The sequence below is a fragment of the Excalfactoria chinensis genome, chromosome 1 (assembly GCF_039878825.1).
Source record: "Excalfactoria chinensis isolate bCotChi1 chromosome 1, bCotChi1.hap2, whole genome shotgun sequence".
Classification (NCBI taxonomy): Eukaryota; Metazoa; Chordata; class Aves; order Galliformes; family Phasianidae; genus Excalfactoria; species Excalfactoria chinensis.
In genome coordinates, this window is record NC_092825.1 from 128,923,008 (window position 1) to 129,065,807 (window position 142,800).

Below are 142,800 nucleotides of genomic sequence, written 5' to 3' on the forward strand. Positions count from 1 at the left end.
CACAGACGTAGGCGCTGTGTAGGTGCACTGGGAATGCTGTTGTGCAGCAGTGTCCCATGCTTAATGTTCAAGAGGCAAATCAGTTGTGCATCTGTTTCTAGAAGGGATCCTGCGTAATCTGCTGCAGGGCCAGCTGGTATTTTTAAGCAGTGTGAGCTCAGAGTGTGTGAAGGCTCACAGCTGAATTACAGGCATCTAATCTGATTGTGGAGACACTGGGAAAAGGTCAAAAGCAAGATACCTAGGGCCCTGCTCTGGTAGGGGTAATGCAGCTGTAGGTATGGTCTTAGGCGGACATCTGAAAAGTAAGGTAACTAAAGGACTGAAAAATTCTTACAATGAGGCCTGCTGATTCCTAATGACCTGTTATTGTGCCAATAACCCACACTGACCTCTATTTGCTTCTATTTCTGTGTGCAGTTAGGAGAGTTTTCATGATCAGTCAACAGCGGAATGGTGTTCTACAGCCGGACCCAACCCTCGGTGCTCAAACACAATGTTAGCTTCCTTGTTTAACAATCATCTCTGAATAGGCTCAGTGGGCTTTGCAGATTAGTAACAGAACACTGACCTCTTTACCTCTTTTTCCTTGCTGCAATTTCAGAACAGAATTAAGGGTTAGATAAACAATTTCTTCTCCCTCTCCCTTTTTTAATTGCTAACAGAGCCCTTCACACAAATAGCAGTATGAATATAGGACAGTACTGGCCCTGAAACTCATTTATGCTTACATTCAGAACAGCTTCCCCTTTCATATTTTCTTCAGTTTTTCAATGTACCTGTATTCTGTAGGATTCTACAACAGTGGAACCTACTAACCCCAAACCTGAGTAAACATGGCTATGTTCAGCCAGAGATCTTACAGTTCATTTGCACAGGTTAGAGAGAACACTTGAAGCTTCCAAGCAGGAATGAGTAGTTAACATATTGGAAATTCATACCCTGCCTTTCTTTGTACTAATCTTGTATGTAGAGAAGCCATAAAAGTAGCTTAAATAAAGGATACTGGCTGGCATGAAGTGGTTCATGAAGGAAAGTTTGTGATCTACTGAACCAGCTGGAAAGGCAGATTCAGATTCCACAGAGCCAAATATTTAAAGCATTAGCTTTGCAAGTTAGAAACACATTCTTCAGGTGCAAAATTATAGTAATTTCTTCATTCTGTACTCTTCAGAACATTCCTGTAGGTCTAATAATTCCAGTGCTAGTGAACAAGTGCTTATACACTGCCTTTGTGCAACGGCTAAACACAGGCCTGTGGAACTTAACCATCCAATGAAAGCAGGATCTAGAGTTCATTATGCTCTGCCCCAACACGTCTTATAAGGCTTCTGGCAATCTTGTTTTACATAAGCAATGCTATTTAAAAAGAAGAACTAATTATCTTTACAAAGATAATAAAATTATAGAATACACACAGCATATAAATTATTCTTGTTTTTCTCACTTAGCTTGTCCCAAATCAGCTGCATGCGATAAGCATAATCCTAGTGACTCCTTTCAGATAGATAACATTCATAATCTGATTAAGAATTAAGACCAAAAGAAAGAAGGACCATCAAAGCCGTTTTGTTTGTTTAGAGAAATCTGTTTTGTAGAAGTCCTCTTGCAAAAATGAAGGGGAGCAGGGTGAGCTCTGGCCTGTCTGTCACACATCCCACACAGTGGGGAGCTCCATCAGAGCTCCAGTTCAGAGCCTCCCAGGGTGAGTGAAGAAAGACAGCCTCAACGCTGGTTGCTCTGTGAGACCTCTGAGCAGAGTAGGGAGACAGGTGGTGGGAAGGCAGCTCTTGAGGGCTTGCTATGAAGATCCACTCATGGCCAGCATGAGCCATGAGGGGAAGGAACTGTCTGCTGCTGCTGCAATTGCTTACCTGCATATGTTAACAATATGCAATAAACATATATGTAGTGAATGCACTGGGGTAGAGTGCACAAGACAAGGGAACGCTTTTTGAGCTATATGTGAACAGCCTTTCCCTCATGGCACTCCAGTTAATTCGGTGATACTGAGGAGGCGCGGCCATTCCCAGGGGCGGGGCTCCGGTGACGGTCGCTCTGGTGCCGTCAGCCGCAGGGGGGCGCTGCGTTAGCGGCGTGCGGGGATGACGAAGGCGGAAGCGGCGGCGCGGGGGTAGCGGTGCCGTCAGGGCTGCCGCCGTCCCTCCGCGTCAGCGGCGAGCCGGCTCCGCCATGGAGGTAACGGGCGGGCGGCCGTCGTCGGGGGGCCGTTACCTGGCCCTTGCGCGTGATTTCGGGCCGCGTCTGTGGGCGCGCAGCCCTCAGCTACCACGGGGAGGGGGTGGGGGTGGAGAGGGGCTGCTGGGATCTGCGGGCGCTGGGGGAGGCGTCTGGGGGTGACCGGCTCTTGTGGCTGGAAGTGGGGAGCCGTGCTGCGTGCGGGGCTGGCGGAGGCCGGTCGGGGCTGGCTGACGGGAAGCGCGCTCAGGTGACGAGCGGTGCTGTTGTGAGGGCGCAGACGTCGCTCTTTAACGCTCTTCACGAGCGTTACTGAGGTGACCCCGTGTGTTAATTGTGCGTCAGCTGCCCAGTGCCTGCCGGGCAAGTGAGCTGTATAGAATCAGAACATCCCGAGTTGGAAAGGACCCGTAAGGATCTTCGAGTCCGGCTTCTGTACTTGTACCTCGTGTGGCTTCTTTAACCGCCGAAATGAATGCAAGGCAGCGTCAACGAGTTCAAACGCTGCTCGTGAAATGAGCCCTGCCTGTGGTTACTGAGCTGAGTGTGTTCAGGCTGCACCTCTGCTGAGGTGGTCACCGTTCGGGACGTGTTTTGGAGTAATTCCCTCTGGCTGGTGTCGGTAGTGCCAGATCTCTGCTCAGGTTGGTCGTCAGTGCTGCAGGTTACAGCACAGCTTAACAGAAGGCCTGGCCAGCAGTAGAAGAGTGTGCTTACTTATCACAGACTCATAGAATAGCCCCGGTTGAAAAGGACCACAATGCTCATCTGGTTTCAACCTCCTGCTATGTGCAGGATTGCCAACCACCAGACCAGGCTGCCCAGAGCCACATCCAGCCTGGACTTGAATGCCTCCAGGGATGGGGCATCTACAGCCTCCTTGGGCAACCTATTCTAGTGCATCACCGCCATCTGTGTGAAAAACTTCCTCCTAATATCTAACCTAAACCTCCCCTGTCTCCATTTAAAACTGTAAGGGGGTAGGTAGCTATTAAAATGCGGAGAGCATGCTAAACTGTGGCTTGAAGACACCTTAGTATAGACAAGGAAGGCCTTAAATATACATGTACATGATCAGCCAAGTGTGGAAGCATAGCCTGGTTTCGTCATGACAGAACAGGAACTTGAGAATTCTTACAGGATTCAGTGTTGTCCTTGGAAGTGTGCTATGTGTTGGCACACAGCTTGGGCACACCCAGTCTGTCAAAAGTAGGGTTTTTCAGTAGTCGTCTTCCTCGTTTTTCCTACAGTTCAAACAAATGAAGCCCTGTACATGAGTTGCTTGTAGAATCTGTTCCCAGAACAGCAAAACTGGATTCTAACTACGTGATACATTGCTGCCTCTGTGCATGCTACCTTCAAGTGGCATAAAAGTAACATAGATCCTGTCCTTACTGCAGTATAGAGAGATGTGCTACAGTTTTTCTTAAAGCAGTACATCCAATGTGTTAGACCTAATCCTACTGTGTAAGTAAACTGCTTGTAGTGGTGGCATTGAACTAATAACAGTGCTGAAATGTTAAGAATGTAAATGTTTACAAAGGTCTGTGTGCCAAGAAAATTTGGACTACAAATTTATTTATAGCTTTCTTTCATAAATGCTGCGTTTGTGTTGGACAGGCATATTATTTTCTAGCAGGTTCCCTTTTATCTTCTCAAAAAAACCCTAGCTCACGTGTTCCAGAGAGTTAACTGTAACTGTTCTTGTCCTTGGTCTGTACTTGAACTGGTATTTCTAGGTTGAGTTTTTCCTGTTACCTCTCTGAGCTCGTTTCTCAAAATTGTTAGTCAGCGATTATCCATTAAATTAACATTTAAATCCTGTTAGTTTGCCTAAATTTGTATTATGAGTTGTTTGTTGTGTTGTTTTTTATCTCAGAATAAAGAGTGTAGCAAAATAGAAGTAAGGGAGTGTGTGTATATATAGACCTCTACTCACTCCCTAGCACAGGAGAAAACACAGGATAAAGCTTAAAGCCTGAAATGCAGATTTTCATTCATGTACTAAATTCATGTACTGGAAGTGTCAGTTCACTTTCCCTTTTCTCTATCCTATTTTTACATTCCCAAGTACTGATAAGCATATCTTGTAAACTTACTCTAAAATAGCATAGAGTGTCACAGAATAAATCTGTGGAAGTTTATAGTAAAGCGTTATACATAAAAATGTTAGAAATAGAGAGTCCAGGATGTAGACCCATTTAAAACATGTTTTCAGACCTAAACTTTTAGGGATCACCAATGTTTTAAAGAAACAGTAACATAACTGGGGGAGATATTTTGTTCAGAGGTTCCCAACACTTGTTTTAACTGCTGATACACTACGAGCTTTATTTGTTTGTGCATTTTTTTAATAGCTGTGATGTAGGGAGCCTGCTTTGGCAGGGGGGTTGGACTCGATGATCTCTAGAGGTCCCTCCCAACCCCTACAATTCTGTGATTCTGTATTATCTTTATTTTGTTGTAGGTACAAGATGGAGGACAAGAGATGGTGGCATCCCCTGCCACACCAGGATCAGGCAAATCAAAGGTAATTATGCCTTGCAAAGTGATTTATTTGAATAGCAGTGGTGGAGAGGGTTACAGCTTATCATTCTAACTACGATCAACAGAAAGAAATAAGGGTATTTTTAAGCAATTTCCAGGCTTCTAGGCTTCTTCAGAAGTTGATATATAAACAGTAGGCTAAGACATTTTGGAAAGCATGTAACAGTTCCATTACTGATATGTTTACTTTACATCATAATAACTGACATTATTTAGTAGCTCTGATAGTTGTGTATCTTTATTAACCTCTGATAGTAATATATTTCATAACGTACACAGACTTCTTTCCATGTTCTGGACAGAAATTGTTTAATGTTGACATTAGGTCAGTGTACCACGTTTAAAACATTGTTCAAGTTATATTACTTCCAACACCTTAGCCTGTGTTCTGAAGTGCAACCCTTCCCAAGTGAGTTCTTTTTTCTCACTGATGCTTCCCAGTTGTGTGCTCTAGAAAGATTTCAGAAGCACAGAACTAAGAGTAGTCCTCACTGTTGCACTTGGAATGATAGAACTGGATAACTGCAGTACCTTGGCCTGTTGCTGTCCTAGAGCATGCTAGAACAAATTCCCATTCTAAGATTTCACTTATTGGAAGTCAGATATTGGAATGACTTGTTTTCTGTTTACCTCTGCATTAGAGGAATTGGGTTTCTGTATTATGTACTTTTATTTTTTTTAACAGCTGGACACATTGCCCAAAGAAGATCTCATCAAGTTTGCAAAAAAGCAAATGATGCTTATACAGAAAGTGAAGTCAAGATGTACAGGTACCTTATTGGAGTGGAAATAATTTCCATCTTAATGCTCGGTACTATCTCAACTTTCCCTATTGTACTGCAGATGGGAGGACAGTGCATTTCTATTAGGTTTTGCACACTCCTGTGGAGGAGTGCTGTGGTTTCTTTGCAAATGCTAGCTTATCTTAATATTTGATCATTTGCTTCTTGGGACAGGAAATCCTTGAACGGATAAAATGAAATTTTGTGTTAATAACTAAAAGCATTGTATATTTATCTGTGCTCACATATGCTGTTCCCCACCTCTCTGCTTTTACTTTTCATTTAGTGCACTAGTGTTGCATCGCCTCGTTTGGAGTTACAGTCAGCTGACTGCTGGTAGCTGCCCAACAAAACAGTGATAGGGATGGGCTGTACTAGGCTTTTCTTCACTGAGGTTATTCATAAGATCTTGTTCTTCTATCTGTTGCCTATTTTTAGAGAACTAGGGAAGAGATAATGTGGGTATCTTTTCTTTGGCTTAAATTGGTCTTGAAATAGAAGGTCAGAAAATTGTCCAAAATCTTTCTGTTTGTTGCCTCTCCACCCAAACAAGGAAGCTTTGCTTCTTCGTAAAGTCATGCTGAATATCAGCACCAGAGAAGCAGTGCTGAATGCTTACTCTATTTTCTTTAGTCCTTGGTATTCCTCAACAACAGATGAGAATTGTTGAAATAAGTCAACTCTAATTTGAATAGGAATGGTGTTAGGTTTTGGCTTTACTAGTAGCTTGACACTGTGAAGCATCAATTCTTCAAATCAATGCTTGCTGTGAAATTTCTTTACAATTATTTTTTTTAAGAACTGGAGAGAGAAATTGAAGAACTCAGGTCTAAACCAGCTACTGGAGGAGCTGATGATATTATTCAGGTAAGAATCCACAAGGGGTTTCTAACGCATTGCTGAAATAAATGTACAGAAATAGTGGTGTATAGTGAACAGTTGTAAAACTTATTCAAATCCAACATGATCTGTCTGTGGGAATTCAGGATACTACTTAAAATCTCTTTTTTCCTACACTCTCATTTTTTTTCCTTCATACCCTACGCCCCTACTTCACTTTTTTCGGATAAGAGTTCTTTGACCATCTGTATGTAAGAATACATTTTCCTCTGCATGACTTTGTCCATCGGTAATAGGTTAGGCAGGTTTTTGTTCCCCTCAGAATGACAGTTGTGGAAAGATGTTACAATTTAGAAAACTTTAGAGACAGTAATTTGGTAAGATCAAAAAGACGGAATTAAAGGTCACACAAGTCACAAATACTTCTAGGAAAATAACTGAAAATGTGTTTAGCGGCAAGGGCAACTACCTCATAGTAAGGGTTATAGACAGCACATGAAAGTTGGCAATGAGGAAGACTTTATCTACTAGAAAACTGTTCTTTTAATAATTTGGATGGAGATTTCTTCAGAAGGCAGTAAAGGAGCTGATAAGAAAAAACATATTATTCAACATCCATGTACTAGTATACCTGTTCTCTATCTGTTGCATTTGGGCTGAAAGTAAGATCAGTTTAGTCTACATTGTTAAAAAATCAAACAGACTTGACCAGTGCACATGTTTCTATTGCTTTGCAAGAACCATCCAAGTTTCCGTTGTTAAGAGAACTCTTTTTTTCCAATAACATTTCTGTTCTTAAAATTAGGCTCTCACAGAAAGACTGGATGTTGTACTTCTGGAAAAAGCTGAAAGTCAGCAACAGTGTGTAGCTCTGAAAAAAGAAAATCTTCAAAGAAAGCAAGAAGCGGAGGTACTGAAACAAATAGAACATTACTAAAGTATTTCAGAATGTTTATGCTGTAGTTTTGTTTATGTTTCACTTTTATTTTTTCTTCACTCACATGTGTTCTGTTGCACCTTAAAAGACCAAGAGGCTTCATATGTGAAGCAGATTTTCTCTCTGGACTCTTAAGTTATTGTTTTAATTAGAGTGGCATTAAATGAAGTATTTCTGTATGTTTTGTTTAGATCAACAACTATTCAAAAAGAATTAGTAGCCTAGATATGTGATGCCTCCAGTTAATCCACTGCCTTTTTATGGAAAACATGAGGTTTTACATTCACATACACTTGAAAGCAGCCTGTGAGCTAAGTCATGGGAATCACATCAGTAAAAAAGTGAAGAGTTAGTCCCACAGAATTGATGAATAGTTCCATATACTGGCTACTTGAGTGTGATGTGATAAAAGTGGCTTTGTCTTTAATACGTGATCATAGTAGTTGCCAAAGCTGAAATTTATCATGACTATTTCATGAGTTTTTGTTGTGTTTTTATTTACGAGCAGGCTACCGTGTACTCTCTGCCAAGTCTTGTGAACTAAGTTGCTGTAAAATAGCTGACTATTTAAAAACTATAGCAATTTTTAAACATAAAGACTCCTAAATCTTCTAGTTTATTGTGATAAACAGTTTCTTAGGAAGCTATGTCTGCTAAGTTATCAGTATTTAATAACTTGTATGTTTCTTTAGGCTGCAGTGGCTAAGACGGAAGAATTGCAGAAGCAACTGGAGCAATCGAATACTGACTATGTGGAAGAAATAAAAGCCCTGAAGAATGAATTAATAAATGCACAATCCAAATACAATGAGGACTTAACAAAGCTGAAAGCAGAATTAGAAGAGAAAGAGAAGAAACAAATGGAGCTGGTGGAACAGATTGAATGTTGTAGTGATAATCAAGAAGAAGTTAAAAGATTACAAGATTATGTCCAAAAAATTAAATCTACTTACGAGGAGCAAATCTCGTGCTTGAACAAGCAGTTGGAAACTGTGAATGATGACAAAAACCAAGAAATTGCAACTCTGCAAGAAACTATTAAAAGCAACTCTCAGTGTTACCACAATGAAATCAGTAGTCTGAGTGAAGAGCTTAAGCAATTAAAAATTGCCCATCAGGAAGAGGTGTCAGAACTGATGCATCACATAGAAATATCTTATGAAGAAAACAAAGAAAAGCAAATTCAGATAAATCAGTTACAACATGATTTGGCAGAGGCAGACTTAATAAAAGAGAAAAATGTGAAAGATGAAGCATATGGTCATACTGAGCAGCATGAGCATGACTTTGAGCAGCTAAGACAAGGCTTAAACAAAAGTACAGAAGACAAGGTAGATGTCTTAGATATGCAGGAAGGGCCTTGTGTAGAAGCAAAAATGGAAGAAAAAATTAGACACCTGGAGTGTAGCTTACGTGATCTGCAGTCTCAACATAGTATTTTAAAGGATGAGCTAACTTATATGAGTAATGTTAAACTAAAACTGGAGGAGGAAATCCATCGCATAAAAGATGAGTATTTTCATGAGAGGGAAGACTTGGATTTTAAGATAAATGAATTGCAGCTTATTAAGGAAGACTACTGCTGTGTGATTGAAAAACTAAAATTGGAGCTTCAAGCAGCAAGACACCACTTGGAATCCACGGAAGAAGAGCATAAACTGGAAACTCAGAATTTGAGGGAGCAACATGAAAGAGAAATTTCTGAGCTAAATAAAACATTATTATCTAGTTCCGAAAAAGAAAAAATGGCATTAGTGTTTGAAATGCAGGAACTTAAAGATCAGCTTGAAAAGCTAACTCGGGAGAAGGAAGATGCGGAGCTCAGTTACAATAGCTTGAGAGAAACTCTGGAAACAATACAGGCTGAGTTAGGAGAATCTGCTGGAAAGATCAGCCAGCAGTTTGAATCAATGAAACAACAGCAAGCTTCTGATGTCAGTGAACTGCAACAGAAACTCCGGGCTGCTTTCAATGAGAAGGATGTTCTTCTTGAAACTGTGAATAGCCTCCAGGCGGAAACACAGAAGTTGTCTTCTTATCAGCTAGAGATAGAAGAACTTAAATGTAAAATTGTTGGTCTTCAGGAGGAAAATGACACAATAACAAGCTGTGTTCACCAAAAAGAGGCTTCTATTAAGGAACTGGAAGAAAAGATAACTGCTCTTACCGAGCAAAACAAGGATATTTTAAATGAAGTAAAAAGCTCAGATGAAGAGAGAGAAGCTGTTCAGGAAAAGTGCAAGCAAGAACAAGAAAAAGTTCAGAAACTTCAACAAGAGATAGATATTGTTAACCAGTGTAATAGTGATCTGAAGAAAAAGCTGGAGGAAGTAACAGAGAGATTGAATGATGCTTTAATTGGTAAGAATGAAAACACTGAAATGCTAGAGCAATTGGAAAATCAGATTGACGCTCTGGTGCGTGAACGAGAGAGCCTTACATCTGAAGTATCTGATCTTCGAGAGGAAAATAAGAAAATTGTTCAGGAAAAAGAGGAATTAAGTAAAGAGCTGGAAAAAATAAGGTTTGAAAAAGATGGCTGGCTAGTATTAAAAGAGCAGTCTGAGGACTTAGAGAAGAAACTAGAAATGATGACTGCAGAAAAAGACCGTATATCATCATTACTTGAAAGTGAACAAGCTCACAAATCCCTTGTAAGGACTCAGCTGTACCACATACTTGATCAAGTGGGGTACAGCATTTCTGACTCTAATGAGGAATGTGATTTTCTCAGTTTACTACAAATTGCAAATGAGCACTTGATAAAAATGAAAGAAAAGCAGTGCTTTGCTCTGCAGAATGAGGAGAAAGTTCTACATTTGCAGAGAGAAATTGAGAGACTAGAGGAAGAAAACACAACTCAATATACAGAACACAAATCCCTGATGCAGGATTTGGGAAGAGAAAAAGATCTTTTGAAAGGAGAGTTGGAAGAAGTATTGTCTGAAAAAGAGGCTCTACAACATGATATCCAGGAGCTGAAGAATGCTGGTGAAAAAGCAACAATTGAAAATGAAGATCTATTAGCTAAGATTGAAGAGATGTCTGAAAAACTTGCTTTTTATGAAAGCCAAATAAAGGAACAGCAAAAAGGATCCAAAGCTCAAGAAGACTTAAATTTCATTCTGGAACAAAAGGAAACTGAACTTAGAAATGTGAAAGACGAACTGAGTTCTCTAAAGGTTATATTTTGTTATTGAAGTATACAGACTAAACCTCTAAAGTCTTCAGAATTAAGGTTCAAAAAATACTTTCATTCTCTCTTTATTTTCTTTTCCTTGGCCTCAAAGTGAGTTTCCTTTTTCAGAAAGCACGGTTCTGAGATGTCAAACACCTCAGATTCCCCTCCCTCCATACAGTAAAGGGTTTTTTTGTTGTTGTTCTTTTTTTTAAAATGCAACAAAATATCTTATGATTTCTTTTAGTTATGACTGAAGTTGCTTCTACTTGAACCTTTTTCTTATTGGTATCACTCCACATGATGGTTTAACTTGGACTAACTGAGCTAGTAATCTTTCACCTCTAACTTCTTATGGTTCCATCTCAAAACTACTTGATCTACACTAGTTAGCTGCACCTAATTTCAGGTCCTCGAATATTCATGGATTTGTAAAGCTGACAGCTGGTCAGAGTTAATGGTCTTCCTTTTTTTAATTTGTCCTTTGTTAGGATGGAAATCAGCTGTTGAAAACTTAGAGTGTTTTCCATTTACCTATTTACCCATGACCAAGCTAATGCAAAATTGCACATAAAGTAGACATAGTCCAACTTGCAGCTGCAACTGATAATGACTTGTTGAAAACGTACCACAGATTTTTTGTAATACTACTTGTATCTTTCTTTATAATACAGACTGTAATGGAGACACTGACTGAGAAAAATGATGAACAGTCTTCACTTGCAGAGCTTCAGGAAAAAATTGGTATCAATCTTAGCTATTGTCTTCTATGTAAACGCAAGTTATTTGGATTGTTTAACTTGTTGGTTTTTTTTTTCCTCTGCATAGTGAGAGTGTTTTTCCTATAAGCCTAGGAAGGTGGGGAAGTAGGATAACAGTGACGTTTCATTCAGTATTTATCCTATCAGATGTTCAAAATGATAGCAGACCTAAATTTTCTAACATTAATATTTTTCTATATTTTCATCCTGAGTACATTTAGGTATAAGCAGTATATTAGATGTCTTTTTAAACCAGGGAAAAATAATTGCCAATAAAAATCCTTAAGGCAGCCAAGAGAGAGAAAGCATTTTGCTGAGTGTGCTGTTGCCTCACTGCAGTCACCACGACACACGAGGAAGAAAATTATTCTAGTTGCTATTGCTATGTCATAAAATCACAGAACAATTTGGGTTGGAAGGGAGCTCACAGCCCACCCAGCCCCAACCCCTGCTGTGGGCAGGGCTGCCCCTCACCAGCTCAGCTCCCCAGGGCCCCATCCAACCTGGCCTCGAGTGCCTCCAGGGATGGGGCACCACAGCTTCTCTGAGCAGCTGCGCCAGCACCTCACCAGTCTCTGAGTAAAGAATTTCCTCCTAACATCTAATACTAATTTTCCCTCTTTTAGACTAAAACCATTCCCCTTTGTTCTGTCACCACCTTTGTAAAAAGTCACTCTCCACCTTTTTTATAAGACCTATTTGAATACTGAATGGCTGCTATAAAGTCTTTCTTGAGCCTCCTCCAGGATGAACAAGCTCCTGTCCCTCAGCTTATCTTAGTACAAGGGGTGCTCCAGCCCTTTGACTGGCCTTCCTCTGGACCTCCTCCAGCAGCAATATGTCTTTCTTGTTCAGGGAAGCCCAGGCTTTGATGCCATGCTTCAGGTGCACTTTCACAATTGTAAAGAAGAGAGGGAGAATCACCCCCTTCACCTGCTGGTCACACCTCTTTTGATGCAGGCCAGGATTTTGGGCTGCCTCTGTCTGTAGAAGTACACAGGAATGTGGCTTTACTGTAAAGTGTAGCTGAAGTTTTAGGAAGAGGGAAAGAGTTTCCCTGAATGATCTGTGAGACTGGATGTTGTAGCTTCAAAGTGAATTGAAAGGCTTAACTTCTTGAGGCCTTTTAATATCTCTACTGCTTTGTATTTTGTCTTATTTCAAAGTGGCTTTTGTGTTGTAAGTGAATTTTGTTTCCTCAGGAGATGTATTTATTCACTTTCTTATTTATTTATTTTAGGAAGACTAGAAAAAGAATCTGCAGAAAAGGGAGAGAAGCTAAATAAAATGAAGGCTGTTGCTGTGAGAGCAAAGAAAGAATTAGATACCAGCCGGAAGGAGGTACCTTAATTGCTTCTTAACGTGAAGAACGTCCTGCATATGGGAGTCTGTTTTAATGACATGTGCTTTCCTTGTAATAAGGCGCAGACTCTGAGGGAAGAATTGGAGGTGGTTCGATCAGAAAAAGATCAGCTGTCTGCTTCAATGAAGGATGTCATTCAAGGAGCTGAAAGTTATAAGGTAGGAGTAGTGCTAGCTATAAAAGGCAGTTAACTGTCGGAGAAAAATATTTTGTTTTTGAATCCCAGCCCAGTTATTTTTTATTATTTACCTGCACAAGTGTGCTTGGTAAAAGAAATTGTGCCTGTGCAGTTAAGTCCCAAATCAGGAGTGTAAGGTTCTAGTAACAGAACTGTGTGGCTGCTGTCAGAAGAAAACAAGTCAATTCCTTTCTCCTGGGTGATATTTTTAAACCTCCTCGTAAATCTGGCATCATATCTGTTAGATGCAGTTGCTGAAACAAATCCGTTCTTACAAATTCTTAAACCTACATAATCTAAGAATTACAGAAGAACCTTTGAGTGATAAAGAGAAAAGCGAACAGTTCCCTGGGAGCAGGTCCTCTTGGGTGTACCTCTCTGGGCACATGACTGAGAAACAGGTAGGTGGGGACAGTCAGCAAGGCTTTACCAAGAGTAAATGCAAAATTATTTGTCTCAGAACTTGTAATGGAACTTTAGTTTCATTTTGAGATTTCTGATGCTGCATTAAAACATCTCATGTGCTTAATTATCAGGAGGATAGTAAGTATCTGGGGTTCTGAATGTGCTTGAGACAAGCAATGTATATAATAAAATTTAAAGTTTGTATGTGCTTGTGTTAAGAATCTTCTGATGGAATATGATAAACAAGGAGAAGAGCTGGATTCTGAAAAAGGCAGAGCAAATAGCCTTGAACGTCAGATAGATGACCTCACAAGACAACTACAGGCGTCATCCCAGCAGGTCAGTTGTATATGTGTGTGAGATATTGATCATTAAAGCAACAATTATTTTAATGTAAGATTTTTTCATGTGATTAGTAACATATTCGGTCTCATAACCCCAGTGTATTCTGTATAGTTACTTGAAATTCAGTTTTGCTTACCACCTGATGCCTATATGGGCTGTGAGGTAGTTACAGATCCCTAGAATGATTTGCCTTCTAGATAGAGTTTAATTTACCCCAGGCCAGCTCACAGAAGAAGGCAGGTGATCAACTCTGTTGCAAGTATCAGATAAAACAAAGAAAAATCATAAAGTATTAAACTTGTACTGTTTATCTGACTCGATGCTCATACTTGCCATGAAGTACAGTGAACTTAGTGTTTTTTTCCTTCACTTTCTTAAACAAAAAGTGCCTCTGTTATTTCACCAACAGAACGTTTAAAGAACCAGAATTAACTGTGGTGATTGATTTTGGTTCTTTGCATCTTTCACAAGAACTAGACTTGAAGATGTGTTGCTGAATACCGTAGTGGCATTCAGAAGTCTAAGATGGTAATTAAACAGCTGTGAGATGCATTCTGCAAAAACTAGCTGAAATGGGCTGGGGTTTCAGAGTTTAAACTCTCAGGTCCCATATATAATTACACTGAAGATCAACCTACGCCACCTTTTTCTTAAAAGAGAAAGTAATAGTGAATAGCACAGAAAGAAATGATAAATAATAAAATACACTCTGCTGATTGTGCAGGGATTGACTTTTTTCAAGTTGTTACGAAACATTTTATAAATTGTCAAGGTTATTCATTGCCAGCTTCTTTCACTTCATTCTTAACCTGCATGATAGAGGGAGCTGAAAATACCGAAGATGTTAGATCTGTTAAAGTATTCCTACAATAGCCTGCACACAGGAGGAGTTCTTACTGTATATACTGATGTGATATCCTTGAAGGCTCCATGGTGCTGCTGTTGAAGGATTTTTTTAGGGATTAATAGGTTGATGCTTTCTTTGTAAATATAACCGTACTTGAAATGGGGCAATCGAGTACTTAAACCTCATGTATTATTGTTTGAGACAAATTATTCTAGCAGAGAGCAGTAAAGGGTTGGGTTTTGTTCTTTTGGTTTTCTTTTTTTTCTCAGACTTCTAACGCTTCTAGCCATCTTACAGTAAGCTGTGTTTATGAACTCTGAACAAAATAAACACACCAGTACAGTTTGATTCTTTTAACCTGTTTCTCAATCTGATTCAGAACAAGGTGGACAGTGGTTTATACTGCTATCAGTAGGAGTACTGTTTACAAGAGAATCTGATGAAAATCAGTGTGTATTTTTTTAAATGTAGATGGTATTTTATTTATCAAAGTCAAATGCAAATTCAGCTTATGTTGTTATCTTCCCACTGTGATCATTTTAGTATGATCAGCTTCATTCTGCTAATGAAGATCTACTGGCTCGCGTCGAAACACTGCAGTGTAATTCTAAGCTGCTAGAAGCTCAGATACTGGAGCTACAGAAGGTCAAGGCGAAGGCTGAAAAAGAACTGGAAGCTGAAAAGCTTCTAAAAGAACAGAAAATAAAGGTAATAATACTATGTACAGCTGATAAATTGGTTGAAGCATTACTCAATGATGTGACTTCTGGAAGAGTTTTTATAAACCATAGTTGTTATAGTCAAGCTCCATGCTTTTTCTTCTTCTTACTTCACTTGGTGTTTTTTGAAGGCCTAGTCTGTTCATTAAAAGATTTTTTTCAAGGCTGCCATTGCTTACAGTAGATATGCAAACCAGCTCATAATCTTGTGAGGTTTTCTTTGACTCTCAGTGTCTTAGTGAAGAATCTTGTCTTTGTACAATCTAAGTGAGCAGGCACCTGTGTGTAAATATGTCTACTCTGCTGACTCTATTTTGAAATCACTCCACAGTTGAAAAGTATTTAAATTTCAGGAACATAGTGGTACGCTCCGAGAGCTGGAAGAGCTTCAGATGCAACTTCAGAAGGAAAAGAAGTATCTGCAAAAAATTATGCAAGAGCTAGAGTTGGCCAAAAAGGTAGAGTAATTGTGTGTGTTTAAGAGACCACCAAAGATTTTGTCCCTTGTGATTATATCTAAGGTTTCCCTTTCTGTTCTGAGGACCTTAAAACCTAAGGTATGCCAAAGCAGAAACACAGGTTTTGACTCATTTTACTTCAGAAGGATGATGTGTACTTCTTGAGGGGGGTATTTGATGAGGAGGAATATGTCAGTTGGTTGTTTTGGGGTGTTTTTTTGATGGTGGTGGTGGTTTTGTTTTTAGCTTGGGTTACACAGGCTGTCATGACTAGAAATAGAAATATCATAGTATCGTGCGAGTTGGAAGGGACCTTAGAGATCATCGAGTCCAACCCCTGGGATTCAAGCCCTCTAGTGTAGCAGAGCAGCGCTTCTACCACTTGCGCCACAGGGGGGATTTGAACCCGGGTCTCCGGTGTTGCAAGCGGCACTTCTTCCACTGTGCGCCACCGGAGGCACACATGCAGTTGTCTGGAGTATTGGTATGGTGCGCTATTCAGAAGTTGCCTTTGTGAGGAGCAGAGAAACAAATACCTGCAAGATACCCTCTGGTAATTGTTAAAAGTGTCAACAGAGTTCTTAAGCTTTTGGTCCTCATTTGAAAGTAATTTGCTGAGGATTATGGAAACCTGATGGGTGGATGTTGCTTGTTGATATACATGGTTATAAACTTTTTTTTTTTTTTTAGATTAGATAGATCTTCCTTTAATTCTTTATTTCAGGATTGAGGAGAAAGGGATTCTTAGCAACCAAGGCAGGTTTAAGCTGTAACTCCTTTGTGTATAATTTGCAGGATGCTCAGAAGAGTACACTGATGGATATGGAGATAGCTGATTACGAAAAGCTGGTAAAAGAACTTAATCAGAAGATTACTGATAAAGATAGTAGAATAGAGGATCTTGAGCAAGAGACGGGGATTCAGAAACAAAAACAAGAGACCCTACAGGAAGAAATAAGTGAGTAAACTATAAGCAACAGACATATCATAGTTAGTAGTAACTGTAAACATATATATATTAAAAAATAATAAAAATGAATTGAAAAACATTTTTTCAAGCTGATGAGTGAGAGGAAGGTTTTTAGAGAACACTAAGTAAAAGGTTCGCTTTATAGTCGACAGTCACTTGATGTAATATTCAACGAAGAGCCAAATAGCCTGCCTGATAAACTGCTTCTTACCTTGTTAACTTAGACATGTGTTCTGAAAGGAAGCGATTGCAAAGCGTTTTCAGTCTGACATACTGCATCTACAAAACGCTACCAGCCTGCTTGCAGTTAAAAGTTTCGTTTCTTCCTATCCTGCAGTATAAATCTGAAAACAATTTCTTTTATTAGAACATATTTATGATATGGAAGTCATACACTAAAGTTAGTGTAAGCTATCTAAGTTTGCAGCTTTTAAGAGATCTGTCAGAATTTGTTTGAATATTTTCTATTATGCTTAAGAAAAGATAGGAGGGAAGGTTTCCTTCACCTATAACTGCTGTTTTCTGCATTAGGGTCACTTCAGTCAACAATGCAACAGGATGAGGAAAGAAATGCCAAGATAAAACAACTCCTGGTGAAAACCAAAAAAGAATTGGCTGATTCAAAACAAGCTGTAAGTCCACAAATCAGTGACTGTATACTTCAGGTTTTCAACTAACTTTTAAAACTGAGCTGGTATCTGAATTACTAAGTTGCAATTAACCAGATACTTCTGTCATGCAGGAGAATGACCATCTGATGTTGCAGGCATCATTAAAAGGAGAACTGGAAGCCAGTCAGCAACAAGTGGAAGCCTTTAAGGCAAGAATCTTCACTTTGTTAGTATACTGAAGTTATGTTAGAATTTCTTACTTAAGCATTAAGGGTGTAGTTTGTTGCAACTCTTTCTTTTGTTTTTATTAGATTTAAATTCATATTCACTTATCTTGTGCAGGAATTACTGTAGTACAATCCAATGGGGTCTGTGGCATATTCCACTGGAAGGGAGGGAAAAAGTTTGTTATATTTAGCGACCACGTTTTCAACTGATATATCTTTTTTTCAGATTCAAGTAGCTGCACTAACGTCAGAAAAGCATAAAGTCCAGGAACATCTACGAACTTCTTCAGAGCAGCACCAGCGTACATTGAGTGCTTACCAGCAGAAAATTGCAACTTTGCAAGAAGAATGTAGAGCAGCACAGGTATTTTGATGCAAGCTGTGTCTTCAACTTTAGAAAGCAGATTTACTGCACTTCAGGTTCTGTCAGCATCTCTTAAAAATGCTTTGAAGATCTTTTGCTGTTATCATCTTGTCTGTTAGGAATTGGGAATACCTCAGTGCTTAGTGTGTTTGTGTGGTGGTGTAGAAGACAAGCTGATCTGTCCTGGTGGTCATGAAGCACTTGTGGTAGAATGTCTGGACTGCAGTCTTTATATTACCAATGGTAAAAAGCTTGTAGCAGTGGACAGCTGTTCACAGTTCACTTAAGACAATCGACATCAAAATGGAGAGAAAAGAAAAGTAATCACTTCTGTCTGAAGAAAAGGAGGGAAGAAAATCATTTGCTCCTCGTAAAAATAGTTACCATGTTTTTTTTTTAAAGCTGAGAAACATTTGTGATCATTTTTTAATATGCTGTTCTACGAGCAGCTTCTCAATTAACAGCTGAGCTACAGCTGGAGCTGACACTGTTGCTGAGGTTTTTATTATTCCTTCTTTTTGACAATGTCATGCTGTGTGAGATATGCCTGGAATCTAGGAACCTGGTATTTGCATTAGAGGCAGGTTCAGAATATAGGAGTGTTCTGTTCCAATTGCAGTAGTGCACCGTGTTACCTCCTGTGTTGTATGATAGGTGATAGAAAAGTAACATGATGTATCCTGCTAGGAAGCTTCTAAATTTTAATAAGGTGAAATGGACAAACTGGTTACTGTGACAGTGGGTTTGCCTGAGAGATACTGAAAAGTGTCAGTCACCATAGAGACTGGAGCATTTCAGTCGTCAAGAATGACTAGTGAACTCATGAGCTTCTTTAAGAGTCAAGAATGAGAACCTGCCCTGACTTTTCCTAGAAAAATACACAGCATGGGCATTTGGAGGTGTTATTTCTCAGGTGGAATAATTCTTGCCTATATGCTGTACAATAAAGGACTTTAAGTTGTGAGGTAATCTGTCCGGAGGAAACAAACTTATGTGTCAGCTGAGTTTGGAAGAGAAGACAGAGCAAGTACTCTTACAGGAAGCTATGATATATCTTGCTTTGTATCCTTACTGGGCTGACTTAAAATTATGCACAGTTCTCAGGTTTTCTGAGGAGGCTGGGTTTATTTTGTTTTGTTTTTCCCCCTTCATCACCCTTTGCTTATGAGTATCTGCTGAATATTATTCTTGTATTAGTAAGTGTTCTTTTTTTCCTGAAGGTTGGGATGTTGAATGTCAAGGACTTGGTTGTATTTGAGTTTCTAGATTGATAATTGATTTGATTATGATCTAAAAAAGTGTGGCCTGTCATGATGCCATTTAAATTGTTCATTCAAAAGAATGAAATTGAACTGACAGCTCTTCATTTGACTTTGTTTTCTTCAGTGCAAGATGCATTTTGTCTTAGAGCAAATAGGTGAGCAACTGTCAATAGTATAACTTTACTAAGAGTTTTTTTTTTCTCTGCCATAGGCTGAACAGGCATCTGTTACCTCTGAATTTGAGAGCTACAAAGTCCGCGTTCATAATGTTTTAAAACAACAAAAAAATAAATCTGCTTCTCAGACAGAAACTGAGGGAGCCAAACAAGAAAGGTAAAGCCAGAATTTTTATATCCATACAGAAAAAAGGGCTGTGTTGATAATGTTAGTGAGTTCTACTATTTAGCTCTTTCTTAAGCGTGGCAAATATTAGAAAGGAGGCAATTTGCCTCTGATAATTTGATCTGGGGGAAGGGGGGGGGGGAAGTGTGTGTATAAAAATAGAGCTGTCTGATCTTTAACATTACTTCCTAACCATAGCTCTACCCATCTGAATAGAAGATCATTTGTACCACATCTCAGCTGTCAGTAATACTGTACTAGTTTGTAATTCTTTGCTTTGTCTCTGACAGATACATATGTGCACAGGTTACCTGTTGTTTCAGACAGAGAGAAAAGTAAAGTATTAGGAAGTCTCTCTAGCATAACTATGTAAACCTGACATTTTCTCTGACTGTAAAGCACTGAAGCAAAACACTATTTTCAACTAAGAGAAGTAAAGAGCAGTTGGTTCTTTTCAGCTGAACTTACTTGGATCTTTTTCAGGAAGGAGTGGTGTAGTGAAGGTGAAGCTTTGGCTGCCATTCAGTCATCAATTCCAGCAGACTTTTAAGTTTTCTGATCTTTGGAAGGAAAGTCTTGTAAAAATCAGATTACTCTGCAAAAAAAAAAAACAACCCTGAAGATCGTTTAAGTGTAGTTGTAAGCCACATAAATTCAGGTTCACATCAGGAAGAGGCTAAATCTCTTTTGAGAGAGATCAGTTTCTGTAAGCAATTTTTATAAGTGGTTGGTAGCTGACCTTGGTGGCAGACTGGATGTTTATGCATAAGATATCAAAAGTCATTTCTTACACAGATCTTGGTACATAAAGATGCTGCTGAAAATCCACCAGAGGGAGACTCATGTATTGTTAGAGGGCTTGTTTGTTGTTGTTTTTTCTGTTGTTTGGTTTGTTTAATACATCTCACAGGCCGGATGTGGCTCTGGGCAGCCTGGTCTGGTGGTTGGTGGTCCTGAACATATCAGGGGGTTGAAACCAGGTGATTATTGTGGTCCTTTTCAACCCAGGCCTTTCTGTGATTCAGTTATGTTTCAAAGTGAACTGAAGCAGAAAGTAGGAGTGGTCACACCTTCTACCCCAATTGGTACTTTGCCATCAGTTCATGCAGGATGTGATTAAACTCATCTGCAACTATATTGAAATGCAATCAGATCTTTCCTAATTGTTTCTTCTATGGTCACATTCTGAGGTTATTTTGGTTATGGTGCTGTAGTTAATTTAAATATAGAAGTAAATTTTTAAAAAAATTCAGGTTGGCTACATAAAGAAATGTTGGTATAATAATAAGGTAACTCTAAACATATCTTTTATTTTCCCTTGTAGAGAACAGTTGGAAATGGTGATAGAGCAACTAAAAGTTAAGCTACAAGAGACTCAGCATAATTTACAGATGAATACAGCTGAATTCCAGGCGTTGCAGTCTGAACATGACACCCTGCTGGAAAGACACAATAAGATGCTGCAAGAGACTGTTGCAAAAGAGGCAGAACTCCGTGAAAAGTATATTCTGCTGCTGAAAGATGGCTTATTTTGTGTGAATCTCAAGTGCGAGTTGTGCAGCTGGCTTCAAATAGTGATTTCCAAAGAAAGGGTGTAATTTTAACTTTCTCTGTAGGGACTTTGAAAAGTGATCTGCACTGAAAACAAAGTAGTAGGTGATAAGAGAGAAGGAGATTTCTGATAGCTTTCTACTTGTTACATATAAAATTTGCAAAGCTAACTTCTTTAAAGCACGCTGGTTTACTGACTATTTTTGTCTTCAGCTCAGCACTACATCTGTGCTGGACTGCTCAACTACATTTTATGCACCTGCATCCTGTTAGTAAAATACCGTAGCTAAAGATAAGCTATTTTAATATCCAAATATCCACCAAGTACCTTCTTTACAGAAGGTATTTTTTTTCAAGTGTATGCTTGTCACAGTCATAATTTCCTACTTCTTTCAAAACAAAAGGAATCTATTGAATCTGTCTAATTTCCTGACAAATGACATGAATAGGTTATTGAGCTCTCAAAAAACCTTCCCATGCCTCCTTTTAGGGTACAAAAATTCATGAGGAGTTCACTAGAAATCAGTTTAGTCATAAACTGTTGATTTCCTTGTCATAATCTGTTGTACTGTTTCCCGATATCCACATGGTGATTCATTGGAATCATCTAAATCCTGTCCTTTTGCATTTCTCTGGAAACCACCTATAGACCACAGTAGGTTCCTTTCATAGCCAGAAATACGAGCTCTTTGCTGCACTGGCTAAATTTAAATTCATACACTTATAAGGGCAAGTCCTATGCCTGATGTTTCCATACATGCACTTGTTTAATTGCTTCTGACAATTTTGTCTTGTTTCTGGAGTGCCTCCAAATCCACAACAATTGATGTGGTGTACCGACATTTTTCTTGCCAAGAAAGATGTAGGATATCCCACCTTCTTTTGCCCTGAGTTCTGAAGTTTAAAGTTAATCAATTAACTGAACTTATTTTCTTAGAAATTCATATTTTCAGAAGTCCTGCCTGGGTCTTTGGTAAATAAATGTTAAAGGAAAAGAAATACATGCATGTTATGAGGATAAATGGTTGTGTTTTCAGTTCAAGAATGCTCAGATCGCAGCAGATGCTCACACCACAGCTTGTCTCTACTTCCTTCTTTTCTTTTTTTCCAAAGTCTGAATTTGATCTTCTGACATAGAAGCCAAAAGCTTTTATAACCCAAGTACATTCCTAGGGTTGATGCTAAACATTACTTTTTTACTCTTTAGATTTGCCCTGGGAAAAGATAAAGAGGAAAAAAAGTGAAACAGACATTCTAAGATATGAAAACAGAAAACTAATTTAAACTGTAGGGAAATTTGTAATGTGGATAAAGAGTTTGGTTGTATGTTTCCTGTATTTTGTGTTTACACTGTTTTCAGGTTCTGCACGATACAGTCTGAGAATATGGTCATGAAAACAGAGCATGCTCAGGCTTTGAGTCAGCTGACAGCCCAGAATGAAGCTCTCCGGAACAATTTCAGAGATCAAGTCAGGAACCTGCAAGAAGAACACAGGAAGACAGTAGAGACACTTCAGCAGCAGCTGTCCAGGGTAGAAGCTCAGCTTTTCCAACTCAAGAGTGAGCCAAGCACTAGAGGTAACTTTTGGTCATTAAACCAGGTTATCTTGGGTTATACATTCTTGGGGGTTATTAACTTGTGTACTTGACGCTGTACTTGAGATTGTACTGGAAACACAGTTATAGCATGTGGTTCAGTAATACAACAGAAAGTTACTGTGGAAACTTGATAGTAAATCATGCCAGTCCTCCAATTCCAGGTAAAGGTTTTATTATTACTGTACCTCCAGAATCAATATCACAGGTAAGTTTTCTTCAGTGTCTGCACTGTGAGACAGAGTGGAAATCACTTTGTAAATAGTTGGTGCTCTTCCCATCAGTTTGTCTCAGATTTTGGATAGCTTCGCGGATCTCCGCCCTCCAGTGTGAAGGGTAAAGCTACACAGGAGTTAACTGAAAGGTGTTTAACAGTTTATTGTTGGTATACTCGCTATCTGCCCCTGCTTCTAATGTAAAATGTGACACTGCTCGGCTGAAAGGCTACTTTTTAAAATCTGTGTAGTTACTCATTAGGATACAGTCAGATATTTGCCAAGAAACAGTAACAGTTTAAGTTGCTCTTTCCATGTGTTACTTAGCTGGATTACAGTAACTGATTGCATACTGAAGCAGCAGGATAGCACAGAAAGTATTAAAACAGATGAATTTACACCACCCACAGGACTGTTTGAAAGAAAAACTAATTCTGTTTTGCATTAAAAGCACTTGGCACTCTTATCAAACCGACAGCATTTGCAGGGTATGATGCATTAATGTTCCCTAGTCCCTGAAATAAGATTGCTAATTAAGATCAGATTATAAACTGGCTTTGATTGAAATAGTCATCTGGAGGTAAAAGGCTCTATTACTTGCTTGTATCTGGCTTTCAAGTCTGTAGATGACATACTGCTTTCCAATTGGAGATAGCTTGAGTAATTTCATAGGTGCACATCTATTTTATTTCAACGACAAACATCAGTAAGTATCTTTCAGGTCCACCTGTTTCAAATCCTGTACCAAAGAACTTAAGAGAACGGCGAAACACGGACCTTCCTGTTCTAGATGTGCATGCTATAGCAAGGGAGGAAGGAGAAGGCATGGAAACAACAGACACTGAGTCCGTCTCTTCAGCCAGCACCTACATACCATCCCTGGAACAGCTTCTGAACTCTCCAGAAACAAAACCTGGTAGGTGGAACGTGTGGCTTTTCTAAGCGTTGGAGTTTGTGCCCTCAAAATATACAAGGATGTTCTGTTCTTCATGCTTTTAGTTGCAGCACAGACATTTAATCAGTGCCCTGAGTACACGCTGTCTGGAATTTCTGTATGAGTCTTCTCCTTGAATACAGATTAACAGGATCTCATATATTTAACTTCCTAAAGGGAAGAGGATGGATGAGTATGTCAGTCAATGGGTACAGAAATTTTTGTGCAAAATTACTAGTCTGTACTTGGGACACTTGTTAATGAAAGGATAAAGGGCTGAACTTAATGTGGTTTATTAGAACAAGATCTTATTCATATTGTTTTCAGGAAAATGAAAGGCAGCATGAAGAGCAGCATCCCATTTAGGTTGGATGTTAGGGGGAAGTTCTTTACTAGGAGAGTGGTGAGGTCCTGGTACATGCTGCTCAGGGAGGTTGTGGATGCCCCATCCCTGGAGGTTGGATGGGGCCCTTGGCAACATGATATAGTATATGTGGAAGTTTGGTGGTCCTGCCAGGCAGGGGGGTTGGAGCTTCATGATCCTTGATCATGATCCTTCCAACCCAGCCATTCTGTGATCCCAAAAAGTAGAAAAATAAGTGGTACCATCAAACCATATTTTTGAAAGTCTACTGAATACTGTGTGGAGAATTGTTGAAAAATCTCCATCTATGAGTGGAAAGCGAGGGGTAAATTAAAAGCAAGTATACTTATGAGGAGACTGGCAAATCGGTTCTAAAAATGTGTATATACAAAAATAAATCATGAAACAAGCATGCAGTAGAAATTATTACTGTTGGCAGTCTCAGTTTGCATGGACTTCATTTCCTGTGTACATCTTAGAAGCTACGTTAATCAAGTCATAATGTTATCTTAGTATATAAGTAGATGCAAGTGTTTTTAGCTCCTCCTTCCCTTTTCTTTTGCAATTCATTGCAGAAACATCCCAGTGGCAAACAGAGCTCACCAAGGATGAACTGATTGAGAAACTAAGCACAACAACAAAGAGTGCTGATCACCTGAATGAATTACTTCGCGAATCAGAAGCAACCAATGCAATCCTAATGGAGCAAATAAAGGTCAGCAGGCATGAAATAAATGTGTGGACAGCTGTAATTTGTATGGTATATTTCCTAGATGAAACGTTTAACACTGAATATGTTCCAGAAAATGGCAATTTATAGAAATTTGGGAATGCAGAACTGTAACTTGAGGTTTTTAATTCACAAGAGCATTGCTTCTGAAACTGACTTGAGGATTTTTTTCCCCAGTCTCTCATGTCTGTGGGAAGAGGGGAAGTAAAAGCTACTACTGCAACAAAAAAAGGGCAGAGTTTAATATCTGCTAATGTGCCTTTACTGTGTTTGCATTTAGCTAAGAACAGTAAATTCCAGGGGAAACATTGGTCTCTTTCCTTGTAATCATAGGATCATAGGGGTTGGAAGGGACCTCCAGAGATCATGGAGTCCAACCCCCCTGCCAAAGCAGGTTCCCTACACCACATCACACAGGTAGGCGTCCAGGCGGGTCTTGAATATCTCCAGAGAAGGAGACTCCACCACCTCCCTGGGCAACCTGTTCCAGTGCTCCGTCACCCTCACCATGAAGAAATTCTTGTGCACATTCATGCGGAACTTCCTATGTTCTAGTTTCTGTCCATTTCCCCTGGTCCTGTCTCCACACACTGCTGAAAAGAGTCTGGCCTTGCCACCTTGCCCCCCACACCTCAGATATTTATAGACCTGGATCAGGTCCCCTCTCAGTCTTCTTTTCTCAAGGCTAAACAGACCCAGTTCACTTAGCTTTTCTTCATAGGAGAGATGCTCCAGGCCCTTCACCATCTTTGTTGCCCTCTGCTGGACTCTTTCCAAGAGATCCCTGTCTTTTTTGTACGGGGGAGCCTAGAATTGGACGCAATACTCCAGATGAGGCCTTACCAGGGCAGAGAAGAGGGGGAGGATTGCCTCCCTCGACCTGCTGGCCACAATATCGTAATCCCTTTCACCTCTCCTAATATAAAAGAAGATGCATGTTTAGAGGGTATATGTACTAACAAAATTTGGTTTTATTTGATCACATCTCCAGGATTTTTCTTGAGACATCATTAGAGTTAACATATTCTAAAAACAGACCAATATTTCTTTTATAAATGGTTTCTCAATGCCTGATAATGTTAAATCTCTGATCCAAGTTGCTTATTTAGTTTCTGAACTCCTTATCATTGAAGGTGAGTATTTAGCACTCACCTTTTATATATAGTGACCTATATGTCACTTTAATAACTGTACAGTTTTATCCAAATAAATTATTTTTTATCAATATATATATTTCTTTTATCAGCTGTTCAGGTTTCATTGGGTTTTTGTCCAGAATCATAGGAGGGGCCTTTAAGATCACCTAGTTCCAACCTCCCTGCTGTAGTCAGGGTCACCTACCACTACACCAGGTTGCTCAAAGCCCCATCCAGTCTGGCTTTGAATACTTCATTGCATGTGCGCTATACTTTTTGAAGCAAGCTGCATAATTTTTCTTTTAGCTCTTCAAAATACCTTTCTTCAAGTGTTCGTCTCACGATGCACAAAAATATCGCGTGATCTTTTTATTAATTTATTTTTTCCTTGTCATCTGCAGCTTCTTAAAAGTGAAATAAGAAGATTGGAACGAAATCAGGAGAGAGAAAAGTCCGTGGCTAATCTAGAATATTTGAAGAACGTTCTATTGCAGTTCATATTCCTAAAATCAGGAAGTGAAAGAGAGAGGCTGCTGCCAGTAATAGACACCATGTTGCAACTTAGCCCTGAAGAGAAAGGGAAGCTGGTTGCAATTGCCCAAGGTAGGTGGGGTTCTGGCGCATCTTATGAAATGGTAGTAAGTTGTAATGTAATGCGTTCATATGTTTTAGTAAAGATTTCTGTCAAAGTGACCTTAAAATAGAGGTTCCCATAAATGAATGATTTTCTTGGCAGATGTTCTGAAAAGTTAATTAAAATGGTCCTCTCAAGGCATTACTGCAGACCTAATATTAGTTTCAGTAGCTTTTAAAAAGTCTCTTCAGCAAAATATGCTTTCTGTTTAAGAACCTTAAGATCTAGGGAGGGAAGGAGGAGTAGTTGAGCCTTAAAAAAGAAATTAACCCAAGAGCTGTAATAATGTATAATCATGTTCTGGCTACTCTTGAAATACTCTGGTATCTTGTTTATTCCCTTAATCCTTGCAAATATATGGTCATTTTAAGGTATATAAATAATGAGCTAGTTTCTAGTACTTTACTAGCAGCTGACCTTTACTTGATTTAAAAATTACTTAAAGAATAAAGAGTAAGTACAGTGTGTGTGTGTATATGTAAGTATTGTAGACGGGCAAAGTAAAGCACATGAATAAGTGACAACGCAATCCATTCCATGATAAGCTTTGTGTTTGGAGAAATTATATGTAAACTAAGCCCATAGCATCTCAGTGTTTTTCTTGGCATTGTAATGAACACTGACTGGGTTTTTCTTAAGGAAGATGATCAAATGGTTTCTTTAAAGTGTGCTGAGTGATTAAAGTCCACGAACACATCTTTTGCAAAGTGTAAGTACTGAATATTACCTGTTCATCAAATTTACAAAGGCAGCGTTTGAAAACTTGACAGAGGAGGGAAAAATGAAGATCAGGTTTCCAAATTGCGTAACGTCTGGCCTCATAAACTTACTAAATGTATTTCTCCCCCTCCAGGTGAGGAAGAGGGTTCCTCACGGCCCTCTGGGTGGGCTTCGTATCTTCACAGCTGGTCTGGACTTCGATGAGACATGGGAAGCGCTGTGTCTTTAAACACATTCCACCATTACAGAAAGAGAAATCCTAAAGTAGAACAACCCCCCCGCTGGTGTTTCAACATTGAACCGTGGGGTTTTGTTTCTGTGTATTATTTTCAGCTTTTTAGTTTCTTCATAAGGAAGAACACCTCGTCAGCTCTGAAAGGCTATACTGTGCTGCATTCTGACCGAAGAGAACTTCTTGTCCAAGCTGATGAGCAGACGTATAATGAGAAGCAACAAACTTATTGTAAATTGCTTAAAACAGAATTTGACAAACTTGTGACAGGTCTTTTAATGTCGATGTCAAGGAAAATAGTTGATCTAATATAGCTACTGGAATACCTAGACTTCAAGTATTTTGAAGTGTTTACAGTTCCTCACAAATTTTAGTCAGCTCGCTAGCCTATATGGTTCGTGCACACTGAAGGGAATTAGAAGAGTTATTTCCTCTCTGGTGATGCTTACAAGATGTGAGGTAGTTGTGAGCAGAAGAGGGATTTCCTGTTTTGACTAAATTTTTAGTCTTAGTTACGTTTTTTTCTTTTGGAATTGCTGGATGGAAAATATGAAGGCAGCGGTTCACAAAACTGAAAGGGGCCTAAAACTATATAAAATACAACGTTTGGCACATCTAGGGCATGGTACTGTAGAGGTGATTAATGGCATCTTTGGAAGTCTTGGGTTAGTACCCCAAGAATCAATGGTCGTAAATGAGCTGAAGTTTCAGGAGAAAAGGCTTCAGATGCGGCTTTTTAACCTGAGGTTGGATGTGTGTGTTCAATGTTACCCGGCTGTAGTGATTGCTGTACTTAAATGAAAAGGCTCTATTTATACTTAGTCATATAGAAGATAGTAAAGGAGGAATCATGCGATTGTACATCAGACCCCTTGTGGTAGCATTTGAAAGGAAAGGACAGAGCTTCCATCGGTAGGTGTAACATTTAAAATGTCCTGAAGATCGAAGATGTTCTATTCTTCTATCAATTCTGTTTGCACACTACATTTGCACAAATCTTTTGTACAGATGATTTAATCTCTGTTCCAGGCTCTTCAACAGAATAGCTGGGATTTGTTGTTTTTTTTTCTTTACTGTTGTTTTTAAGAAAATAAATCTCTGCAACCGAGCTATTTCTTCTGTTAATCAACACAACACTTTTTTGTTCTTTTCCCCTTTCTAGGCCATGCTGCCTTTCACTATCTTAATTTATTTGTAAATTGCTGAAGTGCTTATACGTCATTTCTTTACCCTGCTCCAACTACAGAATGCTTGGGGGTTTGTTTCTCTTCTCTAGTACACCCTCTCTACGGTCGTACAGTGAATCATTTCCTGGCATACATATCAATTCTAAATAGTATTCTTTCTTTCCTGCCCATCTTAGTTGAGGCCCTGCATATTGATGCTCATTCCTTTAATATTACCTCGCTTGGGGCTGAAGTTTATCTGGATTCAAGAACAGCAAGTCAGCATGCACAGTTAGTAAAAGCAGTTACTGCACATCTTATTATGATTGTTCTTTGCTGTATGTATATATATTTCCATGTACAACTGACAAATTCAACAGACTTTAGCTATTTTATTTCTGTGCTCTTGAGCACAATTAATTTTTCTTCCATTATGTGCTTTAACTGGAATCCTCACGGTTTGTGCTACCAATGAAACGCCCCGTGTGGACTTTCAGATCACGGAACTGGTAACCGATAGCATAGGGCATCTGTAGTTTGGAGATGCAGTAAGCAAGCATGAGGCTACACTTGTGTTTGAAACGATAACTCAATCTTCGACGTCTGTGATTCGCTCCAGATCTCTGCTTAATACTAACTCTTGTTTGCAGCTGGATTTTGTTAATGTTGCTCCAAAGAATGCTAGAGCGGAGCTGGGGGAGAGAATTCAGATACACATAAAAAGCTGTGCAAGTCACTCTCCTGCTGCGATTTTAACAATAGAAGCACGTGAGTGACTTTTTTTTTAAGCTCGGTTCAAACTTAGTTTGCAGTTGCCCTGAATTAGTCCCTTCTGCACAGTGTCTGCTCAACTGCCTCTAGAGATCTGTGACAAGGTCCTTTTTTAAATGCACATCGTTCAGAACTGTAGGTTATTTAACATTGTGAACTGTGAATAAATGCATGCAAATAACATTGTCTTTGGCTGTACTAAGTACTGCTTGCTTCTTGACTTCCCAGATCCGAGTTGCACAATTACTGATCTTAGTAAAACTGAAGCAGCATCCTTTACAAACGTAGCGGACACCTCTTGCATCACCGTGTATATTTTACAAAGGAAGATCAAGGTCTTAATGTTAAAAATATTTTGATAACTGCTACTAAGTCCTGTTTTGATGCTAAGATTGCCAGAACTTAACCTTGGTGGCAATAAACGGATGTAAGTAAATATATCAAGGTTTAATATGCACTTGCAGTAAATGGCACTAGAAGAATATGGACTGGACACAGGGTTATTTTGCATAGTAAAGTTTTTATATGTCATGTGTTTGCATTTGTAACATTACAGCATTGTGGCTGTGGTTTGCTTTCAAAAAGCAGTTTAAAATGGTAACTAGTGCTGCTGCTTCTTGACATATTAGTGCCCTTTTTTTGGAGGAGCAATGTGCTGACTTTGCTTTCTGGTTCTATTTCTTTCTTTCTCTCTTTCTAGTGCCATATTCGTTGGAATATTTCCCAGTAAAAGTAACCCCCTTCCCAAAGACTTCATAAGCTTAGGACCAAATTTTATTCTTCTATCTGCCTGCCTTCAGCTCTAGCATCAGGATAGAAGGGAATAATATAAAAATGAGACTATATTGTCACTATGCAGAGTATATATAGGGAATTTAATAACAAAAAAAATAATAATAATTCTGAGTTTCCAGGACTTTATGTGCACTATAGCTGCATTTTTAACTACCTACGTGGGCTTATAAACGGGTTATGGATGTGCCTTCTGCATTCTTTTTTTCTACAGAACAGAGCCCTGTCTGTGCAAGCCAAATGTGCTCTGTCTGGAACACAGGAAGACCAGAATCTGTAAGGCTACACTGTAGGTGTGCCCAGTTGGATTAAGGGTTCAGGGATGGCCGGAGGGAGCCAGTGTTAAGAGTGGTACCTGGGAGTATTGGAGCTGTTTTTCTTTCCTGACCTGACCTCTCTTTCCCAAAGTATGACAGAAAAATGAATATATGGTTAGAATAGTTTCCTGAAGTTAGGTCTCCCTCTATCCTTGTGCTTTGATAATAGAAATCCTGGAGTTGTGGGGGAAGATACCTAACAGCTCTTAGTGGTTTCTAGTAACTGGCTTGGAAGGCAGCTTAACCACCTCTCCTTCAGCTTTTGCCTTGGCTTCTCCAGAGCACCATACTTCCTTAACTATGTGATAGCTCCACTATTACTAGTTCTGTGGAAAATATCTCCCAGCAGAGCCCTGCAAATAGCAGTTAACACCCACGAGCTGAAAAACCAAATGCACAAAGAGGTAAAAAAATGTTTGTTTGTTGTAGTAATGTCAGAATTACTAGTTTGAGTAGATAAGAGTTTTGGTTGGAAACTTGTCTGCGCTGCCTTTTTCATGTGGTCATCGCTTCAATAAATTTCATCCTTATGCAACAGCGTGCCTTTCTTTTTCTCTGAATGCCTCTTCTTACCTGAGAAAATGCTACTTGGGTGCAAGGTAGGAAAAAACACCTTGATTCTTAAACTAAGAACAAACGGATATAAAAGTCAAAAAAGAAAGCCTGAAATTCAAGATCAACTTGTAATCCAGACAACTTTCAGATGCTGCCTAAGGGAAGGGAAAGAATAATTTGGCTACTTTTCAAGCTGAACTGGATAGAATGTGTCTTGCAGGAATGAGAAAGCATGTCTTAGAGTCAAGGGATTCATAGAGTCGCTGAAGGCTTGGGTTGGAAGGGACCATTAAGATCATTTAGTTTCAACACTCATGCTTGTGGATCAGGTTGCCCAGTGCCCCATGGTGGCTCTTCCATGTACCAAACATCTCTATCTAACATTTGCTTTAGTTGTGAAAAGAACCTTTTTTATTTCTTTCAGGGCCAAAACACACAAGGTGTACCTTTCTATGCAGGATACTGAAGCAGTTAGTACTGTGGCCTTCACAATACACTTGGTGTTTCAATGTGCTTCTCCTCTAACTTTGAGCTATGTATCTAGCTTTCTTACTGCATCTGCCCTATTGCTGCCAGTGAAGTCAAATGACTCCTCTTCCATTGATTATGTTCAAGTTCCTACTCTGGAAGATGCAAAGGTGTTGTTCAATGGAACAAAATGTAGGGTGTAATAATTTTTTTTTGAAGAGAGGACAATTACTGAAATACCTGGTTGGAACTGCTAAGTGGAAAATGAGGACAGCCTGAACCACCATTCACTAAGTGCCTTCAGTCTTGCAACAGCGCAAACTAAAGGCTGAGAAACCACAAGAATAAACAACACACTCACCATTTCATGCTCCATATTCAAAAAGCTGGAAGCAATTACTGGCGCAGGAGAAGGGATGAAGGGCCAGGCAGCACCAAGCAAGGTAGAGGTCAGTGTTACACAGCTCTGAGATCACTTGTGGCTATGGGTTTGTACAGAGGCACTACCAAATTGGTAACAGCACCTTGCTGATGCCAAAGCAAAGTAGAGGAGATGAGCCTTACAGTGGCTGGTGCCTGTGGAGCAACTCAATGCTTTTTCCAGCAGTGAGGCTCACACTTCTCTGCTGTGAGAAGAAGATGAGGTTCCCAGCACCTTGGGACAGTATCATCTGTTTAGCATGCTTCCCAAAGAAGGTGTGGTCATGGGCTTATGAAGGAAAAAGGGAAACTGCCAGAAGATTTGTGCTGAACTGAAACTAGGTTACCTGGATCCCTACCTCATCATGCACTGTACTGGCCCTTTTGGTTTGAGGAATAGTAATAATAATGCGCTTGGCTTTCTCATGACCAATGAGAAAGATAATCATGTCTTTCCCAGGTACTAGCATTGCTCTGGTGCTGAGGCATACTCTGACTGTGTTGAGCCAGACTCTTCATCTCCATCCATGAAGGTGCTGCTTGCATACCTCTTTCTTCTTAGGACACAAACAGATGCAAAACTAGAGGCAGATCTCCCAGCTGCAGGCATGAACTATACTCTTCTCCCTCTTTTTTTTTCAACAAATCCAGAGAATACTTCACTGCAAACTGTTTTGTTGACAGCAGGCTACGCTTTGGCACCTAATCTTTCCTCTGCACGATACAGATGATTCAATGTTTTTGTTTTCAATTTCTGCCTTTAATCTCTGAGTCCTCACTGCAGTTTAGGTTGAGTTGACCTATGCTGCAGGAGCCTAGCTGTTGTTCCACAAGCCTTTCATTTCACAGGGTGAGACTTCTGGGTGGCCAAAGTCTACCAGATTAGCAAAGGAGAGGATGTCTCGGTTGGACTATTTCTAATCTCATGTTCTCCTTCTTGCTGCAGTGTAAATAGCGTCCATTCTACCTGTTGCTTTTGAATTGCTCAACTTCATGTTCTATTTTAGCTTTGTTAGCAAAGCCATGAAAATGAAATTGTCTCACAACAGCAAAAGCAAACTCAGTTACTAAACACAGTTCAGTTTTGATGTCTTTGCACTCAAAAGCTCTTCTAACTTTCCTGGCACGATAATAACATTCCTAAGTTTTTTCATGGAAGAATGGCCACGGTACATAATACCTCTTTTCAACAGATTTGGTTTAGTATGGGCCAAAGCTATATGTCCCTGTATCAAAAACAAGGTCCTCTGATGCCCTTTGGGAAAACACACAAACAAACAAACAAATCCATCCTTCCTAAATGAGTGAGAATGAACAAAACATGAAATGACATGGGCTGGACTGTGCAATGAAGATAGCCAGCAGTAAAGCAAAGCGGGACTATAGACAGCAGTTAGTTACTGCTTCAACAGTCAAATCCTCTTTGGATCATCAATTCTTTTGCTGCCAGTTGAATGCCTGTAGGCTTCTTAAGAACCTAAGGTAATCAGTGGGAAAACCAGCGTGCTATTTTGGGCACAAGCACAACTCCAGTCCTTCTGTAATGGCATCTGAAAGTGTTATAAACTGATATTTATTGGATAGCAGCTGCATCTGAGTAGAGAATTTAAGATTTTTTTTACTGTCTCATCTGAAAGCTTAATTGCTTGAAAATCGAAGACTGTTCTGAGAACACTCAGACCTTTTGGTAAGTGGATGTACATATTCGTTCTTGGATCTCTTGCAATTTGTAGCTTGCAAAACATCGCAAAAATAAAATCCATGGAAAATGTTACACAACTCCAGGAAAAGGCTTTTACCTTAAGTGCTGCTTTACTCTCCTTATTCCCTCTTGTGGAGTTAAGCTGCTGCTGCTCAGCATTACTTCTGGCAGAGGCGAAGGCCCATCTTATCACTCTGGTGTTTAGTAGCTAAATATTTATATAGACTAGTTAATGTTTAAGAGATCCACATGAATTACCTGCGGCCACAGCCATTGCACTCCTGCAGGGACACGAAGGGGCAGCCATGCAGCACCTCGGGCAGAGGGCTGTGGACTCCTGCAAACTGGGGCTGAAAGCAACTGGAGGCAACCAAGACTTCAGCAGCTCCTGTCATTGGGTCCTCGTGGACCTTCTCCTCCAGCCTTGCTCTTGGAAGCCGCTCAAACCAATTGTTTGCAGACAGCCGGGGAACAGCGCGTACATTGAACTTTTCTTGCAGGAGAGTTTTGAGAAAATGGAGGAAACCCACTGATAGATTTTGAGAGACTCTGTGGAGGATGGAAACCGCACGGACAGAAAGTCTGAAGAAGAAAAATGACAATCTTCACTTATGCTGGGTTGTAACTTGTTTCCCCCCTTGTTATTCTGAGCTCTTTGGCTGACTTCGGTGCTTCTTGACTCCTGAGTCCTTTCTTTAAAGGACCTCAGAATGCTGCCGTTAGCAAAAACATCCAAACATCCATAGAAAGCAATAGTTGTTCTAAATGCACCAACAGAAAGATGTGCGACCCATGACTCCCACAGCAGGACGTTTATCATGGAGCAGGTGTCCGTATTTCTAACTGGTTGCATCAAACAGATGTTATCAGCAGTTATCAGATGTTATCAGTCCTTGTTCCTGCACAACCTCTTTCCATCTTCCATATTTGGCTCCATATTTGCGAGATGAAGCCCTCAGGGTCAATAACAACATGAGGAAGGATAGAGCACCTGCAATTTCTCAGAGTACTGAGAGAAAGCAAAATCTCGGGCTAATATTCACTGTATGAAGTAGGGATGTTCAAATGTAAGTCTGGAAAGGACACTGGGCAGTAAGACCTCAACTAGAATCTCTTTGTCATCCTCTTGTCTCTCTTGTGAGGAGTATCTACAGAAAGGCCTTACAGCTGAAGATTACAGAACCATGGAATGAGTTGGAAATGTATGCAGGGATCACAGAGTCCAACTCCTGGCGCCACACAGCATCAAACTCTATGTCTGACCACACTGCTCCTTGAACTCTGGCAGCTGGGGGCCGTGCCCACTGCCCTGGGGAACCTGCAAAGAGGGTAAAGAAGACACAGCAAATAGATACTTTTTAAGTGCCTGGGCTCGTATTTACTCAAGTTTCTTCATATCGTGAGAAAATTGTAAAGTATTTTTGGAAATGTGTAAGAATGTGATGTAAAATTGCCGACATCTGCCATCACAGGCAGGCAGGCTGACCCCTTCAGTATGCAGCTTTTCCCTTGTCTGTGCCTCCACAACCTTTCCTTTCTTACTCCTTCCCCAGGCTCACAGCATTGGCCTCGTATCGTTGGTGGAGCCAACGCTGATAAACTGTACAATTCTAAATGGCTGAAAGTCCTGCACTGTCATTTGTCCCCCTGCCAGCCTTACCGCCACACATTAGAACTTCAGCGATGATAAAAGGCTGAAAGTGCTCTGGAAACAGAACACCAAAAACACGTGTTCAAATTACATTGATTTAGCATGGGGAGACTGTTTGAAGAAAGATCACCTCATGATTACGGTGCTTGGTCTGGAGATACGGAGCCCCACATCCCTGCTCTACCACATGCTTCCTCAGCGAGCTTCATCATTGCTGTCTCCATTTCCTCACTTGCCTCCTGGGGATGCTGGCACTCCCGACACCAGGCACGCCAACATCGACCTTAATGATGGCTCTGTGAGCAGCAAGAAGCAGGCAGCTCATCGTGTTTTTTAATAAGCACGTAGGAGGAAAGCAGTCGTAGTTTTTCATTACACAGCACTGGAGGGAATGATCTTTTTTTCTTCTGAGTGCGTGTTTGTGAATCCTATTGAATTATTTACTTACTTAAGTACTCTGGGCTGAATTTTACAAGTTAATTAGGATATCAGAATGCTCTAATGCCGTGTAATGAAGGTCATTACGAATTGTTGTTTCTGATGAACAGGAAGTCAGAAGCAAAATTTGAGTCAGCTTCCGAAGCCAGGGCGCAAAAGTGCTTTTGAAACACAACACCTGGACTTGGTGCAGCACTTCCAAGGACTGCCAGTACTTAGCATTTGGCACGGCGCTCGGTGAAGGCTCTTCTGCTCTTTATGAGCATCACTGTTTGCTGCTCCACATTCAGGTATGCTGGGAATCAGGTCCCTGTACCTGCTGCTCTCTGTAGCTGTGCTCTGCAGTAGAAATGGGGCCATATGACAACCCCCAGCCCCACACAGGCACACTGGGGTTAATTACAGCCATTCGTGAAGCTGCCTGCAGGTAACATGGCAGACCGCCCGAACTCGATTAGGAAGAAAAACAAAGGGGTAGTGTTACCTTAGCAGGCACGGAATGAGAACCTGCCTAGTTAAGATGATGTAAGCCAACCCTGCAGCCAGATGGGAGGTGAATGAGTTTAGCCGGTGGGGTTTTGTGGTGGCAGGACCTCAGGCCTACCCCGTTCTCCAGCAGGGCACCCAGAGCGGGGTGGTGCCCAGGGCACTGCCAGGCCCTGCGGCCTCTGGGCAGCTGGTGCCAGAGCCTCGCTGGTGAAAAATTCCCTCCCAACAGCTGATCTAAATCTCCCCTCTTGGAGATTAAAACCACTGTCCCTCGTCCCGTCCTTATCTGTGCGAGAAGTCTCCATCATCTGGGGGCTGACAAGAGTTCACACACCCTGCAGCGGACCCACACATAGCGAGAATAGCCGACGCGGTTTCGACAACAATCTTCTGTCCTGAAAAGCGGCGCCAAGCGGCGGCGGGGAGGGCTGCCACCACACAAAGCCCAGCGCGGCGCTTCCCGCCGGGCAGCGGGATGAGGCGGGCCGGGCCGGGCCGGACGGCGGCGCGGGAGGAGTGCGCCCCCAGGCGGCAGCGCAGGGCACGCAGGGGGCGGGCGTGCAGCGCCATTACCGGCGCTCGGCTCGGCTCCTCCCGTTGCGGCGGAGCTCGGCGCGATGTTGGGGGTGGCGGCGGCGGGGCTGCCCGGCAGGTAGGGCAGCGGCATTCGTGCGTTGGGCGGGAGCCTGGCTTTGCTGGCCGGCGGTCGGAACGGGGAGCGGGGCGGCAGGACCGGCGGGCGGTCATTCGCTCCTGTGCCATCCCCGTGCCCTGCTGAGCTCCCTCCCGGCCGGAGCGTGGGTTTGGAGCCGTTCTACCTTACAGCCTCCTCTCCCGAGGGAGGTTACCGCGTTAAACGCTGCTGGTAAATAGCCCCGGGTGAGCTCCGTGGACTTTCTCGCTTGTGCCACGGTTGCCTTAAGGGAGAGAGAGGTTAATGGGGATGGCTTCTAGAAAGCAAAGTCAGCTCTAATTGCGCATAGTCTGGGAGCCTCACCCGCTGTAATGCTTCTCGAGGTGAGCCGTTCCGAATTAACGCGCTGACACGTGGACGCGCGGGGCAGGGCGCGGGCAGCGCTTCGTGCCGACCCGGCCTCGGCTCCGGCTGCGGTGCGCGCACGGCGCGGCTGGGCGGCGCTCCCGGCGAGCTGCTCTGCACGGCCCGGGGGAAGGAGGCAGAACAGAGGAGGGCTGACTTGATGCCGCTCTCCAGAGCCGCGCGGAGGAGCAGCAGACATCTGGCCGGCAGGAATGTGCGCACGGTTCCTTACTGTTCTTTCTAACTTTGATATTGTTTCTTTTGACGGATGCTTTTTGCTGCCTCTGCGTTTGTGCTTTCGCGTTGCAAAGGACCTACTGCTGCAAGCCGGGTGCTCATAGAGCAGGGGTGCTGCCGTGGGGTGTCGGCATTGGGTGGCTGTGAGGGATGTGCGGCTTTATGGCTGTCCTCGTGTTGTCGACTGACTCAAAAGCAGCCAGTGTTCAACATCTGAACGTGAGTTGTGGCTGTGCGGTGCCTGGGCTGAGAGCGCCTGACTTGTTGGGGGTATGTTTCTGTGGGGGGAGCACAGGCTGTGTCCTGTGGGCAGCCTTTCCAGCTGGTTGTGCTGAATTCATTGTGGTGAGCTATTGCCGGAATACGTTCCTTATGGGATTCAGAGAAAAATGTTAGCTTGCAGTTTAGAGTCTTTTATTATCTTAAGCGTTTGTGGTTTCCTCATGGAAACTAAGTTTTTCTTTGCAGTAATAAATGTTTAGTATTTTACTGCTTGCTTGCCTACAAAGCAGGCTCCACTTTATTTGCAGAATAACTGTATTTGACAAACTGGTGTAGACTCATTGGATATCCAGCTCTTGTTCGTGTGAAGCTCACACCTGTGAGTACTCTGTAGTGCTGCTGGCTTTGGTAAGGGAAATGAGAAGCTATAGGTGATACTGGAGCTGAACCTCAGCTGTAACCCAGTGGTTTTTTTTCTTAGAGCAGGCTCCAGACATGGGAGCCGTTAATGACCTGTAATGCACAGAGCATCACTTGCGTAGTTAACAAATTCTTCTTCAAGTGACAATAAAACATTTACTACCAAAGCACTTAAGGCAAGCTTTTCAGCTCTTGCAATTGTGGTTTCGTGCTAAGTGTGTTAGGCTCGGCATCCGCATTCATCTGTGTTCTGTTTGCCCCAAATCCTTGTTTAAAGGCTTCTCGCTCTGTACTTTGCGCCTTTTACTTCTTCTCATTTGGGGATGTAGTTGCAGTGATCTGTGCTAAAAGCAGCTTGCCAGTTGGTGGGAAAGGTACTTGCATAGAGTTTTTCTGTGACAGCAGGTGCTGATGACAAGGAAAATGAGAACGACAGTTGTGTTTTGACAGCTGAAGTCGCGCATTGTCTGAGCCCTTCATAGCATGTATGTAGGCAGTGTGTTGTCTTTGTCATTGCAGCGATGTGCTACAGAGCTTGTTGCCCATAGGGCTGGTGCACAAGCTCTGGTGTTGAGGCGGAAACGTGCTTTGAAAGAATGAAAGAAGGCTGGGAACATCCTAATTCAACTTGACAATTGGAGAAAGCAGAACAGGAGACTGAGCCCCCGGGGGGAAATACTTTTCTGCAAATTAGGACACTCCTTTGTAGTTACTTCAGTGCTTCCCCTTCCTGAAGTGTCAAAACCTTTCTGGAAATACCTACTTAGTTCTTTTAAACAGATAGAAAGAAAAAAAAAGAAAGTCAAGGAATTGTCATTTGCTTGGCTGGTTTTGTGTGCCTCAACAACCCTTCATGTGGGACGGCTAGATGGATTTCTGGGCATGAAGACCATCAGCAAACCCCAGAACCTGATGGTCTGTCCAGGGGAGAGCTCTCTGTGAGCCATGTGGACCTCCCGTCCTTATCTGAAACCGCCTTCCTGCTGCACTGGGAAGTATGTAAATGTTCTGGAGTGCCTCTCAGTACGATGCGTGAGTGCTGTTACCCAGGACGAGGCCTTATGCTCTGCATTTTTTCATGTTAATTGCTTTTCCTTACATTGTTGTTGTTTTCCAGCTCTTAGCGTGTTGTTTTTTTCTATCACTTCCTAACTCGTTTTAAAAAACCCATACTATCCAGTTCTAAAAAGACTAATAAGGAGGTGAATCCTAAGTCAGTCCCAGTGCATTTAGAGTTGTTGTATTAAATAGGTCGAAGAAGTGAGCAACACTCACTTGTAGGTGGACTTTTGATGGACCGAAACCTAAACTGGTGGGAATAGTTTAGTTAAAGCCTTGGGATTTATTACTCATGTCGTGGGTGGGGAGTTGTTGTGGCTAATTGGGGAAACTAAGACCATGTAATGACTTTGTGAAGGTTTCCTGGGTGGTCTGAGCAGTCAGGGGAAGCAGTTGCGTTTAGAATTGAAAGGATTTTCTGTACTAATGCATTGTTTTACTGTGGTTAGGGGCACTGGGAAAGGCTGCAGTAAAGCAGCAGAGTAATGCTGGAAAATAACTGGGAGGCAGCAACATGACTGAGTGGCTCCAGTGCTGGCCCCATGCAGGCATACAGTGGCTGGGGGGTTGGTATGGGGGAAGAAGACTGCATCCACGGATGGCCTCAGAGGTGCTCTGGGGAGCAAAGGGTGTGGAGTGGCGCGGCTGTAGGCCCTCCCATCCCTGGCATACTTGTCCACTGTCTTGGAAAGGCATGGCAAGGCCTGGATGCAGCCCAGCAGGCTCAGAACTGAATCAGCAGAGCAGGATCTGCTGCGGGAAGCAGTCTAGCATGACAAAATGCTTCCAAACAGGAGCATATTTCTGCTCACAGATGGAAAACACCCGCTTCTGAACTTCTGTGTTGGTAGCAGAGGAGGCTTGCGTTTTGTGGCCAGGAGACAGACATATGTGCTAGATTAAGTCCCTTGTTTTTGCCAGGTCCTGCTGGTAAGTGTGGTGAGGCTCTCCCTGTGGTAACTGCTTCCCAGCCCCAAATCTGTCAGGCTCCAAGAAGCCATACACATTGTCCTGAGGTAGGCCATGGCTCTGCTCCCCTAGAGGCACAGTTATGTGGGAGCTGGAGCAGCTAGAAACTAGTGGCTAGACAGAGGAGTAGATAGAACATAATCATAGAAACATAGCGTGACTTGGATGGGACCTTAAAGATCATATAATTCCATTCCCCTGCTGTGGGCAGGGCTGCCCCCACCAGCTCAGCTGCCCAGGGCCCCATCCAACCTGACCTTGAGTGCCTCCAGGGATGGGGCACCACAGCTTCTCTGGGCAGCTGTGCCAGCACCTCACTGCACTCTGAGTAAAGAATTTCCTCCTAACATCTAACCAAAATCTCACGTCTTTTAGTTTAAAACCATTCCCCCTTGTCCTATCACTGCCAATGTAGTAAGTTCATCTCCATATGCTCCCTTTAGAAACTGGATGACTGTAGTAAGATTTCCCTGGAACCTTCTCTTCTCCAGCTTAATTAAGTCCAGCTCCTCCAGCTTTTCTTCACATGAGAGATGCTCCAGCTGTCTGATCACCCTCTAGCCCTCCTCTGGATCCACTCTAGCAGGTCCATATCTTTCTTGTGTTGAGGGCCCCAGAGCTGGATGCAGTACTCCAAGTGGAGCAGATTGAAATCCAGATTGGTTTGATCTGGACTGATTCCTTGATTTCTGTGACTAATGGTGATGTTGGGGTGGATAGAGGAGATACTCTGAAAAGAGGAATGTGGTTATCTCTCAAGTGAGGCAATGCTCTGTTTATATTAAAAAGAAATCGAAGGGGATCGTTTTAAAGCTGCTCTTACTGAGAAAAAGCTGACTTCCGAAATCTTTGTTCCTTCGTTCACATTTTTTCCCTTTTTGTTAGCCAGCCTCAGGAAATGAGAACATTCTTTTGGTTTTCCACGGCTGAGTCATATTATATATATATATTATATATATATATATCCATATAAAAAAATAATATGTTAAAACATCTGGAGATGTTCACTTCAGAGGTATTTGTTTTGTATTATGTTCTCTAAGCTTTAAATGTTTGTGTGTAGTTGGATGTTTCCAGAGTTCCCTGGATTTCTTTGGCTACAAGAATATGGATATTGCTGTCAGAAAAGCCTAGGGAAATATGCTGATAACTTAGGGAACATACAAACAAGTGGAAGTAATGCTTTTAAAGGCTTCCTCCCCCTCCCCCCCCCCTCCTCAAAAATGTAACTATCAAAGTGGATGTTTAATGTCAGTTGCATCCAAATTTGTAGCTCTTTGATGTCTGCCAAGTGTATTTAAAAAAAAGAAAGGTGTAAGAAAATACCAGTAGCTACTCTGGAGCTTTTAAAAATAAACAAATAAATGGCTTTAAAAGGAAGGAAGTAATTAAAAGCCTATTATACCCATCTGTGCTGTAGTGTGAGCTGACCCTCGCTTGGCCTCTGTTGCACTGTGAGTGGGCGGTGGGCTCTCAGCTCTGGCTTCTTACTGGGGTCAGGCAGAGATCGTGAGATATGTTTCAAAAAAGAATAATAAAAGAAATCCATTTAATTTAACCCAGGGCCAAATGTTTAAATTTGGAGGGAGTGAATAAGGAGAATAAAGAACAGTTCCACCCTTAGTTGTTGAGTGCAACTGTGGTGGGAGAGCAGCGAGGGAGGATGCTGCTGGTGACCCATTCAGCAAGCACTGGTGGAGGGGTAAAAAAAAAGTCAGGAGAAGCCTTAGCATGCTCAGGTTTATGGTTCCAATAAGGAACCTCTGACTGATTAAGTGTTTTGATTAAACCCTGGCTTTCCTGTAGGTTTCTTTCATCTTTTATTGTCAGTGGATTATAGTGGACTTAAAAAAGACTTGATTGTTGAAATGGCTGTATAAATATGATCCTTGGGGTATGTGTTATTTAGAAAAGTACTTATCTTCCTGGAAAAAAAATAACAACCCTACCTCCTTTTGCCCCTTCAACATGCTTGTTTGCCATCACATATCAAAGAAGTGCGATTTCTATAATTATATCAAAGAACAGTGGCTTATTGTTAATTGTTTAAAATAATCTGAGGGCTTGTGGAGCTTGTTCTTTTGGCTTATTTCCTGGTCATTTGGATACTGAAGAACTCTTTCAGGTTCTCCTGGAAAAAAATAACTCCTGGAGCCAAGACAGTCTCTGCGGTAACTTACAGACTTGTAGCCCTGGAATGAGTTCTCTGTTGTCATCTCTACCAGCTATAAGTTTTCTTTTTCAGAGAAAAGCCTCCCGTTTCCCACCTGACATCTAGATCCTCTGACATCGTTCACCATTAAGTTATGTCACTTAGCCCATCTGATGCCGTGCTGGGTTAGATATTGGGAGGCAGTTTCTCACACAGAGTGTGGTGACGCACTGGACCAGGTTGCCCAAGAGGGTTGTGGATGCCCCATCCCTGGAGGCATTTGAGGTCAGGCTGGATGTGGCTCTGGACAGTCTTGTCTGGTGGTTGGTGACTGCCCACAGGAGGAGGGGTGAAACAAGATGGTCATTGTGGTCCTTTCCAACCCAGGCCACACTATGATTCTATGAATTTGGCATTTTGAGGCAGCAGCACCAAGCTGCTGGTTTGCCAGGCTGAGACAAGTGTCTGGAGCATAGAAGTGATTGTGGGCTTCCATTTGGGGGACAGCTTTGCAATTAGGGGAACCAACAGAGGAGCAACGGTGGCTCCCTTTTCCCAGCAGGAAGCCCAGGCTGCATTAAACCTGTGGACATTCAGGAGGTTTAATGCTGCTTATCATGCCTTTTGTATAAGTTTCAGCATGAGCAGATTGTCAAGATAGGCAGAACTGTGAAATGAGGGTTGTTCTTTTTTTTTTGTCATCTGAGCTAAAATTCTGTAGCTAGTATGGGTTTTTAGAACATAGCTTTGCAGTGGTTTGATTTGTACAGTGGAGTTTGTGTGAAGTCCTGATGCACGCAGATAAAAATATGCAGCACTTTGACTGCCACATTTGTATAGAAATAAATACCAAACTCAGCAGAAGGAAAATAATGGGGAAGATGCTAAGTTGTAATGATAGTGTGCCCAGCAGAGCTTGCTGCTGTCATTGTAGTAATCATTTGGGTGATGGCAATGTCATGATGCAAAAATATAGACTCATCTAGATTGGTGATCTTGAAGGTCTTTGCCAAATCCAACCATCAGCCTGACCTGCTGAGTACTGTCGCTAGACCGTGATCCTTAGTGCCATGTCTATGTGTCTCTTACATATCTCCAAGAATGGGGACTCTGCCACTTCCAGCCCCTTCCAAAGCTTAACCACTCTCTCCATTAAGAAATTCTTCTTGATATCCAGTCTAAACCTCCTCTTGTACAATTTGAGGGTGTTTCCTCGTGTCCTATCACTGGTCATGTGAGGTAGGAGAGACACCCGAGACATGTTCCATCTTCCAAGATGAGGACCCATGTCAGTGAACACTGCTTCTGGCATCACACCTGGATAGATGTGAAGAATGCTGGTGATACTCTTGTCAAGTGAATGATTTTTCTCTTGTACGTTGAGTCACTCACCTTGGTTGGCTCACATTACAGATATTTTCTAGTTCTACCCACCATGGGAGGAAAGAAGAATGAAAAAAGGCCTGAATCTAAATTTTCCAACACATTGTAAATCCCTTTTAGCACAAGTGTGTGTGCAGAGTGATCTGGATTGTAGTTCCAGATCACAAGATATTCCATCAAACTTTGAACAAAATATGTTCTCTGCTCTGTGCACATGCCTTAAATAACGATGCTCTTGTCACTGGCCATGAGGGTGCAGGAGAAACAAAGTTTACCTGAACTAGAAGGGGATTCATAATCTGATGCACTAAAAACACATTATTGTGCATACCACGGAAATATCCAAAGTTCATTTAAAGTTCACACTGAGTCTAAATTGGAACAGGCAGAAAATATTTGTGCTATCAGTATCTAGTAGTTCAGACTGTAGCGCTGAATGCTTCTTTAGTGCTCGAGTGGGAATGTTGCAAGGATGTTAACATAATTGCATTGACTTAAAACTTTGTTTCCATTTAATTTTTTCCTAGAGATCAGGGAGGGCAAGTAGTTCGTAATATTGGTCTCAAATATTCTCATCTTAAAGCCATTATTTTAAAAATAAATAAATACAGAAAGGACTTATTTGGGGTTTGTAAATTCAGTAAGAAAACAAAATGATTGGATTCATTTATTTAGTCTGAGCAGTGTGTAGTTGTGATCACACAAAACACTTGAGTCAAGTCATGAGTAAGTTTTCATTTCCTTGGAGCCCGGAGTTCAAGTGCTTGGAGATGGCACGTCATGTTGCCCAAATGAAAGCACGTAGAGCTGCTCTTGGTGTCTGTGACTTGCACAAGCAGGGTTGCTGGGACCATAGCAGAAGCCCACAGCATTGCAGTCCTGAGCTGGAGTTCCTTGGTAGGTGACTGCATTTCCAGCCCTGATCTCCAGAACATCCCAGTAGGTGTATCCCAGTGGGATCAGCACTGTTTGTTCTGTATGAATGGCAGAAGGAAGGTGAAAAATGCTAACAGCATCTAGGAATACCTATGTGTCAGGCAGAGGTCAGGAGGTACAGATGCAGGTGCTGTCCTGGGGATCTTGCTGTGTAGAGATACCATGTTTGCTGTCTTTTCTCAACAGCTCCATTAGATTTAAATATATATATATATATACACACCTCATTATCTTAAATTACTTTATCATGTCAGTGCTAGGATTAAGATATTTAATTTTCTAATGGCTCGAGTATATCCTGTTGTTTTGCTTCTGTAAATACACATCTTCAATGCTTACACATCTTCAGTGCTTACAAATGCAGGCTTTATAGGGGACGTCTTCAATGCTTCATCAGTCTGAACCTCAGCTCTGGCTTGTTCTTCCTCTTCAGCTTACAGCCCCACTACTAACCGATCACACCAATTGCAAGCAAATAAGGAGGGGAGGAAACTGACACTGAAGGCAGAAATTTGTCAGCTCATTCATTAGTTTCAAAGAGCCAAGCTGAGGTCATCTCAAGCTAACTGGCCAACATGCTGCTGCTTGCTTCCTGAGCTCTTTCTTTACAGTGTTACTTTCTGCATCAACCCTCTGGCTGTATCTTAGGAAGACTAGACTGAGAACCCAGGGAGGGTAAAGACTATATGGCCCCATATTTTTCCAGGAATGCAACAGAGGGAAATACAAGAGTTTTCTAAGAACACTGAAGTGATTTCCGTAAGTAAGGAAATGAGTCCACTTCTCAAAATGAGAGCAGTGCTGTTCAAAAGAGTTTGCATTTCTATGTCAATGGAGCTAAACCACCAAAAGATGCTAAATGTATCTTCTAAAATAAAGCAGTTTTTGGCAGAGAGATTTTAAAACATAGGGGTTACTTCTTCTGCTTCAGAACGCTTGAGGAACAAGTACCTCCAAACCCCCCTTTTCCTGCCCTTTTTTTTTACTCTAAGGATGTCAGCTTATCTTCTTTGTCTCCTGTATCTGGAATGTTTGGACTATGCTTGTTGGGAATGGATCTAGATTTATCCTGGTACAAAACCATCTTGGAACACACCCAAAGATTTTACTATATTATTCCTTTTGCTGTTGCCATGTTCTTAGCGATTAAGACGCGAGTTAGTAGCCCAGACAGGATCTACATTTCCAATGGTGAAAATAAACCACAGCAAAAAGAAAGTTTTGCTGAAAAATAGTTGTTTAAATTTAGTTTTTTCCTATCAGAAATGCAAGTGATTTTTTTTTCCCCTTACTCAGAATCATCTGAGTTCATCTGAAGCCCTTGAAAACAAGGCGTATTGTTAACTTCTGTGTACATAGATTAGGGGAACTTTGTAGCAATTCCTCAGAACTGCATGCATACAAATAGTGAAGCCTGCACCAATTAGAGATAATATTTGATTATCTTCTGAGTGTCTTAGGAACGTGCGTTGATCACGTTTGATTGTGTTGCTTAACGTTTCTGATAAGGTGCAAGTACAGGAGGTTGGAGCGGTTAACTGATTCCCTGCTGGTGGATTGCTGAAGCCAGCTGTAAATTTCCTGTTATATTTTCCTTAGGCATAAGGGTCCGTAGATGACCAAATGAGACAAAACGTTTGCTAGTATGAGGGAAGTGATTGTTTTGGCTTTGAAACCATGCTTCCGTGTGCTAGGTATAGTGATGAAACTATCCCTGTTTTGAGTTGGCTTTGTCAGGATGGCACATTAAGATTGGACTTATAACACTGCTCAGGAGGGCAATTTTCTAATCTGTTCTTTATTGTATTTAAAGAAGAGCAGCTGCTTATGGGATAAGTGGGTGCAGCATGTTTACCCATTGATAAATGCCTTCGGTTGAAGATGTGTAGGTTGGAGTTTATACCTGGTAAAGTCTATGTACTGTTATTTTTGTCTCTAAAACTAGAAAGGCCATTTTAGCTTCTTTTTTTTTCCTTCCCCCATGCAAAAGACCTAAATTCATTAAAATGTGGTTGTTATATGACCCTATAACTTCCCTTATGCCATTTTTAAACAGATCCAGCATCGCCCTGTTGCTACCATCATTGAGCTCACATAGCTCAGCAAACTGTCATGCAGATTTACATGTAAGGAAGAAAACAAAAGTCCAGACCCGCAGGCTGCAAGGAGCGAGCCCGTGCAGGTCTGCTTGTGCTGGAGCTCAGCTCCTGGCTGGTGGACTAGTTCAAGCCTCACCCAATGGGTATGAAGTAGCTGGGGGGAATCAAGACAGCGTAGGGCTGTCAGTATGCCCAGCCAAAGGCATCGTTCTACTTACATCAACATGCAAGAGCATAGGCTTGGCCAAGGTGATTTTAATCTCTTTACATCCTCAAAACTGCAGGGCTCTGCAGCATCAGCAGCAGAGCAGGTAGGGAAAGAAGGAAGGTAAGGTTAGTAATAGTTATGTCTGTCACCATGATTTCAAGGTGTCTGGCTTGCTCAACATTTCTTCTACTATATCTCATTATAACAGTACTTTTTCAGTGACAATAGGAACAGCATGTTAGGATTGACATGGAAAAAATATGATTCAGCATCTTCCCCCTGTCCCTCATGGACCTGATTTTATTCTGTAATGGTTTGTCCATTAAATTGCTGATATTTTAGTCTGCGTGTGTTGTGTTGCATTTGTGATCCTAATTTGTTTATGTAAGTCTGCTGATTTCTGCTGCATCCAGGCTATTCTGAGCCGCTTGTTGCCTTCTCCTTTTTAAGTACACCTGTGGCAGCCAGCTGCTGGGGATGCTTGCATGGCAGTGTGAAGATGGAAGTGACTTGTTCCATCCTGGTCTCTGCTCTCAGCTGAGTCCTGCTGCCTGTCATAAAACAGCAGCTGTCAAGTGGCAGGAGGAGAGGGGCTTCCAAAAAGTGTCCTGAGCACTTTCAAGTCCATACATGGCTGCTGGTTTCACCAGTATTGCTGGTCAGAGGTTGCGTTGGTGACTCTTTTAAAGAGGGATGTGCAAGCTGGGTCTCACTTGGCTTCTCCCTAAGTGCTCAAGAAAATAGCAGGACAACTGATCACAGAAAACTAGTGCCTATTCCAAGAGCATTAACAACTTGTTTTTGATCCAGGAGTTGGAAAAAAAATGCCCAGAAAATGCTTAACTTCATCCATATTACATTTTAGCCATTCTCTAAATCATTTTCTGAGAGATAGTTATAATGGTAATGAACTCCAATGGGTCATCCAGCAGGGGATCCAGACTTCTACAGTTTCTAGAGCATGCTGGATATAGCCTTGAGCTTTCAAATGTTTCCATAAGAGTACAAGCTAGCATTTTTAGATATGTTTTGTTGGACATGCAAGTATCAGCAGACTGCATTTATGCTATAAGCAGCTGTAATTCTTATCCCACTTACTTTCTGAAAGAAAAAGTGCTGGAAATGCTCAGGGACGCACGTTATGGGTAAGTGTAGCTTGGAGCTGAGTTTATGCCTGTATTTATGCTGCACGGTGGGATGAAATATGACCAGGCGCAAGGTTGGTAACATATCTGTAGAACCAGGCTAGGTTTCTGAAGTTTATGCCAGCTGTGGCAAGTTTAGTGATAACTCAATATTAGTAGATTTCATACCAGGACAGGTGTTGGCAAGGGCCAGTGCTTAAAATATGCACAGATGCACAGATGGATGGATAGATAGATAGACCTGTCTGATTATCTATGTTTATCTATCTATATAGATCTTGGTAGTAGGGTTTATACTGGGTTGTTTCTCAGCATCACACTGGTCCAGCTGTAGAAGCTGTGAAATGTGCTGTGCATAAACTGTGCCTCTGAACCACGGTTTCAAGGACACTAACTTGCTGCAGGTCAGAGAGCAGAGCTGGGAATGGTATACAGACTTTATTCTGTATTTATTTTTTGCTGTTTGGGAAAGAGAGCTTAAAAGCAAACAAATGCAAGCAGCAAACAAAGGAAGCCTTGCTTTGCCAAATATCCTGCTTATAAGAACATCATCAATGAGATTCTCTTGAGCTGGCTTCAGTCTCCTGCTTTAGGGGGGAAAAAAGAGCCTTTGTTGTTCTGTAATGGTGTCTCTTTTTCAAATCCTTTGTGGTTTTGGTTGTTTTTTACAACCCTTGGTTATAATTTGCTTGTTCTGTATTTGTGAAGGTGCCTTTGAGCACTCTGAGCATATATTAACGTTGGCCTGACTGGCATCCTTAAGTAGAGGATGTTTCTCTGAATCAAGAAGTACAGCCTGTTCCCCTGGCCTTCTGTTCATAGGGTGAAAGCAGTCTCACGCAATCCAGGTGGTGATATTTATGCCTTCCTTTGGGTAGGTATGTGCTATTTGGCATGACTGACCTATATGCATTCCTTAGGATTTTATGAAAAATGTGCATTTCTATTGTACTTAATCCAAGTACAAATAATGTACTAATGAAGGCCTCTATAGCTGAAAGGAATTCAGCTGGGAATCCTGTGGTTGATCTGACCACCACAAGGAAAGTTTTATTTTCGTTTTTCTTTCTTCCCTTTTGTATCTTGCCTCCAGTATCTAATTGTTGCTCCATTGTTCCTGGCGCTGATGGTTAAAGCTGGGGGCTCATTTACAGTGTTGTTGTTGTTGTTATTAACATCTTTTTTCATAGAGAAGCTAAAAGTTGGGACCAGAATTGAAAGAAACTTCGGGCCACTTTGAGTGTGTTCTTTATGGAAATCAGATCCAGTCTCAAGTTTTAGGAGCATGCTAGTTTTAAGATTTCCAAGCTTCTCTTCAGCAGCAATTCCAAGGAACAGAAGGCACAGAGTCCCATTTCTGAATTGCTGTGAACATGAAGCTGTTTTCCTTCATCCCAGCAGCAGCACAGATGTTTTCCCCCAGCTGGCATTTTGAATGAGCTATCATGGCTTTTGCTCCTATCTCTTATCTTCCACGTGATATCAGAGTTTATCGTTTTGTCTGGCTGTATCACTGTCTTGAATCTACTTACTGTTATTCCTTTTCAAGCATTCACTGCTAACTACTAATAAAACTGGTGCATACTATGACTTGGTGTGGGAAGTTGTGTTTTCCAGTGTGAAACCTCACTGTTCCCCTTTAAGGGCTTCTGCTCTCAACTGCCTCAATACTTTTCCTTCTGTACCGGCTTTTTCTATCCAGGCTGTCCCTGTTCATTGCCATCTTTGTCTCCCCTCATGCAAATCCCATCTGAACCATTTTGTCTGCAGTGACAGCAAGAAGTTTAAGTAACTTGAAATCACTCAGTGGAGCAGCCAGAGGCTCAGCATGAAGCATTAAGATCTGAAACAAATAAGAGTAGATGCCAGGCAGCACGCCTTTTGTTTTATTCTTTTTTTTTCATTGTTCTATTCATTTTGAGCATTGAGGATGGAAAGTCTTCTTGGATTTGTCACTGCTCAACGTCTTTTGAAGCTCTTATCCAAAGAAAAACTACTTGCAAATGTCTCTGCCTGGTTGCTGTAAAAGCCGACATGGCTTTCATTGCTGCAGGCTGTCCTTCCCTAGAGCATCTCAGGGTGACATGTGACATTTTCCCTTCCCATTTTTTAGGTTCTTAATCAAATGAGAACTGTTTGAGGCTGCCTAGAGAAGCTGTGGATTTCCCATCCCTGGAGGTGTTTAAGGCCAAGCTGGAGGCCTTGGGCTACCTGGTCTGGTGGGAAATACCCCTTCCCATGCCAGGGGCATTGGAACTTGGATGGGGGGCCTTTAAGTTTCCTTCCAACCAATCCATTTTATGATACCTTCACCTTCCTCCTGGTCACCACTGCCCATGCATCATGAACTGCAGCACTGGGAGCGGAGCCACCAAGCTCGGCGGTGTCAACACTGAGGCATGCATGGAGCAAGACGGAGGGCTGTAGCTGCTGCATGGGGGGTCACCACAGCTAAGCTCGCTCCATCCAGCACTGTGTTGAGATTTTTGTGTTGGGTTGTTTTTTTTTTTTTTGTTGTTGTTGTTTTTAAATAAATACTTCCTCCGCATTTTTGTTTTTTCTTCTAACCTTGAGAGAAGCCAGATTGTTTTTTCCATGTGCGGTTTCAGATGAAAATGCTTTTCTTCCTCTTTTCCTTTCTGTCAGAAGAACTAGTGGGAAAAATTGTTGAGTATTGTTCAAAAATGGTGCGGTGGTGTTATTTTTTCCCTCCTACACTTTGCTCTTTACTTTGGACTGCTGCCTCCTTTTTCAGTAGCAGATCAGAGCTACCGAAAAAGGCAGCTGCTAGACAGGCAGTGTTCGTTATTGAGAAATTAACTCAGTACTCTTTTCATACTTGACTGAAAGGGAAGCACCTCGTGCATAAACAGCATCGGTGGTTGCGCGTTCTTAACGCTGTCATGATCTAGAAATGGTAATAAAATAGAGGCTCATTTAGCTGGCACTTCTTTGCTGTCCCAAAAGAATTTTGTTATGCAGTGTATTCAAAACAGCTTGGCATCTTTGCAGCTCTTTATTACTTTAGAAAACAAGAAAGTTTTCGGAACTCCCTTCTTTCATTGGGATACTTCATACACAGAGCTAACGTTCACTTCTTATGATGTGCAACATTAGTGCACTGTGATGTCTTCTGTGAACTCTTTCTGTTCAAACAAGAGTGCAGGAAGTACATCAGGGATTTTCTGGAGCTGAATAGTTGCAGTACTTTCAGATAATTTGTAAATGTTGAGTATGGAACTCCCAGTTAAAGCAGTTGTCCTTTTAGGGCTTATGTATTCTTGATTTATTCCTATGATTATCATAAGTAACATACTATAAGGGAATGAATTAAAGTAAAAATATACGTGTAATTGTAGGATGAGTTCTGGTACAGCCCTGTTACGTTTGCCCTATTTGTCACACATACAAAGACTGAGCAAATGAGCTCACGCCTTACCTCATATTGCAGGAATAGTTAATGTTTATGTGCTGTTCAGAGTACCCGACATGCAACTGAACTTCATGACTGGCTGTTTTATGGCAATAAAAGTAAATGGAAGAAGAAGTTGGAATGTCTGTCATCAAAGGAAGTACAAAAAAGTACTAAAAACCACTGTGGATTAGCCCTGAATTTAGATGTTAGTTTCTAACTACTTGTAATTCTTTATCCGAACAGGATCGTTTATATGCATAACACACTTCTAAGATCCCTGTGAATGCTCCTTCTTCATGTTCTTTCCTGAAGGGTGTGTGTCTGCACAGTCATTTCAAACTGCTTTTAATAGGGAAAAATATATATATATATGTGAGAAATACCACACCCTGTTATTCTAAGGAAGCCTTGTGCTGTTTTTCTTTTGGTTATGTTTCTCTTTCTTTTCCTGATATGCACCACCTGACAGTAGCGCTGGAACATTTGATGGTGGTACTGGCATAAGAATCTGTGTTGTGGGCCGGTCCCAAGAGCAGGTGACAATTGATGTATCCACGTGCCTATTTAAAGAGAGGTGAGTGGTACAGAGTTGGTGGAGGTGTAGGTTGGTGAATCTTGAGGTGATGCTTGCTTCAGTCCCTGCCAAGATAAGCAGACTGCTGGGAGCAACTGTTCTTGGGGGTGGATTTTGGGGAAGTCTGGGAGAAATACAACAGGGAATAGGGAGCATGTAGAAACATGATCTTCTGATACGCACCTCAGTTCTTTCCTTTCCAGTTCTCTTTCATAATTTGGCTGTAAATCTTTTCAGTTGACCTCAGATTGAAGCTACTGGGTCTCAGCAGTTGTCTGCTCATTGCCAGTAAGGCTCTTGTCAAATAGCGGCCATTCATAGAATGGCTTGGGTTGGAAGGGACTTCAAGGATCATCAAGCTGCAACCCCCGCTGTCCTCATATCATTGAGCACAGAGTGGAATGCAGGACAATGCGTTGGGGAGTGGGAAGAGAATATTAGAACTTCAGTAGTACATGTATTTATAAATAAATAGGCACGTACTGGGAGCAGGGGGGGTGCCAAGAAAGTAGTTTCATCGAGACCACTGCTGCAGCACATGGAAGTCTGCTCTTTTTCCTCTTTATTTGCTACCTGATGATGGCTCTGCTAAAATCAGCCCTCTGCAAACGCAGCCTTGCCCCAGCTTGCAGATGCTGGGTAACGTAATTAATCCCACCCATTCTCCAACAGAAGACGTGGCCTAAGAGCACGGATCTGACTAAAGAAAAAAAACCAAGTGTGTTTCCAGCTTGCCCATTCATTGCAATTATTTTCAGTGCGTTCATGTGACTGTTTTTTCCACCCCCCATCTGAGTGGAGGCTGGTGGTTTCCCAGCTCAGACAAAAGCCCGTATCGGTCGTTTTCTTTCCCTAAACAAGCGCAGTGGACTGAGTGCATCGCCCGGCCCATGAGCGCTGGTGGAGGAAGCGCTGCATGGGGATGGGGCCACAGCCGGGTGCCCAAAGAAAGGCACGGGGATGGGAGGGAGGCAGCTGGAGGGCGGAACTCACGGAGTGCGGGCCCGGCGGGGCCGTGCTGGGCTGGAGCTGTTGTCCCCGCCCGGCCGCTCCTCGGGGTTCGAATTCCAATGGCCGCTCCTTCGCTGTTTGTAAAACGCTTCCCCGCCCGCTCCAAATAATAATAGTAATGATAATAATTCTTACGGTGGTGTAAGAAATGAATGTGCCGGATGTCCCCTGCCCGGCTGTGTCCCCGCCCCAGTGCTTTGAGAGCCGCCTTGTGAATGAATACCAACCCTGCTGGCTGCGTACTCAGCGGAGGTCGGACCTTACCGCTAATGAATGCTTTGCTCCACAGTCCGAGCCCTGCAGCCCATCCCCCTTACCCGAGTTCAACTGGTGTGAATTTTTCCTTTCTTTAATGCTTGATGGAGTTTTGACCTAGAAGTGATGCTGCCCCTGCTGTAAGTTCCCAGGCTACCAGCTGAGCCCCGCGGCATTTCCCAAGCTTACGGGAGTGCTTGGGGGAAATTCATTTAAGGACCATGAAATGCTCAAACATGAGAGTCAGGACTGCGCTTATCAGAGAGAAACGGACCGTGGAGGATGTGATACATGGAATCGTTAAGGTTGAAAAAGACTTGTAAGACCATCTAGTCCAGCCATCAGCCAATCCTCGCCATGCACACCTACTACGTCCCTCAGTGCCACATCTATACATTTCTTGAGCACCTCCAGGGATGGTGACAACCCTCTCCCTGGGCAGCCTGTGCCACTGCAGCACCACGACTTCTGAGAAGACGTTTTTCCTAATATCCAACCTGAACCTCCCCTGGCACAACTTCAGGCCATTCCCTCTCATTTTATTGCTCGTTACCTGGGAGAAGAGGCCGAACCTCCCACCTTGCCACAGCCTCCTTTCGGGGATTTGTAGATATGCTGTGATGCAGCAGATCCCACATTTCCACATGCTGGTTTTCAGAAAGTAAATGCCTTTGTTTTAATCATGAGACAGTGAGCAGAAATCGCTTCAACAATGCTGCCAGTGTCTAAACTGACCCTGAAACCTCACCTCTCTCAGACACAAGCAGATCCTCAAGAGGAATGTCCTATCTGCCTATCTGGCACCAAAACAGCACAGGTTCAACAGCACCTCCAGCACTGGCTGTATGGCTGGAGCACCTGGAGACAGGCTCCCAGATTCCCTGGGCAGTGCCTAAAGGAAGTCAGGCAGCACAGGAGGTGACTCACAGCACACGGTAACATTCATAAAGTCAGCAGTCATCTGGAGAATGTGCCTCTGCCTTGAGACCCCTCTTCTTCCTACCTAAAATAATGAAAAGAAACAAAAAATCTGCCCGAAGAATACAATTCTGAGGCTGTAGTGTATTTAAAATTCCACTGGTGGGGAAAAATAAAAGAAAAAAAGAAAGAAAAAGATAGTTTTTGTTAAAGGATGGAGTAATAGCATAGCTTGTTCTCTGTCTGCCCTGCTTTGCTGTAATGGGTCAGAGCTTTAAAATGTGTGTACTATATGTACTGTGCAAGCTGGCATTCTTAGTGTTTCCCAATAGCAATTACACCAAAGCTTTGCACTTGTGAAGTCCAGCACAAGACTTTAATGATAAACAATTGCTAACAAGCTTTTTTGGTTTTGTTTACTGAGAAATACCCTTTTGCTTCCATGCAATTGTGCCTCTCTTTTTTTTCGGCATGTAATCCTGCACCTTCCACCTGCACTGCTGTAAAAGCACTGGCCTGGAAAATATGTCCCTGGATAAGCCACTGTATGGGAGATTGGTAATCACAGCCTGAACCTCTGATTAATCAGCTGAGGCAAGTGTGGGGTCAGCTGTGGGAGCACAGGTGAGAGTGATGTAGCTGTGCTCCCGGAAGGGGTGGAGCTCGACTCCATCCCCTCTGAGACCTCATTTAAGGGCTGACTCCCACTGAGGCAGCATCTCTTGGAGATTGCTCACCAGTGAGGACTGCCCCAGCTTCTTCAGCCAAGGCACCACCACTGGTGAGTTCTCCTTTGCTTATTCCTTCTGTACATTTGCTACCATCTGTATATTAATAACCAATACAGCCGCTCAGTGAGGGGAGGAGGGTGATGGCCAAGGTCTGGAAATCTGCTTGGGTGATGGAGCTGGGCAGGATGCTGATATGATTGCTGCAGGTGTATGACTTCAGTGCTGCTGGCCTGAAGGGGTTCCTGAGAGTCAGTGCATTGAAATGCAAGACAGACCCACGGGTTAGATTGGGCTGGCTTGTGGAGAGAAAATGTTTAGGTTGCCATGACCTTCAGAAAGCATGTTGCTTGTATTTCCAGTTGTCCAAAGTCCCTCTGCTTGCAGGACACAAATCCTTACATGTCTTTGCAGTCTTCATTTTCTCATCTTCCTAAATAGGGTGGGGAAAGACCAGGAGCAAAAGGCAACACAGCCGGTGAAGTGGAAGAGTTAGCCCAGAAAACTCTGTTACACACATGGTAGCAATTTCTGTTCCTCATAATACAAACACCCCAAACTGTGTGTAACAAAAAAAAGTTCAGGGCAGTTTTACGTTGACACAGATTTTTATTCAAAAGTTGAGACTCAGCAAAGTACTTTACAGTCTTGGGAGAGGTTGTGCGGGGGAACGCTTGAAATTTTAAAGAGTGACTCACTGTATTTCCCCTCTGAACAAATAAGCTGTTTCACTGAGCTCATCTTTGCTGTTCTGATATGTAAGAACTTGTTTTTCCCGCTGCTGCTGCCTAAATCTGTCCCTCTCGTCTTTTTCTTAAGTGTAAACTTGTAAATGATTTTTTGTAATGCTGCAGTCAGAAAGTAACCCAGAAGGTTTTCGCTGCAAGGGTTCCCACAGCCAGCTGAATTACAGCATCATCTGTGCAGCTCCTTAATCTAGGGATAGAACAAATTCCTCTTGAAAGGAATGCAAGCTTTGCAGTCAGCAGGTGTTCTGGCTTGTCATCTTTTCACCACACAGGTATTGATGTCCCAGCTGTCTCTGCTGGAGGAACAGCACTGTAGGTGCTTCCAAGTGTGTATAGGTAATGTTAGGCATTGTTAGACTGTTGGATGCTCTGTATGAGTCATGGCTTCAGTGTTATCTCATTGCCCCTTCCAAGGCATGCTGGAAGCAGGGCAGCCCATTGACGCTGTTGTAGGAATCAGTTTTGCAGCACGAGGCTTGCGCTGCAGCCTGCTTCTGTGCTTCCAGCTTCACACAGCTGGCAGTGAATGCAGCCTGGATCAAAGTGAAATGTGTAAATAAGCCCTTAAAGGAGATTTATCTTCTGCTCTTTCCTTGCCATTGCACAGACTTAACTTTCCACTTTGCATTAGATTTTGTTTACTTTCCCCTGGCTGCCATTGTTCCTGCTTAATCCCTAATATGAATGAACGAAGGGTATCTGCTGCTGCTGGCTTGGACAAACAGGAGAGAGGTGTTCCAGAGCCATTGTGGCTAACTGTTGGACCACAAGCCCTGTGCCTTCTCCTGCCCCTTTGCATCCACCCACCCTCTCCTGCCACTGTTGTTTGCTTTTTTTTTTTTGCTTCCATTTGCAGAAGAACTGCTGCAACCACCTCGTTTTCCTCATCTCTCCCTTGAAAGATATATCAGTTTGGACTCTGTGCTGGGTCTCACCTTTTCTGGCTGTATTTCACAGGAAAGCACTTTTCAGTTTGGAAATGCTCGCTTGGATAAAATTGCCAGTTATGTGGCTGCTAGGGGAAAAACTAATAAAGTGTTTGGATGGGAGTTCTCGTTGTGGCACGGAGTCACACAAGAGGAACTTCCTGACAGCATCTTACAGGAATTCCTCCTTTCCCATGTGCAGACAATAATTTGATCAGCCACTTGCATGCAGGAGATGGAAGTCAGCTTGTGAAGCTCCCAGGTGTCCTTGCCTTGGAAGGAGTAGCAGCAGCCTTAAAGGGTGCAGGAGAAGGATCCGGAATGGTCTTGGCAAGCTGGAGGGAGGATCTGTAATGAGGAGGCTGAAATTTCACAGAGAGAAGTGCTGAGTGAAGCACTCAAGAGGGAGAATTCAAATGGCTGCGACTTATCAAAAAGAGATCTGGAGTATGCATTGAATGCTTTGCATTATGACGGGCTTGCACAGAAAATCAGTCTTATTTTGGAAATGTTGTGTGTAAAATACAAAGGAGAGCTGACCTAGATTTTGTTTTTTGAAAGGGCTGTGTATTCATCGCTGGGACAGCCTAGGAGCAGTTCTGCCAGAGGAGGGTAACAGAGCCTCCTTGTTAAAGTCCAGAGGCAATTGAAAAGGACTGAAGAAAGCGCAGCTAGCTGGTGCGTGCTGCTGTGCTGAAATCTAGGGACAGTGATGCTTCCACAGCTGGCTTATCTGTTATGGTTATGCTTTAATGTGTCCACAGACTGAGAGCAAATTAGGAGGAAGATGATAGCCCTGCCCAGGAATTACAATTGCTCTCCGCACCAAACAGCAAATTCTCCTATGGCTTATCTCCAGAAAGGAGATGGTGCAGTCAGCGGAGGCGAAATGGGGACCCTGATGTGTCTCTGATGCCCATGTCACTTTAAGAAGGATGATCTCTTTCCTTTCTGGCCATGAGGATGCTGGCTTTTGGGGCTGGTTGATGCAGCCCTTGGCTTTGTAAATGAAGTCTTAACAGTAAGCAGGAGCAGGGAAGGATTAAAAGCAGGCAGCAAGATGAATATAAATGACTCCGGGGATTCAGAAAGTATCTGGTGTGTTGTGTGCATTGGTTCTGGGGCAAGATCTGTTGTTTCACTCTCCTGCTCAACAAGTGAAGCACTGCTTCCACTTCTTCCAGGAGCACACTGGTGGAAAGGTCAAGCCCCTGTGCTGTTATTGCTGTGCTTGTTAGAGAAGAGGAAGCTTTTGACAGCTCCCAGCACCAAATACTTCCTCTGACCAGCTGCTTCTGGTGCAGCTACAGCATTTTTTCAGAAGCTGTGTTAAATATTGCAGTGCTCAGCAGGAGAGAAACAAGTGTCTGTCCTCTCCTCATTTGGGAGCAAGCGATCTTTGGTGCTATTTGAACAGCTGCAGTTTTGGCTTCCTGTCCACATCCAGGTGAGGCTGGTCCTGACACCCAGCTTTCATTTGAAGGTATTCACCACCATCCCCTGGTTGCAAGCAGACATGAGACATGGAGTTACTCCTTGAACGGCAGCTTTGACTGCACTGACAGGTTGCAGTGCGAGGGAAAACATGGGGGACTCCATTTCTGGCTTCTATTCTGGCTGTGTCATAGTATCATATCATAGTATCGTGCGAGTTGGAAGGGACCTTAGAGATCATCGAGTCCATCTCCCGGGATTCGAGCCTTCTGTGTAGCAGAGCGGCACTTCTACCACCTGCGCCACAGGGGGGATTCGAACCCGGGTCTCTAGTGTTGCAAGCGGCAATTCCTCAGGACGTGTCGTGATATGACGGAGGAGGGCAGCCCACAGCGCTGCGTGGCTCTCCGGCTCCACCTGCGGGGCCACACCGGTATCACCCACAGACCCCCAGCTGCTGCTGAGCGGGGTGCAGGGTAGGGCACGGGAAGGTACTTGAAAGGTGCCCTAAATGGGGAAAGATCTTCGGGCAAAGAGAAAGCAGGACGGAAGCGGTGGGAGGGTGCGGTGCGAAACAAGGGAGGGAGGTGCCAAGTGGCTGTCAGGTTCTGTTGAGGTTCTCAGCACTGCAGCGGGGCTGTGTGTACAGCTCTGAGAGCTCACAGGTTCTAATTACCTCGTGTTAGGCTGCAGCTCACGTTCCGGTGACTGCTGAGATGTATGAAAGGCGTTTTCCAGTGGCAAGGGGGAGCATGTCATGGATTCCGATTAACAGGGAAAGATGATTGCAGGCTTTGAGAGGATCAAGATCAGAAGGACCTGAAAGGGTGCAAAATATTGGTTTTTAGAAAGTTACGCTCAGTTCCAGCATCCCCACAGCCACTGTGGCTTACAGCTGCTTTCTTCCTTCCACAGCTGCTGGAGTTACTCCCATCACCACCTTGGCAGGAGAGGAGACACGTGCCAGGTTGCTTCTGCTTCTCCCACTCATAGAATGGTTTGGGTTGGAAGGGACCTTGCAGCCCACCCAGTCTCAACCCCCTGCTGTGGGCAGGGCTGTTCCCCACCAGCTGAGCTGCCCAGGGCCCCATCCAACCTGGCCTTGAGTGCCTCCAGGGATGGGGCACCACAGCTTCTCTGGGCAGCTGTGCCAGTGCTTCACTACCATCTGAGTGAAGAATTTCCTCCCAACATCTAACCTAAACCTGCCCTATTTTAGTTTAAAGCCATTCCCCCTTGCCCAGGGGGAATTTTTACCAGGCTGTATAAAAAGTCTGCCCCCTTCTGTTAATAAGCTCCCCTCAAGTACTGGAAGGCTGCAATGAGGTCTCCCAAGAGTTTTTTTGTTTGTTTGTTTGTTTTCTATAGGCTGAACAAGCCCAGCTCCCTCAATCTTTCTTCATAGGAGAGATGCTCCAGAAATGGAGAGATGCATCCTGCACACTCCTTCCCTCCCTTGTGTTGAGGGTGGCATGTATCCCACACTCTACCTCAGCTGAATTCACTAAGACATCCACCCCAAAACCTGTCCTGTTCTGCTGAGATGCATCAGCAGGAGGCGGTTACAGGAGGGTGCTGCTCCTTGGGGCTGGAGCTGGAGATGAGGGGTGGAAGGAGTGCAGTAATGGGGAAGGAAGAGCAGGGGAACCTAAGAAGAGGAACTATGGCCTGTCAGTGGTACAGAGCAGCTAGATCAGCTCAATCATCTCATGCCTACACCCTCAGCAAACTGGGACAGCTGAGACATGGAGACGTGCTTCCTTCTGCTTGTTTTAACCGAGGAGTGGTGATCTGAGGGTGACAGGGCAGGCAGCTGCAGGGTGTGACTGTCTGGCTTCTCCGCCAGCCCCAGCAATGCAGGCACCTCCAAAACATCCTCATGGGGAGATGCCCAAAATGCCCAAGGCAGGGAGAAGGATGCAGACCTGTCCTGGAGCAGCCGTTGGGAGTTGTCCCCATCTGTGTGCTGCTGTTAGACTGCTGTTAACCCCAGTTGTGTAAGCTCAGTCCTGCAGCCTTGACTAGGGCTGTTCTTGTGGCCCCACGCTTCAGAGTGAACAAAACTGAAAAACAGACCTTACTCAGTCTGAATTCCTTAATAACTGACTCAAACTTGCTTTAAAAGGGTGTTTATTTAAAAGTTAACACACATTTTCCTAGTTCCTTTTTAATGGTGTTTGGCATCTTCCTCTTAAGTCATGCGGCTTTTGCAGTCATCATGAATCAACTCCCTCTCCTCAGCTTCCTATGAAAGTGCGTATGAGCAATGTAGGAAATAATATGCATTGCAATAGTAAGTGAAGCCTCCCTTTCATTCTGTAATGCAGCTGTTTCATGGTGATTTTCTTCATCCTCGATAACAACCTTGACACTCGCCATGCTTCTTTTGAGAAACAAAGCTGCAGCTTGTCCTTTCTTCTAGGTTAGCAGCTGTCTACTGATAAATTTAATACATCTCTGCTGTTTTTGTGCTTGAAAGGCCTTCAACGGAAGAGATAAGAAGTTTATATGAGGAAGCACTGTGTGGTTGTATAGGAAACAGCAGCTTGGAAAGATAACTTACATTGTTAATTTGTTCAGAGAAAAGGGTTAGTGATAAAGTGAAGTGGCCTAAAAACAGAAATAGAAGGAACGAAAGGCAGGGTGTGGGGAGACATGGTGAAGGGAAAGCAAATGTAGTGTCTGCTGGTGTGGAATAGCATTGTTTGATGCATGCTGTCAAAACTGTTAAGAAAAGATTAATGAGATGAATGCATTGCCTGACAAAAATCTTGCAAGAAGGAATTAACCACTGTGTAACAGATGCATTGAATATTGCAGATAAATATACTAAAGGGTTCTAAGTACGTCCTTGGAGGTGCTCAAGGCCAGGCTGATCTAGTGGTTGGCCACCCTGCCCCTGGTGAGGGATAGTTCAATACTTGTGGGTAGAAAATATGAAGCCTTTGAAATTGTTCAGCTCACTCTATCCAATGTAAATGGAAGAAAGCTACCTTTAAGCAGGTTGGACAATATATGAGAACTGCATTTTTGTAATTAGTTCTCTGTAACCAGCTCCAGGTCACAAGGTGCTTAATGAAGAGCATGTGGGGCAAATACTGGCAGGTATATGTGCTCTTGCATGTTCCCTAGAGCTGCTGTGTGAGCCAAGCTTGAAAGTTCTGCTCAGCTGTGTGTCTTCTGTGGTGGCTGTGGCCTTGTAAGCCTTCTTTGGCCATTCTGCTTCTCTGCTTTAGCAAGGGGTTGGACTAGATGATCCTCAGAGGTCCCTTCCAGCCACTGTGGTTCTGTGTGATGTTGTTGCTTCAGCCTATAAAGGATTGCATGGGGCCCTTGAAATGGTGTCAACAGATTCAGATTTCTTTAGGGAAACTGAATTGGGCCTATATCCACATTCCAACAGTGTTCAGCCAAGCAGGTTGGTCTCACTAATCTGCTGTAGGAGGTGCTGATTGTTTTCTGTTCCCAGTTAGGCCTTGCCCAGTGCCAAGGCTGGCAGAGAAGGGCAGTGGCCTTCCAAGAAGTGGAGAGTGAAGCTGGCTCAGAGAAGAAGAAAATCAAAGCGTTTTCTTCATTTCTAAGCAGGTGTGAGAGTAAGGAGAGAGGAGCTTCTCCTTCCATTTGACTTTGGTAGAGGTTTTGCTGTTGGGTAGGTTGACTGTGCTGCTGCTTACCTGTGAGGCCAGGCATTGTTTTTCCTAGCTGAGGACCTGAATCACTTATATTCTTTGAGATTTCAGGGTCTACGCGCAGTGTTGTTGCCCATTCCTTTGCTTTTTGACCCCTGAATGAGGACACCCTTGGAGACAACCTTGCACTGAACATATGGGCCACTACCAAAACCCTGTGCTAGAATCATCCACAGTTCAGCCTGTAAGCATGAGGTAATCCATCCAAGAACTGCTGGTGTCAGCATAACATAACCAAAAGTGAAGGTATGCCTTGGGAGAGGAGTCCTTGGGTGTATTGGCTGTTAATATACAGATGGTAGCAAATGTACAGAAGGAATAAGCAAAGGAAAACTCACCAGTGGTGGTGCCTTGGCTGAAGAAGCTGGGGCAGTCCTCACTGGTGAGCAATCTCCAAGAGGTGCTGCCTCAGTGGGAGTCAGCCCTTAAATGAGGTCTCAGAGGGGATGGAGTCGAGCTCCACCCCTTCCGGGAGCACAGCTACATCACTCTCACCTGTGCTCCCACAGCTGACCCCACACTTGCTTCAGCTGATTAATCAGAGGTTCAGGCTGTGATTACCAATCTCCCATACATTGGGATAGCAGGACGTGTGTAAGATGAGAACATCTGAATGGTGCCAAGAAGTGGATCTACAGCTGTTGGCTGTTCCCTCTGCAAGTTTGGTAGTTTTGAACTTCTGTCATTTTAAAAATACAGGTGATATAATTAAAGCTATACTCCTCCTTCTGGGGAGAGGATTTGCATCCTTCTCTCTTGTGGTGGCTTTGGAATGGACAATTTGTGTGACGGAATTTCGATGTATTTGTTCTCTTCTTCACAGTGAATTTTTTACAGTGTGAAAGAAGGAAGTGGTTGGCTAAGTCACTTTTTTTTTTCCCCCTTTATCACAACTACCAGTAATAACCACGGGGAAAACATGCAAACAGTGAGTATGCAGTGTAAAGCTATATATAGAAGAAGGCTGCTTATTGTGAACCTGCTGTCAGCGAGGCTACACCCTGTCTGTAAGTGTCCACCCGCTTGTGTTTCTGTCTGTCCCTGCCTGCTGCTTGAATGCAAGCCGAAAGTTTGGTGATGTGTTATATGGTCTTTTAGTTACTTGCAGGGAAAATCTTATGAGCAGCAGCCACGTACAGAACAGTGATAGATGCAATTAGGAAGAGGATGAGTGATAGTTTGTCCTGCTGGGTTATATCACTGCTAAAAGCAAGCAGCACCGATACAGAGCTTTGATGGAACCCTTCATCGCTCTTGAAATGTGTGGAGGTGTCCTGGTGTTCTCAGTACTCTTTAAGCTCCTGCTTATCTGGAGGGTTTTTAGGGAAAGCATTTTGTGCTCATCCAGGTTCACAGAAGAGAAGATTCAGGTTTGCAGATGCACCTCACTGCTCACAGCTTTGGGCAACTGCATTCTTATTACTGCTTGCTGGGCTGGGGAAGAGGATGTGTTTTGGAAAGACCACCACATTGTGACTGAACCTCAAAGTGTGATTTCAGTAGGAGGAAGGGATTAGTCCCAGCTGGTGGGGGACTCTTCTGGTTGTCTCTTCTGGTGTGATTTGAGGTAGTTCTTTATGTTCAAATTCAGTTGCTCTGCTAGAGAAGCAAACCCTCTCAGCTGGGGCATCAGTGCTTTTTTGGCATATTTGTTCCAATATAGGAGTCCTAGGTACGTTTGTCATATGCTTTGAAATGTTCTGAAAAATCTGTATGAGCCAAAAATAATGTATTCAGCATTAAAGAGTGAATGTTTCCATTTTACATTATTCATAATCTTCAGGATGAATTATTTCCATTTCTTTTGCACTGTGAACTTCTTTTCCAGTATAGAGTTTTTTGCAGGGATGCAGAGTATAGATACTAATAACTATGAAACTAAAAGGTGTCTGTGTGTGTGTGTATATATATGTGCACCTTATCTATATTTCTTATGTCTTCACGTGCATTCAATCATGTTTTTCTAGATACAGGCTGTGTCTTAGATTCTGTGTAAAAGAGTATATTAGTTTTTACTTTTGAAATCATTAAATTGATCTCTTCAAGGTGTTACATTTGGTACATTACTGAAGTAATAACTCTGAGAACCACTGCTTTCTCCCTTTCTTGGAAATGCTGGTCGGAGCAGAAGACCTCTTTTTAAGTATTATTCTGACAGGCTGAGGGAGCTGGGCTTGTTTTACCTGGAGAAGAGAAGGCTGCAGGGTGACCTCATTGCAGCCTTCCAGTACCTAAAGGGAGCCTACAAACAGGAGGGGAGTCGACTCTTTGAAAGGGTGAATAATAGCATGACAAGGGGAAATGGTTTTAAGTTGAAGGAGGGAAGGTTTAGGTTGGATAACAGGGGGAAGTTTGTTACTATGAGAATGGTGAGGTGCTGGCACAGGCTGCCCAGATAGGTTCTGGATGCCCCATCCCTGGTGGTGTTCAGGGCCAGGTTGGATGGGGCCCTGGGCAGTCTGGTCTAGTATTGAATGGGGAGGTTGGTGGCCCTGCATGCAACAGGAGGATTGGAGCTCGATGATCCTTGAGGTCCCTTCCAACCCAAGCTATTCTATGATTCTGTGATTATTTCTTGTGCTACTCAGAGCTTTCTCCATGCTCCCTTTGCCCCTCTTCCTTTCTAATGCAGAAAAAAAAGTTTTAGAGCTTCATGGGAGCCTGAACTGTTGATTCAAGGAGTTGCTCTCCAGGCTGCATTCTTCATTTTCTACTCACTTTGTGATTCTTTCCCCTTTTCGCGTTCTTCTTTTCTTCTTCCCTCTTCTTGAGGTTCCCCTCAGCCTTTCGTAGCATGTACCTGGGGACTTTCCATCATATGAGGCCTCATCTGGAATACTGTGTCCAGTTCTGGGCTCCCCAGTACAAAAAAGACAGGGATCTCTTGGAAGGAGTCCAGCGGAGGGCCACAAAGATGGTGAAGGGCCTGGAGCATCTCCCCTATGAGGAGAGACTTAGGGAACTGTCTGTTTAGCCTTGAGAAAAGAAGGCTGAGAGGGGACTTGATCCAGGTTTATAAATACCTGAAGTGTGGGAGCCATAGTGGCGAGGCTGGTCTGTTTTCAGTAGTGTGTGGGGACAGGACTAGGGGAAATGGGCTGAAACTCCAGCATAGGAAGTTCCGCATGAATGTTTGCAAGAACTTCTTTACGGTGAGGGTGACGGAGCACTGGAACAGGCTGCCCAGGGAGGTGGTGGAGTCTCCTTCTCTGGAGATATTCAAGACCCGCCTGGACGCCTACCTGTGCGACGTGGTGTAGGGAGCCTGCTTTGGCAGGGGGGTTGGACTCGATGATCTCTAGAGGTCCCTTCCAACCCCTATAATTCTGTGATTCTGTGATATGGTAAGCCAAATGCCTTCCAGGGGCTTTATCCCCATTTCCTGGGTTGTTTTGTCCCATTACAATGCATAAGACATTCTGTATAGATCTACGGTAGTAAGAAGCAAGTGCAAGACAACTTCCTTAAAAATAAGACTCCTCAGGTTATCCTCACACATCATAAAGAAACACGGTGTAATTCTTATTGGATTTGAAAATCTCTTTTGGGAAGAGGCTTTTAATGCTCAGACAGTAAAATCTCTCTAGAAATGCAGACTGGGAATTGCTTGTGAGTCTTACCTGTGTTTTCCCATGTGTCCCAGGCTTTTAAAAGCAATTAAAATTCTGATCATGCTGGCTTTATACCCTCACCTCCCCATCTGTTTGGGGGGGGTTGAACGTGTTTATCCCGTGCAGTTCAGTGGCAATGAGAGTAATTATATCTATCTTGACAGTTCAACTGCTTTCCACCTTGATTATCACTCTTTGTAAGAGGCTTGTTTACTAACAGCAAGGAGATGTGGTTTGTGCTGTGTCACATTTTCTTCTTTGCATGCCTACTCACGCAGTGTTCACCAGCTGATACAATTCTAGTAATAATACTAACCCACATTTCCAGCTGCTGGTCTGTCATTCCTTTCACTTCTCAGCTTGGCTGCTGTCTGACTTACTGAAGCACATTTTGATCCCTATGCAGTTCTTGGGTGTGGAGAGAAATAATGGAATTGAGCAGTAAGGCAGCATTTTCCCAGCAGAGGGAGGTGTTGTAAAGCTTAGCCTCAAGCTGGATTCTGCTTGCTGGAGACAAATGGGTGCTTTACAGCTGAATTTTATGCGTTCATTGGGCAGGTCATGGGGTGCAGAGCCCGGGGGAGGCAGCCAAAAGAACTTGATTCGTGTCCAGATCAACAGAAGATTTTTTCCCACACTCACTCTTATATTTTTATATTATTATTCTTGAAATAACATTTGCTGAAAGCTTGATGGCGAGGTGCTGTCTGTATGGCCAGAGCAGGGGCAAGGAGGGCTGCCCATCCTCACCACAGCACCCATTGGTGGCTGCCTCACCAGTCCACTGCCCCCTCAAATCCCAAAGTGCTTTGTTGGATGGAGTGAGCCCCTGCCCGGGTGGGCATTGAGAGCACCAGCATGCAGCTTTTTCCTTTACTATTTTTACAGCACGGAGGTGCAGCCGTAGAAGTAGTTAAAAAAAGACAGCAGCTACTGGCAAATTGCAGCACTTGCACTTTTTGACTGTGTATGGATGTCAATCCAAGTACGGCTTTGCAGTAGATGAAGCGCCCCACACTTAGTGCAATCCACACATTAAATATGCATACTTCAGGCTTGATTGATTGTTAAGTGGAGCAGGGTAAGAAACATCCAAGCAGATGTTGGAGTCCCATTAGACACAAGGAAGGAAGCATGTAATTAGGCAATTATTTAGCTCCTTGAATCAACAGTTTAGGCTCCCACGAAGCTTTGAAATGTTCTTTTCAAGGTTCAAGCGCTTAGATCTGTGGCTTGATTTCTCTCTGCTCGTTTCCTTTTATCTTTATCTGCTCCAGCACTGGCCCAAGGCATGGGGCAGGATTCCTTGGCACACAGAGCCATATGCTACATGGACAGCAAACCAGGAGCACAGCTGCTTCTTGTGTCAGTGGGAAGGCTCTCCAAGGAAAAACATTGAAAAGAGAGTAGTTGTTGTTTTTCATTTATTTTATTCTTAATCTTGACTCCAAAGAGTGTTTTCCTTCCAGACTTGGTGAGAAACAGCCGAAAACCAACACTCTGGATTCATCCCTCTTGAGAAACTCATCCCAGTGATAAGCTGGGTGAGGGATGGGGGATGGAGAAACGATGTGGGTGGAGAAATCTGCACTCCCTCCCGCCCCCACTGCTGCCACCTTTTAACTGTGTGTGCTCTGGAGGCAATTTGTATACTCTCCTTGCAATGCTCTTTGGATTTATTTCTTTTGACCTTTTGTTCTGCCCTGCAAACAGCTTTTCCTATCGCTCTGAAAAATCTCCAAACTGAATTTAATTGAAATTGGGTGGTCTGCTCAAAGTTAAAAATACAAGGATGTGCCACTGGAGTGGAAAATAAAGATCGGTAACATCGATAAAGGCTTCCCTCTGTGGACTGAGAATGCTGAAACCTTGTCTTCCCTACTTACTGTAGTTAATGTGCATTCTCTACACATAAGAACTCATCAAGTAATGTGCTGATTAGAAGAACTTGGTGTTTTGGGGTTTTGTTATTATCATTCCTAAATCTACAGCATGGGGTTTAGTGTCATGAATTACCTTCTCAACACAGTGAAATATAACCAGTATATTTACCACGTAACATGGGATGCATGAAGGACTGTGTCATTTCTATTTGGGTTTTGTCTTTTGCTACTTAGGCGCAGGTGAGTATTTCCCTCTCACAGAACACTGACAGTGTACTGCTTATCGTGACCTCATTACAGCCTTCCAATACTTGAAGGGAGCATATAAACAGGAGGGGGAACAGCTGTTTATGAGTGTCGAGAGTGATAGGACAAGGGAGAATGGTTTTAAACTGAGACAGGGGAAGTTTAGATTAGAGATTAGGAGGAAGTTTTTCACACAGAGGGTGGTGCAGCATTGGACAAGGTTGCCCAAGGAGGCTGTGGATGCCCCATCCCTGGAGGCATTCAAGGCCAGGCTGGATGTGGCTCTGGGCAGCCTGGTCTGTTGGTTGGTGACCCTGTGCATAGCAGGGGGTTTGAAACTAGATGATCACTGTGGTCATTTTCAACCCAGGCTGTTCTATGATTCTATGGTGACTATCAACCAGACTGAAAGCAGAACTTTTTCTTTGGAGGAAGGAGGAAGGCTGGTTGCGTGAGCAAGGAGGCATGCACTGAAGTTAGAAGGCTGAATCTTCAAAGTACAGAACATAAAAGGAGGCGATGTATTGCTGGTAACAAGAGGAGCGGTGGTAACTTGGCTGGTCCTCAAAAATTCCCCTGGAATGTGAAAGATCCAAGTAGCCCCATCCTATGCAGGAGGAATGTAAGAATGTAATCTCTTAGAACGGAATTATAAACAGAAGGTAGAGGCTGAAAGGCCGGAGAGGGAAGGGGGGGGCAGTAGGTACTTGCCTGGGGAATTCTTCCTGCGGAGCTGTCTCCAGCCGCGTTGCTTTCAGGAAACCTTTCAGCAAGTTAGTGGGCTAAAGGCATTTGCATTCTCCAACACCTCACTGGAAACCATCTTTACAATGTGCATTTGAAATGGAACTTTGCATTCGAGCAACTTCAGACTCGAAGTCTCCTTTCTCATGAGGATTGGTGAAAGATCCCACAGGGCAGGAGTCCCACTGGCATTTCTTCCTAATAGGTAGCTTGTCTGTGAGCTTCTCCTCTTGCCTCCAAGAAGAAAACCTTTTCTAAAGCAGTTTACACCTCGCTGAGGTGTGCTGAAGAAACCAGTGAAAACTGCATGTTGCAGAATTGGTTGACAGCCAGCTCTGTTTTAAAAAACAGCCATCTTGCCCTGCTTCAGATAGGGGTAGATTCGGTCCCAAGTAGCTCTGTCAAGAGCAATTCTGTTCATTTCTGATGGGCTTATATCATAATACAAAAGCACACGTTTTAGATTGTTATTGTCTAAAATTGTTTGTTTGAACAAAGAGGTATCATTGCTACGTCGTTCCTTAAAGCACAGTGAAACCTGTTGATAATGAGTAGAGGTTGCTGTCAAGGGCGTCTGCCACCTCTGTCCTGAACCCATCACAGCATTCACATTGCATTGACTCACTGACTGACTGCGGGGAGCCGTCATTTAACCGAGCTCATCCTATTGTGCACTGAGAAATGATTTGAAGCACTGTTTGAATCTGGAATGCAGCATGTTTAGGCAAATATTGCGACCTATCTCTCTCATTTTCCAAAGGACAGGAGTAAGGCTGTGGAGCTCTTGTTGACGTTTCAATGTGTGCAGCCTTTTAAACATCATATAAATCACTCTGAATCTCTCCAACCATCATCTGTTTGGCATGTTATGGGATTCCACAGTAATTTCTCTTTTTCCATCGTGCAGTGTTTTAGATTATGTTTTGATGAGACTCAGGGCTGAAGCACGTTCTTGGTATACAGAATTACTGTGCTTGGGTTCTGTCTGGAAATCTTGATGTAACTGATAAGGAGGGACTTACTCATTAGTACATATCTGACACTTCCCTCCGCTACCAGGATTACAATAATGCTCTTTCCTATGTATTCCACTACAAAGTAAACACTTTAACGATAATCTTTGAAATTCACCCCAAACAGATCGTTTCCTTTCCTAGACAAAGTGTTAGGCTTCTCTGCTTTTGTTAAATGTGAATCCCTTAAGGAAAAAACAAGCAAACAACCCTTCGCATCACAGGAGTGAGAACTGTGAATTCGGGGTTTGTTTGTGCCATGAATAAAATCAAAGCAGTGTGAATGTTTTGTCAGTAGCAATGAGGTTTTTCCCAAGCTGCTTTCCAGTTCAAATGAAGACTTTCATTACTAATGGAGAGGAGACGGTGAGGTGGCTTGCAAATCTCTGCTGGCCACCTTCCTGTCCCACAGGAAACCTTCAGCGGTTTCATTCCTGCTTTGCAACCGACACAGGCAATGCTCCATCACTGTGACAGAAGACGGGGGGTTGTGTTCTGGTAACTGAGAGTGGGAGGGGGGAGCAAAGGTTGTTATCTGACCAGCGCAGTGTTACTATGCTTCCAGAACAGTATTTCAACGCTGATTTCTTTAGTTACCTTGTTGCAGTTTGCTGGATGGATCTCCATATGAGAGTTCACTGACATGCTTGAGTAGCTTCACGTTTTTGTAGCTCTTATAAGTTTCTTTGTGTGGTAACTTACAGCGAGGAAGAGTTCCTGGCTCCTTGTGGCCCCGTGGATTTTCTTTTTTTTGCCCCTTTTTTGCTCGGTGCCGGCCAGGCTGTACCATTGGCACCTCACACACCAGAACGCTCCTGTCTCAACGTAAGCAAAGCAGCCGGGCACCGGGCAGCCTGTGGCGGCCGTCCCCGAGGTGTGATCAAGCGATAAAGGAAACGTGGTGCCCTGCAGGAGGGTGTGTACCTATGAGGAACAGGAAGCCAGAGGCGGCTGCCTGCCTGCAGAGGTTCGCGGCTCCGGCAGCGCAGGTGTGCAGACGCCGAGCCTCTTCTCTCCGGGCGTCTTGGCAAGCAGGCTCATCTGGAGGGGAGGAAGACAACCCAAAGCCAAAACACCATCCCCCCCCAACAACAACACAAAAGCTCTAGGTAGAGAAATATGACAGCCCTGCAGCTGAAGGAGCTGTCACAGTCAGGTCTGTACAGGAGGAGACGGGATCGCCCGGATAGCGTGGGGCTGCCTGTGTCGCAGGAGGAGAAGCTGAGGTGAGTGTGGAATCAGGGGCAGGGCCGGGGCTGCCAGCAGGCACAATGCCGGCACGACTACGCTGCACGTGTGCAGTCCTGAAGCACCGGAGAATGTAGCAGGAGGGATATAGGAAGCACGCAGGGCACTTGTGGCAGCATGGCTGCGTTCTGCGTGTGGGATGGGTCGCTGCCAGCTGATGGTGGCACCTTTGCCTCTCCTTTGCCAGCCGGCACTTACAAGCCAGCAACTTGCCACAACCTTGCAGCTTTGCTCATTTAGGATTGGGTTTTTTTGTTATCCAAAGCAAGGAGAGCGTGGGCCCCCCAGGCCAGGGCTGGCAGTAGCAGGGAAAGGCAGGGTGCCCCCCCAGCTCACAGAGGTGCTCTTCAGGGATGGGATGAAGGTACAGAATGCAATCGAGCCGCTGGGCCCAGCCATAGGGATGGAGGGCAAGCAGAAGTTGCTGGCTGGGGCTGTCTTCCTGATGGGGCTTTCAAGGAGCCTCTGCTCAGAGCAGAATGAGGTTGTGTGTAAGATGAGCAAGCGCAGATATACTTGTGAAAAGCAGAAATGCTGAGTTTATTTTTTTCTCAGTATGCTTAGCGTAGAAGCAATGTGTTTCCACATCAGGCTCCCCGGAAAAGATTCTTGTGTGAATGCTAACAGTAGCATTGGTGGAGAGGAAGCACTTCCTACGCCCCAATGCCTTTTCTTGGGTTTTATTTTTAGAGTGTTTTTCATTGTGGATATTTGTGCATCACATTGGAGGAGTGTGTAACTTACGTGGGTTTTGACACTGCACTTTCATTACCAATTCCAGGACAGGCATTTGGATTTGGGAGATTTGTCCTTTTTCCCGTTATGTGTGCTCAGCATCTGTTTTGACTATTAATTCTAAGTGAATTTCATAAACGGGCTTTTAGTAGCTCCAATTGATAGTATACTCATGTGATTATAGAATAATCACACCTAATAGATAAAGATACGCACAGACTCTTGGCTATATGTTGTTTAGTTTCTTTTATGCAGCGATAGCTGTGGGGAAGAATAAATCTTATTAGGGAAGTGAAAACTGCTTTTTACAGCTTATATATGAAAATAGGCCGTGGTGTTTCTCTTGCTTACAGCCTGCTCTGTGCACGCAAAGGTGGGAACCGTTTGTGGGCGGGGATGTGTTGCCTGCACCAGTATGAATCTGAGCGGTTTGATCCTTTCCTGAGCCTCTTCCGGTTTAAGACGAGAAATATCAGGCAAGGATTGATCTTACAGAATAAAATGCAAGCAGACAAAATGGCAAATCAGGGCACTGGTGAATCAGGTCAGGGCAGAGCACTTGCAGAGGACTGGCCTCCTGTTGTGCTTGTTGCTACCTTGAGCAGTGGGTGCTTAGTCAAAGGAGACCTTGATCCCTCCTAACCCGTTTTGTTCTATTTCAGTCCGTGTTGCCAGGTAGCCTTATTGTATGATTTCTGCTGCACTCTTCTCGACAGAAGGCTGTGATATTGTAACTATAAAATGATGCCATAACAACAGGGCCAGAAGCAATCGAAGTGAAGAGAAATAGTCCTTTGATTTTCTAAAACTGGAAACCTCTGGCTTTTGTCATGTGCTCCTCCCTCCCCAGTGATACTGAGATACCTGTCCTTACCTCATGTTTCAGGAGTATCTAGAGTCCACAAGAAAGACAAGAGGTTTCTTTCATGTCTGCTAAATATAGCTTGCCATCCTCCTTGGCTTTGTCATGCCCTCCTGTATTTTCTCCCTGCAGCTCTTTGTTCTGGCTCCTTTGAATACTGTGTGAACATGAATCCAGATGTGCTACATAATATCAGCCCTCAGGAGCGGAGTACTGTAAACTTATTTCTCAGTTAAACTACTGTATTTTTCTAATCCTGGGCCAAAAGGTATTTGACTTGGTCATTTCCTTAGGGTTTCCCATACTTAGGGCGCTGTGCTCTTGCGCAGGGCTGCAAAGCACTGTGCTCCATCTCCTAAACATGTACAGTGCATATGTATGTACTACATTTCCAATAACTTAAATTACTTGAAACATTTTTCTTTACAGCATAAAAATAGGTTCCCGTGTCAACATAGCCTCGTAATAGATTGTGTGCTGTGAGATTCTAAGCTCCATAACAGGAAGCTGATCCTCAGCTCCTGCATCTGTGCCCACACTCATGTCACTTCAGCCAAAGGTTTGACCCCATCATTGTCTCTCAGATCTGCTATTTAGTTTATGATGAGTCAGTCTCTAAGCACATTTCCCTCAGCCTTTTCCAGGAAGAGCCATAGCAGTATAGCTGGGCTCTTACCATTAAGTTCTGTAGTTTACATTAAAAGCTGAAAATAAATTTTTACACTTCACAGAGTCATCCAGCAGCATGCTGAACATATGTGCCATATCATCTAGAGGGGCACTCACACAGCACTGGATATCTGTAGGGCTCAAGGGGGCTGGGGAGCTCCAGCCAACCCAGTGGGGGAGAGCAAGGCCATTTCAAGGGAAGCCACTCATAGCCATAAATAGCAAGCTTGCAGCTCAGTGAGGTAGGGTAGGGCAGATCTCTGAGGGATGCAACAGGCACAGCACTTAACAAACTGCATGCAAGCTGGGAAATGAGCTGCTTTTTTTGCTTATTATTGATACATTTTCTCAACTGAGTGAAAGGCCTGTTCTATTCCAGCTATGTAGATTTGGTGGATTAATATAAAAAGCGTCGCTGATTAATCTTGTCTTGCTTTGTCTTTAGAAATGCCAAGCTGCTCTTTCTTGCTTTTTTTCAGCAAACAGGATGCAAAAGAAATTGTGAGCGTACATTCATGATTAATCATTAGGAGTCATTTAACAGTAGCAGCATGCTTGCTGTTTTTGCATGTCCCTCTTCTGTTCTCTTGCTCTTTGTAAAATATATAGTGATTCCTCTGAAAAAAAAATGATATATATATGTGTATATATATATATATATATATATATATATGATACTGTTTTCCAAAGTGAAATTCAAGGCATTGGGAAAAGCAGGGCCAGTTCTCTTTAATACTTACACTTAAAATAAGTATGATCAAATTCAAATACAATTAAAAGTGTAAATGACTTTTGAAGAACTCGATCTCGTGTTTTTACCATACAGTGAATTTCAGTGTTAGCTGCAAATAATCGTTGGCAAAATCACAGTCACTGAGTGACCCAAGCAGTTCACTGCTCTGTTCTCCTTATGCAGAAAGCTCACTAGATGTTCTCTACATTAGCAGCTTTAAAGTTTCTGCCCCTTTGTGCTCTTTTGCTAAAGCTGATGGGTACATCTGTGTGAGTAGGTTGCTGTTTCTCTACTGGCAATCCTGACTTCCTGCTGGGACTGTTCAGCCTCCTGCCTGCCTGCCTGCACACACTGGCTCCAGGCATGTGGATGTGCCCCAAAATTTCATGCACAAAGACTCTCTCGCAAATGAAATTGGAAACACAAGCACATTTTTACACCCCACTCAGCCTTGGGGGGATAGACTGTACTGCAAAGCTTCTAAGTGAGAATAAAAAGAAATACATCAATACTTCACCCCCCCACACACCCCTCCCCAGCTCCAAGACAGTGGCAGTGTGGTAGGGCTGAATGTCTCCCTTGCATTTTAAGATGCTGGGAGTTGTGCAAAGTCACTGGTCTCCTCATCCTGCCATCAAAAGCCTACGTGCAGTAGACACCAAATAGGTGCAGGTGTTTCAGCCACATGTCCTGCCCAATGACCTGCTGTTCCTGAAGTCAGAAAGAACAGATCTGTAGATGGAAACCTTCTTACCAAGAAGGCCAGTGGCATCCTGGCTTGTATCAGAAATAGCGTTGCCAGCTGCAGCAGGGAGGTGATGATTGTCCTCAGCTCTGGTGAGGCCGCACCTCCAATACTGTGTTCAATTCTGGGCCTCTCACTGCAAGAAAGATAGTGAGGCCCTGAAGCACGTTCAGAGAAGGGCAACAGAGCTGTGAAGGGCCTGGAGAACAAGTCTTATGAGGAGTAGCTGAGGGAACTGAAATTGTTTAGTCTGGAGAAGAGGAGGCTCAGAGGAGACCTTACTGGCCTCTACAGTGACCTGAAGGGAAATTGTGGCATAGTGGGGGACAGCCTCTTCTCCCAGATAACAGTGATAGGATGAGAGGTGATGGGTTCAGGTGCATTTCTTCTCAGAAGGAATGGTGATAAATGTTCAGTCACAAAAATAAAATGCAGTTCATCGCTGCGATGGTTAATAACTCTGCTGGAGTAATACAGTTGGGACCTCAAAATATCAATCTGAATCAGATGCTTTGAAACTGCTGATTAAAAAAGCTCTTTGGCTCATCTTCTAGATGCTCTAATTGAAGAGAGTACTTGTCCATGTAAATGTAGCATTGAGTTTTTATTGCTATTAATTATGGTAGCTTCCAGACAGCAAAAATATGCTTCATGGTTCCATATTAATACTGCCGTACTTGGAGTTTGTGAGATATCCAAATGACTAGAGGCCGTTCTTTTCATTTGTGCCGAACATTTCATTACTTGAGGGGTTAAAATAACTCACATCGAACACACCCTATTCTTCTTGCCTTCTTGCTCACCCCGTGTCTCTCAGATTGCATAATAACTACAACGCAGTTCTACCTGACTTGCTCACCCTGACTATCACCTCCTCTGACTCCAAATGACCGGAGGTAACTGCCTGCGTGACAGAAACTGCTGCTCCTCTTACATTTGCCTTATTGTAACAACCAGTGATTTCCGCAGATTTGTTGAGCGTCAGTGATTATAGCAATTAGGATCTTCATTGCTCTGAGAGCATTATCTGGGGAAGTACAAATTTTCTTTTGCTTTTGCTTTCATCTGTTTTGATAGCATCTTATCAAACATTCCTCGCAGAAAATATAACGTGATTGCTCATTATTCCTCGTTATGAATTAGTTCTCCTTTGAATGCAGTCCATCACACTGGACTGAATTTACGCATGGAAATATTCTGCACAGGAGAGAAGGCTAAATTGTGAAAGCTAATATGTGAACGTCACAACCTATTAAATTGCCAGCATGCAGGCACTGAGGAAGACAAGCCTGAGAAGGGTGCAGTACTGGGTTCCTCTCCTATTTTTCTCTTCTGGTGTCTCTCAGCTGTTCCAGGCTGACAGGTGTCCTTGAGGGACCCGTGTGCTGTTCCATGACGCTCTCCAGATGCAGGAGCAGCTCTAGCAGTGCCCATGTGCAGGAGACAGACAGAGAGAGCAGGCCTTTTATGGGACTTCCCAGGGTGGTAATCCCAGCTTGCAGCCAGCAGTGACTCTGGGGCTCCCCAGGCACTCTGTGACATCCTCTGATTCTTTTCCCATCTCCTAGTTCCTCCACTCTCACCTTGCACCCAGGAATCTCAGGGTGCATCCAAAATACAAACGATGCTCTGAATTTTGGTGTGCGTTATGCAGTGCCATAGTGCACGTTATTTGTTTTTTCTTCACTCATTTTGTCATAGGAGGTGCAGGCATTGGTCATTTTTAACCTTTGCAGCTGCCATCTTTGTAGATAGTTCCGGGTTTAGGTAGTCCTTGGCAATGTTCTGAAGTGATGGTTTCACACATATTGCCCCATGAGCAGTGCTTTTGGATGACACCACTCAGGTGTGCCACAAGAATCTGTGTCGCTGTGGGATTCATCCTTACATATGAACAAGCATCATAACATTGACAGGAGCTTTTTTTCCCAACAAAAGGAACTTGTTTCATGATATTTGTGACATATCCTTACAGTTTTTCTGCTTTTTTGTCTGCCTGCTCTGGTCATGATAGAGCTAGAAGAAAATTCATGAGAAGCTTTTAGCTCTTAGCCTCATAGAAATAAAAAGAAAGTAACAAATTGGCGGAAAGCTGGTGATACCTGGCAGCATTTCTCAGCTGTGCCTTTCTAAATGAAAGGTCTGACAGATTCAGCTCTTCCAGCAAGGAATGTAGGGATGAAGCTGAAGCGGATGTGAAGCTCTTTCTGTCTTTTCTAGTGTGTAAGGGATTTTAATGTGTAATTTTTAATTAATTTTTTTTTTAATTAAAAGTATTGCCATAGTTAACAAAGCCTTTGGGTTGGAAAATGCTTGGCAAGTGTTGCTTTTCAGTAACTGTTACTGGGATTCATTTGTGCTTACTTGAAATGTCTGCGACTCATCCCAAACAGCTAATAAAATATAGGATGAGGACCCTTGGTTTGTGTTACACTCAATTTTATGGTTGTCACGATGGAGTATAAAGGTACTGCTACTTTAGCTTGGCTTTATTTCTCAATATATGACTCATGCGTGACTCGTAGGAACACAAATTGCTTCTGATATTCCCTTTCATCTGTTGAATATTAGTGCCAGTGCTTAATTTTGCTGTAATAATTGCAGATGGCTTAGCTGCCTTCCCTCCTGCTGGTTTTAAAGCTGGGTGATACAGTAGCGAGCATGTGAAGAAAAAAATGGGAAACCAAACCCCAGAATGACTCACAATTGCAATTTAATTTGTATGTGAGTGAATTAAAAGAGGAACAGCTGAAAAGACGTTTCCTTTGCCACATGCTGCCTTCTACCCCAAACAAACTATTCAGTTCAGGAAGTGAAAAAGTTCATCGTTATAAGCTAGAAAAACACTAGATAAACGGATTTAAGGTGAAAAAAATTCTGCTGAAGGTGCAGATTAGTGGCAGTATGGAGAAGGATTTGGGAGGTAAGCAAGTGCTGTCCCACAGCACCTAGGCTGAAGGTCAGTCCTTAGCATGTTGTCTCCAGTGGAGACATTGCTGTAATAAGAGCCAAGAAGTCTGCTGCTGGCTGTCATTTCAGCCCTATAAGGAACTTTGCAGACATCATGGAAGTCTTTCCTGGCAGGCTGGGTATTACGTTTAGTCAAGGAATTAATTATAGCTCCTGGGTGAGCTGTTCAGGTCAGAGGGCTTGGTTTGTAAAAGCATTAGTTCCAGGCAGTGCAGGCGGACAGTGAGGGCAGGAGCAAAGGCTGAAATCTCCCTTTACATGAAGGATTCAGGGATGTATTTGTAGTGAATTTCAGTAGCAGGTGACATGAACCGAATATTAGTGCTAGGGAAATGTTATTTTTGAGAGAAAATTTCTTGAGTTTTGAAACATCGGGAGATGCAAAACTCAACTTTGCACATTTTTATGTATTTGGACTTTAAATCCCTTCCTTAAGGAAGGGATGAGGAGCACACATACACTTAGTTGTAATTTGCTTACAATTGTCTGACCGCACTCAATTCTCCTTCGCTTTGCTTTCAACTGTGGGTCTCTTTGAGAGGTTAGATGTGCTGTCCCTATCAGTGAGTGCAATTATTAGGCAAGGGGATAGAAATGATGTTATATGAAATGCATTGGTGTAAATGCATCTTTGAAATGTATTGAGTTGGAAGAGTTTGGGTGCGGTACATTTAGCTCAGGGAAGTGCCCATACGGTTAACTACACAGGGGGCATATGGTAAGAATAACTGTGATAGGATGCCGTGTCTCTTATAGCAAGATTTTCTAGTGCACCTGTGTGACACTTGGCCTTTTTGTTGTTCTGTTTTTCATCTCTGCATAAGGTGCAAAAATAGTAGCGGAGGAAGAAATGGCCCTTTGAAAGAAGATCAAATATCCGTACTCATAAGAAATAATTTTACACAAAGCATGGCTTCATTTGGTAATGTTTGCAATTAGCAGGAAGACAAAACTGTGGGGTGGTGTTTTGTTTTGTTGTTTTGTTTTTAATATTTAATGCAACAGAAAATTACTACAACTAAATATTGCTCTCCCTTTCTATGAACCCTGGTAGGGTCTGATTTCTCACTGTGCTTGTGTAGCTGATGAAAAGAGCTGTGTGGGAAGGTGCTGCATACCTGATTATTCCAGTTGTGTTCATTTCCTTATGAAGAGATGGAATGTGAACCTTCTCTGCTTGCAGAGACCAAAGCATATTTTGGACATGTTTATACTGGAATACGTTTATATTGAACTATTTGCAACATCTAGAGTTGTCTTTTTGTTTGCCCTGCTTAAGCTCCCACCACAGAAGCTTAATCATGCTTTCTGTGGCTAATGCTAAATGATGAAACTTTTAGGAGCGCGTGGAATTCACCTGGTTTTTATTGCAGTGGTTTCAAGGTGGTTTTCCATTCCTTAACAGAAGCAGAGCAGTGCTGGGCACATGAGAATCCTACATATAGCATATATCTTTGTTATGGAAAAGATTTACTCCGTATTTCCAATTGCTTGTAGAGATGAGCAGTTGCAGCAAGCAGAACCCAAGAGCGTTTTCAGTTTCAGTAAAGAAGACATAAAAGACCAATTAGCACTTAAAAGGTCAGAGCAGAAATTAGCATGTGGCACTCCAGATTCACGGTGGTTTCAAGGCAAAGCTTCTCCTCTAGTTATTCTGCATTTTGCATTCAACAGTTAAAGTGAATTCACCCCTACCTCTGTGGGAAGGGGAGGGCTGCGTTCTGTTTGCTTTCCAGCGCAATGGGGTTCTTGGCTTCCTGAAAGCAGTGGTGATGCAGCAGGTTTGCTCTCAGCCAGCAGCGTTATTTCGGGGCACCGGGCAGACTGCCAAGCAGCAGCTGCTTTTGTCAAGCACCTTGTTTGGAGCAGTGACTGCTGAGCACTTCTATTTGGGGAATGGAGCAAGGCGCTCAACAAGGGCTCGCAGCCTCCCGGCCTTCTCTGTAAGAGTCCCTGTCTGCTGGCACCAGCAGGCAGCCAGGAAAGTTCTCCTGAGAAAGCAGTTTTTCCTGGTGGGAATGGAGACACCACAAAGCAGCACATTTGATTTTCCTACCGGTTTTCACAGCAGCAGTGGTACACTTCCCCTCCTCTCTCTGCCTTTTTCTCTTGTTGCCTTCTCAGCCATCAGCTTTGGCATCTGCAGAGACCCCCGTGTGCCAGTGGGAGCCACTCCTTCACCTTCCTCTCTGCTTACCTCCCCAATTCAACACTGGCTTCTCCTTGCTCTCCCTACCAAGGCATGTAGGTCTTGATCCAGCCCTGGGGAATGCCAGCAGCCCCTCCTGGCCTGGTGACTCCTCAGGGTTACCCTGAGTTACTGGAGAAGATACAGAGGGTCTTAGTCAGCCTGGTGTAGATCATAGCAGCAAAGTGACAAAAAATGAGAGAAAGATGATCGGTTACTGTGCCTTTGTGGATTACCAGACCATCCCAGTAGAAACTATGTTTTGTTTTGGTAGCCGGAAGGCCCTTTTTAAACTCCTGGCAAGCTCCTTTCTTCCCTCCCGGGGAAGGAGTCAGAAGTAACTCAGTTGGCAGCAGCGCCAGCAGCCTGCAGAACGAGTCTGCTTTAGCCAGAAGGCACCTTGGGGAGCACAGAAGACATGGGTGCTGCAGCAGGAGGAGGAGAAGCCTTTCCCTCCAGCACTGCTTCCCACAATGCTGCACCGGCAATGTCATCATGACCTATAGCTATGACCCAAGCACTGCTACATCTAGAGCTTGCCCCACAGCAGATAAATATAGGGCTTGAGCTCCAGCCTCCTCAGCCTGTTACAACCTGTGGCTCCTGGTGATTCTAAGATGGATGATCAGACCTGTGGGTGCGTAAACACACAGGTCATGCTGCCTTGGCCTCACCTGCCACGATGTCTTGTGACACACAGGAGCAGCTTGCTTGGAAGCCACCAAGGGGAATTAAAGGGAAGAGCCCTGACCAAACCCATTCCTGAAATCTGGCCTGTTTGCTTTTGCTTTCCAGAAGAAAATCTGTAGCACTGCATTGGCCAGGCCATGGGAAGACAGCGATGTGTGAGCCCAGGTTTGTGCTGAGAGCATCGTGTCCTCTGCTGGGCACTCACTCAGTTACCCCAGCCAGTGCTGAGACGTGTGGTGCAGAGCTCACTCAAGGCTCATGAATGAGTTTAATTTTTTAGGTTTTTTAGGTACTGGAAGCGTATGAACAAGTGGTATTCTTGACTGGGATTTCTGACACATTCTTTGTTATCTTCTATTTCTGCTTGTTCCCTCTAGCCTTCCTCCCATCCTCCTCCACTTTCTCATGCTCCCTGAAAAATCTCTGGATACCAACATGCTGTGTGTGACAAGCACACCATGCAAAAGGTAGTTACCCAGGACTGTTTAACAGAAGCTCTTTCTGGTTTTGTTTGATGTTACACATCCCTGGAAGCTGCCTGTCCTAAGCAAGGTGGAGCCTGCAAGAGGGCAAACCTGCAGCTGGTGATACCTTTCTCAGTAAGGAATGCACGACTGGTTTTTGAAGAGAGCATAACTGTGAAATAATTGCAACACTGGGAGGGCTTTCTGTGGTGAAGGAATGATTAATTTTCACTCTTGCTTCTTTCTTCCTGGTCTTGCTTTCTCGCTTTCCTGATATCCACTGTGCATTACTTTAGCGTTCAAATCTATGGAGCATCTTCCTGTTAGGTGATTGTTCTGAACGCAGCACAGTGCTGAAAATCAAGCTCCATTTCAGTTCCTTCATCTATTATAGCATACTCGGCACTTCAGTCAACAGCCTGTGAGGCAAAACAGAAAACAAACTGGCCCTCTGTATTTATGCTTTTGACAGAAGCCTCTTCTTCGTGCTGGTTAGCCCATGACAAAGCCTTGTTGGAATCCACTTCCATCCCCTCAGCAGACATAAGCTGCGGGCAGGTTTGCTGAGGTACACGTTGGCTCACATAGGTTGCTCACAAAACAGCTCTCTGGGCCCAAGAGGATTTCTCCATCAGCAGCCAGTAGCAAAGCCCCTTTCTAGCATCCGGGTGTGCATGACAGCCCAGTGCTGGAATGTGCTCCTCCGCAGCACAGCTTTTAACTTGAAGCTCTGGCAGGGTGCTGGGTAGCTCTGGCTCAATGACACAGAGGCGCTGAAAGTCAGTCACTTGGTTTGAGAACAAGGGGAAGCCCTGCACATTGTTCTGCTGCCTTTGCCTCCAGCTCCCTCGCGATATAAGCACAGAATATATATACCCGTGATAACAGCTAGAGGAACATGGACTTCCAGCGCAGAGGTTACCCCTATGCAATCCCGGAGAATGAAGAGATCGCTCACAGCGTCTCTCACAATGCCTACAACTCAACGGGAAATGAAGGCGAGAAACCAGTGTCGAAACTGCAGCGTAGGCACAGTGACGTTAAACTCTACAAAGAGTTTTGTGACTTCTACGCAAAATTGTAAGTCCGCGCTGTTCAGCTCTGGGCTGTAACCACGGTGACATTATTGGCATATTGTCACTGTGTTTTTTACCGTCTGGGCTCTGTGAGCCATTCTCTAAGGCAGCCTTTACCACAGCTCTGTGTTTGATACGTTGCCAGTTGTAATCATCAACTAGAATTTGAGCTGGTGCTGTGAACTTAATCAGTGATTGCGTCAGACGTTTTTATCAGGGGTTGGAGCAGGGTTGGCATTTGCCAAGTAGTCTCTGACTTCAGATTATTTGCTTGTTTTGGGCAAACGTGTAGACTCTTTCACTAATGCAGGACTGTTGCATGCATCACTGTTTTTACATACCTGTTTTTACTTGGATTACGTTTTTTCTCTGACAGCACTTAGTATTAAGTAACTTGTAAGCTTAACATCCTTAATACTCAGGAACTGGTGAGGTGATGATGAGGCTGGTGGTTTATGTTGTGATTACTGCTCGTTCAGATTAACACAGAGGATGGGTGAAGTGTCTGGCTTTTTTCCCCCTATAGAAAACATACGTAATCCATGTAGACCATTGGCTAACGGTATGCTTAGCTACACTTTATACATATAATCACTGCTGGTTTTCAGTATGCTGTTACTCTTAAGTATGAAATAGACCTTTCTTCAGCCTGATCCCCTTTGTGAAATTTGGCCACTCATTGGTTCACTGTGAGGACAGTGAGTATATTGATGGCAGGGGTGTCTTCTGCAGAGTGCTCCTGAGAGAGAAAAAAAAGGGGCAGCTAATATTAACTGGCTGGATGTGAACTTGTGTAGGGCTTTTCTGTGGTACCGTGTAAGACATAGATAAAGCACATTCATTTTTGAGCTATGTGGTAGGCGTATGCTTGCTAACACAGATGTTGTGCAAGGAGTGAGTTCAATTCCTGTTGAGCCTGAAGGGAGCCAAGAGGTGCTATCCCCTTGGAGAGCAAGTCTTGGCATCTTGCAAAGGACCCAGCGCTCTGCACTTGAAAATGCAGCAGGAGATTTCTTTATGATATCCAGATCTGTGCCTGTGTGTAAAATAATGTTTCAGTAAGCTTCCAGACAGATGTTTGCAACGGTGCTTTTGTCAGCTGTGGTCAGATTGTGTGAAACTAGACCATTGCCCTGTATTTGCTTTCTGTGATCAAGTGATAATATCACTTGCCCTAACAGGGCAGTGACCCTGAAAGGCATAGCTTTGAGAACCCAAGTATTAGTAAGAAAGCACTTGCAAAGGACAAATAAGTGACCCTTTCTTGGTACTGGGGCCTTAATTAAGTGTAAGACAGCTGTACTGACTGTTGTATGTGTGAACACAATCCTAGTGAAGTTGCTAATCCCCCTGATACTTTGCAGCTATCACACTCATTCTATGGTCACATGCCTTTGAGAAGCAACCAAAACTGCTATTTATTTGAGCTTTTTTTTGCATCACCTGTTTGCATTGCCCTATGCCTGGTCTTGGTGGAGCACCCCAGCACTGCAGCCAGAGCATTTCTACCTTCTTCTTGTCCTTGGTCTGGTGCTGAGGAGCTGTGATCTGCTATTATGGAGATGAATCCTAACAAACAAACCAAAGATCCCATGACTTTATTATTTCTACAGGTTGTGCATAGCTTGAAGTGATTTTACAGATTTAATTGTTTACCTGCTGCGGTTTTCAGCAATCTGCCATGCTTAATGTTTTAAACTCTTCCACGCTGCTTGTTTAGAGCTTCTGAATTAATGTTGTTGTACGCTCGTATTCTAGAATTGTGAATTATTTTAGAATTAACATTCATATTTTCCAGTGTGAGGTCCTCAATTATTGCTAACATTTGCCCTTATTTTCTGTAATTCAAATGTGTTCCATGACTTTTATATTACTTCTTTGAATTACCTGCCTTTTCTCATCATAAAGAGACAGCAGATGCATCTGTAACAATGACCAATAGTTATTAGAGCGCATTGTGGGGGCTTTGTTTCCAAAGAGTTTGGAGCCAGAAGGAAACAGTTTTATTTCTAAGGGAACATCACAAGTCATTAGGTTCATGGAAAAGTTTTCACTGGACAGCCTAGCATTAGGCTGATGTCCTTTGCTTTGGAAAATTATAGAGAACCAGAATCAGTTGTGCTGCCTTTGGAACTCATTTTCTTTCTGTTTCTTGTTTTCGTGACAGCAACATGGCAAACGCACTCGCAAATGCCATCTGTGAGCGCTGCAGAGGGGGCTTTGCGCCAGCAGAGAAAATCGTCAACAGCAATGGTGAGCTGTACCACGAGCAGTGCTTCGTGTGTGCCCAGTGCTTCCAGCAGTTTCCTGAAGGGCTCTTCTACGAGGTAAGCTGGGAGAAGTAACTACAGGCTGATCGATACCTTAGCAGCTGCTGTGGAAGAAATGGAGTTCCAAAAGATTATGCCTGGTAGAGGGGAGAAGGAAGAAGAAATGTTTCCATGCCTGTTTGGAGGATATCAGTGTGTATAACCTTATTTAAGTGTGTAACTTAGTGCTACTAGGGCTGAGAAAAGAACTACTGGAGATTTCTTTCCCTCTGCAGGTTTTTTTTTTCATTAAAATCTATAGACTACATATTGTATCAGAAATACAGGGAAAGCATTCTTCTTAGAATAGAGTTGTCAAAGGGAAACTCCAGCATCCTGCAGTCTTTAGGAGGTTTATTGCTGAGTGAGTGAGGCCTGCACAGCTTCTGAAATATCACTTGACCTGTAAGCCAGCATGCTGAGGTCAAGGTGTGTTGACAGCCAAAATCAGATGAGTCCTGAGTCAGGTAAATCCAGAGTTTAATATGCTTTCAATGGAAAACTCCACTCACCTTTCTTTAACCCTAGGTGTAAGGAAAGGTAGAACATGGGAGACAGGCAATTATTACCTGAAGTTTATGGATGGCTATCTGAGGCTCTAACAGACTAAAGGCAGAGTTCACAGAATTATCAAACGTTCAGTTGCTTCTGAAAATCCTGTTCTAACCCACTTTCACATGCAGTGCCCATCATTGTGTCAAGAGCCCAACATTTCATCTTCCACAGGGGTATTCTTAATTATACAGAGTCATGCTGTATGGTTAGGAGAAGGAGACAGGGTGAGGAGTGTTGATTGGAAAAAGAAGCTGGCAAAGGGGATTCCTGAGCTTGCTTTCTCTCACCTTTCTTGTGGATCAAAAGGTTTTTCAGTGCTGTAGAGATAGTGTTGCACAATTTGTGGCAAATGAGCCAGCAGTGCTCCATGACACATCAAAAGGTGGGCTGCAGAAGAGTAGCAATTAAGAAAAGACAAAACAAAACACCCCTTAGATACTTACACCTTGCATTATTATTGTTAATATCATATGAGTTGCTCCCTGTTTGCAGGCATGGTAAAGAGTCTGCCCTGACGTGTTAAGACCTGAGTCAAATGTGAAGTGATACGTACAATTTAAAAGTAAAACATTTGTTGATAAATTTGTCATGAAACAATAAAATGTACTTTTCTCTAAATAATGAGCGCTTTATTCATCATTTTTCTGACTCTCAAATAACAGTGGGACAATCCATGGACCTCTTTCAGGAAGTGGAATGGTCTTTTGAGATAAACTGCTCCAGGCAGTCTATGTCTCCTAGAGAATAGAAGAGAGGCTCCAATGGAAAGAAAGATAGATTTAAGTTTGCTCCTGGTTTAGGAATGTTACAGCCTTTCTGTTGCTCATCTGTGGCCATAGCTGAACCTGTTTGGCAGGGACAATCTGATGGTGTTTCGTTACATTGTATGCACACATATTCATTAAGTAAATCAGAAGTGAATGCTCATTGATTGTTTTGGAAATAAAAGAAGGCCCGTGTACTTATTAGGTGTGTTTTTGTTTTAAGTTGCTAATTATTTTTTTTTCAGGCCAGGCTGAGGCTTGCAGTGACTTTATTCTTGAGAAATGTTACATAGAAAGTGGAAGGTTTCAGTTAAAAAAAAAATGATTATCAAGACTAAGAGAATATCCAGAGACTTGGGTGTGGCTTGAACTTCAGGCCATCTTTCTGCCTCGAGTCCTAATGTCTACCACAAGGTCTTGCAGTTTCTCTCTACACCAGCAGGTCTGTCTGCTGCTATTGAAGAGGGGTACTTTCCAGTCTCTGTCAGTGTTCTGACAAGCATCAGAAGATGGTTCATAAATCTCACCCAGCCCTCCACCCACATTTGTATTGGCTTGTGCTTGACATCTTCTACAGAGTGAATGTCCATACTGGGCTACCCTGTCCGCAACCAGCAGGTTGGAAGTGTTTGACAGAGTCCATTTCTCTCTCCAGTTATTCCATGCAGCCTACACAGATTTCGCTTGACACTGAAGTAGTTACTGAGATTGCAGTGGAAACCTTGACACGGTTTCTTGTAGTGTTGCTCATGGAGAAGTGGAGGCAAGCTTGCTCTTCTTTCATGCAGTGTGATTTAGAATCTCAGCATGTGACTTGGGAATATACCGTCTCAGAGCATTTAGGTGAGAGAGAGAAACAGGAACAGCCCTAAGCAGATAGAGGGTAAGCTTAGGTTGGCCAATGCTCAGGAGATGGCTAACAATGAGTAATTAAGGTGATCTGTTATCTCTGTGAGGAAACAGTGACTGGAGAGGGCAGTTGCTCTCTCTACTCAGTGCTAGTGTGGTCTCACCTTGATTACTCTGCACTGTTCTGGGCACACAACATAAAATGAGCGTAAAACTATTAGAGAACATCCAAAGAAGGGCTACAAAGATGGGGAAGGGTCTGTAAGGCAAGATGAGTGAGGAGAAACCCCTTGGTTCATTAAGCCCAGAGCAGAGGAGACTAAGTGGGCATGGAACAGGCTGCCCAGGGCAGTGGTCACAGCGCTCTCAAACACAGGGTCTGATTTTCGGGTGGTGCTGTGAGGAGCAAGGAGATGGACTTAATGATCCTTGTGGGTCCCTCTCAGTTCAGGATGTTCTGTGGTTCTAATGCAGAAGGAATACATTCCTCAGACTGGCTTAATGAACCCTTCAAAAAGATGCATGTGGAGTTATAGACAGGTAAGGTGTTTTTCTGAGCAGGCTCCCCATGGGTAAACACGTGCATTGTTGTTAGCCCTACATTAGATGATGTTTACTCTGTGCCCAGTTCAGCTAAGCTAGCATTTCTTGGAAAAGACTTGTGGAAGTTAAATATTCCTCCTGTGCCTATCGCAAGAATTGCAGAGTTTCCCCAGTTAGTCATTAAGCCGCTTATCACATTTACACTCAAGTGCTGCCATAAGTTTTCATGCTCTGCTCCACCGTGGTGAGGTGAAACCGGTCAGACTACTCAGGAAGAAAAGCTGGTGTCACTGCAGAATGCGACAGAAGTCTGCTTTCCCTGAAGTTGCCATCAGCAAGTTTTATAACACACAGTAGTGCACAGTCCAGTACTGACAGTGGAGTAACAGCCCGTTTGCATGGGCAGCTTTGGTGGCACCTTGCTTAGAGGGACTGTTTTGCCCCATTGTGATTACTTGGTGGGCTTTTTCTTAAGACCTTGCTACTCTGGACTTAAGGAATGGACCTCCTTAGAGGTCCCTCCCAATGGGAACCATGGGCACCTCACCTTCAAATAATGGAGGTTAGAAGAGTTGAATACTACCCATAGCGCACAGCCATTTGTTAAAAGCCCTTTTAGGACCCTTACCTTGCTTTTAAACCTGTGCTGTGTCATTTGTCACAAAAGCTTAAGATTTTCTCTAATGGAGGAGCTGCTGGATCATCCACAAATGCTGCACAAATGAGCCAAGAATGCTGAAAATATAAACAAAAGCATATAGTAACCAACCTGCCTGACAGAAACCTGTTCGGTCTGCCCAGATCAATTTGTGGCTCTGAAATGCAAGCAAACATCTGCATCTCCCAATGTACCAACTGTTTACACAAGGCTGGAAGCTTTCTGGTGGTGGGTTGTTTTTTTTTTTCCAGTTTAAAAAGAATTACATTTGGCAGGAAGCAAGCACAGTTCTCAATGAACTAATAGTTTCCATTACTCTCTGGGACATTAATAATCCTCTGTCTCTTAATTAAAAAAAAAAATGACACAAGCACTACTTCCAATTAAAAGGTCGTCTGTTGTAGAGTATTACGTTGGAAAAGCCTTTGATGAATTGCTGGAATAGGCTTCTGAAAAGAGACTGTGGAACACACGTCTTTCTGATCCTTGTGTAGGGGAGATTTAGGCTGAGCACAGGAATAAAGTTTCTGATCTCATGCTTGCAGTGACTTCTAGGTGGTCGCATTAAGTCCTGCCTATGGATTGCGCTGTACTACTGTACTTATGTTTTAGTTAGTCCTTGAAATTTCAGAGAGTAAAAGGATATAGCTGTATTTTCCATCCATGCATCAAAACTTAATTTGTGGGTAATATGTTACGCTACTTGCTTTGTTTTGTGTTAGATTCAGAAGAAAGAAAGAAGTGGGGATTTCCTGCTCCGCTTCAGTTTTTTAAACTTAAGACATTCAAATCCAAACATACCTAATATTATCTGTCTGGTTTTAACATGCTAGCTGGCATTGGTGTCTAGCAGTGGTGCGCCTGAAGGTATCTAAACATTTCCCATCATTTTAGGGCATACTTGTCTACATGTTCTTACATATTTCTCAGTTAGATTGCTAATGCAGTGTCATACCATATTTTTTTTTCCAGATGTTTTATTTTTTCTGTATGAACTACAACTGAACTTCTCTAAGCTTTGAGAAAATTCAGCTCCAGATCCCTTCAGATCAGCTCCTTACTTCATCTAGTCGGCTTAGAGAAATTTGTTCTTTAAAATTTCCTCAGACAAGCATTGGGAAAGAAAAGCACGATTTCTTTTTTATGTTTTGCCCACAGTGCTCCCTGAATTGCAAAGATTTCTGTCCCTGGGTGTTCTTCCTTCCCCCAGACTTACTTCCTCCAGTGTGCTGGGCCATTCTTACAGGAAACACTGAGTGAGGAAGGGATCAAATGGGTTCAGGGAAAATGCTTCCCCCCAGGAAAGCTTTTCAAAAGCTAATTTCCTGCACAGAATTCTGTCTGCTTCAGATTTTTGTTAGTCTCTCAAAATTCAGGCATCTGTTGTGAAGTAAAGGTTGGATTAGGTTGGATGTTTGGGGGAAGTTTTTTACTAGGAGAGTGGTGAGGTCATGGAACAGGCTGTCCACAGAGGTTGTGGATGCACTGTCCCTGGAGGTGTTCAAGGCCAGGTTGGATGGGGCCTTGGACAACCTGATCTAGTAAATGTGGAAGTTTGGTGGCCCTTCCAGGCAGGGGGGTTGGAACTTCATGATCCTCGAGGTTCCTTCCAACCCAGGTCATTCTGTGATTCTCTGATTCTGTGTAAAAGAAGGTGGGTTACACTCTCAGCAGTTTTAAAGGAATAGTGTTGTATTGACAATACATACTATCTATTATCTGAATTAAGCCGGGTGAATTTTGTGCCTGTTTTTCTAGCACGTGGTCTGGTTTGCTTATTATACAGATCCTTATCTTCTACTACTCAGTTGCTTGTGGAAACAACCTGCTGTTACAGTATTTATGTCAAGGGCATGCTGCTAACCTCTCTTGCCTTGTTTTCCATTTGCAGTTTGAAGGGAGGAAGTACTGCGAACATGATTTTCAAATGCTTTTTGCTCCTTGCTGCCACCAGTGTGGTAAGTTTTACATTCAGGTGAAATATTTCACACCGATCACAAATGGGAAGTCAACATATGTTGCTGGGGGAAGATGTGCAGCCCTGTTGTATCTCCTCTGGGAGGTGGCCCCACACAGCTGAACTTCCAGGATGAATTTCAGTGAACTCAGGGAGCTGCTTTTCTTAAAGGTCACCAAACAGTAGGTTTAAAAAAACATAAATGGTTGCATTATTTGGATGAGTAGTTCAACTGTTCATCCAGTGACTCAATGGGCAGCTCATTCATGAGCTCCTGATTTTCTGCATCCACATGCACGTACTCACATGCATCCCTTCTCAAGCAGCTGAAACCCTCTCACAAGTCTTAATCTGTTTTGATAATTGTAACCTATCCATGTTGTCCTCTATAGAAGCAGAGGCAATCTTTATCATCTAGTGATATCACCTGCTTTCCATTTTTGACACAGATCCCTTTAAGGCTTCAGCATCTGTTGTCTACCCTGTGTAACACTGAGGGCTGCATTTTATTTGCTGCTATTGAGTAAATGCTTGCATGTCTGCTATGCTGTAATCAACTGCAAGTTTTCTTTTACACCAAGTTTTCTGTGTGTGACACATTTTGCTTGGTCAGGGTTGAGAAGTCATTGCTGTATCCTTGTTTGATCAAGTCTGGAAGCTCTTATATTTCTGAGGCACCTGGGCAAGCTGCTACAACTTTCGCTTATCTTAGTAAGGCCTTTCCCTTGTGCAGAGGGAGTGGTCAGATGCTGGAAGGAGGGGAAGCAGATGTTCTGGACCTTTGGATTTTCAGCTGCAGATTTGAACAAGCAGGGGAAGAGGAAGAAAGAGCTCAGTGGTGATATCTGAATGAACCTGAAGTGTGGGACAAACCAGGAGGAACTGCTTTGTTCCCTTTACAGTCCAGTCACTTCCCAAGTGTGAGGGACCTTTGTGTTCCTCCAGTTACTCTGCAGTCTCCCTCCTTTGTTCTCTTCCTGCTCTTGTGTGCCACAGCTTCCCCTTCTCCTTTCCTGCTCTTGGCCTGGAAAGGACTTTTGTGAATCCTCTTGTCTAACCCCTTGAAACACAAAGCAGTGCTCTTCCTGCACACCAGCACTGTCCATACATGGCAGAGCTCTGCTCTCCTGTCCTCTCCTGTCACTGATTTGCTTCTATCACTGATCTGCTCCTAGCTTCTCTTCGGGGAGTTTGGCAGAGGGAACTTCACCTCTGCAGCACTCAGGGAGTGTTTTGGCCTGTGGCAGGTTTATGAAGGAGCTACACCATGTATCTCCAGGAGTATTCCCACTCAGCTGCCACAGCTCATTACTTTCTGCTGCTTCTTATTCCTCGTAGCACCAGCTCTATTAAAACCTCATCAGTTTTACGTACTGACTTGTTCCAACAGACAAGTTAGAAGAAAGTGAATTTGCTGGAGGGTGTGACTGGCTGGCTGGACTGCCTCCCAGGTCACTGCTCACTTACCACAGCACTCCATGGATCCTGCCTGGAAATGGGCTTTTCCAGTTTTTGAATTCAGTGAGAGTAGCCAAAATCAACCGGGCTGTTGTCAGCAGCGATGCCTCAAGCTTTTCCGACACTTCGAGAGACCATCCAGTTTTATTCTTGAAAAGCTGTGACTTCATGGGAATGCCACAGACTTGCGTGTTAGACTTCATCTCATTTACATCTGTTATCTGCCTGATCGCTTCTCTTTGGCAGCTGTTTGATTTGTAGGCTCTTTAGAGCCAGGATTCAGCCTTTCACAGCACCAGGAAGCTGAGCTCCAGACATATTTTAGGCAGTGCTTGCACTGCTCAGGGGCCTTGGCTGCAATGTGTACACAGAGAACAACATGCATGTTTGATGTGGCTGTGCAGTAGAGAATATGAAATGGCAGTTTTCTCACTTTTTCAGTGCCTCACAGGACAGGACTCTGTGGTAGATCAGAAATTGGTGCGTGTGTTGGATTTGCTATTTAGTAAGTGCATTCTCCTACTGTATCTTTGTACTTTGACTCTAGGAGTTTTCTTGCAGTAGGGTCAAGGCCACCCAAACTCAGTTCTGTTGTGCTTTGAGTATGGAGCTCTTTTAAGGCTTGATTATAGACCTAGCGGAGTAGAAGCCAACACTGTGTGAATGACAATTCGAAAGAAGAAGAAGAGAGAGGCAAAAAATGATGAAATGATTCTAGTGATTTGGTTGTAGGCTTCTCATAACTTTGTGTAGCATGGTATTTTACATCCTGTTACTGTGTTTCCTACAGGTGAGTTCATTATTGGTCGTGTTATTAAAGCTATGAACAACAGTTGGCATCCAGACTGCTTCTGCTGTGATATCTGCCACGAAGTATTGGCAGATATTGGATTTGTCAAGAATGCTGGCAGGTGGGTCTTCACCCTTCCCTCTATCACTGATCATGGTGAAAATGAAATGAAAGTTGGGAGAGATGTAGAGGTTATGGTAAAGAAAGCTTTCCTGCTGAGATGGAGTAACTGAAGTGTCTTTTATGAGAAAAAGGTCTAAGAATGCATCACAAAACTAAGAGTGGATACCTTAAAATATGCACATAAAATATGAATAACTTATCTACTTCGACACCAGATTTCTTGTCAAGTGCGTGTTTTGTACCTGGGAGTGATAGAAATGAGTTTCTGTTAGATGCTTGATTTGTAACAGGTGCCGGTACTTAACCTGTCTTCTTTTATGTTGTTACAGACATCTCTGCCGTCCTTGCCATAACAAGGAAAAAGCCAGAGGCCTGGGAAAGTACATTTGCCAGAAGTGCCATGCCATTATTGACGAACAACCTCTCATTTTCAAAAATGATCCTTATCACCCTGATCATTTCAACTGTGCAAACTGCGGGTAACTTGAGTTCCACAAAAGAAAACAGGAGAATGCTGGTTTTATTTGCTTCACCCATTTACGTTTTAAAGTGGAAACCAGTACTGTACAACAGGCAAAAGGGATGAGTTCTGAGTGCCTTGCTACTAGATATGTGTCTGGTTATGTCTCTTGGGGTGGTAGAGTTGGACCTTCCATTCAAACAACAGGTGATCTGCTGGGGTGTGATGAAAGACTGAAATTTGCAGCACAGGGTGGTAAATTAGGAGATCTGGGCTTAAACTTGCTTATGGCAGCAAAATGATTGATGTTATTTTTCTGCTACAAAGGGTACAAAAGTGGTCATCTTCAGCTGCTTCAGTCATTATCTTAGTTGAGTTTTCCAAATAATGTTTTTCTTTTATGTTTCCCTTCACCTCATTTTATCAGCTTCTGCAGCTGCAGAATACGTAGCTGCATGTTTCTGTATCCCCAGCTGATGCATGGACCGATCAGGGGGCGTTGTAGGATATAGCACGCATTATTAGTTGTTTGTTTTTTAGTACAAAGGAAGCTATCGTTTCAGTATCATAGCAGAGGATGAATTAAAAAAACAACTTGTAGTAATGTGTCAATGCTATTGTCAGCTTAATATTTTCCTTTCTCTGATGTTTGATATCATGAGGAAAATGCAGAGGAGTACATTTTCCCTTCAGGTACATTTATGTAAATCTTAAAGAAAGTGGTGCTAAGAGAGCCACGGCAGGCATGGCTACAGCTTTCTAACCTGTTTGGGAAAAGTTCAGTAGCTATTTTCAGAGAGATTTGATGCATCCTACATAGCAGGCTTTCCTCAGTTTACTGTGGAATCTATCATAGAATCATAGAATCATAGAATAACCCAGGTTGGAAAAGACCTCGAAGATCATCAAGTCCAACCGCAGCCTAACCAGTACCCTAACTCTAACAACCCTCTGCTAAATCATATCCCTGAGCACCACATCCAAACGGCTCTTAAACACATCCAGGGATGGCGATTCAACCACCTCCCTGGGGAGCCTATTCCAGTACCTGACTACCCTTTCTGTAAAGAAGTGTTTCCTAATATCCAACCTGAACTTGCCCTGTAGCAACTTGAGGCCGTTTCCCGTCGTTCTATCACTTGTCACCAGTGAGAAGAGACTTGCCCCACTCTCTCTCTATCAGTCTTGTTTAAAAAATAATCAAATTGAAGTGTCGTATTTGATGCTGCTAAATACATTATTGTAGTATAAATACAATTACTAAAACAAGTTCTAAAAATTACATTATCTCTACAGAAGCTCTCATTGAAATTGTTCAGTTTCTTTATTCATGCGCTCAATTAATGAATTTTTGAACAGGAAGGAACTTACTGCTGATGCTCGTGAGCTGAAGGGAGAATTATATTGCTTACCCTGCCATGACAAAATGGGTGTCCCCATCTGTGGAGCATGTAGAAGGCCAATTGAAGGACGTGTGGTGAATGCTATGGGCAAACAGTGGCACGTGGAGGTAAACATCAGCTGACACATTGTCTGTCACAAATGTGAACATTAACATACTTTACTGGAATATCAGCGATCAGTTTCCATGGAAGGATTAGGAATGTATGCAGCAGTGATCAGCAAATGCATCTACTAATCCCATTTTCAACCTTGATGTGTCTGATCTTCCACTGAGAAGAGACCTCTGCCTCCAGAGCTAAAATCAGTAGTCCAAGGAAGCACTGCAAGGTCCTTGTAGAAGAAAATGTCACCAAGTCCACGATTTACTTCTTTATCTTCCCTTTAAGTTATGAAAATAAGCAGTCTTTGTTATGAAGTTCACCTCCAGCAAGTGTTTCTTCACAAGATGCAATGGTGGTGAACATTATTTGATCTCACTTCATTCTGTCATTAATAACGTATCAGAATTGCTTCAGTGCATTTTTTTTTTCTTTGTTGTAACTTTTGAGTAGAAATGTTCAAGGCAGTAAAAGGGGAGTTATTTTAGTGATCTGAAAGTACAAAACAATAGGTGTAATTCTTGTTTTCAAGATGGCGCGGCGAGCTCAGTAGGCTTTGGTTATGTTCAGTCTAGGGACTGTCTGTTTGCTTTCTTGAAAAAAATACCATTATTTACAAGATATCAAAAAAATAATCCATAATTTTCTTCGTAGCATTTTGTTTGTGCAAAATGTGAAAAGCCATTCCTGGGTCATCGTCATTATGAGAGAAAAGGCTTGGCATATTGTGAAACCCACTACAATCAGGTAAGGTTACATGTTTTTTAAAATAGGTTTGATTAACGGGGGATGGAAAACTAGGAAGATCCTGTTTTCTTATGATCACCTGTGAGAGTAAAGCTGATTAGTAGGTATTCCACTGCAGTCAGTTTATATGGATTTCTCTATAGGTAAGGTTTGCATTTAAAAAAGATAACTGCAGGTAATTCACAAAGAATAGCTGGGCTAATCAGAACCTAGTTGTTCTTCAAGCTTAGTGTTGCTTATGTTGAGCTATTTCAAGCTTTTATACTTCTGTAAGATCAGAGCAGCTAATGACACCCAGTGTTCCCCAAGAACATAAAGATGATTTGCCACTCAGGAGCTGTGGTTTAACACAAAACCTTTGAGTAGCGAGGTCTTCCTTACAGATGCAATTCTAAGATGATCAGATACGTTAAGATACGCTGCATCAAGAAGCTCTTTCAACCAGTTGCTGTAGACTAACAAAGACTAAATTTGTCAGAGGACACCACCTAGTGACCACTTGCCTTTAAATAAGAGGTGTATGGAGTTGTACCATTTCCCTCCAGACTCCCTTGATTGGGCAGTCCAGCAGCATAATGAATAGACCTTTCTTCTTTGGAAGCCAAATGCAAGGTGTCATGTACACATCTTTGCTTGGATAAATAAAGTAGGGTTATACCTGGGAGTTGTAAGGCATCTGCTAATTACAGATGGATCCTAAATTTGTCAGCGATGAAGGGCAGGTGGTTGAAATATTGCTGGCATCTCTGCAGACAATAAATACCAGGTCATTATTAGCAATAGTATTGCAGTCATGACAGAGCAAGAACATACACCACGCAAGAGCTGTGTGTTGAATGGGTGTACAGATGTTCAGCTGGATGGTTACTAAAAACAAGTATGTGACTCTTCATTGCTGAACTTCAAATGTTCAAATGTTCAGAATTAGGGAAACAGCAGAACAAAATCATATTTGTAGAGGGGTAAGCAGATGCAAAGAAATGTTTCCATCTTTCATATTACTAAAGTCTTTTTGTGATAAGATGATGCAAGATTGAATTGGAAACCCAAATCAGACTTGCCATCATTCTCCTTTATTTAAACTGAAATAAACAGGAAAGCTATTGAAATACAGTTAAAAAATTACTGTCAATAAAGTAATTACATTAAAAATTCATTGCTTCTCCTTCCTCTTCAGCTGTTTGGCGATGTATGTTTCCATTGCAATCGTGTGATTGAAGGAGATGGTAAGCAGTTCTCTAGCTGTTTTCTTAACGTTGCGTTTTGATGAAAGTTCTTTCTAAAAGTGGAAGGAAGGTCCTTTGTTGAATCCCTGACTGCTCCCATTAAACCACAAAGAGGCATTCTTTCTATCAGAAATTAGGATAGATGTGACTAGTTAGAGGCCAAATGGGAAGAAGACCTTACAGCAGATGTTTCGTGATGATGGAAGATCAAACAGGAGCTAAAGAGAACTGTGGTCAGTTGGAAACCTTTTAAGTAATAACCAAAGGCCAGGGATGCTGGGAGATGCAGAGGAAGCTTTCTGCCCCCACCAGCTTTAAAAAGGAGTATGCACAACTGTGAGAATGATCACAGAGGCATCTCCTCAAATGAATTTAGGGATCGTGACACAGATTTGGAAAAATATTTAGATACTGAACAGTTCAGATGGGCTTTGTAAGGGATTTCTTTTTTAAGTGCCTACCTTCCATTGTTTCAGTTTGGTTCCTGGAGATATTCATCTATCTGTCACAGGCACCTGTCTTGTGAAAATTGAGACTGATGATAATTTCACAAAACCAGAAGGGAATCACACCTGGAAGGACTGTCCTTGAAGGCATAACTGGAAGCACTTTAATTCTTGGGAGGAGAGATTGTTTTGTAGGCCTTCTGGACTATCATCAACGATAAAATATAATAAGGCAAATCATTCCACATGCAGTCATGCCATGTGATTTTGTCCCTAGCTTCACCTGACTGAAGTAAACACATCTTAGCCTTACCTAAGCCAAAGCCATTATCAAAGTGGGAGGAAGCCTCTGGTATATAAAAGGCCATAAAAGTAGTTCATAGTCATGTAAATATAGGGTGAGACCTACATTCCATGTGCGCTTCCCCCACACTTTGGGACTGGACTGTACCTGCAGAACAACAATCCAGAAGCGGCATGCTCTTCACTGTGATCCTGAATGAAGAGAACTGGGGCTTGGAGTGAATGAGAAAATGCAGCCTTGTCTGATCACCACATCTCTGTATGTTGTGAATGTCCTGCCATAGAATCTGACTCTCGATACTGTTCATTTCAGTCACTGAACTGATTATAAAGCAGTAATTGTTTTCACTGTGCATTTTCAATTCTTCTACATTTCTTCTTTCATTTCTGCACACAAATTTGACACTGCTATCACAAATGCTGAGTATCCAGTTTTGTTTTTCCTCTCCCAATCTGGTGAAACAAACACTTGTGGCAGCAGTTTTTTAAGAGACTGCAATATAGAGATCTCTTGTAAGCAGACTTTCCTTTGACTAGCACTTCGACAAGCAGTAGAATAAATGTAAGCATATGTGAATGAGTTGCTTGCCCCTCAGTGTGGGAAAAGAAGTTTGGCTTTACAGAGTTCTGGTTCTAATTGCTGCTGACAAAACATAGAAGAACATTGTCCTTGAATCCTCTATCTGAGGTTGAAAAGAGAAGCAACTTTTGGCAGGGAAAGGTGCAAAGGTATACTGAAAGAGAGGAGTATCTGAAAGTTGAGGTACAGAACAAAGAGTAAACGTTTTCTCTCCAAAGCAGAGTTGTGTGCCCTCAGAGGCAGCTTTATGCGTGCTTCACAGTCCCACTGAGCAACAATCAGGTGTGCCTTCCAGGTCTTGCCATATTATTGTTGCAGACCTTAATGCTTTCTACAAGATTCAAATGATTGTCCTTCACATCTCACTGATGTTTGACCTTATTTTTTTTAACTTTTTTGGTAATGCTAATGATTTACCCTTTTTTTTGTTTTCCTTGCTCTAGTTGTGTCTGCTCTGAATAAGGCGTGGTGTGTGAACTGTTTCGCTTGTTCAACTTGCAACACTAAGTTAACACTCAAGTAAGTCAATCGATAGGTGTGATGCCTTCAAAATGTATCAGTGGTTATCTTTAAAATATGAAGTGTTGCTGGAGGTGTAACTGTTATGGTACAGAAGCTCTATGAACAACACTGAGAAATGTGCCTGTACCTTCCTCTTGCTCCATTTACTAATTTACATCTCTTTCAGCTGCCCGTTCCGTTCTTCCTTCAGTTCAGACTTCTTAACTCTTCTCCTTTTTCATCCTTTATTTTTTCTGCCTTTAACTCTGAAGGGATAAGTTTGTTGAAATTGATCTAAAACCTGTCTGCAAACACTGCTATGAGAAAATGCCAGATGAATTTAAGCGACGCCTCGCCAAACGGGAACGCGAAGCAAAGTTGAAAGAGAAAGAGAAAGAGAAGCAGAAAAAGAAAAAGCCCATCTGTTTGTAAACTTTTTTTCTTCTCACCACCACCTGTGCTCCTTTCTTCCTTGGTCAGTGCTACAGATGCTTTTACTTAATGTTTTTGCATGCGTTCATGTCTGTCACAGCCTAATATTTTTCACCAAACTGCAACTCGATATATTGTTATTTTATTATCTTAAGCTTAGTTTGCTTAGCACTACAGCTGAGTTTGAAAGATTTTTTAAGAGTTATAAATAGGGACATAACACACACTCAGAGTATTTCAGTCACAGTCTGCAATGTATATAAAGTAATCTCATACATATGTACGAAGTGCAGTTGCAGTTGTTTGTCTGTGCACATTTAATACAACCCACATTTTCTTCACTATCCTTTCCACTAAAACTTTGTTTTCTTGCTATGTCATTTTAGAAATAAATTTGTTGAGTTTGATATGAAGCCTGTCTGCAAAAAGTGCTACGAGAAGTTTCCTCTAGAGCTGAAGAAAAGACTGAAGAAATTAGCTGAAACTGTGGGAAGGAAGTGAAGACTTGGTCTGCTCTCCCCTTTCCTTAGGAAAATGTTATATCTGTTACTTGGGAGGGACTCTGAGGCTGTAATCAGGCAACAGATTACGATGCATGCCTTTCATCTTAATTCTCCATTCTATGAGTACATGTATATACAGATTAGTTGATAAACAGACCGTGCTCCTTTCAACTCACCTGAAAGGTTTCTGACCCTGATAATGCAGTGATACAAGCGAGCCATTGTGCACAGTAATCTCTGAGGAATTTTAGATTGAGAAAATATGCTTGTGAGTACCTGCAAAAACACACTGTGCCAACGTGCCCGACGTTAGGGGCATGTAGTGTCAATTATATTAATGAAAATATCAGTATGCAAATTAAGCATGCATACAAAATTTCCCATGGCCTGGGCAAGAAACCAAACATACCTCATTTTCCAGAAAAAATAATGCTTGGATTTCAGGTCAGATAGTCACAGAATCATAGAATCAAAGAATCACAAGGTTGGAAAGGACCTATAAGATCATCTAATCCAACCATCCCATTGAGGAGCCTTGTTTAAGGTGGTTTGAAAAGTACCATATTTCTAAATACAGTCACTGTACGAATGACCTACTTCTGGTAGTTTGTCCTTACACGCTGAATCTTTGTACATCAAACTTAGCATGAAAAATCTATATGAAGTCTAATTCCCACTGCAAGAAACGAGTATACTCAGATCTACTTGAATTTTGCTATATTCCATTCAGAATAACACGTTAACTTTTATATAAGCTTTTGCATTTTATTTACTTTTTGTGCCTTATTCTGCTGGACCATATGTAACAGTGTTCCACTAAATATATATATATATATATAGTTTTATTTTTATTTCTTATTTTTGTGCAGAAACTATGTACGAGGTATTCTCAAAAGATAACAAAATTTGCCTTAATTATGCAGGATGCAAGAAGGATTTTGTTTCAAGTGTGAATGCCTGAGGTTAAAGTTTAGCTTCTAGGCTTCCCTGACTTCTGGAACAGCAATGAAAATGCGTATTTGAGTTAACTGGCAACATTACTTTTACACTGTGAGTGTAAATATATGCAGTTTGATCCTACTAGGATCTGTTTCTTCAGCCATCTTCAAGAACTGTGCCTGCAAATAGTCAGAATTCACTGTAATATGTTTGTGCTTGTTTTATACTTCTGTACATGAAAATTTGTTTTTCCCTTTTCTGTCAAAAATACCGTTACTTAGAAATTCTTGATGGTACTGTGTTATCAAGTATGCAAACCTTTGTTTTCATATTAGAGACACAATTTTATATAATTACATCGTAGCAAGCAAATTTTCCTTTCCTGTTTATGGAAAACCAAATGCTTTAAAACATCTTTCTCATGTCATCAATAAAGGCTATGTTATTAAAACATGTATCACTTCTCTTACATGAGTGCTTGAGATAGGTGGAAAAGCATCTAGGCAGCTCTCCTTCGCTATGCTTCTACCTGTCACTATGTATGTAAAACTCTTCTACTGTCCAGACTTAAATGAGACATATGCCTGTCCTAAATATGCACTTTAAGGTTTAAAAAAGAAATTGTTGTTTTTATCATAACCAACAGCTTGATTCAGACTGGCACTGACAGCAGGTTTTCTGAAAGAAAATAAGTTGAAGAGGCACGTCTTCCTCCCAGATTTTACTCTCTCCTCTTTTCACTGTAATATAACTTTCATCCCAGACTTCCAGTTTACTGCTAGGTAGGGTTTTTTTACTTCATTATTGTATATGGTTATTCCATGCGGTAACAGTTCAGTAGCAGAATGCAGCCATTGCTGTGGTCATGACTGGAAGAATCCCCCCAAAAAAGTGTACGTAATAAGCATAATAGTAACAGTGTTGAGATTTTGGACCGTGCCATGGATTCAGTTGATCGTACTACAGTGATTCCTTTAAATTGTAATTCAGTTCAAGTGTGTTTGTTTTGTTTTTATTCGTTTTGCTTTTCCACATTACGCTGACCATACACACAGCCTTACTGCTAAGAGAGCTGGGAACAGTCTCTAACTTGAGGCTGCAGAGCAAGCTCTGCCTCACAGGGTTACATCCATGCCTCACTGGCATTATGTAGCCATCAGTCTCCCCAGGGCACTGTGGCAGTCCTGGGGCCCTAACACATAATGCTTTTTACTGTTTTTTCAAGTTCTTGATGGTGAGCCCTGTGCAGTAGCAGCAAGGCTGTGGTTTCTATAGCATTAACACAAGTGTGTGTTTCAGACCCCACAAATACTGAGGGTGTCTTGAGGCTTCCAAGCCTGCTGCATCCCATAACGATTTCAGAAGGAAGGGACTGTCAGACCAGGTAGTCTAAACATCTGCTCTAGGCAAACGTGATTTTCAAAGCTGCATCAATATTGAAAGTTTTGGCAAAAACTTGCCAAGTTTTCAGCATCTCCAAGGAAGACATGATTTCACAGGCCTCTGTGGGCAGTATGTTCCAGTGTATAATGACCTTCTTGGTGAAGTTTATTTCTGTATTCTTCTCGTTTCCCCAGTGGAAGGTTGCTCAGATTCACACAGCTCACTCAGCAGCTGTCTTTGGAGTAAACTATCATTGAAGTAATAACCGTGGTTACTGTCATCAAGAGCATTAACTAAGAGCAAAACAGAGCCAGGGAGTGAGCTAGCAATTAGGCAGCCTGGACAATTACAGGTTTGTTGTTGGAGCTCACTTCCTGGCCTCCCAGTACTATAAATATTTCACATAGATGTACATGCTTTGAGGGTGATTGTATTACAAGAAAGACACTGAGACCCTGGAGTGTGTGAAGGAAGCTACGAGAAGCAGCCGCTACAACGCTTTGAAAACGAGCGGCCCAACGTTCCACAACTCAACTTCCCGCCGTCCGGCCTTCAAAACGCGCATGCGTACGTCCGGCGCGTGCGCCGCCCCACCCCGAGCAGTGACGTCTTGCGTCGCCGCGGTCGGCAGCGGAGGGCGTTGCGCCGTTTGCGGAGCGGGAACTTGCGTAACGCAGGAGTGTCAGCCTTCCGCCGCTTCCTCTTTCTCCTGGCAAGGCCCAGCGCGGTCACTGACGACGAGTGCCGGCCGAACGGCCTGGCTCGGCGCCATGATACGGCGTACGAAGCCCGAGGTGGAGAGATACGTCGCCTCCGTACAGGCCGCCGCCTCCTCTCCTAGAGAGGTGAGTGTTGAGGGCCGGCACCGCCGGCGGTGCTCTCGCGGCCTCCCCTGGGCCGCGGTAAGGTCTGCTGCCCGCCCGCCCCGTCCCTCCGCTCGTCCCGCGGGTGCCGGGCCTGAGGGGCGGCCGCGGGCTTTGCTGGTGCCCGGGATGGCCGGCGAGGGCCGGCGGGCCTGCGTGCGCGGGAAAGGCGTGGGGCTGCCCCGCCGGGCGGCGCTTTGCGGCCTTATCCCGCGGGGGAGGGGGGTCGTGGTGTTCCCGCTCCCGGGAGCGGTGGTGAGTCAGAGCTTAGTCAGGGGCTCGTGGAGTCGGGTGGGTGGGGAGCCGAAGCCGAGGGAAGCTGCTGGGAGGGTGGGTGGGCGCGGAGTTGCCTCCTTGGAAACGTGGTTTGCCACAGCTGCGCGCCTCTTATAACTGGTGAGCACTGGATAGCTATCGAAGGAGCCCAGCAGAGTGGCGAAGTACGGATCGCTCCTGTTCTGTGGGAGTAGTTCCCGTGTTTTCAGCCTTCCCTTTCTTGAGGAACCAAGGAGCCAAAATAAGAAACGCGTGTTCGTAAGCTTTTGGTTTTCTTTGGTGTGCTGTGTGGTTGTTTTTCCTGCCCCTCTGACAGCATTGTGAAACGTCAGTAATAATTGAGGGAGAGGAGGGGAGAAACAGCTTTGCTCCTGTGCATTAGTAAGTAGGCAGACAGGTGATGCCCTGATATCTGGATGATGGTGTGCAGGTCATAGTGAGCCGACTGATGCAGTTCATATGGGCAGTTTAATCTGGAAAGGTCCCACTCTGCTGTTCCAAATTGATTTTATTGCAGACATGGAATACTGAGCAGTGTGTTGTACAGTGTGAATGCACACCGCGATGCAGCAGGGCCCTTATGGGAGCGTAAGGCCTGTGTGCCTCCTCATTTTGACCTTCTCCAACATCAGTGGAGTTGACCTGTCACTTTGTCCAGTTGACTTTGATGTTTAGGCTACACAGTATTGACTGTATCACTGCCAAATTCGGAGATAGTCTTCAGCAGTGTTGGTATTCCTGTGGGGCTCAGCAAAAAAATATTCCCTCTCCTTTTGCTGTGCTTGAGGCCAACTGCTGTGAGTTTTCAGTGAGGCTTATGCCTGGCTGTATAGTGCAGTCAATGATGGAAGTAGTTTTTGGTTTTCTCGTTGTGTTGGTTTTGGAGAGGAGGGTTGTACAAGGCTGCAAGTTTTATTTTGAGGTTTCTTTCCAACCTCGTTTACAAGATGTCAAGCATGATTCCGGTCTGATGCATGTCGGTGTATCCATGTTTTACTTCACAATGCGGACTGAAAAGTAGGAGACCTGCATTCTTTGGAATTCAGCTGTAGAAATTTTCAGGAATAGCTTGAGGGTGAGAAGAGGACTGGAGGCTAAATTGAAGTGTATTTAGATTGTAGTTCCAGTGTTCCCGATTCTCAAACAGAATCTACTTTAGGAGTGATACTTGGAGCCCAGATTTTAGATTTCTGTCACTTTGTTCAGTTTTTGCTCATGACTTCCTAGTTCTTTAGCTCATTCACAAGGGTAAAAAAGAATGTATTTCTTCTCTGCTGTAATTCAGTTCTGATGTTATCAGTCCAAGTTGACTTGAACTTGAGCACTCTGTGTGTAAAAGGTGAAACACACCTCTCCAAAGGCATTGACTGAAGGGTAGAACAAGGAAATAAAAGTGAAGATTAAAAAAAACCAATAGGGAAAACAGAGGGCAGGGCAGGCAAGAGATGAAGGTGACAGAAGCATGAACAGGAGAAGCTGGCATTTATTTTCTTGTGTAATGTGGATATATTACAGGAAAAAAACGCTTCAATGTAGACGACCCCGTTCTTTTTCTCTCTTTAGTCAGAAGTGTTTATGAAATGTAACAAGTGTAAAGCTTGCTTTGCCAGTAACTTCAATTTTGCTTTGGTAGCCTTTGCCAGTTATTGGGAAAAAGACGTTATTTTCTTAATCCAGTATCTTTGAAAAACAAATCCCTGAATACAAGGAGTGAACTGGAGCTGATAACTATGAAGAAACTTTTAGAAGCAATATGCATCCCTGAGAAGAAGAGCCTCCCTATTCAATTACTTCAGAAGTGCTGTATATCTAAAATGTACCTGTCATATTTTCTTTCCTTCAGAGATCGTTGAAAGGATTCCTTTTTGCTAAGCTGTATTTTGAAATAAAAGAATATGAACTTGCTAAAAGGTAATAAATGTTATGTATGTTGTTCTGTTCTTTAACGTGTAATAGAAAAGCTGAATGAAGTAGAGTGGAGAAATCAAGGTTGTTATCATGCTGTTTTAAGATCGCAGTAAATGGAAGAATTTGGTGCCACTTAAATCCTCCTAAAACAGCAACTTAAAGATGGGTACTTACGTGGTGCTGTAAAAACCCATATGGTTGGAATGTCTTTTATGCCACTGTATTATGTCCTTCTTACAGTTCCTGTGAACTGCTGCTTTATTTCCTAAAGGAACTTTATTTCCTAAAGTACTTGCAGGCAAATATGTAGCATCTGTACCTGTAGAAATAATGTTCCTTACTTAAAGGTCTGGATCAAGCACTTAGAACTAAATATGGCTTGGTGTACTGTATGGCAGATTAAATTCCCACATTAGCTGCAGGGTGTGGGGGGACTTGTATTACTGAGAAATACTGATCCTTCTGTTTTCTTTTCTTCTGTTTACCCTGTAGATATATTTCTATTTATCTCAGTGTCCAAGAGAGAGATCCCAAAGCTCACAGGTTTCTGGGACAGATCTATGAAGCTCAGGATAACATAGAAAAAGCTTTTGGGTGTTACAAGGTAAGCACTTCACTCACCTCCCTGATGTTTTGCTTTATTCCTTCATAAATGGACTTGGTCTTTGTGCTGCCTGCTCTGATATTCTTCTTCCTGCTGTTCTTTGGACTAAGAATCTGTAACCCCTGTACAATTTGTGTTTGTTTGTTTGTTTCCTCAGAGGTAGAGGGAACAGGACAAGCGTATAAATGCAAAATTCACAGTCAACATTTCATTATTCAGGCTTTGGGGAGGGAGAGGATATGCACAAAAGTCTCGTTCCCAGCACAGTGTAGTACTGCCGGTCTTTGTGACTCAATTCTGTTTTTCAGAAATCTCTGTATTAGGTTAAACTAGAGATCCTCCCAGTCCAGCTGTCTGAGTAGAGCAGCAGCTGGTGGTAGAGGCAGAGGAGTTGGTTTTGGCATTATTTCTCTTGCAGTGTTCATTATGCCAGCAGTTGTCTGGGTGTTATAAACCAATGTCGGCCTTCCAAAAGGGAGGCTTTTCTTAAAGTGAGAAAGTGTTTATTGATAGTTCTAATTTGATTTGCTGGCTCTGTTTAGTGGGGGACATATTATCTTTCTTGTTCTGTATGGACTGCAAGATCAAGTTACTAGTAACCTTTTTTCTTGTGTGTGTGCATGGGGAAAACTAGCGTTCTGTTGAGCTGAATCCCATCCAGAAAGACCTTGTACTGAAGATTGCAGAGTTGCTATGCAATAACGACATCACTGATGGAAGAGCCAAGTACTGGGTTGAGAAAGCTGCCAGGCTTTTCCCTGGGAATCCTACTGCTTACAGATTGAAGGTAAATTCTAACTTCTAACCTCTGTTCCGTGCCTAAAAGCAACTTTAGTTTCTTTAAGTGATGGGAAAGCCATCACTTAATAGTATCCAAGAGGTCAAGATGATATAGGTTAAGTATTGCCTCTGTGACGTGACTACCCTGCTTTCTAGGTTTTTCTTATTTGAGTTAAAAACTGTAGAACATAGGAGATGCTGTGATTCCCAAACACTGTGTAAATGCTTTCAGTCATACGGTCTCACTTTTGTACAGGCTTTAGTTTCCTGTAGCACAACAGCAATGATATTGAAGTCTTGAAGCTTGTGCTTTGGGTTTTTTTGTGTGGTGTTTGTGTGTGTTTTTTGTGTGTTTTTAGTTTTTAGACAAGCTGTTCTGTATCAAGTTGTGCTGTCTTTGAGCCGAATGGTTTGACAGTCTTAACTCAGCATCTACAAGGTGCAAACTCCAAAGTTGTTTTTTTTTTCTCACTTGTAAAGTACTTGTCAAACTCTCTGTAGCACCCAACAGCTTTTTAGAGTAGTTTGGGTAATGTAGTCTGTAGTGGCGGTGAGAAAACAGGTAATGTAGTTGCTGAAGAGGCTCTCATGGAAAATGAAATTTCAACACGTTGCCTTCCTATTTGATAGGAGCAGTTACTGGAGCATAAAGGTGAAGATGGATGGAATCAGCTCTTTGATATGATTCAAACAGAACTCTATGCGAGACCAGACGATATCTACCTTAACATCAGACTGGTTGCTCTCTACCGTTCAAATAATAGATTAAGAGATGCTGTGCTTCATTGTCAGGAGGCGGAGAAAAAAATACCTTTAGACTCAAGCTTGGAATGGTGCTCATGTGTCATAAAGACATTGGAGGTACTTAGTCATATTTTGATCTGTCATAATCTTCCATAACCTTGAAACTGATGTTGTTCTCTGAGTATGGTTACAGTGGAAGCTAATTCTCAAGTGACTTAACTCCTTCAAATGTAATGTCTGCTGAAACCAATTATTTACTTGGGTGTAGAGCAAACAAAGGTGATGACAGAGCCTTTATTTGAGAAATAGGTGCTGTAGGAAAAGCTATTAAAGAGAAATTAACTCACAACTCTCAGTAACCGTTTGGAAAAAGGGGCAAACTGAGGAATGCAGCCTTCTCCTGTTCGTAATCTTGTGCCACAGGAGAAAGGCAGGGGAGGGGGAACCCACACAGACTCAGACTGCAGACACACTCCCAGAAGCATCACTGGGACAAAGGGTGGCTGTAACCCACCCCCCTGCTCCATGCACTTACATGCTGACGTGTTGGTTCAGCCTGTGACCTTGGAGTTCCACTACACTTGGGATTTTCTTAAAACTTACAGAGTTGTGTAGTTTTTAGCTTCAATACAAAGTTAGGTACAGTAGCTCTGTCAGGGAGGGAATTGTTCAGACAAATAGTTCTTGGAACTTTGCTGCTGAAGAATATGTTAAGTGTCTTACCTGGGAAACTGGATTATGTAGCAGTGTGTTCTGGAGAAGCTCTTGCCTTCATAGAAGGATGATAGTTCCTTATTCTCTGATGAACTTTTTTATTTAGGAATACCTTGAATCAGCACGAGACTTGGAGTCTGATAAAAATAATTGGAGAGCTATCAAGAAGGATCATCTGCTGGCTTATTCTAGCTTGGTTAAAATGACGCTTGCTTCTAGAGATGTTCGAGAATGCAGAGAGGCACTTGAAAGGTATTGTTTTAACTTTTCAGTATTATAAAAAAAGAAATTGAATATTCTTTCTGGGGTACAGAACTTCTAGCAGGCATCATTTTCACTGAGCAGTCATTTTGTGAATGGGAGGGGGGGTTCCTCTGTACTAACTACGAAGAAAAAATCTCCTAAGCTTGATCCCCAAGCTATGAGCCTCAGTGAAGGCTCAGTGATACTCTGTGCCAGTTATCTTCTTTCACTTCAGCATGAGAATATTGTTCTTTACATTTCTCAGACACTTGTGGATGAGCTTTGTCCTGGTCAAGTTAATACAACATACTAAAATAACTAAGATTGTTAGGTGTAACGTATAAGTGGGAGATAGGAAGCCACCTGCACTGTTCTTGTGGGAAAACTGATAGGACCAGCTAATCCAGCTGACTTCAAGGTATGTTGTCTGTGCCACAGCTGGAGTAGTACAAAACAATGTTTGTAGCCAATTAATTGAAGATCTGTGTTCCTTTCATACTGAGTTTTATTGATTTCACTTCAATAAACAGAGTTCAGAGCTCTGGGAGCTTGAGACCATTGTCCTGCTCCCTTGTGCAATTCAGGGTTAAGCTATAGAAATGGCAGTAACAGTTGAATGATGAAGTTACTTCATTCACAGCTAAATAACACTGACCTGAAGCACGCGATAGATTGTACCATGACTTTGCTGAATATTACTCTTTTCTATATTCTAGTTTTGATCACGTGCTTCACTCTGTGAAGCCGTATGTGAATGGACCTGATGAGCTGTCTCGTACCTTCCTTGAAATGAAAGGACACTTCTACATGCATGCTGGAACTTTCCTGCTGAAAATGGCCCAGAACAATGAGGCACAATGGAGAGATGCATGTGAACTCGCAGCGTTGTGTTATTTGAAAAGTTTCTATGTAAGTCAATGTTCAGTTCGTGCCTCTAGTTACTGCTGTACACACACTGCACGCCTGTACTCCCAAAATTATCTTCTGTTTTTAAGGCTTCCTCCTCACCACATCTTATTCTTTCTCAGTTCTTTAGATTTCATCTGGTTTGAAGAAAATATCAACTGTTTCACTTGTCAGACATAAAGTTAACCCTTAAAGGCTGATGAGTGTATTTCCTAAAGGCTGTTGCCTTTTCTGCAGTACAGCTAACATAACTAATATTGAGATTATTGGTATGGGTGGGAGGGGGATGACTTGAGTAGCTCTCACGTACTTATTGCATAGACAGCAGAGCTTGATCAATCTTGAATCTTTGCTTAGTGAAACAAAATCTGTTTTTCGATTTTGAACATCTGCTTGTATTCAAGCATTACTTTCTCTTGTGTGCTCTGAAAGCTATTTGCAGTTGTTACAATGACTCGCCTTGTGTCTTTTTCAGGGAAGAAAGAAGCTGTAACCATTCTTTTCTTTCTTTGTCAGATTCCTAAACCAAAGTCGAAGCTAATAAAAGGAGATCCTACTGGACAAGATATGCTGGAAATGTTGGCCTGTGACCGAAAAAGCCAGTCTGGTAATAAAAATTAGTCATTATAAGTGTTCCGCAGTTCTGTTTTAATCTTATGTATAGCTAATTTCAGAGTTAATGGCTTGTTAAAGAACACATTTGGTGTCTTGGAATATGCTATAAAACTTTCTGGTTTTTGGCTGCATATGAAATGCAAAACAGCAGTTTGATCTTGACATGTAATGGGCTTTTTCTTTTTATCTGCATGACATTTAAGATAGAATTTAACTTTTAATGAATCCTAGTCTGCTGGTTTATGCCTACTAATATACTATTTGTAAGCACTGCTAGTCCCACATGTAGAAGAAAATATTGCTTTTCTCCTGTCATTTTTAGTTCCCTTCTTTGTTCCAACAGGCTTGCTGCTTTTTATTTTAGTAAAGCTTTGGCAGTCTTTTTTCAGTCCACGCTTTTTTATGGGCTCTAGGTGAAAACAACGAGAACGCCAGGCATCAGGTTGAATTGTTCCTGAACAGATGAGACTGACAGCTACTTATTTTGAAGGCGATTGCAGTTCCCTTATAATAAAAATATGTAATTCTGGAGAACTGGATTTAAAAATGCCTTGAGACTGCTGTCAGCCCATATGCTAAAATACTGACTTAATTATAGGGAGGGTGTAACTTATGATATTTACAAATTTCTAAGGGGAAATCTTGATTCCCAGTCTAAAGTAGCAAGAATGATTAATTGCATCAAATATTGTTGTCCTTGATTAAGTTGAGTGTTCTTATATGAAATTACATTTTTCTAGGTCATATGCTGTTGAACTTAAGCCATGGCAAGGAAGACTTCTTGAAAGAGATTGTGGAATCTTTCGCAAACAAAAGCGGCTTATTTACATTGTTTGAAAGCCTCTTTGGGAGTGGAGCTTGTAGAGAGAGATCTTTCCTCGGCACAGATGATATGGGAGATGTCAGTACACAAGCACCAGTGCAAGGAGAACTTAGTAAATACGATATTGGTAAGAGAGGTTGCTTAAACTCAACATAATCATTACTCTGTATTAGAGGTTCTACAGATGCTTCATTTGGAACAAAAGACAAGTGTCTGTAATAGCTGCTCATCATTGCTCTTATCAGAGAGTGATTTGCAAGAAGTTTCGCTTTCAGCTGTAGCTGAGAGGCAGTGTCATCATGCCAGGTTCTGAAAATTTTTTCACATATTTCCTGCTTCCACACCGTTGTCTTATGGTCTGTTCTGATTCATTTCCAGTTGAAGCTGGTTTAGCTTTTTGTGTTTGTACTCTAGTAAGTGCTAATATGAAAGCACATACTTATTTATGTGTAAGCTGTGAATACATGTTGCAAGCATAAAAATGAAATAATTCCAGGATGAGTTGTGAACTAATGAGATCTTTCCATTTTTTAAACTTAACTTGATGATGAAGGCTGGCTTTGAAGTTGAGTGTAGCAAGAGTAGGGTACTAGTAGCCTTCTGCTTAGATGTTAGTTGTCAAAAACATGTAGACTGTTCAATCTAAAACTACCGATCAGGGTGCAAAGCAATATGGCTTATGGCCCTTTTTCTTCTTAAGTATATGTGTATTTTATATATACAATGAAAGTTTATGCAACTGTGGCCTCTCTGAAGAAGTCTGTTCATAATGTTTTAAAATATGTAATACAATATTTAAAAAAATATTTTGTGCTAAAGTTTTTCTTCTGTTGGAGAAGTATGATGTTATCTGTTTTTTGCTTTAGGAAGGTGTGCATTTCTATGAAATAGATATTGTTTCAGATGTTATTTGTATAATATAATAAAAACAGGTGCAGAAATCACTTGAAGAATGCTACATCTTGCTTGAAAACTCTTAGTTCCAGCTTGTCAGACAGAGGCAAACAGGTGGGAGAAGGTTGCTAGAGAAGTCCTTTGATGGGAGAAGTATTCAGAGCTCCTTCTTTTGTAGTGAAACCCATCTTTCAGATACAGGTCTTCTTAAGCAGGAAGCGGATCCTAGCTTCTTACAACTTCTTTTTTTTAATAGGTGCTGTTCGAATGCACTGTGGTAGTCTCCAGCACCTTGTTTGGCTTGGCTTGCAGTGGAATTCTATGTCAGTGTTATTCCCACTGCGGAAATTATTGAAACAACTTTTTCACTTGCCCCAAGAGACATCAAGACTTGAAACAGATGCTCCTGAATCCATTTGCCTGTTGGACCTTGAAGTAAGTAAACTTTCCAAGCTGTTAAATGCATTTAAATGCAGGGTTTTTGGTTTTTTTTTGGTACCTAATGCCATCTGTTTGTTTATCTTTACAAAAACAGGTTTTTTTACTCGGGATGGTGTTCACTAGCAACTTACAATTGCAAGAGAAGTTTAATACTCACTATGGTACACATCAGCCTCCTTTCTTACCATTGCTGCTGTGCAAACAGTACTATACTGAGAAGCAAAGAGCCTGGTGGGATGCTGTTCGTACTCTTATGCAGAAAAAAACAACGTAAGGCTTCTTCAGTTTGGAAATACTTGAACAAAACTTCTAGGTGGCTTCTGAATTGTTTCCCGTAGATTGTGTAAAACCAATTCCTTTGGTTTGACATACTTTGAGTGTTAAAGGTTTGTTGCTGTAAGGATGTGACATGCTTAAGAATTTTGTAAAAACGGGCTTTACATTTCTAATACTGCATTTGTAAAGAATAGCCGGTTTAGGACTAAAACAGCTTGTTATATGCATCAAACAAATGACATGTGAATAGATGGAAAAGAGGGAATAGTAATCGAGGAATATTTCTTCTGATATTCAGACCAGACTCTGCAACAAAACTGAAGCTTCTCGTACAGCATGGATTAAGTACTCTGCGAGCCCTGGAGAAACACGGCCTTCAGCCTGCCTTAATTATACACTGGGCAAGAAGCCTGCAAAAAACAGTAAGTTAAGATTATTTGCAGCTAAGTACCATCTTTTTTTCTATAATTTTGCAACAGACTAAATAAAATCAGATGAGAATTTAGTATTGAGACCTGCTGCTAATTTTAACAGGATGACTAGAGTAACTAACTTATCTGACAAGTACTCTCTAGCTCACTACTTTCTTAACAGCACAGGTAAAAGTAATATTCTTTTCTTTCTGTGTGTTACTTTCTGTAGCACTATAGAAAGATCTCCTGAAATATATTGCAGCTGTCAGGGAAAAATTCTTGAAATTTCATCAGAGAAGAGAAAGTATGAATAACATTTTCTTTGAGTTTTCTGTGATAGTTTGATTTTTTTCTCTTCTTCAACAGGGCATTAGCCTTAACTCCTTCTATGACCAGAAAGAATACATTGGAAGAAGTGTCTACTACTGGAAGAAAATTTTGCCTAGTTTGAAAACTATCAAAAAGCACAAAAGTATCCCTGAACCTACTGATCCTCTCTTCAAACATTTCCATAGTATGGATATTCAGGTACAGATTGATTATTCAGAGATGAGAATAAGAGGGATTGTATATCACAAGCTTATGTATGAATTGTTCGGGTTTTTTTGTGTTGTTGTTTTTTTTTTGTTGTTGTTATTGTACAACTGAATGGTGTTAATGCAGTAAGACTGCTAATGCTGAGATTCGGTGGTATCTTTCTGCTGAACTTTTCTTAGTTTTGAAACTATCTGACTGGAAGACACTGAACTCTGTTAGTACCAGCTTTCTTGAAAAGCTGTTCTTTAATATAGGAGAACAAGTAATATCATTAACCTCCTCCTATCTGATTACTTACTAGATGTTTACAGTCGCTGACTGTTCCAGGTATACATATATATGTTACATATGACTTTTGTTTTGGTTGCAGGTCTTTCAGGTTGCAGACTATGAAGAAGAGGCACATATAGCTTTTGCAATGTTGGATGCGGTTGAAGGCAAAACTGATGATGCTTTATTAGCATTTGAAGCTATTAAGAATGTGGTTTCATACTGGAATCTTGCCATTGTAAGTTTGTAAATTGCATTACCTCAAAATGCTTTTCTTTTACTTGTGTTCTGACCAATTCTTATCAACCGATATATTGTTGCTTAGCTTTGCCAAAGAAAGGCAGAGGAGATTGAGAATGATGATATGTTGCCAGAAGAGCAAGAAGAACACAAAACCTATCTTCTTAAAAGAAAACATTACCTGATGAAAATCATTGATGAAAGCTCCTCTGATCCATCAGTAGCTGACAAAGTAAGTAATTCCTGCTTAACAGCTTGTTTTGAGAGGAGGAGTGGCTGCAAAATGAAACAATTTGTTTTCAAGTCAGACTTTTTAAAACAGACTTTGCTTTGTGGCAAGTCAAACTTACTGTTTTCCCTCAAGACACATAACTGGCTTTACACCATTAAGATGATGTAACCTGGGGAGCTTCTGTGAAGGTATCAGATTATGAAATGTTTTTGACTCTCTGTAGGTGACAGCTTTTGTGTAAACAAATGGCTTTTGCTCACTGTCTTCTTAGTGAGGTTGATAGTTTCCAAGTAGAATTAATGCCTGTGTGAATTATCCTCTTACATGAATTTTAACAGATGTAGGACTTTCCTGGGGGTAAAAAGAGCAACAAAAAAACTCCTAAAATTTCTGTAAGGAAAGCCTTGTGAACTATTCAGCCATACATCAGAACACAGTCTCTTGCTCTGAGGAAGAGTCACTATCATGACTTGCATTTCAAATAAATTTCTAGTTGCCAGTATCCATTGAAACTGTGACGGAAATGCTGAATGCAGTGATCCAGGAGCTTGGAGAGAATGAGGAAGAGGAAAGTCTTGCCTCCGGAAATATCTCACAAGCTGCAGATCTGGAAGTAAAACATCCAGTTCCATCACCTAAAAAGTTATCTTTCTCACCAACTAATGCCTACAAGGTATGTTAGCCAGTTACTCTTTTAGGGAAGTGTTATGTTTGAATAAAAACTCGAAGTTCAATTAGGGTTTTTTCTTTCCAGTTTTCTCCTAAGACTCTCCCTCAATGGGCAGAAGATCACAAGTCCTTACTTCAAATGTTGTGTCAGCAAGTGGAAGCTTTAAAGGTAAACAACTTTTGTCACTATATGCAGGACAGTTGATCTTTTTGTTCTGGTAATACTTTGTAACCCTACCATTGAACTAAACTTCACTTACTGGAATACCACTTAACTCAGTGAAGGTTACTGCTGTAAACATTTGCTTAAATTGAGTATAAGAGTAAAACTGTATTGCCTACAAACTCTGATTTGGTACTCAGTTATAGGAGGTAATCCTAAGGATTGTGTGTGCAGGAAGTTCTGCTTTCTTCAGCTTAGCTATTGTCCTCTTGGTTCTGGTTTTTTATTTCTAGCTTCAGGGAACAGTCTGTTTTGTACAGCATGGGGTCTTTTTTTTTTTTCTTTTCCTCTGACTTTGAACATGCTTTTAAATAGCAAAGGAGTGCAGGGATCATTCCTTAAGTTTTCTTCAAGTATTTGTGTAGTATGTTTACATTCTCTTAATTGAAACACTATCTTTAATAGAATGAAATGCAAGAAATGAAACTTAATAGTTCCAATGTAAGTGTGTCGTCTCATCGGTGGCCTGCTGAAAGCTATGGAACAGATACTATGTCAGATGGTTATCAGAGAGCACAAAATCTTCATGAAGCTCCTTTAACGGGTAAGTTGATGCTGAATTTTTAATTAAACACATAGCTAAATGAAGCAAGACTTCTTAAATCCTTTCGACAGTGTTCTGAGATGAATGAGTAAAATTAGTCCCTGGGGAAAGGTCATTCAAGTCAGTAACAGAAACTGGTTATAAACTATTTCTTTGGTGTTCCTTTTCAGTTGCTACCACTGGCCCATCTGTTTACTATAGCCAGTCACCTGCTTATAACTCACAGTATCTTCTGAGAACTGCTGCGACCAATGTAACACCAACAAAGGTGAGGACAAATGTTTGTGCTCAAGCCTCTTCTGTTGATACATTGAAAACACCTGGTATTGATTTTGTGTGTGGTTGAATATCACTGTAGTTCCATAGACGGCATTTACTAAACTTGAGGTCTGCTGGAGATAGGCAGAAAGATCCATTATTCTTTGGGATATGGGGTTTGGGAGAAACAGCCAACAAAGCACGTTCATAAGGTGCTAATGTATGTCCACTGCTTGGTGTCAGTAATGTTCTTTTCCCCAAAATTGTATGGGGACATGCTGGTTTTGACTTTTTTTTCAATATTAAAGAAAATGAGTCACTTCATCTTACGCTTCTCTCTAGTTCTCGTTTTCAGATACCATTCAAGATTTGGACAAGTGATTTTAGTTTAAACTGATTGGAGTTGAAATCTAATTTTAAATTATACTTTATTATTAAGAGTACATGTTGCATGAGCTTTAGCGCCCTAAGACCTTTTTCTCCTTTTCCACAGTGAAATAATTGTGTTTTTCCTTTAGGCACCTGTCTATGGCATGAACAGACTTGCACCTCAGCAACATATATATGCTTATCAACAACCAATCCACACGCCACCTCTGCAAAACACTTCTGCTTGTGTGTTTCCTCAAGACATCTATGGTACACCTTTGCGTTTTGATGCTCCTGCTGCTGGAATTATTTCTCCTCGTGGAGGTGATGATTACTACAACTATGGGGTTCCACAGGCAAGCACAAATCCACCACTGCCCGAACCAGGCTATTTCACAAAGCCATCGGTTGCACCCACAACTTTAAAACCTGCAGAATCCAAAGTGGTAGAATTTTCAAAAGCTAAATTTGGGCAGCCGGGGACAGCTGAGGGATCAAAGCCACCTCAGCCGACAACCTTTAAATTCAACACTAACTTCAAATCTAATGATGGAGATTTTACCTTTTCTTCTCCTCTAGCTGCCACGCAGCCTGCTAATGGAGCTTTTAATAGCAGTGAACGCCTTTTGAAGCTTTTAACATCAGACAAACCTTTACCAGATGAGCGAAGCATTGAACAAAAAGGAGTTAACAGTCATGCAAATGGCCAAAGAAATGTCTTCAGTTTCAGTAATAAACATACTTCAGGTGTCTCCTTTACAGAAAGCATAGGACAAAACATGCATAAAAACCCAGCTTTTGAAAAGAGTGATATGTTTAACTTCCAGGAGCCAAGCAAGCAGTTATTTGTAACTTCAAGTTCTGATTTGGCCAATAGAAGTCATGAAACAGAGGGAGGAAGCACCCATGGTGGAGATGAGGATGATGATGGACCTCATTTTGATCCTGTGGTGCCACTCCCTGACAAGATTGAAGTAAAGACAGGCGAGGAAGATGAAGAAGAGTTCTTCTGCAACCGAGCTAAGCTCTTCCGATTTGATGCAGAATCTAAAGAATGGAAAGAAAGAGGTATTGGAAACGTGAAAATACTGAAACATAAAGTATCTGGCAAATTCCGTCTCTTGATGAGAAGGGACCAAGTACTAAAAATCTGTGCAAACCACTACATAAATACTGATATGAAATTAACTCCAAATGCTGGATCAGATAGGTCATTTGTATGGCATGCTTTAGATTATGCAGATGAGCTGCCAAAGCCAGAACAGCTTGCAATTCGATTTAAAACACCAGAGGAAGCAGTACTTTTCAAAAGTAAGTTTGAGGAGTGTCAGAATACTTTAAAAACCTTGGGATCAAGTACTGATGCATCCATGACTCCAAGCACTGGAACTGCTAAAGAGACAACAACTCCAGATATCCAGGAGTCTAGCGGGTCAACAGTAGGGATCTTGAACTCTGTATTTCGGTTCTCAAAAGATAGCGTGACCAGTGAATCTGATAGCAAAGTTAGTTTTACATCAACGTCAACTGCTCCTACCACTTTTTCGTTTGGAAAGGAAGGCATACAAACCTATTCCTCTGGTGGGTTTGGACAGTCTCCCTTGAAGAAGAATCAGTGGAAGTGTAAAGTATGTTTAGTTTGGAACGAAGGAACTGTGAAGAACTGTGTCTCATGCCAAAGCCCAAATCCAGATACATGGGAAACACGTGGCATCCCAGTAAGTGAATCTGCTGCAAGTTTCAAAGCTGGCAGTAGTACTACGCAGGACAAATTTGGATCTGCCTTTGCTAAAAAGGAAGGTCAGCGGGACTGTAGCGTCTGTTCAGCAAGAAATGAACCCACAGCCTCAAAATGCATTGCCTGCCAGAATCCAAGCAAAACTAATTCAGAAGTATCTCTTCAACAATTTTCCTTTAAACTTGAACGACTAGATGCTCCAAAGACCACTCAGAGTGACTTGGGGACTGCTTTTTCTCTGAAAGGTCAGTGGAACTGCTCCGTATGCTTCGTCCAGAATGAAGCAACTGATGAAAACTGTTGTTCTTGTCAGAGTCCTAAATCTCAAAGTCAACCAAATGTTCCAGTATCTGCTGTTCAGACGCTTCCTGCTCCCAGCTTTGGTTCTGCTACTGATGCAAGTAAACCACAGAAAAATACATTTGCTGAGCTTTTTGCCAAGAAGGAAGGACAGTGGGATTGTAATACTTGTCTTGTAAGGAACGAAGGCTCCTCACCGGCTTGTGTAGCTTGCCAAACACCAAATCCATCTAGTAAGCCTACCAGTGATGCTTCATTGCTTACTTCTGATTTGAAAAGTAAATCATCTGAACCTGCTGGAGGACAGCTGGGAACAGGTTTTAAGTGTGAATTCTTAGCAAAAGGCTTTAAGTTTGGTCATGCTGATCAAGGGAAAACACCGGCAGTTACATTTCAGAATCTTGCAGATGCGGAAGCAAAGCCTGCAAAAGAAGGATTTAACTTTTCGATGTTGGTGCCACCAGGTGGATTTAAATTTGGCATACAGGAATCCAATAAAAATACCACTAAGAAAGATGATCCACCCAAAGAGTGTACAACAGACTTGAAAAGCATTGATGAAAAGGACAAAAATGAACTGCCTTCAGGTAGTGGAGTTACACTTCAATCTCAAGAAACAGCAGACAAAGACAAGGGTGAGTTTACTTTTGGCCAGAGCAGTAGTAGTACTTTTACTTTTGCTGATCTTGCAAAAAGTACCCCTGGTGGAGGCTTTCAGTTTGGCAAAAAAGACCCTAACTTTGAAGGCTTCTCAGGTGCAGGTGAACAATTGTTTTCTTCAAATGCTTCTAAAACTGGTCACAAAGCAAGCACCTCTGCTGATCTTGGTGAGAAGGATGATGACGTGTACAAGACTGAAGACAGTGATGACATCCATTTTGAACCAATAGTTCAGATGCCGGAGAAGGTAGAACCATTTACGGGTGAGGAAGACGAGAAGGTGCTGTACTCCCAAAGAGTAAAGCTATTCAGGTTTGATCCAGAAACAAGCCAGTGGAAAGAACGTGGGGTGGGCAACCTGAAGATTCTTAAAAATGAAGTTAATGGCAAAGTAAGAATACTAATGCGACGTGAGCAGGTACTGAAGGTATGTGCAAATCACTGGATAACAACAACAATGAACTTGAAACAGCTGTCAGGCTCAGACAAAGCGTGGATGTGGATGGCCAGTGACTTCTCTGATGGCGATGCAAAGTTGGAACAGCTGGCAGCAAAGTTCAAAACACCAGAGCAGGCTGAGGAGTTCAAACAGAAGTTTGAAGAATGTCAGAAGCTACTACTAGATATACCACTGCAGACACCCCATAAACTCGTTGATACAGGCAGGACAGCTCAGCTTATACAGAAAGCAGAAGAAATGAAGAGTGGCTTAAAAGACCTCAAAACGTTTCTGACAGATGACAAAACTAAACTATCAGAAGAAGAAAACGTAAACTCTGCTTGTGCCGTTGGTACTTCTGACGGCCTTACAAAGCCCAGTGCTGAAGGTACTGGGCCTTCTGTGGAGTGGAGTAACTGTGAATTGCGTGAAGAAGCATTGGATGACAGTTTAAGTAGCTCTGTATACGCATCACCTCTTGCAAGTAGTCCCGTAAGGAAAAATCTGTTTAGATTTGGAGAGTCTACATCAGGCTTTAATTTCAGCTTTAAATCTGCCTTGAGTCCATCCAAATCTCCTGCTAAGCAGAACCAGAGTGGAACATCTGTGGGCACGGATGAAGATTCTGATCTTACTCAAGAAGAGGAGAGAGATGGGCAGTACTTTGAACCCGTTGTACCTCTGCCTGACCTTGTGGAAGTGACTAGTGGCGAGGAAAATGAGCAAGTTGTCTTCAGTCATAGAGCTAAATTGTATAGATACGATAGAGACACGAATCAGTGGAAGGAGAGAGGTATTGGGGACATCAAGATACTACAGAACTATGACAGCAAACAAGCACGTATCGTAATGAGAAGGGATCAGGTACTAAAGCTCTGTGCCAACCACAGAATAACACCAGATATGAACATGCAGCAAATGAAAGGATCTGACAGAGCATGGGTGTGGACCGCATGCGATTTTGCAGATGGGGAAAGGAAAGTAGAGCTGCTAGCAGTGCGGTTCAAACTACAGGATGTTGCAGACTCATTTAAACAGACTTTTGATGAAGCGAAGCAAGCCCAAGAGAAAGGCACATTGATAACGCCTCATGTTTCTCGTACAAATACAGCCAAAGAATCTCCTTGTGGTAAGAACGCAGTAGCTGTACTGGAAGAAACTACCAGGGAAAGAACGGACCTCACTCAAGCTGACGATGCTTCTGATACCACTGTAGAAGCTTCAGAGGTATCAAGCACCTCTGAAACTCCAACAAAAGCAGTGGTTTCTCCTCCAAAGTTTGTATTTGGATCTGAATCTGTGAAAAGCATTTTCAGTAATGAAAAGTCGAAGACGTTCACATTTGGAAATACTTCAGCCACTGGTTCCCTCTTTGGATTTAGCTTTAATCCTCCGAGAAAAAATGAAGACAGTATTTCAGCATCTCAGAAAGCAGAGCAGAAAAAAACAGGAGTAGCTGAACCACCCCAAAGCTGTAGTGCACCTCAGAAACCTTCAGACAGCAAGGCATCCAACCTGGCTCCTTCAGCACAAGATGGGCCCTCAAACTTCTCATTTAAAATTATGGAAAAAGGTGAGTGTGCGTTGAATTAGTAATTGATTGAAGTGTGCGACTCATTAGTCAGTTTATTAATGCTAGTCCTTGTATTACTGCTTCTGTCTTAAGAATATGTAGTTTGTTTCAGTTCTAATGCACATATGTGAATCTTCCAATTCTAGACTTTCAACTTGAATGAATATGAAGTTGTAGTTATTTGCATGTGGAAATACAAATGTGCCTTATGCGGGATTCGGTATTATTCTTTAGTGAGAAAGAGAATTGCCAGTAGGATTTTGGGATCTTTATGAGACATCATTGAAAATGTCAGGGTTAAGTGCTGAAAGTGCATTTTTGGAGTTGAACCTGTACTGTGTGAACGCAGGCCTCGCTCTGACTGGTAAATTACGAGAACAGCACTTGTGCTTAAACTTTAAACTTGAATAATCCCTGTGGCTGTGTGGATGGGTGTTCTGAAGCTACACTTGGTACATTTACTTGAAGTCTTCCATGAGTGGTCTGTGCAATTGCTGATGCACAGCCTCAGTCACACCAGTTGTCTTTCACTTAACTTCAGAAGAGATCCTGTGATTACAACCTTAGTTACCCAGTCTCTGATGCTAGCTAAAAGATGAGCTTGCAGAAGCAGTTGCTGCAGTATGTTCATTGTAATGTGCTCAGGTAGGTACCTTTGTGCAAAGGCAGAGATTTGCTGGCTTTGTACTGATAGAGGATTTCATGCACTGCTTCCTACCACTGCAGGACTGTTTCACCAGACAATATGATTTAATTTATACATCAGTCTCAGTTGTATGAATACAAACTGTTTCTTAACTATGAGACACTAAGTGAGATGCTGGAGATGTTGGCTGCAGTTTTATTCACAGGGATTGTATAAGCTTGTATAAGCTTGTATAGCATTAAATGTGAGTTTTCCTAGTGTGATGTGTAAACGTGAAATGCTTCTAGAACATGCGTAAGTTTGTTTTCCTCCCTTGAAAATTTCAGTAAAACATTTCTATCCAAACAATTTATTTTTTAGGATTTAATTTTAGCCTTTTTAAATCTAATCCAATGGCCTTTTGGACAAGCCCAACTTCCTTGCAACCTGCTAGTAAAGGTATTTACATGCTGCACTTGAATGTGTGATTAAAAACACTTGAGCAGGCACGGCCAGCAGCCTGACTGTGGCAGAGCAGTTGGCTCGTAATCCTGACAGTTAATATGCATGCTGGAGGAGAGTACTTAAAATTTGCTGAGTACTGTATTTGTGCTTCAAGAGAATGTCTGTAGCCTTTGATGTGTGAGCACAAGGATGGCCCTGTTTACGCTTTGGCTTTGGTTTGCCTTATTTTCTCAGGGTATTCAGAAATCTGCCTTACGCTTCTCCTTCACGGTTTCACTGATCACGCATGCAAGATCCATAAAATTCCTCCTTACTAAAGGAACTGTATTCTGTTTTTATACATTTTGAAGTATGCATCTCTTCCTGCTCAAGGTCTTCCATGTTACTGATGTATACTTGAAGATTTCAAGGCCTGTTGGCTAGTAAAACTTGAGTGTATTTAGCTCTGTTGGTAGTATTTAATTCCATTTCCTGATTATCAGTGTTAACTTTTACACTTGTGCAGAAGAGTAGAGAGAAATGGGAGAGCTAAATGTAGCTAGTTTTTATGTATGTACTTCATATATAATATGGAATCCACCTTTGCTACTCATAAAGCTTTTGCTGATGTAGCTGACTTGTTTACATCCAGAATCCCTAACACTGTGCTCTTACACCTTTAGTTTGTGTCATTATAAGGCGTGTTCAACTGTGCTTCTTGTAAGTCTGCCTGCTAATCAGAGCTCCTCATGGGGAACGTTTCTCAGTCAGTTTAGTTTTTGGAGTTGTGCTCAGGCAGCGTTCACAAGAAATTTAACCTTAAGTTATTTGCTATGGAGATGCAAAACAACAGAGCTTTTCTTAGTTTCTTCTAAAGCTTTTTTCACAAGCTTTTCCCAGTAAGAAGGATGGACTTTCTTGTGGGGAGACTGAATGAGAACTGATAGAAGTTATCTAGCAAATGTCTTGCTCAGCCTTAATATTCTGAGGGTAAGCACAGGTTGTAATCCTTACTGTTTTTGTCACTTCTTCGAGTAGGTTTTGGGACCGCTCTGATCTCAATCAGCTTTTGGTTGATTTGTGGATAGCTTTACCTGTGGATTGATCTGAATTGGCTTAGTGTGTTTCTAATGTGCTTCTTCTGTTCAGCTACTTTGCATTAAGGTTCCTTGAACCTCTGTGATGAACTGCATGTGAACTTGCTTGACTGCTTAGCTGATCTGAGTGAATAAAGCACATTCTTACAGGCTGGGTACCTGCCTACCTTTGTAGTGTGGTACCAGATGCCACCAATTCTTTAACCAGCTGGAGTTTCTTATTTTATTTGTGTGTAAGGTTCTGAGAAAATATATTAAATCATCTCTAGCTTTCCATCATAAGAATTCAGGTTTGTTATTCGGGTATCTTATTGTACATGTACTTTATATGTAAGCTCAGAAGAGCTACTGAGATCTAAAATGAATTCATAAGACTGCTGTAGAGGAGTCTGAAGCAATTAACATCTAATCGAAGGGAGTCAATCAATTGGGGACATAAAGGCTGGGAAAGGAAAACTTTAAAAGCAGTGTTAAAATTGAACTAGCATGTAGAACTTTGGATATTATCTTATTAATAGTTAACTTGCGTGTTTCTTTTAAAGTCTTACTTCTAAATTACTGATCTAAACAAACAAAGGCTCTCTATACACGTGGCCCTAAAACTAATACATCCTTCTCTGCTTCCATTCTTTTGCAATAACTTTACATCTTTAATTTTGACCTTTGAATGTAATGCTTATTCTGCTTGTACTGAATAAGCTGCTTTCTGTTGAGAAGTGGTGGAGAATAAGTTACATAATAAAATCAGTAGTGGTATTTCGTTTTGCTGGAAAAGCTAGGTAAATTTCAGAATGCTGAGAGCTGTATTTTAGTCGCTTCAGTAGCACAGAACTACAAGATTACCGCTATAACAAGTTTCAGTAATAGCTGTTGTGGTAAGAAGTTGAGATGAGTTAGAAGCACAGATCCCAGAAGTAATTTGAAATAAATTCTGTTCAGTTGCTGTTTAATATCTTCTGGAATTTCAAATACTCAAAGCTTATCAGAAGTTATTTGTTGCTGCAGAAGTATTTGTTGCTGCAGACAACTTGACATGTATTACCCTATTTTTCAGTCCTAGGTCTTGTTTTTCCTCTATAGATGATACCTATATGGCTTTTTCCTGTACTTGTATTTTGTTTGGCGTAAGGCCATAAGTAATTCTTGTAACAATATAAAAGTGCTGACCTGTTCCTGGTCAAAGACTTGACTTTCAAAGATGATAGTAGGTAGTTGGGCTTGCAGATTAGAACTTCTTATGTCATAGCACAACCTATATATTTGTCCTAGTGTTCTGTAACTCTGGTAGTCATCCACATGAATACAAGAAAAACGTGGGCTCCCAATCTGTTTCTAGCTACCAAAGTATTAATTCAACTCTGTAACGTGGGCAGTGGGGAGCTAATGTTGCTACTGTTCGGAAATAATTTAACTTTTATGTTTTGTCCAATTATATACAAAGCTGAGAAGACAGCTGAGCCATCAGGCAGTCCACCATCTGATGATGTTATGATTGTGTACGAGCTCACACCTACCCCAGAACAGAGAGCTCTCGCTGGCTTTCTTAAGCTACCTTCAACCTTCTTCTGTTACAAGAATAAGCCTGGATATGTGAGTGAAGAGGATGATGGTAAGGAGTGTCAAAGTTGATCTTAGTGTTGCTTTTTTAGTAGGGAAATAGCATCCATTGGTTCTAGTAGCACTAATACTGTTTAAATTGATAAAAACTGTCACCTTCCTTTTGGTCAGTGACCCTCCATCACCCTTCCCAAATCTGTTTTGTGATACTCTTAGTAACAAGATGCTCATTTTCTGAAAACCTGAAGCCTGTGTCACAAATCTAGACAGAAAAAGGTGTCAGTAGTGTAATAAAGCACCAGCACACAAATAAGAATGGAATGAAAGCTTACTTGATGATGTGTCAAGTTCTTAACATGTGTTCAGAAGTCTTTTGTGCTTGACCAGACTTGTGAGTCTGAAGGGCTTAGCAAATGTAGACTCCTCTGTATTTGGAAGATCCCTGAGATCTCATACTTGTTTCCTGTTTTTAAGATGAAGACTACGAAACAGCAGTTAAGAAACTTAATGGAAGGCTGTATCCCAGCAATGAAAAAGAAGGAAGGAAATCACAAGGTATGTCTGAAAACACAGCGGTTAACTTCTTAGATGCTGAAGTTGAATCTTGAAATCTGGAGGATGACTCGCTATTTCCTGAGGTGGATGGTGTTAGAAACACTGGTGTACATTTTAGAGAGCCTCTAAACAAGAATGTCAGACTGTTTTCCTACCCTCAGACTTCTTTTGCCTTTCTTTTGACTGTGTGGAGCTGAGCTTTGTAAGATGCTTTGAAAGACTGGGGCATAGAAAAACTGCCTACCGTTGTGAACATTTGCTATTTCTGCAGATAGTTGGCTTGTATTATAAGAGTTGTCTTGTTTTGCTTTGCTTTGCTTTTGTTCTTTTTTTTAAGTACCCTGTTTTAAAGGTGCAGCTCTGTAGATTTTACAGTTAAAGACACACGTGCGGACAAGTGAATATGCTTGTTTACATGCTTATGGTTATTTTGGCTGTGCCTCGGATATCTGTGTTTGATAACAGTATTTGAATACATTTATAAATGAGGTTTGCTTTCTGAAGATGAGAGTTATTATGTATTAACAAAAGGTTGAGCTACCAGAAATATAAGTAAATGTCAAAGGAAGCTAGTAGCTGTAGTGACAGCTGCAAGGTTGAAATCTTCATTATGGCGTAGAAGTTCTTTGATAGCAATAGAAAACTGGAGTATTACAAATGTACAGTTCATTGGCCACCCTGAATGATTGGCTTTTTAAATAATGACACTATTTCAGAAGTTCTAAATTTAAAGATGTTCTGAGTATTATTAGGTTACTTCATAATGTCTGTGCCAAAAATGATCACGGTCTTATCAGCTGTTCTTCCCTAACTTTTGTTCTTTGTAGTAGGCACCCCAGTCAAACATGAATTGGAAAGAGAATGTGTTACTGCTTCGGAAACTGAACCTTCTGAGGAGAAGGCTGAAGGAGAAACTCCACAGGTCACCTCTACATCTGTCTGTGGCGTTAGCAGTAATGCGGAGGATGCCAGTCCAGAAGACTCTCAGAAAGAAGTTAGAACTCAAAGAAAGAAAGTACGAGTCAAGTCTTTACAAAACTTTAGGCAATACATTTGCAGAATTATTCTTAGGCTGTTTCCACTTAGTCAGAAATAAAATATCCAGCAGATTAAAAATTACTTGACTTGTTTGACTGTGTCTCAAGTCTGCTGTGGCACTGGAACTAAGATGCAGATCTTAAGGTTCTCAGGGAGAGAAAGGAAACAGCTTTACCTCCTAAAGTAGAAACAGCTTTGGTTAGTAGAATTCCTCCTAGCAGGTGTGTAAGAGTTAAGTGATTTCTGAGCAGTTTCCAAGGGAAATGGTACTGCTTCAGAGGTACTTCAGTCTCTTGTTGAGTTGAACTTCATTGTGTTTTAAGAGTAATTGTTGGAAGGTTTCAGACATTCTTCATAATTCTTGTTCTTTTTTCTCAATTGTTAACTTCTCTTAATCCCTGTTAGTTAGCAGTTCTGAAGCATTACTAGCACTGTAGGAAAGTTGGAGTCTGAGAACTTAATATCATGATACTGCTGTTGTAATTAAATGAAGAAATTGATAAGATTGGAGGGAGGAGAGAAGGGAAATGTGGCTTTTTTGGAGAGAGTGGTTATTAATGTCCAGACTTAATGTTGTTTAAATACTAGGCTCTCCTGGCTTATATGCTTACTGTTTTATTAATCTCAGGAGAGTGAAGTTACAAGCTCCACTGACTTAGTCTCTACAAGTAAAGAAGAATTACATGCTCCTTCAACCACTGAAGCAACAGCAGTATTTGTGCAGTCAGCTGCTAGCAGTGAAGAAGCAGATTCCACAGAAACTGCTCACGCATCACAGAATTTATCAGGAGGTGATGATAAACCTGTGGACCTGTCAGCTAAAAAAGAAAGTGATTCTGAATGCTCTGAGTCAACACAAGGTAAAGTTAGAAGCATATAATGGTTTGTTTGGGTCTTTTTGTGTGTGCATATGTGTGTAGGAGCTTAAGTTTGCTTTTTTATAGGTTAGTTTAATTTAGGTGTTGCATTGAAGCGTTACAGCACTGAATTTGAGGCACAGGTATTGGTCTTGTGAAAACATGAAGGGGAATGAAAATACTTCTGCTTATCAAATTCTAGTATGTTCATGTGACTAGTACAGAGCACTGCTACTCTCTGTTGTATGTGTCACTGTGAGAAGTCACATGCAAATTTTAAGGCTTCTCCAGTTTTTCCTTACAACTGTATGATATCAAAAACATTTTCTTTAAAGAAAGAGAAAAACGTGACTTTTCCATCTTTGACAGAACACAAACCCGTCTCATTTGGCTTTGGAAGTGCTTCAGGCTTGTCGTTTGCTGATCTGGCTTCCAAGAACTCTGGAGACTTCGCTTTTGGCTCTAAAGGTGAGTTAAGCTTAAGCTTCTGGTACAGACACACATCTGGATTTGTGCTTCCTACGATAAACCTTTGTGCACCAGATTTCTGCTTATTGTTAATTTTTGTTATTAACAACAAGTTTAAAATGTAAATCTCTTAATTGCAGATAAAAACTTCAAATGGGCCAACACAGGAGCAGCTGTTTTTGGAGTACAGACAGCCAGTAAGGCAGACGAAGATGAAGGTGGTAGTGATGATGAGGTGGTACATAGTGATGATATCCACTTTGAGCCAATTGTCTCCTTACCAGAGGTGAGGGAAGTTTCAGGACTTAAAAAGTATTAAGATAAACTTATGTGCTAAGAGCCGGATTTTTAAGAAGAAATAAGAAGAGATTTAATTCTTCTTTCTGCCTGTTGTGCTTTGTTGTGTATTTCCTTACATTCTGTATTTTTTTTACTCTGCCTGTGTTGACATACCTTGTTGTTCTGAATCTTAGTACAGCTTTGCACTGGGGAAGTGCAAATCAGTTGATGATGTGAACTTCATGCAGATGCGTACAAATAACTTCAGAAAGTTGAATCAAATTCATTATAGTGTATTTGAAAAATGATGTGGAGGGGGAGCTTGAATAATGGTAACACAGCTCTGATTTTTCTACTGATGAGCTGTAGCTTGAGTTCTGTGAAAGCCTTCCCAATTTGATTTTTCTTTTGCTTTAAGCTAGATGTGAGACCACAGGAATCACTGAGCACAATTAACTGTATGGGGCTAAGAAGACTCACCTTTGTAGTTAGAAAGGAAGTACAAGCTTTTGAGGAAGTAGAAGAACTATAAGCCCAAGTAAAACTTAGTTTAACTTGAAGTAGCCTTATGTAACTGTGAGGCTTAACACAGTTGTTCATGTCTGGATTTTGTATTTAACCTTGGTGTGCCTAATAAGATGAGAAGCTTGCAGCATCTATAATCTTTTAGTTTAGCTTCCTGTAAAAACTTAATTACACATTAGTATAATGATTAAACAAGACTAATAGAGCACAAATAAACAGTATGTAATGTCCTTTATTTGGAACAACTAATCTGATGAAGTCTGCAGAATATAATCTTCCTTTTTCTTCAATATTTTGTATGCCTTTCCTCACCTGTTAATCATACTGCGACTTCTGATGTTTTCTTTCTTGCCTTACCTGCTCTTTTTTCTCCTTCAGTGTTACTTCTCCCACCAGAAATGCTTGTCTGTCACAAATTTCTCCAATTGTTTCAAGTTTTCTTTAACTCTGGAAGATCTATTAACTGAAGGATGTTAAAAACCAGTAATATGTACATGTAAAGTGAGGAAAATATGCAGCTGTGAGGCCCCCATTTATTATTTTCATTTGTTACTTATTCTGATCAAATGCCAGTATTAAATTATTTCACAGTCTTTAAAAGGGTAATACCAGGAATGCTAACAGTGCTTTTATCACTTAGCATGTCATTCAGCAGACCTGAACTTTTACTGGGAAATAGGCCATAACACTTGATAGCTTGAAAAACAAACAATTTCCTATGCAGCTTGGGGATGTAGTGTTGCATTTCTGAAATGAATTTCAAATGCTGGAATTGGTTGTGCTCTTGTATTCTGAGAAGGCTGAGCTTTTCATTCACTTCAGTGCATGATGAGTGTCTGTGGAGCAGTGGGTACAAAACCACCAAAGAAAGGAAACATTGAATAATTTTGCATTATCTGATGTCAGAATTGTAACAACATTATTGGTGACAACAACTTCTGGGGAAGTCACACATTACTGTGCCCTATTTTAGGTGGAGGTAAAGTCTGGAGAAGAAGATGAAGAAATTCTCTTCAAAGAGAGAGCAAAACTTTACAGGTGGGACAGAGATGCTACTCAGTGGAAGGAGCGTGGTGTTGGAGAGCTTAAGATCCTCTTCCATACACAGAAGAAGTGTTACAGGATCCTGATGAGAAGAGACCAAGTTCTTAAAGTGTGTGCAAACCACATCATCACCAAAGAAATGAACTTAGTACCCTCTGATACATCAAACAATGTTTTGATTTGGACAGCTACAGATTATGCTGGTGAGTTGGCTGAGTGGTTTTTACAGTTCTTTTCTGTATCTTCTGCAGTTTGTTTGGCTTTGTTTCACCCTGGAAATTATACAAAACAAAAGCTTTTAATCTCTTGCTGCAATGAGTAGAGCTAAGGAAATCTCTTCTTGGATTTGTTTTCAGATGGAGAAGTGAAAGTAGAACAATTTGCGGTCAGATTTAAAGTTCAAGAGCTGGCTAATTCTTTCAAGAGGAGATTTGAAGAATGCCAGCAAAGCTTGTCAGAGCTACAGAAGGGCCACCTCTCTGTGGCAGCGGAGCTGTCAAAGGACACCAACCCTGTTGTGTATTTTAACATTTCTGCCAACGATGAACCTTTAGGACGCATAACCATGGAGCTGTTTGCAAATATTGTCCCTCGAACAGCTGAAAACTTCAGGGCCCTGTGCACAGGAGAGAAAGGCTTTGGATTCAAGAATACCACATTTCACAGAATAGTCAGTGACTTCATATGTCAGGTAAGCTTAATGTGAAGGCTTTTTATTGAGAGAAAAAAGGCATCTTGGCTAACAGTGGTGCTATAAACTAGGAGATAAGGAATGGCACAAGCAGCTTGTGCTGCCCTAAGCCAAGTGCTTTAGTGTTACTTAGTGCTGCTATGTTAGTACAGGGAAAAGAATAATGAAGAAGAAACTTAGCATGGATGAGGGGCAGAAGCAGCAAGGAAACTGAGGCTTCCCCAAACTAACAATCAGCCTTCCTTTCTACGGAAGGGGAATTTCCCTATGCTCACCTGCTAAGAGCACCTACTTGTCAGGCTTCTGTTAATGTTTTGAAGTACACTTTGTATTTCACATTACCTCCACTGTGAAATTACACTTCATGTATTTTAGACTCTCACAGCTCAGACAAAAAAGCGCTTTGGTCTCATATCATGCAGTGGCTACATCCTTAAAATACTTTGATTTCCCACTTAGAATATCGGTTTGCAGTGAGTGAAACCCATGAAGACAGCACTAGTTTTGTGTTTTAGTAGCACTAGCAAGTTTGTCATAAATTCTGAAGGCATGGGAGATTGATCTCTGTTCAACATACACATTCATTTTCTAGAATTCTCAACAGCTGATTTGATACGCGAGTTGTAACGATTTGAAACAGAAACTTCTTACATGATATGCAAGAGCATTAGTATAGCACTACGTCCTTAAAGACAGAGCATGTGCTTTTGTAACTCAGAAATGCAGTAATATACAAATAGCTTGTCACAAGAATTAAAAGCTGTCCAGCCTTGATTAGATGTTACCTGAGTCAGAAGCATGCCTGTTACTGCTCTTTATTTTTGCCTTTCTGATGAGCAAAGAAGCTTTGCCTGCTCATTCAGGATGTAGTCTTGTTTTGGGTTGTTCTGTGTGCTATAAGTAACATTTTTGAAAGCGAGCTGTAGTGCACAAAAAGCTAACAAAAAGTGAGCTATTATCTTTTGCTCTGCCCAAACTTCACCTCACACTCCTTGTCTTTTTATCTTTCCTTTAAATATATGCTATTGTACACGGTCACCTCTGTGCATGTAATCAAATAATCAGAAGCCGAAAGCTTGCTACCTTGCGGAAAGGCAAAAACACTGCTCACTAGCTGTAGCTGCTGTGCTGAACAGGCAGTGATCTGGCAAAAGCTACGGCTTGCACAGAAGCAGAAAATTACTGATCAGTGGTAACTTAACCTTTTTCCAGTAGTCGTTTTATCTTTCTTGACTGTGAGGAGACTTCGTGCCTCAGTGAGATAATGCAGCTGCCAGATGGAAGGGCAAAATGATGCAGAAAGCAGACAGTGTGAAAGAGCGGTCTAGGGATGTGGAGCAGATAAAATGCTGTACTCAGTAAAAATGGGGAACTTCATGCTAATGTTTTCTTACTGTGATCAAAGCAGATGAAGCTGAGCTGCCTTATAGCCAAGTAAATATGGTACCTATGAAAAGTAATAATAAGGTTTACTTTTGTTCTTCCAAACGGAATTCTTTCTTATTGAGTGTTGTCGGTTGATGTGTGGGGGCTTGTAAGTTAATTCTGTCCTCTATTTCTTTTATTGTTTTTAAGGGAGGTGATATAACTAACCATGATGGAACGGGTGGGCGATCAATTTATGGAGAAGCATTTGAAGATGAGAATTTCGAAGTGAAACATACTGGTCCTGGGTTGCTGTCAATGGCCAATAGGGGCCGGGATACAAACAGCTCTCAGTTCTTCATAACACTCAAAAAAGCAGAACACCTGGACTTCAAACACGTCGTATTTGGATTCGTGAAAGATGGAATGGATGTCGTGAGAAAGATTGAATCCTTTGGTTCTCCTAAAGGGCTGGTAAATGGAAGAGTCGTCATTACAGACTGTGGGCAGTTATAGAATGATGGCTTGGAGTATACGGATGTTCTAGCGGTATGAGTTGGTATTTAGATGTTATTAACTAATTATTTCAACTTCTTAAAAATGGACACTTCTGATGTATAAATGTAAAATTACAGCTTATAGTTGTTTTTTATGTGTTCAAATCGACTTTTTTTTGTTTGTTTTTCTGCATGTTAAATAAAGTTCAGACACTGGCATATTTTAGGTGTATTTGTGTTATCCTGACATTTGTATTGAATGTCAAATTTTAAAAATTAAATCTTAGTCTTGTTAAAATAATTGTCTTGTCCTCACTTTGGCCTTTTTAGGAGCAGAACAAAGTCTTGCTTGATCAGGCTTCTTGCTCCCCTGCCGCTTTCAGTATGCAAATCGTAGATGCTGTAACTGCCAGCCAGTAAACTGAAGGCCTTTGAAATGTAATTCTTAATCTGAACAGAAAGCAAGCCAAGGCAGCCAGCCAAGTGAATGCTGGCTTGTACTGTTTACAGTCTCTAACACCTGAGTAATTGAAGGGTGAGAACAGTTCCTACACGCATTCTTGGACACAGAATTTCACTGTTACTTACTAGAGGAATTTACCTTTCAGAGCTGCAGTTTCTTTTGTACATAAGACTTTGAAGTGACTTGTACTGATCAGTGATAACTCCAATGAACTTTGAATGTTGTTTCAAAAGCTGCAGTATAACTGGCTGCTGTAACTGTGACAGAGGGCACTCGTGGCTGTCTTCTCAATGTGTTTATCAGCTCTGTCTCCTGCAGCCGACTTTGGCATTGCAGAACTGACTGTGTTCTGTCTTTAAAAACTCCATGTCTTAATGGTGAAATTCCATGAATAATTTTAAGTATGGACAGACTGCCTTTTCCCTCAGTTGCTTGGAGGAGCACCACTTGCATAGGCATTAAGCTGTAGAATGGTATCATGTTATTTTTATTTTTAATTTCCATTATATTAAGCTGCAATCTGTGAAGAGCTGCCACAGTCTTTGTGTTTTAGTGACACACAGAGGGTGAGGAGTCTGCATTGATTCTCATCTGCTATGCTAAACTGGGAGAACACAAGGGAACAACATTAAGTAAACCTTTAGCCAAGCTCCAGGAGACACTTAGCACAGAGTAAAACCCAGCTGCTGTTGACCAGAAGAAAGGGACAGCACCTGGACAAACAAGGTTAGGGTTCTGGTTCTTTGGATAGGCACTAGTGTGCTGAATTGCTTGTCTCTTGTCTACCAGTTAGTTTTACTGTGCATCTTTACAGCCCATAATGTGGTACTTAATGGGTTACTATCATAGAATCATAGAATGGCCTCGGTTGTAAACGGACCACAATGCTCATCTGGTGTCAACCCCCCTGCTATGTGCAGTGTTGCCAACAACCAGACCAGGCTTCCCAGAGCCACATCCAGCCTGGCCTTGAATGCCTCCAGGGATGGGGCATCCACAACCTCCTTGGGCAACCTGTTCCAGTGTGTCACCACCCTCTGTGTGGAAAAACTTCCTCCTAGTATCTGACCTAAACCTCCCCTGTCTCAGTTAAAGACCATTCTCCCTTGTCCTATCACTATTCATCCTTGTAAACAGCCTTTCCCCCACCTGTTTATAAGCCCCAAGTATTGGAAGACCATCACGAGGCTTCCCTGGAGCTTTCTCTTCTCCAAGCTAAACAAGCCCAGCTCTCTCAGCCTTTCCTCATGGGAGAGGTACTCCAGTCCTCTGATCATCTTAGTGTCCCTCCTCTGCACCCACTCAAAGAGCTCCACATCCTTCCTGTACTGAGGGCCACAGGCCTGAATGCAGTACTGCAGATGGGGCCTCGCAAGAGCTGAGTAGAGGGGGACAATCACCTCCTTCTCCCTGCTGGCCACCCCTTTTTTAATGCAGTCCAGCATTTTGTTGGCCTTCTGGGCTGCGAACGCACACTGCTGACTCACGTCCAGCTTCTCATCCTCTAAGACACACAAGTCCTTCCTGGCAGGGCTGCTGTCAAGGAGATCTTCAGGTTGTGTAAATACCTGGGATTGCCCTGACCCAAGTGCATCACCCTGCACTTGGCCTTATTGAACCTCATTAGGTTTTCATGGGCCCACTTCTCCTGCCTGTCCAGGTCCCTCTGGATGGCTTCCCTTCCCTCCAATGTATTGACTGCACTGCTCAGCTTGGTGTCATCTGTAAACTTGCTGAGGATGCACTCAATTCCATCATCCGTGTCATTGATGAAGATGTTGAATAGCACCAATCCAAAAACTGGACCCTGAGGGACTCTGCTTGTGACCAGCCTCCACCCTAACACAGAACAATTAATCACAACCATTTGGCTGCATCCAGCCAGCCAATCCCTAATCCATTGAACAGTGCATCCTTCATATCCACACCTCTCCCAATTTAGAGGGAAGGACGTGGTGAGGGACCATGTCAGAGGAGTAATACAACTCCACTGCAGCTTGACTGTTTAAATGAAGCCTTGGGCCTGCCTGTGTCTCCTTCAGTTGTTTCTGACGTGAGCATTGGTGCCTCTGTGTAGCAGATTAAGAAACTGATCTGTCTGAAAATGCCACAACAGAGATCCCACACGTGTTAGTTACAGCAGTCAAACGCTTCCAAAGTGTCCAAAGGCCATCAGCATTGAAACCCACTTTAAATCTTAATGCTGCAGGAGAGAAAACAAACTGGTATTGTTTCTCGTTACGGTCGATCTCCTTTAAAGCACAGCAGAAAGATGCAGTGACACAGAATCACAAAAAACTGTTCTAAGACTGACCTTTTCTAATTTATTTATTTTCCATGAGGTTGTGGAGCCTGCTCTAGAGATCCTCAGAATCCACCTGGACTCTTCCCTGTGTAACCTGCTGTAGAGAACCTGCTTTAAGTGGGTGGTTGGACTCGATCTCCAGAGGTTCTTCATCTCCTCTTTTACAAAGCAGCATAAGGATGAAGACCTCACTGCAGCCTTCCAGTACCTAAAGGAGGCCTGCAGAAAGGTACTGGGGGAGTGGGGACACTCTATCAGAGCCAGGAGTAAGGACAGGACAAGAAACTAAAAGAGAGTCAATTTAGATTAGACATTAGGAAGAATTTTCTTTCTATGAGAGTGTGTAGATACTGACACAATTTGCCCAGGGAGTTGTGGATGCCCCTTCCCTGGAACAAAAGGTCACAAAAGGAATAGGACAAAGTTTGGGACAACCTGATTGTGTGGAAGGTGTTGCAAAAGGATTGAAAACTAGTTTAGCGCTGTTTTGGATCAGCAATTGTTATTGATCTCAGACTGTATTTTTGACATAAAGTCTGTTTTCCTTCTCTGGAGATGGCACCTCACCATCTCGTTTGGCTGCAAATACACAAGAGAATGGTGAAAAGGATATTAACAGTGGTTTGCTAAGGATTATGAGTGGTGCTATAGCTCAAGCATTTCAAGGCTTAGTAGAGTCGCATCAGATTTATGATTTAATACTTTCATATATGTGAAGCTTCAGGTAGGAACTGGAATGGCCCTAGACATTTTGTCGAGTAATGCTATGAAGATTCTCAGTTTTGAAAGAGCTCATAAATTACTGACATGTCACATCACCTTTGTCATCCACCTCTCAACCGAAATTAACTCACCAATTTGGTGGTGATGTTTTGATTAGCAGTGGTTAGATCAGATAAGGTGTATGCTCTGCTTGAGTTTGAACACAATCCTCTTACACCCAAGTGGAGCATCTTATAACATGATATGGACACGGGAAGAAACGTTTTCAACTGCACCTCCTGAGAGCATCTGAAACTGTATGTAAAATCAGTGTATTTTAGGCCAAGCTACATGTCAAAGAGCTCCTTTATAGTGAACAAGTGAACTATAATTCACCGTTCCATTTTGATGCAGTGGATATATCACTTTGTAGTGGCAAAGATGTGTAAGGACACTCGTGAAGTGGCACAACGAACTACATCTTCCAACAGGAAAAAGTGACGGTAGCATCAAAAACGGATATGGTTAGAATTGGGCAAGGGGAAAAATTGAAGACATTAAGCAGTGGAATGGTATATATCTGTTAGAAATTAGAAAATAAAACGATTCCTTTTATTCATGAGTTAATTAGTTACAGTAAGATTAGGTTATATTGGGGGAACACAGGCTATTAACTGAGAAAATAAGGCTTGCTGCTAAAAATGTTGTTTGAGTTTCATTTTGTGTGTGTGTGTTTTAATCTATTTGCCGCATTTTTCTCTTCCTCTCACCTTCTTTCTCATCTATCAGATACCTTCTGCCAACGACTTATCTGTTTTCTTCTGTTGTTGGAGCAAAACCATTTGTCTAAGTATAAAACAAAGCATGAGCATGTATTTTCCGCACCCAGAAATTGTCCCAAATGGTAACCATTCTTCATTGGGAAGGGAGCTGATGTAAGAGAGGGAGAAATTTTGTAGGGCTCTTCCTGGATCCAATAAAATAGTTGTTTTAATAAGCTAGAACAAGAAGACCACAGAGAGTGGGCCTCAAGTCTCTTCAGATGCTGGGAGCATCACGTCAAGCCTAGATATATTTTCCCAAGGGCATGTAGTGCAGGTCTTGTCCATGAAGAGAAGCTCCTCCTTTTTGGTAATTCAAGGTGTTACGTAATTTGCTTATAAGAAAATAACTTCATTAATTAAGCACGTTCTCACAAGAACTTCTTGTTGCTCTTTCATACAAAGGCAAGACCATGCAGGTGATGTGATCATTCCTACCACGTGGGAGTTGCCAGCGGACTTCACAGTGAGTTGCCCGTGTTTATTCTGTGGCCACAGGTTACACTGGGCGCTTACGTTGGCATGAAAAATATACTATGTGTGTGCAGCACAGCACAAGCTTGGGCATACTCAGGTTAGCTGTTATGTTGACCATTGACTCCTGGATGTAAACTGGTCTCCTGGTCAGGATCACTACATTTCACTTGTTGATTTGAATGCAGTTTACCTTTCCCAGAGATTTTCTATATTGAGGTCTGCTTTAGTAACATGGGTTTCTCAAGCCCTAGATACAAGGCCTAGCAGAGCAGACACGGCCTGTTCAAGATTAATATTCCCTCAAAGATAATGTGTTCCATAGGTTCCCAGTAACTTCTGTCCTGGATTTTTCCTCATTATCCATTAAATTACGAATAATACTTCAGAACTAATGTGCTCCGGTGCATCTGTCTGTTATTTTGGTTTAGAAGATCATAAGCTTGAAAGCTGAAAGAGCTGTTACGAATGTATTGAATTCAGAAGCTTATGGGATCTTAACTGTTCTTATGGATTGGATCTCAAACAAATACCTTAGCAAACTCAAAATACAAGAAGAAACAAAGGACAGTGAGAAACCTCAGCCTACTGGAATAACCTACATCCAGGAAAAGTGTTGGAAGGTAAAGGCATTGGAATTTGCTCTGGTTCATATGTTTTCACATTTAGTTAGTTAGTTTCAAGAATATAAAAGGTCAGGCTGTTTTGTACAAGCTTTGGTAATTAAAGGTACAATCATTAAAATAAAATGACAGTTAATAAGTCAGTATTAATGCCAGCAGTAAGCTATAATAGATAATTCATCATTCATAAAACAGATCATTTAAAGGAAAAGTGCAATGTTCAGTCTCGAGAGTTTCAGCCTGCCTTTTATTTCAAGTCACTTTTGCAAGCTACTTATGTGTCATACTGTATATCATACCTCTGGCCATGGAGCAGCTCCAGCGGATGCCATCTATGAATCCTAAAGTACACGTGCCCATGATTAGATTTATTTTACTGGTCTGTAAGACAGCTAGATAATAATATTTCTACTATTTCTATATATTTATGATGGCAATTTTGTCTAACACATCCCATCCATACAGTGTTCTTCAGATTCACATTTAGATTTTGAATCTGCTGATGCTTTTGCAGGACCTAATTTTAGGCATCCCCACATGATAGAGTAGGGAGCAGTGGCTGAAACTGAGCTTGTTCTAGAACCAGAAGCAACCCCAGTAATGTCAGCATATCAGTGACCTTCTTGTCATTGCTTTGTCCCTCAAAGTTTAACATACAGCTCAATATTCTGCTTCTTGCCTGTCTGCTGTCTCCCTTCTTCTCCTACCAAGTCTTTCACTGCAAATGACTAACCAGAAAGGTCATCAACACTGAAAAACGCTACTGTATGAGAGTGGCGGGTCTTGTACTGCTTGTCCATTCATGTTTCACTATTAGACTCAATAAATGTAAAAATACTTCGGACTTGAGTGCTAACCGCCTAGCATGAAAAGTGGCCTTTTTGTCCAAAGTCTTCCAAAATTCACATGCTGATGTACTGTAGTAATGTATTTTGTTAACTGGTGAAAGCAAACGAGGTTATGCTTGAGTAGAGATAACACAGTTCTGAAAATGCTGACTGTTGCTTCAGATCACGACAATTATTCCACTTGTGCCACCTCCAGAACACTGCTGCATCTCCTCTCAGTGGAACCTTCTTTGAAAACAGATGTAGCCTGAAGAGACAGAAAGCATTTTCTTTGAAGCGATGACAAAAATAGGCCATTTCTTGGGAGCTCTGAGTGTGGAGCATTCTATGAGAAATAAAAACTCACTTTTGTCATGTGTTTCTTCTGTATCCTTGTGACATAGGCACTGCTGTCCACTTTTCTCTTAGAATCCAGAGAAGAAACACTCAATCCATCTGATGTACAGAGATATCTTAAAATTAATTTTCAGATTAATTCTTCGTAATTTAAACAAATTCTTACTTGTTTCTAATTTAAAAGTGACTTCTATTGACATTTCATGAGTAACACTTGATCTGAAAGACACTTAAAGGTTCTTAACTTGTAAATCAAAAAGGTCTCCAGCTGATTCCTATAATTAGCTTTCTCTTTCAACTTGTTTTAATGCAACAATAATTACTATAAATCTATAGATTCTGTTTATTTGTGCAAAAAGAGCACCTTAGTATAAAAGCAGCCTATGTAGTTTCGAGTTAGCAAAGAAACAGGGGAAGTTGGGTCAGTTACCATCATGGGCAAAACAAACTCAGCGTAGGGAGAATATAATCTGTGGCCTCTTGATAACAGACTGGGGCAGTGAATACTAAAGGCAGTTTTCCACTCCTTGCGTCTGCTCTCCCAGTGCATGCCCAGTGTTGCCCATGGCTTGGCTCTGGGACCAGCACTGGGTCCCTTCAGAGCAGCTGGAGCTGGCTCTGATGTGACACAGGGCCACTGCTGCTGGGCTCTGCTTGCACTGCTGCAGCCCCCCTGCTACCTGAACCCTACACACACAGTTTGTTAGCACTTACTTATTATTCTGTTTTCAAAGCTATTTTAACAACACTTTGCATGTTTGGCGTGATTGCAACTATGAGCAATGTAACTTGGCCTCAGAGATGACCCTGTGCTGAGGAGGAGGGCTGGACATGACTATAACCTAAACCATTCCATGATGTTATCTTTTTTATCTTTTATTCTCAGAACGGTTCGCATTTTTAAACGTCTTTGAAAATGGAGGAATTGCTATGTGTGATAAAATGACGTGAATTGATTGCAGTACAAAAAGTAGTCTCTGAAGAGACCATAAGCAGATGAATGCTGTCGATCGGACTGAATCAGTTTAGTTTCCTATGACTGCTTTTTACTGCAAGCTTATATATATATAACACACAAAATATATCTGTTGTTAAATGTATGCTAAAGCTTACGGAGCGCTTTTGGCTTAATCATACCTGGCTTCCCTCAAGCCGTCAGTACCCAGCAGGTGGCACTGTAATTAAACTTTTGCTACCGGATAGTTTTTTTTTCCTCAGTACTTCTGCATTCCAGATGATCAGCGCTATTCTAAGACACTGAAAAAGATCTGACATCAGTCGTATCAATACATCTGTCGTATTAAGTCACTTAAATTCATTCAATAAGAGTCTGCTTTCCAGTGCTCTTGATGGGTTACACCAGATGACCCACAGATGGAATCTGGTACGTTTGAATACATTTTTCTTTTAAACGAGGATATAAGCTTATGATGAAAAGAAGTGAGATAAGCATTAATACTAAGCAAAAGATAGCTTGATTCTTTCCTATAAATAACCTAATCTATCATTAACATTCATCTGTGTCGTGTAATTCATTAGAGATATACAGTGTATTTCCGAGCTGTCCATCTTGCTTCCTTCTTACTATCAGCAGTCCTGCTTTATGTCCTGTTTGCTTTCTTATTTGGTTGTTACTCTTGGGTTGGCTTTCCTGTTTATTTCATTGTTTCACTTTGCTGATGTCTTGCCAGCAAATATTTTTCTTCTGAAGTAAGACTACATCAGGGCAACCATTTAGTGAAAACCTATTAGCAGGTAGAGATCAAAAACAAGAAAAAGCTCCTATTTTCTAATACAAATGAACAGCTGTCTCCTAGATGTTTTTCATCTAATAATTCACTTTTCCAAGTGATACAGGCAAAGAATCAGTCCATAAGTAACAAAAGGAGCACAAAAGTAGTGAGCCATTCCAGTGCCATGTTGAATAAAGCTTGTGACTTTTCTTAAGTTAAATTGGTTCTGTCTTTAAGAACAGAAAAGGAGAGGGAACAGCAGCTATTTTTTACATATATATATTGTTATTTTGGGGTATTTTGTTACCATGTATTGTAGTAGTCACAAAAGTAGAAAGCATAGAAGATGGAATGGCACCTAGTTACGAGATGTTTTGTGTTAAGTGGCAGAAACAAAGTTTTTTTCCTTCCTTTCAACATCTCTTTCTTGACCATATGGTTACTATAGCTTTATCCTCTTCAGAGTAACAATCAAGTAATTGAGAAATAGATACAAGACCCAAGCAGGATTGGTGGTATCTGGCATTACTTGTAAGAAAAATTCTACCAGCAGTACATCTAGCAGTAGTCGTTTTGATCTGTTAGATGCCTAGATTTGGAAGAATGACAGAGATGCGTTGTGAGAGGTTCGTGTTTTGCCATCTTGATTCTCAGAGAAGATCCTCCTTGGGGAAGGAGGAGAAGAGTTGTTTTCAATTGGCTCCATATCCAAGTGGAGTCTGGCCATGAGTGGTGCCCCCCAGGGGTTCATCCTGGGACCAGTTGCTCTTCAATATGTTTATCAGTGATACAGACAATGGAATTGAGTGCAAGCTTGCTGATGACACCCAGTTGAGCGGTACAGCTGACATAATGGAAGGAAGGGATGCCATCCAGAGGGACCTGGACAGGCTCAAAAAGTGAGCACATGAGAAATTAATGAGGTTTAACAAGGCCACGTGCAAGGTGTGTCACTTAAGGCAATCCCAGATATGAGTAGAGAATGGGAGAAGAACTCATTGAGAGCAGCCCTGCAGAGAGACTTGGGGGCCCTGATGGACAGAAAGCTGCACATGATCCAACAGTGTGCACTTGCAGCCTAGAAGTCTAATAGTATCTTGGGCTGCATCAACAGAGGGGTGGTGAGCAGGAGGTGATTGTCCTCTTTTACTCTGCCCTTGTGAGGCCCCATATGGGGTACTACGTCCAAGTCTGGGGCCCCCAGCACAGGAGGGATATGGAGCTCTTGGAGTGAGTCCAGAGGAGGGCCACTAAGATGATTAGAGGGCTGGAACACCTCTCCTATGAAGAAAGGTTGAGGGAGCTGGGCTTCTTTAGCTTGGAGACAAAAAGGATCTGGAGAAACTTCACTGTGGCCTTCCAGTACTTGAAAGGAGCTTACAAGCTGGAGGGAGGCTGACTTTTTACACAGTCTAATAGTGATAGGTCAAGGGGGAATGGCTTTAACTAAAAGAGGGGAAGTTTAGGTTAGTTATTAGGAAGAACATCTACTCAGAGTGTGGTGAGGTGCTGGAGCAGCCTTTCCAAAGAGGCTGTGGATGCCTCATCTCTGGAGGTATTAAAGATGAAGCTGGATGGAATCCTGGGCAGCCTGGTGTAGCGGTTGACAGTCTTGCCCATAGCAGAGAGTTGGAGCTTTTGAATTGACATATGATTGGGAATTCTTTTCTTAGCAACTTGATATTAAGCTTTATGTAGTGCTTTTCTCTTTGATAGAACTTGCTGATAGACAAGTTATAGTCTGGTTCTGTTCTGTAGCATTTACTTACCAAAGTATTTGACTATTCTGACAAGACATATGTATAATTGGTATACAGAAACTGTACTGTAAACCTATGGTATACTTTCTTTCTCTTTTGATTTGTCTCTTTAGTTCCTGAAAATATCTTTGGAATCTCGCTGAAGAGCGTGGATGTATTCAGATTGGCCTTTTGTGCTCATCCTGCATGCATAGATTGTGTTGACTGTTCCCTCTTCACACAGTGCCACTTCTGCGCTAAAGGCTTTTGCTCTTTGTCAGTTTTTTCATCTGTCATTCTAGACAAGCAATTGCCCACAGATATTGTTGACTTCAGTGTAAGCGTAACGCTTGATAAGATGTACTCAGCATCAGGAGAGTGACACCGGGTTGTCTGTTGGTGCAGCCAAATGACACGATGTTATTTTGCCAAAAATACAGGTCTTAAAGGATCCTCCGAACAGCAAGGTCTAGAAATTACTGCATCCTCATTGAAGATTCAGTATAAACGCCGTACTCTGAAAAAGTCAGTTTCAAGCTGACTTTGTCAATGCCAACTTGATTTTTCTTAAGCCCTATTCCCAGCAGTGTTGTGTAGCATTGCTTTTCTCTTTACTCCTGAGATAAATTAAAACCTTGAATTCATTCCAAGGTTACTTTTTATAGATATTGTGTTGTATGTCCTTGGAGGAGAAGGAAAGAGGAAAATTTGACCAAAAGATTCATCAAGTCCTCTTTGAACTCAAAAAGCCTCCCAACATGTGCGAATAATTTTTAATATGTTTATTATTTTAGGCTGTGATTTGCGTATTATAGTTTCTTATTAATTATATGTTAAATATTTCTAAATTAAATTATTTTCCTCACATCTGTATTCTTCTAAAGCATATGTCCCATGCTTCATGAAAGAACAGTTTAAAAAAGGAAAAAAAGAAAGTCAGTTGTTACTTATTTTCTTTACAGAGTTGCTATGAATCAATCTGTAATATTAGAATCAAAAAGTAAAATATCAAGGGAACAGATTTTACTTTATTCTAAAGTGATTAAGTCCTGGGGAGCAGGATAAAGGGGAAAAGATTATACCATATGTCCATGTTGAAAATTCATGCAGTATGGTAAGGGAATTCTTTTGATATTCAGCTGCTCTTACCAACTCTTACTTTACCACTCAATGATTATTCCACCTCTCCTGAAACAGTACAGTGGCAGTAGTTTGATAATGAAAGACTGTTTAGCATCACATTAACATCTAGATGTATTATTTCTGTCCACATCAATTTGCAACAGCTTTAAACATTTCTTTGGGGGTCTTTTTTTGCACAACTTAGCGTTTCCCTCATGTGACCACAAGGAAAGAACCACGATAAATGAACATTGAATATACGGGCTTAAGATGAGACTTTATTTGAGCTTAAAATGTTCTGTTTCCCATTTTCCCTTCTTTTGGGGGGAATGGGCTTTGTTTTAATGCTACAGGTACCAGTAATGTCTGAACTCAGAAATTTCCATGTTTCAGTTCCAGTTTTACATGAATTTTGCATCCTGTGCCCAGAATTAAACCCACTTATTTCATTGTTTTTGCAGCTGCATATGGGAAAGAAAAAAAAAAAAAAAAAAAGTAAAAAAAAAAAAAGGTGTCACTGGTTTACTTTTTCCTGTACCAAGTTCTGTGCCATGATTTTTAAAATACTTTCTTTTACAGGTTTATTACAGCCTTATCATGAAGCCTAATGTAACAAATCATAGAATCACAAGGTTGGAAAGGACCTACAAGATCATCTAGTCCAACCATCCTCCATTACCATTATTACCACAGGCCACTAAACCATATCTCGTAGCTCCTCATCCGGACACTTCTTGAACACTGCCAGGGATGGCGACTCCCACCATCTCCCTGAGCAGCCATTTCAGTGCCTGACCACTCTGAAAGAAAAAGCTTTTCCTTATGTCTAATCTAAACCTCCTCTGGTACAACTTGTGGCCATTTCCTTGGGCCCTGTTTGTTGCCTGAGAGAAGAGGCCAAACCCCTCCTCACCACAACCTCCCTTCAGGAAGTTGTAGAGTGCAATGAGGTCTCCCCTGAGCCTCCTCTTCTCCAGGCTAAACAATCCCAGCTCCCTCAGCTGCTCCTCATAAGACTTGTGCTCCAGACCCATCACCAGTTTTGTTGCCTTTCTCTGGACACGTTCCAGGGCCTCGATGTCTTTCTTGTAGTGAGGGGCCCAAAACTGAACACAGTACTCAAGGTGAGGCCTCACCAGAGTTGAGTACAGGGGGAAATCTTTTTTCCATACTTGTTCTGTGTTGCTTCAAAATTCCAGACTAAATATTCCCAATATAGAGGAGCTCCTGGTTATACTGCAAAAGCTCTCAGGTGTGTGGTAATCCTTTATCTCCATTATTCTGTGGGTTGTTATACAGATTGATACACTTGGGAACTTTTCTCTTTTTCCTATTTCAGGGACAATTATTC

The 142,800-nt window shown here is 42.0% G+C and overlaps 3 protein-coding genes across 12 annotated transcripts; all 3 read left to right on the forward strand.

Moving 5' to 3' along the window:
• The first annotated feature begins 2,077 nt into the window (after positions 1–2,077).
• On the forward strand, positions 2,078–29,572 carry GCC2 (GRIP and coiled-coil domain containing 2). Its single transcript, XM_072339456.1, has 23 exons — positions 2,078–2,199; positions 4,667–4,729; positions 5,432–5,516; positions 6,328–6,395; positions 7,174–7,278; positions 7,998–10,487; positions 11,158–11,227; positions 12,485–12,585; positions 12,667–12,765; positions 13,410–13,529; positions 14,926–15,090; positions 15,455–15,559; positions 16,355–16,517; positions 17,061–17,161; positions 17,272–17,349; positions 17,594–17,731; positions 19,205–19,326; positions 20,660–20,836; positions 22,247–22,464; positions 23,419–23,613; positions 24,571–24,710; positions 26,263–26,464; positions 27,349–29,572. The coding sequence occupies exons 1-23, from the start codon at positions 2,194–2,196 to the stop codon at positions 27,417–27,419; spliced, it is 5,082 nt and encodes a 1,693-aa protein (XP_072195557.1). The 5' UTR covers positions 2,078–2,193; the 3' UTR covers positions 27,420–29,572.
• Positions 29,573–36,767: 7,195 nt separating this feature from the next.
• Positions 36,768–99,761, forward strand: LIMS1 (LIM zinc finger domain containing 1). Of its 10 annotated transcripts, none has more exons than XM_072358370.1 (10): positions 36,768–36,868; positions 83,829–83,988; positions 89,231–89,297; positions 91,545–91,665; positions 91,997–92,146; positions 93,487–93,637; positions 94,284–94,376; positions 95,554–95,602; positions 97,375–97,450; positions 98,251–99,753. In XM_072358370.1, the coding sequence occupies exons 1-10, from the start codon at positions 36,834–36,836 to the stop codon at positions 98,363–98,365; spliced, it is 1,017 nt and encodes a 338-aa protein (XP_072214471.1). In that variant the 5' UTR covers positions 36,768–36,833; the 3' UTR covers positions 98,366–99,753. The 10 variants fall into 10 exon arrangements, with proteins under 10 accessions (XP_072214471.1, XP_072214428.1, XP_072214462.1 ...); XM_072358327.1 differs by lacking the exon at positions 98,251–99,753 and adding an exon at positions 97,705–97,907; XM_072358361.1 differs by lacking the exons at positions 36,768–36,868; positions 98,251–99,753 and adding exons at positions 36,963–37,081; positions 97,705–97,907.
• Positions 99,762–101,260: 1,499 nt separating this feature from the next.
• LOC140253837 (E3 SUMO-protein ligase RanBP2-like) lies at positions 101,261–130,578 on the forward strand. Its single transcript, XM_072339826.1, has 29 exons — positions 101,261–101,534; positions 103,672–103,739; positions 104,229–104,340; positions 104,975–105,127; positions 105,751–105,981; positions 106,685–106,830; positions 107,538–107,730; positions 108,244–108,334; positions 109,083–109,292; positions 110,316–110,494; positions 110,595–110,770; positions 111,075–111,198; positions 111,556–111,717; positions 112,097–112,234; positions 112,322–112,468; positions 112,962–113,141; positions 113,223–113,306; positions 113,766–113,904; positions 114,075–114,172; positions 114,681–119,241; positions 122,849–123,016; positions 123,439–123,519; positions 124,347–124,534; positions 125,186–125,417; positions 125,784–125,882; positions 126,023–126,168; positions 127,660–127,933; positions 128,087–128,421; positions 129,997–130,578. Exons 1-29 carry the CDS (start codon positions 101,460–101,462, stop codon positions 130,300–130,302), a joined length of 9,096 nt encoding a protein of 3,031 aa, XP_072195927.1. The 5' UTR covers positions 101,261–101,459; the 3' UTR covers positions 130,303–130,578.
• Positions 130,579–142,800: the final 12,222 nt, after the last annotated feature.

Bases quoted from the DNA above. Each gene is read 5' to 3' on its own strand.
- GCC2 (XM_072339456.1), top strand. The intron at 17,162-17,271 runs GTAAGTCCACAA...TCTGTCATGCAG, and splicing joins TGGCTGATTCAAAACAAGCT to GAGAATGACCATCTGATGTT. The intron at 19,327-20,659 runs GTAAAGCCAGAA...TTTCCCTTGTAG, and splicing joins GAGGGAGCCAAACAAGAAAG to AGAACAGTTGGAAATGGTGA.
- LIMS1 (XM_072358312.1), top strand. From the start codon at position 70,401: ATGACAGCCCTGCAGCTGAAGGAGCTGTCACAGTCAGGTCTGTACAGG. The intron at 70,508-83,828 runs GTGAGTGTGGAA...TTTTCGTGACAG, and splicing joins TCGCAGGAGGAGAAGCTGAG to CAACATGGCAAACGCACTCG. The intron at 91,666-91,996 runs GTGGGTCTTCAC...ATGTTGTTACAG, and splicing joins TTTGTCAAGAATGCTGGCAG to ACATCTCTGCCGTCCTTGCC.
- LOC140253837 (XM_072339826.1), top strand. From the start codon at position 101,460: ATGATACGGCGTACGAAGCCCGAGGTGGAGAGATACGTCGCCTCCGTA. The intron at 106,831-107,537 runs GTATTGTTTTAA...TCTATATTCTAG, and splicing joins TGCAGAGAGGCACTTGAAAG to TTTTGATCACGTGCTTCACT. The intron at 108,335-109,082 runs GTAATAAAAATT...ACATTTTTCTAG, and splicing joins TGACCGAAAAAGCCAGTCTG to GTCATATGCTGTTGAACTTA.